We start from the raw sequence: 140,146 nt of genomic DNA, 5'->3' as shown, positions 1-140,146 counted from the left end.
AGAAATAACTTAGGAATGTAGTGGGCAGAGAGGAAAATGGTTGTGGAATTGTACATTGATTATGGATCAGCAAAGATGATCATGGAAATGTGCACTGATTGCTAAGATTTGGTTCAAATGGATGAGAAGAATGCCCATTTTTTAAGAAAAGGCGAGTCCTAACCAGTGAAAGCTATTTTTTATTTCAGTTTCTGTTTGGTTCTTTTCTACCATCTTTAAAGGTGGTCATCTCTACCTATGTGTCTGACACTGGAAGGTTGTGGCTGGTACCATTCTCCATTATTTTTCTTCCTACCAATTTGAAGCTCAATTTTGGTAGGTGGTTGTTTTGTGTTCCTGATCAATCAAGTAACTTTGTCTTCTCGAAAGCCTTTCATTTATGAGGGTACCATGCCACAGTTTTGGGAGCTCTTTTCAAAAGTCTGTGCACTGAAGTGATTTCTTTCATTGGTAGCCATGGCATTTTGGTGGAAAACAACTCTAATGTTGTCTAGTGTTTCAAAGAGGGAAAAAGGCCATTCTTCAACATTTCTCATATTAGCCAAACTGTTTAATTCAAGAGAGTCAACCTTGTAAAAATGTCCAGATGCCTTCCAAAAGGCTTCTATGTAGCTTGTGATGAACTTGTGGCATCTGAATTTCTTCAAATTTTAATTAGCCTGGCAAATAGTGTGGTTTGTAATAAGTGTTTCCCCTTTGGTACTCTGGCAATGTTCTATTTAATCTCTAAGGGAATAAACTACTGCTCGGCACTGAGATTAATCCATTATAGTGGTTTACAAACTTTCACTGGAATAGATGGTACCGCACTGTTTTCCTGCATCTTGTAGCATCTACAGTGCTCAAAGGCCTGTTTGCTGACAGCATGCATTTGCATCTTGAACCAGGTACTGATTTTGGTATTGTTGGATCTTCCTGGACTTCTGTTTTTCTCTACATACACACTTCTTGTGCTATTTTGGGCAGAGATATATCACCAGGCAAGTAGAGTTCTTTTAATTATTTTTCTACTAAGGGTATTGGTATTTAAAATTTGTAAGGCTAATCCCTCACTTTGGTGAGCTACACATGCTTGTGAATGTGCTTTTATCCATACTCAGGCAGAAATCCTGACACTTTCATCCATATTAATGGGCAGGCAAGAAGTTTACCAACAGACAAGCTCCGGATTTTTTATATTTCAATTAATGCGGCAATATACTTTATACAGGCATGCTTCATCTCTCATACTCTACCATACAGCAGGACCTTCATATAAAAAAAATATTAACTGGTCAATTCTAAGGATCTCTGGCATCATCTTTTAAACAGTTCTCTTTTGTTGGTACTCTCTCTCTCTCTCTCTCTCTCTCTCTCTCTATATATATATATATATATATATATATATATATATAACCACAGAGAGGAGACACAACCATTTAGTTTTCTATCCAAATCCATAACTCTTTTCCAATTAAATGGTTCCATAACTTGTTCAGTATAATAGACCAGCAAATCTCATTCGTCAATCTAGACACCAAAGATTCTGCTTGAGCGGTGCACTATTTGGTTCTCCATTCCAGGAGGCATGCTGTGAATTCCTCTCCTGCCTGGTCTAGGCAGGGGGTAATGGAGGTGTGGTCTGGGGTTCCAACCTCCTAGCATATACAGCCTCCACTAATTTTGGACCTCTGGGAAAACAATATTTTATATTTTATGTTTGTGCTGGATTATTTTAAGTGAAACCTTACAAAAAAAGGTGCTGGAATCAGGTTTGTATCTGGATATACCTCTGGATAGATGACAACAGCGTTGTGGAATTCATTGGAAGTATATTTATGGCAGGTTAGGTGTTGTAACTTGCATCTATATATTCTATGCATTCATTTTCATTTCATTTTTGGAAATTGAGGCTGAAGTTGTCATCTCTCTTTGATTTATTATAATACTAACTTTCCTCATCTTTTTCCAGTGATATCTTTTATAGCTGCGCTAGGTTTCTTGCTGTATGGAGGAAGGTGAGTCTTGTGAATCATTTTAATAGACTACTATTACTTAAGTAGTATCTCAAGCAACCTAGATTATCTTAAGCCACTGGTATGTTATGCATGGTTGTAACTCTGTTTTTCTTGGGTATGTCATCTCCAATTCTTCCAGATTATTTTTCATGCTGAGACGCTTCCCAATTGAGTCCAAAGGAAGAAGAAAAAAGCTTCATGAGGTTTGTGCTTGTTTACTATAGTTTATCTGTTATATATTAACATAGTGGCTAGATTTATTGCTCATTGATGGATCTGCGCATTACTTGAATTTTCGTCAATAGCATGAACCTGAATTTTCTACTATAAGTTCATTGAGTTTGGAATATTTTGATTTATCATAGAATAATACAATCCATTTACATAGATATATGTATGTACATGTAGTATCTGCATGCATGTGCTTCTACAATATGTTTTTGTTTATTATAATATAGTGTGATACACCATTATGAAAGTAAGTGGATTTGGGAGCGCATCTTGAATCAGAGTATGTGAGGTCTTCTTTGGCCTTATATGATCAGCATCTGCCTTGGACTAAAAATTGGCATTTTCCTCAATGGATTAATCTCTGATATTCCTTGTTCATTTACAATTTAAATAGGACACCACTTTGCAAGTTTTTCAATCATGCACTGATTGTTTTCTTGATATTCATTGTTGCAGGTTGGATCTGTTACTGCCATATGTTTCACCTGCTTTCTTATAAGATGCTTTGTGGTAAGCTTCAAACTTAATTGTTTACTAGTTTTTTCAAGAAAAACCTTTCTTGTTCTTGCTATTGAGTTTTTCTAGAGTGCTGAAAGAAACTAGTCTTTTGACTCTTTTCTATCAGTCCTATTTGATGGCATGAATCCTGATCGTCCCTAAAAACAAATTAATGATTTATTTTACTAGTATATCTTGAGGAAATACCCCCTCTCCCTACCCAAAATACACATATTGAAAAAGAAAAGAAAAAGAAACCACAGATGAGGAGTGGAGTTGAATCTTGTTTAGTTTTCAAGCAACAGTTTTGATGGGATTGCAAACAAATCCTGAAACTTGAGCTAGTCACTCCTACCTCAAAAATAATTACCAAAATTGAAAATTTCAAAATTGCCAATACCAAAATAGGGATTTTTTAGATTACGTTGGGGAGTGATTTTAGAAAGCGTTTCTAACATTTCTAACACTTGAATAATAAAAATTTTCAAATATTAGAAATATTAAAAGCGCTTCCTAGAATCACTGTCAAACGAGCTCTTAATGTATTTTTGATTAGTAGTTTGAATCACATAGAAATTAGAGTGAATTAGATATAAAGTCAAGACCAGAGGATATGTTGCAAGGTTGAGACAAATGAGGAATTTCTGATTTCACCACATATCAGTTCCAGTAGGAACTTTGATTTAAACAATTATCTACTTTAGACGTTCACATTAATTGGTACTGTGTGAAGAAGGCTTGGGCCTCTTGCGTATAAGAGGATTGTGACATGGCTGAATCTTATTAGGTCTTGCTGCTGTCCTAAACATACGTGGAATTTCTATACACGATTTTAACAAATTTTCAAAACTGCAGGTTGTTTTATCTGCATTTGATTCAGATGCATCACTTGATGTCTTGAGCCATCCGATCTTGAACTTGATCTACTACATGGTATTCTTCTAACCTCGTTGCTTACAAACTTTCCTCTAGTCGGCATCTTGTACCTTTCTTTTAACTTTTGAATTATTATTTACTAAAAAAAACAGCTGGTTGAGATCCTACCATCGGCTCTTGTGCTCTACATCCTGCGGAAGCTGCCTCCCAAGAGAATATCAGCCCAATATCACCCCATCCGTTAGAGCAGTGCATCTTCATCCCAACATTGTTATTCTTTTCGCCCTAGAAGTGTCGGTTTTTCATGGTCCCAGAGTTAGTTGCTACTGGAGTTGAGAGAGAACCAAGAGCCAGAAAAAACAATCCAGATGTATTATTCTGGTACGGCTCACAACGTCGGAAATTCTTTTTGGCATGTACATTATACATTGTTCTTTGCAGTTTGATCTGGGAGATGATTTGAATTGATTCCATCATGGGTGATTAATCCACCATGTAATCCTTGGCATGCGGTTTCATTTGGTCAAGAACACGTTAGAAAGGAAATTTTCCTGTAATTCAATTGTGGTAGGCGTCGGTTGATGTTTGTTTGTAGGGTTCGACATCATGTTGTGTGCTTAAGGTGGTCTCATATATAAATGTATTTATTTATTTTTGCTGGTATCCGTGTTACATATTCAGTATAAATGGCAATCTTGGGATTACCCAGTTTTGTTTTCGGTATTATTTTTCTTCATAGAATTAGTGATTGGTCAGCGGCTACCAACTCAGAAACAAATTAGAAAAGGAACAAAAGAATAGAAGCCATCCTATATACCAAACTAGAAACCTGCCAGTCAAAAGGGAATTGAATTACAAAACTCATCTCCAAACCCACACCTAGAATAGCATCATCACATATAAGTTAACCCGTTATGTAGTCGACCACATAACGACTTCATAATGACCATGATTGCTATGCTGTTGAGAGTATATACTTTCATAAGAAAAAAAAAGGGTAAAGTCACGCAGAGTTTGGCCCTCCAGCTGTTTTCAGAGGTAGAGCAATATAGGGAAAAGCCCAAGCCCATCCCCATGGTCTTAAAGTTTTCTGGAGGTACTGATTAGTCTTGGTGAGCTCCCTCTGCAAGTGGGGGCGCGAATCTCATGTTTGGATTCCGCGGAACGACGATGGCCTCATCTGCAAACATTGCTTTAATGAACTGTGGAGTTCTTAGGGGCCGACGACCTGTCATTCGCGGATACACATCTTCAAGAAAATAGTAGGCATGACCAGCAATCATACCCTGAACCACAAATAGGTCTTCAGTTCAACATGAGAAAACTGGGCTATAAACAACAGCAAAACACAAGTTTCAGACTTAATTGAAATTGTTATGAAAAAAAACATACCAACAAATCAACCCAAGCACTGGCACCAACAAGGACAGAGAACCCCAAAAGAACCTGCAGGACAAACAAGAATGAAGTTAAACATCACATTGGTTGGAAGACCATTTGAGATAAACCCGAAGCCATAATATCAACTATGAAATTACAGTCATGGTTTGTAAGAGTATAAGGCAACCAAATAATACAAATAAAATTACTCCACAATACAATCTAAAAAAATTTCTGCAAATTCAGATCTTTGCTCACAGAGACAGGAGCTGGCACTAATCAAATCCAATATAATCTATTAAGGCACACTCTTGTTCCTATACTCTTTGTTTATTTATTTATGTATCTTTGAGTTAAAAGGCAATATGGTTTGGGTCCCCATGGAGAATCCAAAGGGCTTGGCCATGGAAGGTTCATCAATTATAAAAAAAAAAGGTTTGTGCATCCATGGTTTATTTTTTTGTAAGCATGTCAAGGGAATCACAGAGAAAAGAAGTAAAAACCCCCCACTTGTGGCAGGACCGATGCTTTATGTTATTAAGGACTCTCTTAGTGGAACAGCTAAGGGTTTGTTTGGAAAAGTTTTTTTTTTTTTTCATAAGAGAATGTATGAAAAGTGCAAAAATTCACAAGAGCACACTGGAAGTATACAATGAGCTTGTTTGGAATTTTAGAAACAATTCTCAATTATTTTCAAGAACAAAATTTTGTATGGAAACTCAAATATGCAAAATAGTTTTCTCAATTTATTCTCTATAAAGTTTTGTGCACTTCGATACAATATGAAATTTCCCAAAGCACTCCCTATGACTATGTTTGGTTTCAAAAAAATTTGAGGGTAAATGCAAGGGAAAAAAATTAGAGAGGAAGAGAAGAAGGAAAGAAAAAAATGAAGAAAATAAAAAATGGATTTAAAGTCAATAAATTATTTTATATGTCATTTCAAACTCATTTCACTTATTTTAACTCTTTCATATAAAGATTAAATAATTTAAAAATGCATAAATTTTTAACTAATTTTAATTATATTTGAATTTCTTTGAAATTTTTTATAATACAATCAAACACGAGAAAATCATTTTCTTTAACACTTTTTTCTCTCCGTAGTATCTTCCGAGAACCAAACTTTAACTTATATTTTCAATTGTTTCTCATAACACTCTACAAAAACACTTGAAAACACCTCAAATCTATTTTAAAACACACCCTGTTTCGAGAATGAATTTTCAAATACTATTTCCTTAAAAAAAAATTTCCAAACGTGTGTTTTAGATAATGGTTTTTAAAAACAGTTTCCTAACAGTACTAAGAATGCGTTTGATAGTGATTTTAAGAAGTGTTTCTAGTCTTTCTAACACTTGACAATTTTTATCTTTCAAGTATTAAAGATGCTAGAAACACTTCCTAAAATTATTGTCAAACACACTCTAAAAGTGCGTTTGGTAATAATTTTAGAAAACGTTTCTATCATTTCTAATACTTGAATAATACAAATTTTTAAGAATTAAAAAAGGTTAGAAATACTTTTTAAAATCACTGTCAAATGTGTGTTAAGAGTGCGTTTGGTAGTAATTATAGGAAGTGTTTTTAGGCTTTATAACGCTTGGAAATTTTCATCCTTCAAGTATTATAAAGTTCAAAAACACTTCCTATAATCACTGCCAAATGCATTCTAAGTTTCTAAGCAAGAACTATGCCCAATAAGTTATTACCATGAAGCTCAAAAGAACAACCTACCAGTTGAAAATGGCTGGCAAAACAAATATGTTCTTAAGCTTTTTTGTATTCATTTATTTATTCCAGGGTAGGCAACCTTTCTTTCTTGCCCTTTTTCCAGCTTTTTCCAGATATTGAAGCTGGACAATTTCTTATAAGTAAAGATTCCTAGAATAAATTTATAACGTTACTCACTACACATAAATTCAGGATTTTGACAAAAGAGTGCATATTCAAGTAAATTTCTGAACAGTGAAAGAACACTAAAAATGGCAAGTATACAGCATATAGAAATAGAATTGTTTGAAAAGGTAGAATAATAGAAACTTGAGGCTCACTCACCCATGGAAGGTAGGCCGCTGTGAAGGTAAAGAGGCCCAAGAAACTCATATGGATAAAAGGATTTTGCTTGCTCCACACATAAACCTGTACAACAGGAAAAACAGAGTAACAAGACATCCAAAACAGTTGTTGCACAATGACTGTAACCAATAAAACATCTTCTATGTGTGAGCAAAGAAAAATTAACTAACCATCATGAATGTCAATGAATTGCTCAGGAATATAATTTTTGCAAATGACTCTGATACATATGGTATCATCCCCCCAATGAGAACAATCCCCGTTAAAACAGTGGCACCAAATAAGAGCATGTAAAAGAAATCGGCGGTCCTTCCCCTGAAAGAGTTCTCTTCAAGAAGTTTGCAGTATCGAGCAAGAAAGAACATGTGGAACAGAAAGTCCAAATCTGGCATAATGAAAATGAAACCATATTAGATGTCAAGTGTTGAATGAACAAGAACTAAGTTAAGTCAGAATTCAATGGATCAATATAATTATAAATATGGAAATGGATATCTTGATGAAAAAAAAAAAACGAATGTGCCTCTTTTGAACTGGTATGCCAATACAGTTAAAGAAATCCTATTATCTTGGCATGGAAGATTTGTGGGGAAAAAAGAGAGAAAAAGTTTGGAGAACTGCCCATTATGCCTTTTTTGGACTAATTGGCAGGATAGTAACCACATAACCATTGAAGGGCTGGAGCATCATTTCAATCTCTTAAAGCCTCTCTTGTTTAAACCATGTTCCTTTGGTGCCCTCCATTCATGGATGTCGGTCCCTTATCCTTGTTCAATTCCATAGGTGATGGGAAACTCCTTAGTGTTTGATGCCTTGTGGGTGTATTTTTCTCACTTCTTGGCATCCTTTGTCTATCCCATAGATAAGGGTTGTGCCCTTTTTTTCATAGGCATTTTTCCAATAAATTTCTCATTGCCTATAAAAAATTAAATAAAATTGAATATGTAAATACATTCATGAAGAATAATGAAACCATAGAAGCTTAAGAGATCCATAACTAAGGACGAACATCCCATATCAAGAAAAAGAAAAAGAAAAAGGGACTATAACCACCTAACTTTTGGCGGTGTGGAGCATTAGTTCAATCCCTTAAAGCCTTTCTTGTTTCAATCATGTTCCTGTGGTGTCATCCGTTCATAGACGTCAGCCCCTTATTGTTGTTCAATTTTGTACATTGGTGGGGAACTCTTTAGCGTTTTGGTGCCTTATGGGTGTATTTTTCTTGCCTGTTTATGTCCTTTGTGTACCCCATGGACATGGGCTGTGCCCCTTTTTATCTTAGGCACTTTTCTAATAATTTTTTCTTTGCCTATCAAAAAATAAAATGAAATCGAATATGCAAATAAATTCAAGAGGCATAATGAAACCCTAGAAACTTAAGAGATCCATACCAAAGGATGGACAACCCATTTCAATAAAAATAAAGGCACAAAGGGATTGTTGGTTGCTTATAGCAGTTCTCTGAGAATGACATTACACTTTTTTCAATAAGCAACTGAAGCAAAAATCACTATAAAGAAAGCACCAGAAAAAGGGCTGCAAGGTACAAATGATATATGCAAAGAAGGCCATTGTATTTAACCAATATAGCACAGAAATGGATAAAGATCCAAGGCAAACAAGTTACCCATTTTCCGGAAGTACAGGAAATTGGTGATAAGGCGCCATACTTCATACTGCTTAACCACAAGTTTAGGGTTCAAGTACAAATTATAAGGAGATATAATCTGCAAGAAAAGTATTTTACATCATCATTGATCCAAATAACATAGGGACTCTCTTTCAAAACTTCCAATTCCACAAGTTTAGGGTTCAAATTGAAATTATAAGGAGAAATAACCTACAAAAAAAATAATTTAGAAACAATCATCATTAATCAAAACAACAAAGGAACTGTCTTTCAACATTCTCAAATTCTGCTTAACCCTTCCTGACATTAATATTTGAATATTTTCTGCTTACAAATTTTAATTACAAACAAACACTAATTGCAGTGAAAATTTGAGATTTTCCCAGCGTCAGCTGAAGAAAGACAAAAAATTTCCCCAGGTTTCCCAGTGAAATAGTTAGTGATAAATGGAATCTTGAAGAAAACTTTACTGGATCCTTTTCCAGGAACAATTTTCCATCGAAACAAACAGGGCCGAAAGTAGAAAAACATAGAACGACCCATAATCCGCAGAAAATTAAAACCCCAAAATTTATCAAAATTGAAACAGACCCATTTGAAAATCATTCAAATTTAGCCAAACCCAATTGCCAAAAATCAAAACCACTAAGAATTGAACATCGAAAACAAAAACCCTATCAACCCTCCACACAAGGGAATAAACAAGAATAATGCACACCGATACATCGAAAAAGCCTGAAAGATACAGAGGCATACGTCGAGAGAGCAACCGATGGTGGTGACGATTGCGGCGGTGAGATAAGAGCGGGTGATGATTGGCATCTGCTTGTACCATTCTTCAACGGCTTGAGCCATTGTCCCCTCCTATTATTTCTGATTTACAACAAAACCCTAATCCCAGAGAAGAAATCTAGGGCAAATTTTCGAAAAATTTTCAGCTTCAGCGGATCGATACAAAGGGTTTTACAGTTGCAAAGAAAGATTGTGGAAAATAGGAGCTGGGAATGGTATCGTTCGCGGCTGAACTTTTGTTCCAAATGACAATACCAAATCAATGACAAAGCGCGTGAAAACACACGCACCAATCACCTAGTTTTAAGTTTTTAACTGAGAATTTCTTTAGAAGTAGTTCTCACAATAGTCGTTTTAGTCAAATAGCATATTTCTATGGAAGCCATTTTATAAAGAATTAATTATTAGATATAAATAAAAATTATTTTCATAATATTTTTAATAATAAATTGAATAAAAATGATTGTTCAAAGAAATATTTATTAAATATTTTTTAGGATTTTAAAATTATTTTGTTCATACTAGCTTTAGCCATATTTCAAGAATTTTTTTTTATTTTAAAAAAAGGTAATTTAAACAAAATTTAGAAAAATTAAATATTATGTACCACTCATAGATTATGGAAGAAACTACTAACAATGTATATACAATGAACCCATTTTATTATGGAGTTGTGTAGAAATGTGAGGGTTTATGAATCAAAAATGGATAATATTTTCACAAGAGGAAGTTGATGTTTTTTATTTTATATATAGTTTTTTGTTAAAATTAATTTGTTTTTTGACTTTACATTTTTATTTTTTATTTTTTCATGACTTATTATAAAAACAAACAATCTAATACTTAATACTAAGTGTTATTTAGTTTTAACTTTTATTTAGAATTAAGTAAAATAAAAAACCAATACCATTGAAGCAAATTATTTCAAATAATATTAGAGTCAATCATCGATCTTGATGTTAAAGTCTATTTGTTTGGTCCATTGTGAGGACATAAAAATAAATTATATATTTAAAAAGTAATATATCATCACACTATCAATATTACTTATTTAGCTAATATTTCTTAAATATTTTTTCTTTTTTGTCCCTATCATTTCTAGCATACATGATAATCAATTAAAATTTCAAACTTTCCCAAATTTCCTTCTTGTTTCTTTTCCTTTCTCTCAAACCAAATAGACTATGTAACCAAAGAAAAAAGGAAGAAACATATTTATTAGTAGAGTATTCACACTAAAGTTGATCATTGAATTTTTCAACATCTCCTGTTGATATCATTCCTTATCTTTAGACAAATGGTCCCAAGCTTGGCTAAAGGAGGAAGGCATATGCTTAGCAGGTTGGGACAAACACATTTGCCTTGGTGAATGTGCCCTCTTTGTCTTCACATTTGGTCCCAATTGTGTACTTTCCAACTCTTTGAATGTGAAATTTGTCATCTAATTCCTCTTAAATATTCTTCTTCCATAACCATCTTTTTTTTTACTTGGAAAATGCTAACCAACCTATTCAACAATAAACCGGATTAAATATATATATGATGAAATTTAGGTTATTGAATAAGCATATAAATAAATAAAAGTTAAATATAAAGATAAAAATATATGAGATTAAGATATAAATAATGAAACTTAAAAATATATATGTGATACCACTTGATTAATGGTATCTTTTTCGATAGGTACTGAAAAATTACACTTTTATATTGTAGTTAGACCCTTATGATTTTTCTCATCTTTTACTTGGGCCACTATAAGAATTTAGTAATTATATTGAAGTTAAGTTACCCAATTAAACTAAAAACTTATGTTAATGTTAGACAATCGGTTAAGTATTATATATCGTACCAACTTGTTTAGATTAAAACTCAAAACTTCGTCTTATGGATAACTTTATTTTGAGGTTCGCTTAAACTTTTGATTTATCCATGTTAGATTTTAGTAAAGTCTCAAAGAAAAGAAATCAAATTTGAAGTAAAATGATTTTCTTATATAATGAAAAATAGGAAAGAAATTAAATATAATTAAAAATTAGTTATGAATTTATATATTTTCAAATATTTAATTTTAATATAAAAGAGGAACAGTAGGTGAAATGATTTTTAAAAAGTATGTAAAAATAATTTATTAACTTTAATTTTTTTTTTCTTCATTTTTTTTAAAATTTCTTAATATATTCATCATATTAACTTTAAATTAACATCTCGCTTTAAGAACATCGTTTTTAAACAACTTTTTTAAAGTTACATGTGAGTTCAATTACTTTGATAAAATTATGACCATGACTTTTTAGTTATATAATAAGACTTCAATGTGAGAATAAATTAAAAACTTAATCTTATCAACTTTTTAATATTGTGAAGAAGGCTAAATATTCTCGTAGTTTACAAGTGACAAGTACTAGAACATGGAGGAGACTCCCAAGAAGGTAAATGTTTTCACTTTATAGCTAAAAACAAAATGGTGTGAAGATTACAACATTGCAATGACTAAAAACAATATATATAGATCTTGAAATTACATCTATCTATGGTGCAATCTTTGGCTCAAGAAAGACTAATAGTCCTTGTTGAGGCATTGGCATTGGATCCCTAGTGATAACATCCTCGCCATCGAGTAGTTTCCATCTAAATTGGGTGATTAAATAGTGAATTGAGACTAAGGATTCAATTCTCACAAACTCATTTCCTGGACAAATCCTCATTCCTCCTCCAAATGGAACAAAATTGTAAGGTGGGATTGATGTCTGGTTATCGAATCGAGTTGGGTTGAATTTCCATTGATCTATAAAGATTTGATCATCCATATGGGTTGGACTTGCAGCCCAGAACACCTAATCAATAAACATGAGAAGTAGATGATGAGTCAATATTACTTGTGTTAACACAACCATACATACAAGTGGAATATACCAACACTCAAGAATCTATTAATCAAATGAAGATAGAAGAATTTCACAACTTCTATTCTTTTATGAAACCTTAATCATAAGACAGTTAATTATGACATGGCCGACAAACTTGTTATTCAATAAATAACCAAAAAAAAAAACTTCAAATCTTATGAGTTGATCGACTAGTTCAATTCGTGACATCCTCTATGTAATATAACAAGATCATAATCTAACAATTTGATCACTTGTATGTTTGATGAGCTCATAAAAATAATGGAAACTTTGACTTACTTGCCACCCTTTAGGAATCAAGTAGCCACCATACTCAAAATCTTTGAGGACTTTCCTGAAACCACCAAATACGGGAGGGATGATCCTCATAGTCTCCATTGCTGCTTTCCATGTGTGTTTCATCTTAGCAAGATCATCCCAATTGAGAAGCTCTCCAGAAACTTTGGTCTTTGCTATTTCTTCATGCTCTGCAGATGAGAAACCAATATTTATCACATTACATCAATCCTTAATTAACATATGATCAAACACAATTGCATCTATATATGACTATATATATATATATATATATATATATATATGTATGTATAGACTCGTCTTTATATGATACAGGATATCACAATGGCTTTACCATGGACAATAGCATCATAAGCGACCGGGTCTTTCGCTAGGAACCATAGCAGGAAAGTTAAAAGGCTTGTTGAAGTCTCATGTCCAGCAAACATGACAACAATAGCATTATCCAAAATCTCTTCTTCGGTCATTGTCCTCGTCTGATCTGGACTGCTTTGGTGCTGGATGTTGAGCATGCAAGTGATGAAATCATCCTGTGGGGAAGATTGCCCTAGCTCCATTGCTGATCTCTTCTCGTGTATGAGCTCACTAACCACTCTCCTGATCCTTCTGCTTGCTTTTAGGCCATTACTGAACCGAGTGAATGGCAGATTTATTGGTACAGACCATAGGCCTTGTGTGAGGAGATGAAAATCATGAATAAGCATCTCCCTATCCTTCCCTTGTTCTAGATCAAATAGAAGAGAGCATATGACATCAAACATGAGCTGCTTCATCATCGGATAAACCTGCAGGATCAAGAAAAGTAGCACTACTTCCCTCATTAGCATTAATACAAAATTAGCTAATTAATGGGTCGAATTAAGGCTTACCTTGACTGTTTGGTGGCCCTTCCAATTCATGTCAAGATGTTGCCTAACCACTCTATCAATCTTCCCAACATATTTCTTCAAGGATTCAGGCTTCAAGAACATCCCAATTGCACCCCTTACTCTTCTGTGATCTTCACCTGCCAACTCTGTCAAATTCTTATCCCCCAATATCCTTCTAATAGGCTGAGGTTGCTGGTTCGCCAGAATCACCCCATCATTAGTGAATATGAACTTGTTTGCAGCTGCCCCACTGAGAAGAACAGTAGGAGTCCCAAAGAGGCTGAGCTTGGACACTGCCCCATACTTCTGAATTCTACTTTGAAGCCATTTTTCACCTGTGTTTTTTCTCAGAGCATGTAAGAAGCTGAAGCTTTGGCCTATGAAGGGGATGCCTAGAGAACCAGGAGGAAGCTTTTGAGATACCCCCCTTCTTTCTCTAAGAAAAAGTATGATGAAGATTGGAAGAAGGAAGATCAACAGAAGGTTGAAGATTGACATTGCAGTACTGTTGATGGAGGAAGGACATGAGAGACACAAAAAGTGGTGAAGCTTTTGCAGTCCAAAAATGTTTATTTACTATGATATCCTCTATGCTAATCTGACCTATAATGATTACGTTAGTGTCCTCTTTTTATTTATTTGCTGTCTATCACTTGTCTCTTTTGTTTGTTGCTAGAATATATATATATATATATATATATATATATATATATGTGTGTGTCGGCAGAGGTTGTATTCCATGGAAACCGTATGTATCCAAAAGGATAACATTCATTTTTTTACTTTTGATATGGTTATATCGTTTATTACTGATTTTAGGGAACACTTTTTATTTCAAATATTTTAAAATTTTTACCTTTTAAACACTTTCTAAAATCATTATGAAATACATTCTACTAGTGTGAATAATATTGTTTTAATATAAACTCTATGAAAGTGTCATTGCAAGTAATTTTTTAAAATTTTAAAAATATTTTCTAAATTTTATTAAATTGATTATTTTTTTTAAAAAAAAATACTTTTTAGATTAAAAACGATTCTTAAAATCATTATCTAATAGATTATAAAAGAACTTTTAATAATGTTTCTACTTAAAGTGTTTTACTTGTAAATGTTTTTAAAAATAATTATTCGTCAAGTATTTTTTCAAGAACAACTTTCGATTTTACTGATCCAACCGTTAATGAATTTATTTAGAAGTAGTTCTCACAATAGTGGTTTTAGTCAAATAGAATATTTCTATGGAAGCCATTTTATAAAGAATTAATTATTAGATATAAATAAAAATTATTTTCATAATATTTTTAATGATAAATTGAATATAAATGTTTTTTCAAAGAAATATTTATTAAATATTTTTTAGGATTTTAAAATTATTTTTTTCATACTAGCTTTAGCCATATTTCAAGAATTTTTTTTTTTTTAAAAAAAGGTAATTTAAACAAAATTTAGAAAAATTAAATATTGTGTATTACTCGTAGATTATGGAAGAAGCTACAAACAATATATATGCAATGAACCCATTTTATTATGGAGTGTTTCGAAATGTGAGGGTTTATGAATCAAAAGTGGATAATATTCACACAAGAGGAAGATGATGTTTATTTTTTATTTTTAGTTTTTTACTAAAAGTAATTTACTTTCAAACTTTACATTATTTGTTTTTTTTTATGACTTATTATAAAAACAAAAAATCTAATATTCAATACTATGAAGTACTATTTAGTTTCAACTTTTATTTATAATTAAGTAAAAAAATAAATACCATTAAAATAAATTATTTCAAATAGTATTAGAGTCAATCATCAAACTTGATATTAAAGTCTATTTGTTTGGTCCATCGTGAGGACATAAAAATAAATTATATATTTAAGAAGTAATATATCATCATACTATCAATATTACTTGTTTAGTTACTATTATAGTTTAATTTTCATCTCAATGTCAACAAACAAATATTCACATTTAAATTAGTTATTTCAATGGAAAAATTAGAAATTAATATTTCTCAAATTTTTTTTGGCCCTTTCATTTCTAGTATACGTGATAATCAATTAAAATTTCAAACTTTCCCAAATTTCCTTCTTGTTTCTTTTCCTTTCACACAAACCAAATAGACTATGTAACCAAAGAAAAAAGGAAGAAACATATTCATTAGGAGAGTGTTCACACTAAAGTTGATCATTGATTTTTTCAACATCTCATGTAGATATCATTCCTTATCTTTAGACAAATGGTCCCAAGCTTGGCTAAAGGAGGAGGGCCATATGCTTAGCAGGTTGGGACAAACACATTTGCCTTGGTGAATATGCCCTCTTTGTCTTCGCATTTGGTCCCAATTGTGTACTTTCCAACTCTTTGGATGTGAAATTTGTCATCTAATTCTTCTTACATATTCTTCTTCCATAACCATCTTTTTTTTACTTGGAAAATGCTAAGCAATGTATCCGACAATAAATCGGATTAAATATATATGATGAAATTTAGATTATTGAACAAACATATAAATAAATAAAAGTTAAGTATAAGGGTAAAAATATATGAGATTAAGATATAAATAATGAAACTTAAAAATATATACGTGATACCACTTGATTAGTGATATTTTTTTCGATAGGTATTGAAAAATTACACTTTTATATTGTAGTTAGACCCTTATGATTTTTCTAATCTTTTACTAGGGCCGATTATAATGATCTTATTAGATACAAGAGCCACTATAATAATTTAGTAATTATATTGAAGTTAAGTTACCAATTAATCTAAAAGCTTATGTCAATGTTAGACAACCGGTTAAATATTATATATTGTACCGACTTGTTTAGATTAAAGCTCAAAACTTCGTCTTATGAATAACTTTCTTTTGAGGTTTGCATTAAACTTTTAATTTATCTATGTTAGATTTTAGTAAAGTCTCAAAGAAAAGAAATCAAATGTGAAGTAAAATGATTTTCTTATATAATGAAAAATAGGAAAGAAATTAAATATAATTAAAAATTAGTTATGAATTTATATATTTTCAAGTATTTAATTTTAATAACAGTAGGTGAAATGATTTTTAAAAAGTATGTAAAAATAATTTATTAACTTTAATTTTCTTTTATTTTTCTTCATTTTTTAAAAAATTTCTTATTGTGCACATCATATTAATTTTAAATTTAACATCTCGCTTTAAGAACATCGTTTTTTAACAACTTTTTTAAAGTTACATGTGAGTTCAATTACTTTGATAAAATTATGACCATGACTTCTTAGTTATATAATAAGACTTCAATGTAATAAATTAAATACTTAATCTTATCAACTTTTTAATACTGTGAAGAAGGCTAAATATTCTCTTAGTTTACATGGGACAAGTACTAGAACATGGAGGAGAATCCCAAGAAGGTAAATGTTTTCACTTTATAGCTAAAAACAACATGGTGTGAAGATTACAACATTGCAATGACTAAAAACAATATATATAGATCTTGAAATTACATCTATTTATGGTGCAATCTTTGGCTCAAGATAGACTAATAGTCCTTGTTGAGGTATTGGCATTGGATCCCTAATGATAACATCCTCACCGTCGAGTAGTTTCCATCTAAATTGGGTGATTAAATAGTGAATTGAGACTAAGGATTCAATCCTCACAAATTCATATCCTGGACAAATCCTCATTCCTCCTCCAAATGGAACAAAATTGTAAGGTGGGATTGATGTCTGGTTATCGAATCGAGCCGGGTTGAATTTCCATTGATCTATAAAGATTTGATCATCCATATGAGTTGGACTTGCAGCCCAGAACACCTAATCAACAAACATGAGAAGTAGATGATGAGTCGATATTACTTATGTTAACACAACCACACATATAAATGGAATATACCAACATTCAAGAATCTATTAATCAAATAAAGATAAAAGAATTTCACAATTTTTATTCTTTCGTGAAACCTTAATCATAAGATAGTTAATTATGACATGACCGACAGATTTGTTATTCAATAAATAACAAAAAAAAAAAAACTTCAAATCTTATGAGTTGATCAACTAGTTCAATTCGTGACATGTAATGGAAATAATGGAAACTTGTATGTTTGATGAGCTGATAAAAATAATGGAAACTTTGACTTACTTGCCACCCTTTAGGAATCAAGTAGCCACCATACTCAAAATCTTTGAGGACTTTCCTGAAACCACCAAATATGGGAGGGATGATCCTCATAGTCTCCATTGCTGCTTTCCATGTGTGTTTCATCTTAGCAAGATCATCCCAATTGAGAAGCTCTCCAGAAACTTTGGTCTTTGCTATTTCTTCATGCTCTGCAGATGAGGAAACCAATTATCACAATACATCAATCCTTAATTAACATATGATCAAACACAATTGCATCTATATATGTATGTATGTATGTATAGACTCGTCTTTATATGATACAGGATATCACAATGGCTTTACCATGGACAATAGCATCATAAGCGACCGGGTCTTTTGCTAGGAACCATAGCAGGAACGTTAAAAGGCTTGTTGAAGTGTCATGTCCAGCAAACATGACAAGAATAGCATTATCCAAAATCTCTTCTTCGGTCATTGTCCTCGTCTGATCTGGACTGCTTTGGTGCTGGATGTTGAGCATGCAAGTGATGAAATCATCCTGTGGGGAAGCTTGCCCTAGCTCCATTGCTGATCTCTTCTCGTGTATGAGCTCACTAACCACTCTTCTGATCCTTCTGCTTGCTTTTAGGCCATTACTGAACCGAGTGAATGGCAGATTTATTGGTACAGAACATAGGCCTTGTGAGAAGAGGTGAAAATCATGAATAAGCATCTCCCTATCCTTCCCTTGTTCTAGACCAAATAGAAGAGAGCATATGATATCAAACATGAGCTGCTTCATCATCGGATAAACCTGCAGGATCAAGAAAAGTAGCACTACTTCCCTCATTAGCAATAACACAAAATTTGCTAATTAATGGGTCGAATTAAGGCTTACCTTGACTGTTTGGTGGCCCTTCCAATTCATGTCAAGATGTTGCCTAACCACTCTATCAATCTTCCCAACATACTTCTTCAAGGATTCAGGCTTCAAGAACATCCCGATTGCACCCCTTACTCTTCTGTGATCTTCACCTCTCAACTCTGTCAAATTCTTATCCCCCAATATCCTTCTAATCGGCTGAGGTTGCTGGTTCGCCAGAATCACCCCATCATTAGTGAATACGAACTTGTTTGCAGCTGCCCCACTGAGAAGAACAGTAGGAGTCCCAAAGAGGCTGAGCTTGGACACTGCCCCATACTTCTGAATTCTACTTTGAAGCCATTTTTCACCTGTGTTTTTTCTCAGAGCATGTAAGAAGCTGAAGCTTTGGCCTATGATGGGGATGCCTAGAGAACCAGGAGGAAGCTTTTGAGATACCCCCCTTCTTTCTCTAAGAAAAAGTATGATGAAGATTGGAAGAAGGAAGATCAACAGAAGGTTGAAGATTGACATTGCAGTACTGTTGATGGAGGAAGGACACGAGAGACACAAAAAGTGGTGAAGCTTTTGCAGTCCAAAAATGTTTATTTATTTTGATATCCTCTATGCTTTCGATTTGAATCTGACCATTTTTTAATATGATGTATAATGCTAGTATTGTTTTTGCTGTCTATCACTTATCTCTTTTGTTTGTTGCTATATCCTATATATATGTACCATGTAAACTCGTATGTATCCAAAACGATAACATTCACTTTCTGACTTTTGATTCGATTATATAGTTTGTTATTGATTTTAGAAACATTTTTTTATTTCAAATATTTTAAAATTTTTATCTTCTAAACATTTTCTAAAATCATTATAAAACATATTTTACGAGTGTGAATAACATTGTTTTAATATGAACTCTCTAAAAGTGTCATTGCAAGTAATTTTTTAAAATTTTAAAAATATTTTCTAAATTTTATTAAACAAGTGTTTTATGTGTAAATATTTTTAAAATAATCATTTATCAAGTATTTCTTCAAGAACACCATAAGTAAATTTTCATATTTTAAAAAATATTTCTTAAATTTTATTAAATGCCTATTTTTTTTTTCAAAAATATTTTTTAGTTTAAAAATATTTCTTAAAATTATTATTTAGTATACTGTAATTAAACTTAGGTGACGTGTATTCTTTTTAATCTAATATTAAATATAATTTACTTTTAAATTTCAATGGTTTGTTTTAAAACCATTTTTTTTAACTTTTAAATTTTTAATTTTTAATCAATATTTATAATTGAAAAATAAAACTAAAATACGGGAGTTTTTTCCCATACCTCTTCGGCCTATCCCATTTAATTTTAATTTTATTTTAAATTTTATAATTTATTGTATGAAAGCTAAATTTTCATTTTATATATGTTAAAAAGATAAAATAAAAATTAATTTATTTTTTATTCAATATATGTAATTTATTTTTCACAAGAATCATTTACTAATTAAAAATAAATAAATAAAGAAACCTATGATTCTAATGGTATTCATGGTCCTTTTATGTGTGCCGCCCGATGGGGATCAATCATGCGACGGACCATCAAACGTCGGTGGACCATCCTGCACCCGATTATTGAGGATACTTCTGTAATTTGAGGAAAGGGATCACGTGCCATGCAACGGTCTCATCACTTTAGCGCGCTCCTCGTCCTCCGCATTCAAATTCAAAATCGAAATCCCTCCGCGGACCATTTTTCCTTTTCAGACACCTCCCAGAAATCCCAGGAAACAAACAGAAAATCGAAGTCTGAGAAAGAAAACTCATTGATTCCACAATGGATGAAGAAAGTCGACGGCCATGTCCTTCGCCGTCACCGAATGTTTGTTGTTCTTCTTCTTCCTCCTTTCTCAAAGACATATCAAATTTCAAAACCCCAAAACAGTCCTCCAAGAACCCTAGTTTCCACTCTCCTTTCCCCCAATTTTTCACCGCTTCCAAGCAAACTCCTCGCTCTTCGGCTTCTGCGTTCCGGCACCGCCCGTCACTGGCTCCATCCTCGTCAAAGTCGAAGGCGGCGCGGAGGCTCAAGGCATTCGAGATGGAGCAGTCTCAATCGTCTCGGAAGGCGCAGATTAAGAAAGAAAAGTCGCTGAAGTCTCTGGCGAAATCGCTCACTGTTTGGCTCAATTTTTTGTTTGAGAACCCCGAATCCTGCGGTTGTGATGTTTCGCGATTGGTCGGAGTGGATCAGTCGCGTTCGGTGTTGGCCAACGGGAAGAGGGATAGCTGGCCAGGTGTCGGGGTCGGGATTAATGGGGCGTGGCGGAGCCCGAAGCGCCAGAGGGATTCTATGTGGCAAGGTGATGGTGGTGGTGATTCGGATGCGGGGATGTTTCCGAGTTTGATGTTCTCTTCCTTGCAGCTCTCTTTGAAGGAAGTTTGTAGTTTTGATGATTTGAAGCAGCGAATGAGGGTTTATTTGAGCTTGGGAACTTGCAAGGAGATTTTTAAAGTGATGACTCAAGTGGCGAAGGTAAGTCTCTGGATTTTGTTGTGCTTCCAAAGTGAAGAGAAGAAAGAAGTGAATGTGTGAATTTTTACATTTTTGTTGTTTTAATTTCCCGAAAATGAACAAAAAATCAGCTTATTAAGCTAAAATTTTGCATTAGGCTCTGTGGAGTGGAGGTTCATGTATTTAATTTTCCTTCCGTCTTTGATTGCAAGTAAATGGGGTTTGGCTTCTCTCTTTATTGATGCACAGAACATCTCCCATCATCTTCACTGGCGACATCACATAGTTGACATTCAAATCCACAGCCTTTGCCATGACTTGTGAACGAATTCTTCCACAAGCAAATTGAAATTCAGAAAAAAGGAAAATTTAAAGTATATCTAGTTGAAAGGAGCAATGATAAGAAAGTCACAACTGGATGCAAGGGGCAATGTGATAACAAAAAAGGAGGGGAGTATTTTGTTGAATGAATGGGAGAGACAGTGGGAAGGATAAAATTGAGTTGGATCCGGGTTTGCTGGTAGCACTGGTCACATCCTCTTTCTCCCCATCTTCTTGCTAGCATTGCTTCTCACACCTAATTGTGACATTCCTTTTTACTCTCTTTTGCTTTAGATGTGTTAATGGGAGCATAAAATTTTTATGTGGCTTGCTGAAATCTGTGGAATTGAATGCCAGTGACATGGTGTTTACATGTGAAGGGAGAGAAAGATGTCCGGTACAGCAATGCATAGGAGAGGAGCTTGCCATAGGAAATGGGGTTTATCAGTATTTTAACCAAATATATCATCTAGTGACTCATGAACTAGGTTTTCTCAGATATCTTGAGGAAATTTTTCCTGAAAGACCTGTGTGGCTTAGAAATGTTATCTACTATGCTGGGTTCTGATGTTTGAAGTGCAGAGAAAATCTTGTCCTTGTTAATGTTCTTAAACATGCATTTTCTAGCAAAATTCTGTGCTCTTCATTGGTTTATGATCTGCTAGAAAATGATTTTGGTTACCTTCCGTAATTTGATGAGAAATTTGTGATATCAAAAGTTGGAATCAAGTCAATACCTCTCAATGCAGCACTGTGTCATCAGTTACTAAATTTTTTTTAGTTTATACATGTAAAATGTTTGTTGTAATTGTTGAATCATGCTCTATGTCCTTATTCACAGAATATTGATGAAGGAAGACTAAAAATGAAGGCACATTGCCCCATTGTAACAGATGTTGGAATGAAAGAGAAGGCCATAAAGATTCTCATGTGTTATAACCCAATATGGCTCCGAATTGGCTTATACATTATTTTTGGAGGTGATTCCTTGTTGCCTAATGAAGACGTCAATTCTGATGAAGAAATCACATTATTGAAAATGATTATTGAGAAGCAGTTCTTCTCACATGTCGGTCTAGCAAAAGCTTATGCTTATAACAAATTGGTTGAGGGCCTATATCGACCAGGTTACTTTGAAACTATGGGGAATGTAATATTGAAGAGATTTTTGTTGCTTGTTCTTATTCTTGATAGAGCTAAGTCTCAGAGCTGTCTTCCTATTAAATATGGTATTGATGGGGTGGATGGGGGTTCTCCATTATTGTTTTCTCAACGGTCAAACATTAAATCAAGTCGTCAAATAATCCATGGTAATTATCCAAACCATTATTCTTCATTTCCATTTTTAAGTTCATCAATATGTGATGTTACTTAATCCATTATTATTTGACTTTTGTTTTTGGTTAAAAACTAGATTTCTTATCATCGGATATTATGCATGGAGAGGGTAATCTTCTTGCACATCTAGTGATTGTGGGGTACAAAGTATCCTATGAACAGGTATGCTGCTCAATCTATGTTTTATACTTTTTTTTTTTGTAGATGTGTATATGTGTCATTGTTGATATATTTAGGTGGGGTCATTAGTGTTTGCTTTTGAAGTTGTATCTCAACCTTTAGGTCCTTGTGCATTGATAACAAGGCATGAAATCAACTAACAAATGTTCATATAGTGTTTTAAATGGTTAATTTGCCAATAAAACCTCTGCCATGTATGTTGCAGTGTTGCCTTACCGAGTATGACTTCAGAGTGACAGATTTGTTTGACGATCTTCAAGATGGGGTGCGGCTCTGTAGAACCATTCAACTCTTGCTGCATGATTCCTCTATTCTCGTGGTTAGCCTCTTTTAAGTGAATTTCATGTGACCAACAATTATCTTCTGTTATTGACACATTTATGATTTGGTCCTTTGTTGTATGGCAGAAAATGGTAGTTCCATCTGATACCCATAAGAAGAATTTGGCAAATTGTGGCATTGCACTGCAATATCTTAAGCAGGCTGGTGTGTCATTATATGATGATGATGGAATGGTGATTGTAGGAGAAGATGTTGCTAATGGAGATAAGGAACTTACACTTTCATTGTTATGGAACATTTTTGTTCACTTGCAGGTATGTGATTTTTCTTTCTTCCAAACGTCCAAGATTGCTTAAACTAAGGAATCATTGAGGTTGCACTTGTTAACATCAATCGTTTCACCCTGTCATGTAATCTGCAGTTACCACTTCTAATCAACAAAACGTTGTTATTTGAGGAAATTTCCAAAATCCGTGGTGCTGATGTGGTATGTTTTAATTTGGATCCTTTATTTTAGCATGTCATTTTAAAAAATGTAGACCAGAGAAGTGTTGATGTCAGATGCTTTATGTGTACACATCCTGAAGAACAACTCAGCCTCGAATTTGAAGAATTGATCAAACTACAATCTTTTCTCAATTTTTGTTCTTTTTCAACTCCTTTCCATATTTTCTGATTTCCGTTCCACAAATTATATTTGAGCTCTAATTATTGTTTACCATTTTGCAGGACATTTCTAAAAATGATATTTCCTCTCCTTTGGAAATGCTTTTGAAATGGATCCAGGTATTCCTTCTATGTAAATTGCATTGAGTTATTATTTTCCTATTTCTTCCACCATTGGGGATGATGATGGGGTAGGTTCAGGTGGTGCATCCCTTTCCTGACCTTTGCCATTGGAATGGAACTTGTTCCAACTCTCCTACTTGAGCAGGGTCAAGTGGGGCAGTATAGAAAATAATACTGTGTGGGAAGTCATTAGAAAGCTTAAGTACCAGCAAGGTTCTATATAATGTCAGCATGATGTATCATGTGCATACACTACTATGTTTTCATATTTCTAGGGAGGGATGTTGTTAGAAGTAGAGAAAGGTTCCTTTAGAGGGACACAATCCTTTTCTTTTTTTTCAACTGTTGTACTTGTAGACTTAGTTTATGGTTGAATTAAGCTCAAAATAGTATTATTTTTCTATCAAAATGATTCCATTTTCGTGTCAAATGACTCCATTTTCGTGTCAAATGACTCCATTTGATAAAATACTGCTACATGACAATTCCATACTAACTTTTTGAGTCTCAACTGGAAAGTTTATCAGCAATGGCTTCGCAATGTTTCCTTTCTACTAACAGATTACCAATATGAAGCCAAGCTTGTGTTTGATAACCCATTCAATTCCCCAAGACAATGCTTGTTGTCTATTTCTAAACTCTAGTGAGACACGGTTAACACCTGTTTGCTCTGTGCTATTCTATATACTTATTTCAAAAATCATTTTCTTTTACTACACTTCTCATTTTGTTTGCAGGCGGTTTGTGAAGGTTACGATTTCAAGATTGAAAATTTTGCTTCCTTGGTTGATGGAAAAGCCATGTGGTGTTTGCTTGATTATTACTTCAGGAAGGAACTTCATTGTTCCCGTTCTTACAATGTATTGCCTTAATCATTTTCTTTTGTGTTGATCATGTTTTACAGATTTTCAATCATTTTGAATTATTGTTGTGATCTGTTCACAGGATCCTAATGAAAGAAATGGTAAAAAATCAATTATATCAGCTACTGATTGTACAGATGCAGCACACAACTTTATCTTATCACAGAAGCTGACAACATTATTGGGAAATTTTCCAGAGGTAAATATTCAGCATATGTCTAGTTCAAATTCTCATCCATTATGATCTATAGTTATTTGGCATGTGTTTATGCATTATTGAACTTTAACAGTACTCTGTGAACAATTAAAACATGTTCAAAACACATCAAGACAAATTCTATCAAAGCAAAATCTAAAAGATGATTACCTAAAAATATGACTATTCATACTCTATTGGACATTTAGGGAATTCTGCTGCTAGTTTGGAATGCATTTAAAGGCTATAAAGCAAAATAGGCCAGTGTAAATATGTCCGTACATTTGTGTGTTGACGAATGAATTGGGTTCATTAACAATTGGATGCAGAGAAAGCTATTTGAACAGTGTAATGGAGTACTATCAAATATGAAAGTGCCTTAAAATATAATATACTGGAACTCATGGAAATATCTGGTTGGTTGCATAACTTGCTTAAAACTGATATATTGTATAATTATGCTTCAAGGTTGGTTACAAGTTGAGCCGTGGGTTTATGATGCTTGGTTTTGCCAAACTTGCAAGCTAGATAAATCCAAGTTATACTCCTGTATATTGGGATTAGATTTCTATTCTAGTAATTAAATATCTCAGTTGTTTCAATCTATATGTGCTGACTAATAAGGCAGTTGCATTAACTTGCTTTGCTGCTTCATGTTTATTTATAAAAGTTTAATTTGTCCTGTTGGAAAACTAAAAAATCCAGGTTTGACTCTCAGTAGGGGACAAAAAAAAAGAGTTTTTAATTCTGAAAGAATCATCCACAGATTTGAAGGATCATTCTTAAGCTATTTGCCCATTCAGTATGGCTCCAACTTAAATATTTTTCATTTTGAAATATTTTTTTATCCTTTTATACGTCAGTATTCTTAATTTTATTTATAGAAATCTAACTAGCCCTAGAATCTCTTCATTAACCATAGAGATATTTGTGCAAAATGCCTCACATAGAAAAGGTGTAGCCAAATGAAGGGTTTTAGACCTTTTCCTAAGAAATCAACAGTTTTAATGAAACTTAAAATATCTCACTGATATGACATTTGTGCTAAATTGCCTTATGATACAATCATTTTGAATGACATTGCAATTGAAACATATCTAATATATTTAGAAATTATTAATTCCATACCCTCCTATAGACCCCTGAAGAGACTCTAGAAATTATCACGACCAATTGACGTTCGAACCCATGAAGTGGTGCAGGTCTTACATTGACAAAATAATAGGTAAGATATATATGTTTTTTTCTATTTTTTGTTGATCCCCTCTAGGACTTGAACCTAGGATCTCCCACAATCCCCCCAAACCCTTTCCACTTAAGCCAGGCCTCAAGGACACCAAAAAATATGTAAGATATGCTCCAAAACCTTGTAATTTATATATTATTAAATTGTTTCTGACATGTTAAACATTATATTCTTTTCAAATCTGGTTTAGTTCTGTCACCATTGTGCTGCAATATTCCTTTACAGGTTCTACAAACCAGTGACATCCTTGAACATAATGGAGCCTGCAATGATAGGTCTGTGGTAATTTTGTTGGTGTTCCTCTCATCCCAGCTGGTTGTCAAGAGAAATACAGTAAGCTCTAAGTATACTGTTCAAATATTAACTGGATCCAGTTAGTAGCTAGTACCATGATTGAGAAATTGCAACTATTTTTCTTCTCAACAGGATCAGCTGAATTTTCATAAACTCCTGGGATGTACTTGTCAAATTCCAGAGGGAAAACGCTCTAGTATGGGGCACTTGTTTATGAGTTACAAAGCAGTAGAGAACCAAGAAGAAACAGGTGGGCAAAATGCTGAAGGTTTTCATTGTTTATTTACTGGTAGTTTCCTTATAATAGATTGTGCATGCAGTTTAGGTTTATGTCTTGGCACCTCTTTTAGTTTGATGTGATTCACTGGCCAATACGGCTTAAACTAAAACTATTTGTTGCTGTTTTTCCTCCTTTTCCTCATATTGCTCTCTTCATACAGATACTGTGCAGAAATTTAAGGCCATTCAGGCTTGGTGGCAAAATATGGTTGAACAAAATCACAAATGTTATGTTAAACCAGTTGCTTCTACTTCAGAGTGCTTCTCTGCCGACAAATGCTGCACTGACATTCAAAGAGGTAATGATTCTGGGCTTTCTCTTGTTCTTTGGTGAAAGTTATCATCTTGACAGTGCTGTTTTGGTCCATCAAAATTTTATTTAACCTAGCTTCACCATGGTCTCTATGCTAAAGTTCAGATACTGGTGACTAGCATGAATATTTATTACAGTGGCTTCTTTAAGTTGACTTCACTATAGCATTCCCTACAGCCTTCCATCTCAACCATTGCACCTGAAGTTTTTGTTAGTCATCAGTTAGATCAGTTTTGCTGATGCTCTATCCCTCTCTTTTAAAGATAATTGAGATGGGCATGGTAGCTTCCTGGAAGTCAGAACAAATAAAATTGACATTGCCTTTAGTTTTCTGACTAAATTTCTGCTCTTAGTATAATGAAGGTGTATCTGTATTCCTGGTGTCCCTTTTTTGTTCTTTTGCTTTAAAAATTTTAGTGTCCCATGCAAATTTTTGGCAAATTTCTTCTTATTTCCTTTCTTCACCTGACAATTCAATCTCTATGCAATCTTTCAAGGAAATGCTGCAAAGCTTATACAGTGTTGTTTCAGACGATCAATTGAACATCACAAGTACCTCAAGATAAAACGAGCAGTTTCTTTTCTGCAAACTGTTATTCGAGCTTGGCTAACAGTGAAACAGAAATCAGTCGTATACAAATTCAGTCCCATCATAGTTCAGAAGTATTCATCTGGTATTTGCCAATCTTCAGAATTTTATTTATGCTTTCTCTTTAGATTAACCAAGTTTCTCATTTGAATAGCTTTTCAATTGTCCTACAGGAAGATTGAAACAGTTGGAAACATTTGGGAGATATATCATTTTCATGGTTGACAGGCATGGTTTTGTCAAATTAAGAAGTTCTACATTACTCATTCAGAAGGCAGTTAGGAGATGGATCTCTCGCAAACATCAGGGTAGAAATATGTTGACTCAGGATCCATCGTCTCCAGATCCTGTCAAAGCTGCTAGTTTTGATAGGAGATGTACTTATGAATGGACTTCCAGGCCTAAATACACTTGCACGCTTTCTCAGATGGAGAAAAGTTCATTTATTTTTCAAGAAAAGGAAATGAATGATCTTCGGATAAAAGCAGCTGTTAAAATTCAGCTTGCTTGGAGGAATTTTTCTGTCTGCAACTCTCACCGCAATGAGTACACTGCTGCAACTCAAATTCAGTGTTGTTTCCGAGGTTGGCTGTTGAGAAGGAGTTTTGTACAGAAAAAGCAAGCAGTGATAAACATTCAAAGTCATTTCCGTGGTTGGTTGTTGAGAAAGAGTTTTGTAAAGAAGAAGCAAACAGTAAGAAAAATTCAATGTGCTTTCCGTGGTTGGTTGTTGAGAAATTTGGTAAAGAAGCAGCAAGCAGCAATAAAACTTCAAAGTGCTTTCCGTGGCTGGTCATTGAGAAGGAGTTTTGTGAAGAAGCAACAAGCAGCAATAAAAATTCAAAGTGATTTTCGGGGTTTAAAATGTCAGAGGAATTTTCAGATTTACAAAATTGCCAGCAAGTCAGCCATCGTCATTCAGTCTCATTTACGTGGATGGATAGCTCGCAAAGCAGTTTGCAGACTTAGACATCAAATTGTTGTAATCCAAGTACGTTGTTCTCCACAATTTCTGCTATATATCTGTTGGGGTTTACTCATATTTAAGTGATTCTGAACTATCCCAGCTCATCATGGTGTTTTTCCCACTCTTTCCTCTTTACTATCTGTCTGTTTCTATGTCCCTCCCCCACTTCATGCTCCTGGCTCCTCCCATTTCTTTTTTAGGAAACGTCATCTCAATTAACAAATGGAAGAACAGAAGTTTTCATGTATCCGACCTTCATTTCCTGATTTCTCGAACTTTAATAATCTCCGGTCTCCCACAACCACCAAAACAAACAAAATGTGAATGCCTTAGCATCCATTAATCAAATAAATCCAGTGTTTATCTTATAATGGCTTGTAAGAACAAAAACAAAGAGCAAGACGCTTATTACAGCATCTCAGCAAGGATTATCAGCAATTTCATCTATCTCAAATTGTCAATTTTCAATGGTTGCAAGATCTATCAGATGGGACATGCTTTCTAAGAACTTAATGTCTTAACTTTCTGTTCTATGGTTGACATTAAAGCAACTAACAATGTGACCAATGCCAACATAGAGCTGCACATATTTGGCTTTTCTGGATATACTTTCTACCAATTGTCAATGATTGATGAATTATGAGGTCACAGACTATTTTTTTTTTTGGCTGAATTCCTTTAGGATTATCTTTCTATCATTGGTAGAATCTTTATTTTGCTGTGATTATTACACGTAGCACTTATGGTCCTTGAATTGAATCCAGAGTCATTGCCGTGGTTGGTTGACAAGGAGGGACCTTTTGCTCCAAAGAAAAGCTGTGATAAAGATTCAAAATGCTTTTCAATGTGTAAAATGCTGGAAAGCATTTCAATGCTACAGATATGCTGCTATTGATATTCAACGGTTTGTCAGAGGGCACATTACACGAAATAGACTCCTAGGTAATTGATCTATTCCATGAAAGCTTATTTTGTTTTTCATTTCTGTTCCTTCCCCCCCCCCCCCCCTTTTTTTTTAAGATGTATTGATTAACTCCTTATGAATATTTGACACATTGCTTTTCAAAATATAACTACATCCAGTATTGGGTTAATGCAGGGACTTCTAGCCTTCGTTCAGCCTCACCTAATGGTTGCACTTTACAGGCCTCAAGAGGTTGCTTCCCGAGTTTTCAATTAAAAATGCTACTGACTTCAGTTTTGAAACTGCAAAGATGGTGGAGAGGTGTTTTGTTGCTTAATTCAAGAACAAAATCAGCAATTATTATTCAGTCTCATATTCGTGGGTGGATTGCAAGGCGAGAAGCCACTAGAGAGAGGCATCGGGTTGTTGTGATACAAGTGAGATATCTCTAATTTCTAATATGCTTTCTTATGTTGCACTCCAGTTTTCATAAGTGATACGATCACCTAGATATGCTCCCACATATTTGAGTAGAATAATTTATGGTTCTTGGATTTGTGTGTTCTGTGGAAGCAATGCAAGTTTTACTAAAATGTGATTGGGTCCTTATTGAAGTTGTGAATTTCTCAAACTAAAAAACACTATTGCCTCTCATGTTTTGGTGCCATTGAAACATGGCTAAGGGAAAAAAAAGCCAAAAAAAGAAATACAAGAAAAGGACAGTTTTGTCACAAGTACTTAGGGTTGTAGCTTGGATCCCTCTCAATATTTCCTGTTATCATGGGCCATATCTTCTTTCAGATCATTGGCATCACTTTAATAAATAATTCTTGGTCACGTGTTGTTGAATTTAATAGGTTTTCTTGTTGTCCTCAGTGAACTTAGAGCACGGTCTTATCATTAGAAACAAATAACAAAAATGAGAACCAGCATATGCAGTCACCCACCCCAATTCTTACAAGGGGCAACAGAAGGGAAGAAAGAGAAACCACCTATACCCTGTTGTGGAGAACATTAATTTCTTGCAATATCACAGGACCTACCAAATTTGGCAACCAACTCCCCTTATTGCCTAGTAAACTTACTGCATGGGCATTAGAACCAATGTGTGGAGCATAGTTTCTTCAACATCTACTGTATCAACCTGGATTATAGTGATTGTAAGAATATGTTTATGTTGCTCTTTAGTAGGTCCTCATTTGAGTACACGTTTTGAGTTTGATTATTTTTAAATCTATTAGTTAACAAACATTTACTTTTCTGAATGAACATAAATGTGTTTGTTTTGGGAACTGGATTTACTCCATTCAGTAATATCTATAATTCGTTATGATATTTATTTGAAATTTCTTTTCCCCAACTTCTGTAGTCCTACTGGAAAGGTTATCTTGCACGGAAAGAGTCAAGGGGGCAGCTAGTGGATTTGCGTTTGAGAGTGCAAAAGTCTGCTACAAGTGTAGATGATGGCATGCGTATTATAAATAGACTTCTAGCAGCACTTTCTGACCTCCTGAGCATGAAAAGTGTCAGCGGCATTCTGCATACGTGTGCAACTTTGGGTGAGTGTTCTATACTACTTGTTTAGTAGTTAAAGATAAAGGCAGTCTTTCATACTGTTATCATTTATCTGGAACACAATGCAAGGGACTCACATCATTTAGCTTCAAATTTTACAAACTTTGTCCAATCATTTCTTCTCAGTAGTTGACTGGGTAAACATCCATTAAGAATGCTTGTGCAAGGATGAAAGGACATGTTCCTAGAATGACCTTGTGCAAATGGTGGGAGAAAAGACCACCATTAGTTTTTTAGTTTATTTTGTTTGTATGGTGCCTTGTCCAGTGCAATTTTTTCACATTTGAACTATAGTTAAGTGATTACTGTGTGAATTTGAAAATTTTCAAGCATTATTTATTTAGTTAGAGACATGGGTTAACAATGCATTGTGGCCTCAAAACAGTTATCATGTATATTTATATGTCAAAAAACAACCACCATTATGGATTTTGTACACGGCAAATCGCTCCATTATTTTTGTGGTATTCCCTGTGATCCTAGCTCTGATATATGAATATATATCTCAGTATACTTCACATTATCTATATGGTTCATGGATTTCTTTCAATGGTAGTATTGGTATTGAGTCTGTCTTCATTCCCCCTTGTTAGGACTTCACAGTTTATTCAGTGTTTTGTCTGAGTTTTTTGCAGAAGCAATATCATCAAAATTTTCTAAGGGCAAGTGCCCTGGCTCCCTTGTGTTCTTAGATGCCCTTTTCTTTTGGCTGGGAATTATGAAGATGTTCTGGATCCCACCACCCCATCCTCACCCTCCTCTCTTGGTCACTTGCCTTGCTTCAACTGTTTGTTGTATATTGGATAGATACTGATAACCTGGCTAGAATTGTGGTTCTCTCCCTTTTGTTTCATTTGTACTAACTGGTTCATGGATTTTAATTATTTAATGCTCTTCTATTGTTGTCTTCGGTTTGTTCTCTACACAGGAAATTGATTTGAATGTGTAATTAGTGATTTTTTTGGCAAGAATATCATGACTAGTACTTTGGGCGACCACCTAGTGCCTAGGTTCTTGATGGGGAAACCAAAATGTTGCCAACACTCAAAAAAGTAATTTGACAATTCTAGAACAAAAGCTCTCTTTCTCTTCCTTTCTTTTTTCTTTTTTAAATTATGAAGTTCTGCACAAAGCCACAATTGTGCATTCTTAGTTTTTCCATTGATATTGAAGGTTTAGCTCAGTTTTGTTAGAATTGTAAAAAATAAAAACCTGCTTGCTTTAGCTCAGTTTTGCTGCATCATTTTTTTAATCTGGAGATAGTTCTTCATCATCATGTCAACTTTCTCTTAGATGAAATATAAAACACTTGACCACGGCACATTCATCATCATTAAACCATGGAACAGTGTCAACTATTGCATAACTCATCTGTGTAAGGATTAAAATCATATTTGCTGTTATCACTGGAAGGTGTATCAGATTCAATTACTTGGGATTCTGAGTTAATAATGTCAAACTGATGTTACAGATATGGCCACGGCACATTCACAGATATGTTGCGAGAAACTTGTGGCTGCAGGGGCAATTAACACTCTACTGAAGCTGATCCGCTCAGTTAGCCGTAGCATACCTGATCAGGAGGTTTTAAAACATGCACTCTCTACTCTCAGAAACCTTTCCCACTATCCACATTTGGCTGAAGTGCTGATTGATACTCGTGGATCTGTAGAAACAATTCTCTGGGAGTTCCTAAGGTGTGCTCATCATTTGGATCATGACTCCAAAAATTCTATGTTTTTTATTTCCTTTCTTAACATTTTTATCAATCTTCTCTTTCAGGAACAAGGAAGAGGGATATTTCCTTGCTTCTGAGCTTCTGAAGAAGATATGTTCAAATCAGAAAGGTGTTGAAGCTTTAAGAAACTTGCCTGCTCTTTTGAAGAGGCTACACAACCTCACTGAGGATCTTAGCAGGAAGGCAAACAATGAGAAGAGGTTCGGCTTTGGCCATACCAGAGTTTTCTTCCATTATACTAACTAGGACTAGTAATTAAACTAATGCTCATTTGCTAACTTTATGCAGGAACATCCGGGGTCAAGCTGGAAGAGAAAACACAGAGAGGAGATTGAAAGAGGCCATGGAACTCCTGAAGCTGACCAAAAAGGGCTGAGAAGAGCTCAGCATTGAAGGGTAACCCTCTCTAACCTTCCCTCTTTGAATGAAAATGTTCCACGATTCTAGTTGGAACTGGGTCTTTGTACATTTCAGTTTTACCATTGAAATGAAATCAACCCCTGAACACAATGTGAAAGTTGTGTGGTTTATGGTGTGTAGGCTACAAGTGATCTGTGTGTGCATGAATGTGTACTGGTTGATATGGAGTTGATACAAATTGTTACTCCCATATGTCTACTGGGTAATGAATGTATGCATTTCTGGTAGAAATCATATTCTATTCCCTCATCAATTTTTATTTTTATTTTTTATTTTGTGGATTCTAGCATTTATATCAGGCATTCTGAACATATAAGATTAATAAATTTATATAAATTAAATGTGTTATTAATGGGTTCGGTTATCAATACATCATTTTCATATTAATTAAACGAGTTAAAACAGATGAGACGGATTGAACGTTCAAACCTTAACATTCTAATTTATTAAACGAATTATACAAATAGACATGATTATAATACACACATAATTATTCTCTTTTTTTCTTTCTTGAAACATTTATTCCCACGGTCAAGAGATGAGATAATCTTCATATTTAAAAAAACAATATCTACCTTATTAAAAAAATTACAAATGTAATTTCAGTCTGACATAATTACTTATACACTTTTTTTGGTTCAAGAAGCTCTTGGATGTAAAATTAGGATAAACAATTGATGGAAGATATTTTTTGCCCTAAAAAGATTATATTTCATGTTTATAGGAGATTACTATTATGAATGTGTTCTTTTCTATCATTGTTTTTGTTCTCTCTTTTTTTCCTACTTTGGTACAGCAAATCCCAACTAGAAAATCAAACCAGTACCAAAAGGCCAAAGGGTGATGTTACACCAACTTGCCTCTGAAGTGATAAAACAGAAAATCCTCTGGTATGCAACTCAGAAGGACAAACTCCACCAAGTCGTTGCTCGCCCTTTCTACTTCATCATTAAACCAAGCCTGCAACTGCCTCAAGTTGTTCCATATATTATTCAAGGCCCCACCTATCAAATCTCCTTTTTACACCCACTCCATTTGAACTTTTTAGGACAAAAATGCCCTTGAAGACAACCTCCCATCACTTTCTCTTCCAAAATGTTAGGGTATTTTTGTCATTGCCTTTTAAAACTGGGAAAAAAAAAAAACCTGTTTTGGATAACTGTTCTTAATTACATTTTAATAGAAAAATTTGTTTGAAAACTCAAATGTGAAATTTGAGTTTAACTATGTACAATGTGAAATTTTCATAATATTCTTTTTTTTTTTTAAAAGAAAAAAACAATTTGTATTTTTGGTCAAAAGCTTGTTAAACATGTCTAACAATAGTTACCAAACGTGCCATTATGCATTCTATTCATTTTTAAAGCAATGAAATTTAGGAAAACAAGCATTTTTTTTTCTTTGATAGGTAAGAAAAGAAGCAGATTTTTGGAGGCACCAAAAGGCAAATCATGATTTATAATGATGATGAAGTGAAAAAAAAAAAAAAAGGCATTTCTACTGAATTTTTACAATTTTTTTTGGGATTTGGAAATATCGACCAAAAGTTCATTGAAAGGGGTTGAATGGATCTGATCTACCAAGTTCGAATGCAGGCCATGGTGTTTAGCAGACGAGGTGTCAAGGTGTTCAGACCTGGTTTATGTTGGAATTTAACTATTTATACTTCGAAGAAAAGCCATGAATGAAAATGAAGAATGAAGATCTCTTGGAATCAAAATGGAGGATAAAATATCAATAAAAGAAAAGGGTTTTTAGGTTTAAGTTGAAGGTGATGAAAGTGCAGACTGCAGAAGATATTTTGGTGTACAGACTCAAATGGCTGAGCAAATTGCAATATATTTATTGCCACTGGATTAGATGTTAACACAGCTTAACCCAACTGTCTCCATGAAAAGTTAAAAGAGTCTGAGCCCTGTGGTCCCTGTGGCTGCTGAAAAAGACCAAAGATACTCGGATGAATCAGATCCTTCCTCCCTAAAGAAATATCTACCACCCACATGAAGGGGTTGCTTGGAAAGCCAAGGAAAATCATTCTGTTCATCTGTTCTGCTAAAATTGTAGGAACCCAGATTGTTTTTCCCTAGCCATGGAAGGAAAATTTCACTCATTTCTGGGAGAGACCGATGAAAATCGTCTCCTTGGAGAAGAAAAGACATTGAAATGAAAGGAAACATGGGATATAATCTTCATTCTATCCCACCCATTTGAACTAGCTGTCATATTGAACTTTAATTAGATCAGAAACCAAAGATTAATGGAGCAAAAACCGGTACAATCTGATACTTCATTGCCAGTTTTCATAATTTTTTATACATGAGAATACATAAAGCAATCTCCAAATCTAGCACACCCCCAATGCCTAGTATTTGTAATAACCAAATTTTTAGAAACTAGAGAACTAACTATCCAGGAAGTTATGAATTCAAGCTGCCCTTGCAAGAAGTTCTAGCTGTTCTGGTAAGTCTCCAGGATCAATATAGAATCCCCTCCTCACAAAAGATCTTGGCACTGTAACTGTCAAGACTCCATCCTCATACCCAGCTGAGATGCCATCGATATCTATCATATCTGGAAGCCGGAATTTCCTCATGAAGCTCTTTGCAGGCTTTGTTGATTCATCAATGGCCTCTGTCCGGATTATGAGGTATCTTGAGTCCTCAAGCTCCACTCTTATCTCCTCTTTCCTCACACCTGCCATAACAACCAAACCATATTTCAATACCAACAGAACCTGCCACAGGGAGAATCAATGAAAAGAAGAAGAGAAGGAAATAGGATTCAAAGATGGACAAATTCTTCTATCTTCTATGTTTTAAGGTTAGATCCTGGAAAGAACAAGGAGGCAGGAATCCATTGTTGAATAATTTTCTAAGCAGCTCCTTTCCTTAAGGCTAAAAGATTACCAGGAAGGTTGGCTGAGTAAATGTGAGACTCGGGTGTTTCGGTCCAATGAACATAGTTATCTGGGGTGAATTGGTAGGAAACAAGAAGAGGAGAGGTGAAGAGGAAATGCCAGGAAGAAGGCTGAAATGGTGAGAAGTCCATTGCTTTTCCGGGAGAGTTTTGGTGGCTACAAGAGCTGGGGATGGCCTATCAAATGGTGAAGAGAAGGTAGTTGTTTGACCTTGTTATAGATCAATCTGGGGTGTTGGGGGGCTTAGAATTGGAGGGTAATTGACTATTTTCCTCATCCTTTATAGCATAATGCCATCTATCCTGGGGAAATGGTGAATGTGAGGTCCTAATTGAAAGAACTGAAAAATGACAAAAATGCCCATAAATGGTTCTCTTTTAAGAGATGGCAAAAGTATAGCCATAAGCACTATACTGATTGTTGCCCTATATCCTAACAGTCTAAGCTTCTAAATAAAATCGATAGCTTAACATATTATCAGAGTTATGTTTCTTGAGTTTAAAGCTCTCCTACTAATTCCTCCATTTGTCCACCTCTCCATGTGTGAACATGGAGTTGGTTCAATTGGTGGATTATAACATGGATGCTCCTCAAACATTGTGGGATAACTTGCTTCATAATCTAATATGGGGTTGTGGAGGACATACTGTTCTAAAAACATACCAGATCCCTTGTTAGGGAGGAAATTATGGATGTTTTGAAGGACTTGACATTGATTTTAACTGGCGAATAATGATATTTGGTAGATTGATCTAACTGGGATCTTTGAGGGTCTGTCGTAATGAAAGAAAAGATTGCAGGAACTGACTACATCCACTTGCCACAGCCTTCTTTTGAGCATACAAGCAAAGGTGTCACAATCATCTACACTGATAGGAAGTTTTGAGACTTTCTGAAAGCTCAACAAAATGAGTTTCCACCAATCATGTCAACTGAAATGGCAATAGTCCCGGGTTGCCTTGCTTCAGCAGTCAATCCCAAAAATAAGTCCACTAGAAACTAGAAAGCAGCAGCATCCGGATGCCAAAAGTTATTTAGATTTCAGACTGGTATCTGTGTAAATAATACAAACAGATGCACCAATTTGCACCACTTGTATCAGGGCCTACGGAAGAAATCTGCTTAGAGTTCTCTGCTTCAACTGCTTAGATCAAAATCTACTCCACACATTACAGCTGTAGGACCAATAAATATGAAGTTTATGATAAACAAAACCCATGTTCAGATATTGAAAAAAAATAGCATAACAAGCTTCAACAATGACAATAATCATCTTGCTTCAATTACTGAAACATCCTCTACCATCTCTCAGGAGCAAACCAATAGTTATCTTCATACAACCAGAATTTAATAGGTGAGTAAACTCAACTAGTAGTTCAGTTTTTATGGTTCCCAACTCATGTATTCACTCCGAGCACAAAACCATTGCTATATGAAGGAAGATTGTTAGCCGGGCCATGATATCTCACTGGAGAGCGAAAAGGATTTGGTGTCACAGGATGAGTGATGTGCAGTCCAGCATTACGAAGAACCTGTTTAGCATTTGCACATGAAATTTCACACTGGTCTGTAAAGAAGGCTGGAATTCCCATGGATTTGATTAAATCAAGAGTTCCCATCCAACTGGCATAACACTCCAATCCACAGTTAAGTGCAACAACAACATGAGGAGGCGGCAGATAGGTCGCTTCCTCCTGGTAAAAACCCCTCACAAGATTCACCCTCACTCTGCTACTTATTCCCGAAGTTGTGCCCGACAAATTGGTTGGAACTTCAGGTCCCACCATCACTATCTGTATGTTGCCCAACCCATTGAGTAGATGACCAACCTCTGCAAAAGCTGGCATCCAATCCAACTCCCCTTCAGGTCCAAGGTAGTGAAGAATCACCTCTTTCCCTTTGAGTAAAAGGTTCTTTGAACTGGTACTGAGAGTGGTTAATATGTAATAAACTGTCAATGCATGTGAGAGAATGTCTGCAACAGGGCTTGACAATGACAGTGACCGGAGATTGTAGTACTCAGACCAACTGGAGAGAAGGATTGGACTTGACATCCCTTCTCTTAAAAAATGATTGTGAAAAGGTGAATCGCGAGGATATTCTTCATCATCCAGTCCACCCCATGAATCCCACAGCCCACCTTTAACAGGAAGGAGACCGAAAGGGCAGTGAGAATAGCAACTACACTTTCTCCTCCACATACCCTTTTGATGGATACCTAAGGATTCAAGCCATTTACATGGTAGATCTACAGCACATGGGAACATGAAGATTTTCATTGCCAACTCTTCTTCTCTTTCCATCATAGCTTTGTAGAGACCACACAAGCTTTTATGTGTCTCCTTCCAGTGTTGCTTCTGGCAGACAGGACTGCAGTAAATAACTGCTCGACATCGCCCACAACATAGGGATTGTTCTCCATGAACTTCTTTATCACACATTGCACACTGCCTCAAACCCACGGTTGAGGCCACTTTTGTATCAACAAAAACATCCTCCTTAGGCGGTTCTGCATATTTGGTAGGTGTTGAGCTAGCCGTTGAGCTGGTCTTTTCCTCATATGCCTGACCGGGTGGATGTGAGACTGTCACTGCAACAAGATCATAACCCTTGGCCATTTCAGGAGGCCACTGCACATCAACTGTTTCAATGAATGGCTCAAAACACATCAGCCTTGACCACTTTGGACCAGCTTCTTTATCTTGCTGAAGCAAGGGGTGTAACAAAGAAATGGCTTTCATGAAGGCATACACAAACCTAAGCTCTTCAAGAGTCGGATTCCTAAACTGAAGCCCACCTGATGACATGCACCGGGCAACATCAATAGCAGGAAACCGATCAGTCCCTGACGCTTCCAATGACAAAGACCTAATCATTCTCTGGTTTGATGGAAAAATTATAGACTCCAATTCATATGTGACCCTTAAAACCTCAACATTTGGAACCCGAATTGTCTCTCTAGAGCTGGTCATCCTCCGAGCATTATTTTCTGATCTGAACATAATAAATCCAAGATCCCCACCATCCCCTCCAATGAATTGGACACAAGGGAACGGCTGTTTCTTGCTGGACCAATCTGAATCTTTCCCAACTCGGATTCCAAACAAATGCCCAGGCCGCAACCTCTTCCATGGATCAGTTCTATAAAGAGCCGCTGCAGCTCTAAATATCGACTTAATGAAAGCAGGAGCAATGCCTTCTACTTTCATAAGACATGTTCCAGATCCAGGACCCAGTCCAGGACCAGAACCAAACTGCTCTTGGAATCTCCCAAACAAATTCTTCAAATGCAAATCCATTTTGAACCCAGTGACAGATCTAACTAACTTCTTTGAAACCCTTAAACCCTAAACGCCAATCACCCAACACAAAGCAATACTTTTTCAATCAAGCATAAAATTCACAATTCACAGTGGGCGTGATCTCAAATGATGAAAAGCACCCTAAAGCTCTACTGGGTAGTGAAATTATCCAACTATAACAAATGGGTTTTCTTCTATCATCAATCACAACCCCAAAATTCTTGAAATTGCAATTACATGAATCAAAAGTTTAGCCTATGAGTACAATGAGAAAAGCCTGTAGAACATATGAAAATTTCAAACCTTCGAGGAAAATATCAAAACTTTGTACCAGTAAGGAAAGTGGGGGATGAAGGAGACCTTGGAATTGATCGGATCTGGAGAATGTGTAGCATGAGAATTAGTATGTAAATGGGACGAATAGGGAAGTAAAAGCCCAGAGGCAGACTGGGAATGACTGAAAGTAGTTTAAATATCTGACCCCAAAAATATATATATATTACTAAATAAAATAAAATAATTGTTAAAAAAACCGAAAAACAAAAAACAAAAACAAAATTATGGAGAAATAAGTTATTAAGAATCTTAAAAATATTTTTTGTAATTAGCGAGATTAATGAAATTGATAAATAAAATGGATAAAAAAAAAAATTTCACTATTTCATAAACACTTCTCCATTTTCTTCTTTATTTTTTCTATGACTCAATTCATTTTTACAATTTTTTTAATTACTATTATCATCTAAAAATCAATTGATGTTCGTGACATTCGACATCACACTCGATAGGCTTATTTTAAGAGTTATTATTTGGGTGATTCATCCTCAAACTTATCAATTCTTGGATCTGGCTTTGATCATCTCATCTGAAAATCAATTGACATCCAACGATGGTAGGTTAAACTTTTTATAACATTTAAAATCACAACCTGTTATTATAAGAACCATCATTTAGGTGACCCATCCCCGAGCTTAACAGTAGTGACATTATTGCATCATAACAAAATCCTCCATCAATTTCTTTTTAAATTACGTATTTCAATTTTAGTTATTGTATGTTAATATTTTATAACCCTTTTTGGTTATGTACCATTTCCTTAACTAGATAAATTAAAAGTTTTCAAAATACCAAACTCGCATTAAAATAAAAGAAAATATATTAGGAAGCATATTACAAATCTAACTAAATATTATCTATCAATTTCATGAGTCTCTTTTAGTGACCAAAATGTTTAATAAGATCGTTTGTAAAAGCATAGTCTAGGATTAATGATTGAATTTTATGACGTTGAGCAATAAACTCATGTAATAGTGTTGGCTCTAGTCTAACTATGTCGTAAGTTCACCATACTTACTTTGAATGGTCACTGTGTGCCATATGCATACCAGAAAAGACACGTCATATCTATATGATGCATCTAATGAATTGGACTTTGACCATCTCATACAAACACCAATTGGTGTTTGATGATGGTAGACTGAGAGGGTGTTTGTTTTTTTTACTTTTTGTTGAAAGCAATTTATTTTCAGAATTTGGATTGTTTGTTTTTCTACTTTTTCATGACTTATTATAAATTTTTATTGAATAAAAAAAACAAATATATTTAACTTTTTCTAAATAGAAAAAATAACATATTGATTTTTTTTTACTTTTTAATACTTAATAAAAATAAAATACTATAAAAACAAACAACCTAATATTTAATACTATTAATCATTAAGATTATATTTAGAATTAAGTAAAAAAATAAACACCACCTAAGCCTTTTATGACATTAAATTGTGGCTTTAACTTATGAGCTTAGCTTTTATATTAATTCTTGAACTGAATTTTGATTATCTCATTTGAAAATTAATTGATGTTCAATGAAGGTAGGCAAAACCTTTTATAATATTCAAGTAACATTATTTGGGTGACTCATTATCCGGTTTAAATGACATTATTAAACATCAATACAAAGTATTTAATGAAATTTCAAATTAATTGAATTAGGTGTATTTCAGCTAAAATTTCAAAAAGGTAAATGAAATTAATTCTATTAATCTTCAAGTCTTCTTACCAAGATTCGTCTCAATTTTTAATTACATTTTGTCTTACTTTTTGGAGATAGGTGAAATATTTAAGTTTTGTTGCATGTACGTTAAGGGATCATTTTGAGCTTATGCACTTGACAATAAAATCATTAGCATTTCTCAACTTCTATTTTGTTATCATCAAAATCGGAATTACCTATTCATTATATGAACAAAATCTCATAATGTTAAATATTTTTATTTTAATTTTTTAATAAAAGATGATAGTTTATTTTAAATTTTAAAATTTTAACCAAAAAAAAAAAAGGGAAAGTTGTGTTTTCATGGACCAATTTGTTAAATATATGGTTTTTGGAACCCAGATTTATGGAATATGAAAAATATCTTTCAATGTGGAAACTTATATCAGATTCATGCACTCTGAGCCTGCTGTTTTTTTTCTACCGAAATTGCCCCTCCAGGTATCCACATCAGCAACCCATCTCAGCACGGGTTGAAACTGAACCGATTGAAAACTCCAAAATCAAATGTTGAGCTTCCCACAAAAACACCCTAGCCGATAGTTCTTTCTTCCCTCTTTCTCATTTGATACCCATTCCTCTCAGTTGTCTTCACTCCGTCACCAAGGCGATTTGAGATTCCCAGAAAAACGGTGTAGCCGACGCTTCAAGACCCTTGCCGACGGTTTTTTCTTCCTTCTCTCTCATTCCATACCTATTCCTCTCATCTGTCTTCACTTCATCACCGAGGCGATTTGAGCTTCCCAGAAAAACGGTTAGTTCTTTTTTCCCTCTCTCTCATTCCTTACCTGTTCCTCTCATCTGTTTTCACTTTGTCACGGAGGCGAAGCAGAGAACCGTGTAGAGTGTTAAAAAAGTTCTGTCATTTTAGTTGAGAAGGGCTTAATCCCATTTGTTTCATCTCAGATTTTCTGTCTCGAGGTAACGCATTCCTTCCTTCTGTCATTTCAGTTGAGAAGGGCTTAATCCCATTTGTTTCATCTCAGATTTTCTGTCTCGAGGTAACCCATTCCTTCATTGTTTTGCATTTGCATTTACATTCACGTAAATATGTTGTTAGTGTGGGTTTTTTATGAACTAGGTGTGGCTTAAATGTTGGCATTTAGGAGTTGGTACTAAATTTTTAAATCTATTCGTAATAAATCATCATCATTTTTTTTCAATTCCATGCGTTTTCTGAGTTTTTACTGTTTTATTTGGATTGGCAAATTCTCGAAAATCTGTTGTTTTGATATAAAATGAAGGCAAGAATATGGGTTGGGAATTGTTTTTGTTGTGGTTTAGAATTGGGAAAAACATATTTTGAATTGGTTTGCCAAAAAAGGAATTTTTTTTTCCCCAAACTGTTTTTGGGTATTGGGAAACAATGCATTTTTAGTGAAACCCATTTATTGGATTGGGTTATGCAATGGATTACCAAAATGGAACACTTTTTGGGGATGATGTATTTCTTCTGAGAGCGAAATAAGTGCTTCTGAAATGGTGATTTATAGATTCAAAATTACTCATGTTTTTGGGTTTTTGTGATATTCATGGTTGGTGGGTGCTAACGTTTTCGTTGTTGTTTTTTTTATTTTTTTTTGTATTTGTTTTATATGTATAGTTTAAATTCACGACCCATTTCTTCAAATATTTTTGGTTAGTATATGTTACTCTTCTTGTTGATTAGTAATTGATATTGATTTAGAGATCTCTTTTAGAACATGGAAATAGGAAATGCTATATAGGAACTATTGGTATTATCTATTGCTCTCGTTGAGTCCTAATTTCAAGATAAACGCACTATCTATTGCTCTCGTTGTCATATGTTTAGCCACAACATAAAAACCTGCAGGAAACCTTTGCCCTAAATGCATATTTGTCACCTTATTGCATTATGTAGATCTTGTCTTACTCTATTTCAAGTATCTTTAGTGAATTGGTTGTCACCAAATTAGCGTTACTATTTCAATATTTTGTACCTTTGCCTTCACTTGCTATGTTCATTGAGTTAAGTTATATTGCTTTGATTATTAATTTCTTTCACAATGTCCGAACTATGGTTGCACCACATCTTGTTTTATTGGTATTTACTCCAACCGCATGTATTGCCTCCCATTACATTGCTTAAACCAATTTAACCAAACTACAGTATATGTTTCCATGTATAAAGACTACTGCTTTGTTGTACTATATAGTACGCCTACGCAATAACATGAATTGTATACCATTGAATCAATGTATTTTGTTATTCTTAGTTTTTCCCTCATTTCCCCTTTCTCTGCCACAGCTTATCTTCACTTGCTTGTTAGTCTTCTCATAGTTTTGACAATTCTGATTTGTTCATTAGTGCATACTGACTTTAAACTAATTGTACAGGAGCGTGTTGAAAATTTGGGAAACATTTTTTTCCATCACTGTTCATAGTTTTCTTCTTCATGTTTCAGAGCTGTTGATCTTGTGCTAAACCAATGACATTAATATATATCACAATAATCTATTTGAAGTCATACGTGTCTCATTTTTACTCCTTTGTACAACTTTTATATCCATAGGCTTCAATGTTCATAAGGCCATTGATTACTTTGTAGGTTTCGAAACTCGCCGATTCAGTATCGCCATCCAAACATACTGATTATACACATGGCAACAGAAAAGAGAAAAAGGAAGGAGCATGTTCCACCAACATGCACACAGGTGGGTAAAACAGATTTCATTGAACAATGGCTCCAATCTTCAAATTCAGCTTAATTGGAAATTTGCATATATTGGATTTTTTTTGTCACTGACCCATATTTCATTTTAACTGTAGGTTAAGCTTCCTAAGTCCCGATGTTCTGGGAAAAAATTCATAACTGCCATTGCACGCCTAGCCCCTGAAAAACAGCAAGCCATTAGAGAGATGGGCTTTGGGGGCCTACTGACTTTTGCTTGCTCGAACTAAGATATGAGCTATGCGGGTGGCTCATATCTCAATATGACTTTACCTACCATAGACTTAATATGGAAACCGGCAATGCTATCACTGTCAATGAAGAACATGTCAACAAAGTGATGGGCATCCCTAACTCCGGGGTAGACGTGGTTATCCTTAAGAGAACAACCCCGTCCAATCGCACATACACTCTCAGGGTACTGGAGCAAAACCTTGAGAACTTGCCCGTGTGTGATGAATTTTTAAAATCATTTTTAATTTTTTCATGTGCCACTCTACTGGCACCTAACTCGAAGCTTGAAGGAAGCCATGACCTTTGGGACACCATATGGGATGGTGATGTTGGTGTCCAAAGGAATTGGGCAAAGTTTCTGCTGAAACACTTAGAAGATGGAATCAAGGAATATCGACAAAAGCAGCCTACTTACATCCGAGGCTGCCTCATGTTCCTCCAGGTACAATTTAGGCTCCAACCCCTTTTGTAATTAGTATGAACTTAGTTTACATTTTAATTTGAATGTCATGCTTACTGCAATTTGCTCTTTTAATGCTCCTTGTTTCATATACTACCCTTGGACAGCTGTTCTACATGGCATACTTCTACATGCCATCAGTCAATGTTGAAGTGACCAGCCCGCTAGCTGCTGCATGGACTGACGATGTAATGAAACGCCGATTAGCAGCTGAAATATCAACATTCGGTGGTTATGGATATGTGCATGTATGCTCTAACTCAACAAAGCTTTCCCTACTAGTTAAATTACCATATTAGCCTCGCACCAGTAATAACCAATTTGTTGATTCCCTCATTGAAATAATGATGCAAGACACAGGCACAGGAGCGAGCACAAAACACAGCCAATATGAATGTACCATCAATAGCCTCAACCTCTACAGCTGATGACGATCCTACAGAGGTAGTTATTCTTCACTAACCACTCATACAAGTTCTTCTATACAATGCATACAATACTATTCTAAAACTATTCTGTTTTCCACTATGTAATAAGTTATTAAAGCCCGTGTCATTGACACATCGGAGAGTATGCTATGATTAGCTTCCTCTCTGGCGCAGGATGTTGCTGCACTATGTTCCCGTCGAAGTGGACTAGAGGGGATATCTTCAATCCCTTGCCCAAAAGCACAGCACCACGCTGAATATCAACCAATGCGCGAAACACCGGGCAAGCAGACATCAGCTGACGAAATGGAACCACAAGATAACCTCGCACCAACCCCCCATTCTCCAATTGGAATGGAACCGTCACTAGAAGCCACTCATTCCGAGCCAATGGCCCCACAGTCTCATGCAGAGGCATCGCTTCCACCACAAGTGACAATAGAAGAAGCGCGAGAATGTGATATGGTAGGTGGGAGTGGTGATCAAGCCATTAAACCTTCATCTATCAAGAGATTTAAGCGGACTTGTAAGAGGATAGTGAAGCGTCCTCCCACTTGCAAAAGTCCATTTGTCACCCAATGTGTTAAACAATTCCCTAAAATCCCCCATGCTCATCGGGTAGTAGCAGATTACGCTTTGGCAGAAATTGGTGATCCTAGGTACATTTCATTTTTCTAAAAATAATTTTTGCAATCATTTAATATGTGAATAACTTTACATCATTATGACATAATTCATTTTCAATCATTCTAGCGAGATTTTATGCGAGATGTATGGGATGTACATTACCCGAGAAGAAATTTCTTGTCTAAATGCAGGGCGGTGGGTTAATTCAGTAGTAAGTTACTTATCTTTATGTTGAATTAAATTCAAAAGTAATTGGTCATATAATGTATAAAGTGTTGATGGGGTTGTAAAATTTGTTCATTTCTACAACTTTGCCAGATTGTGGCGATTGTCTCTCGCATGATGAATGGACAGCAAGCACCACCAGCGCGCACACACTATTTTGATCCTTCGTTCTCGGTGAACCCTCTAATATCCTAAATTGACATAGTCTCAAAATAGAATAGCATTTGTTGATGTTTGTATTGATAACCCCACCCGTGAACAGGTGATTCTGACCAACTTGAAAACAAATGCAACCAGCCAGGTGATCATGGATAGATGTCGCATGTATCTGGATGCTGGTATATTGGGCCATGATTTGGGGACATGTAACATGGTAAATAACGGTTGTTAAATTTCATTTCCATAGTAATATATGCAATGGCATTGGACATGACTATTATCTTATAACATAAAAGGTAATAACTCTTTTATGATAATGCAGATGTTCATTCCAGTTTGTGAGAACAATCACTGGCACATGCATGTAGTTAATTTTGCAGCTGCACGAGTTGAAATTCTTTCATCTTTGCCCTTGAGGCGAGGAAACAGTATTAGTGCTGCAACAAGGCGATTATCTATGGCAATCAATAAAGCACTGCATGCATATGCAATTCATATGGACGTGGATGTCTCGACTTTTGAGCATGTCCAACCACACCTTGTGCAACAACTGAATGGGTAAAATATTCATATATTCTAACCAAAACGGACATTTGAGGTGATTTTTTTTTCTTAGATTTCTATGATATACATGACAAGCCTAAATGTGATGTGTTATAGGTTTGACTGTGGTATCCTTGCACTAAAATTCATGGAATTTTGGAATGGGGCCACCTTAACTACTTCAGTGGCAGAGGTTAGAGCTAGTTTACATCCTAATTGGTTTTGTTTTTTTTTTAAAAAAAAAAACAGTATGAAATAAGTTTTTCCCATTTCTGTAGGACAAGCTCAACATGTACAGACTCCAGCTAGTTGTGGAACTAGTGCTCAATGAACACAACACTGTTAGAGATAAAATTATGGCCTCCTGTCATTTGTGACTTCATGGTTGATGATAAGTTTTTTCCTATCTGAAGCTACTTACCATATAAAGCAATACTTGATTGTAGTTTGTCCACAAATGACTGAATTCATATCCTGTTATGTGATGATGTGATTTTGTTCCCATTCTAAAACCATTATTTATGTTCTATATTTATTGTAACAGTGACAGTATGGTGATGCTGAATGTCAGAACTTTATGTACAACAATGGGCAACGCGTAAGGGAAAGAAAGACTGCATGGTGATGCTGTTGCTATAGCTTACAAGAGGGAGTAATATCAGAATGAGTCATATGTTATCCTCTTTCTTCGGATTGTATGAAGCAAACTTGGTTTACCATATGATCAAAATTAGGTTTCTTTGGTTTGTTGACTACATTAGAAACATTTTGCTGATGTACACATTCAAAGGACTATGTTTGTGTTTTGTTTTATACAGGAAATCCTAATAGAGATAAGGCATTTGTTACATATCCTTTCAATTTTTTCCCTGTTCCATCCCAATGTCCTCTCCAAATATAGTTCAAAAATAATGATCCTTTGTTGAAGTAGAATGTTACAAACCATGGTGACAAATTCAGGTGTCATGGGTGATGGTGAAGACATTGGATGGTATTCGTAATGAATCATTGAAGACTATTGGCACTGGTGATTTTTTTAGATTGTCATGTGCTGAGATAATTCTTTGTTACCTATCACGAGTTTTTTTTCTTTTAGTTAATAATATTAAGTGATGATCTGGCATTTCATCATGTTCTTAATATTTGGCTTAGCTCTTACTCATGAAGAATATTTGCAAAAAGTTATACAGGGTTCCAAAATGGTTTTGCATGTAGCATGTTTTGCTTCCAACAATCTATAGGTTGTGATAGGCAAATAAATATATGTTACAAAACCAAAAAATAAATGGTTCACATGATCACATTCCATATCCAACCACAACCCGTCAAAATCTAGATGAATACCAAAATGGGAAAACAACTGTTTACTTAAATAAATAGTCACAACAAAATATTTGTAAAAAGAACAACATTTCTCGAATGTCCATTTAGGTAGTACATGAGGTACATTAAGGTAGTACCTCAGGGTCTTAAGGTCGTACCTCATGTGCATTAAGGTAGTACCTTAAATTTCTGATGATTACATAAGCTATCGAATGAGTCAGCAAGAGGAACATAACAATGGCATGCTGTAATATGTAATGCAATGAACTAATTGTAGCTTAAGTTATAGAAGAGCAACATTTCTCCAAGGTGCCTTAAGGTAGTACTTGAGGTACATTAAGGTAGTACCTCATGTCATTAAGGTAGTACCTCATGTGCATTAAGGTAGTACCTCAACTTTTTTATGATTACATAACCTACCGAATGAGTGAGCAATAAGAATATAATAATGGCATGCTGTAATATGTAATGCAATGAACTAATTTTGACTTAAATCATAGAAGAGCATCATTTCTCTAAGGTGCCTTAAGGTAGTACCTTAGGTACATTAAGGTAGTACCTCATGTCATTAAGGTAGTACCTCATGTGCATTAAGGTAGTACCTAAAATTTTTTATGATTACATAACCTACCGAATGAGTAAGTTATAAAAACATAACACATGGCATGTTGTTATATGTAATGCAGCATGACATTGTTATGTTCTCATAGGTTACCTTATGTAATCATAAGAAATTTCAGGTACTACCTTAATGCACATAAGGTACTACCTTAATGGTCTTCAGGTACTATCTTAATGGTCTTCAGGTACTACCTTAACGCACCTGCGAGAAATGTAGCCATTTTGTGGCTTCAGATTTTTATTAGTTAATTTCATGACCTATTGCAGCATGACATTGTTATGTTCTCATAGGTTACTCTAACGGTACCTTATGTAATCATAAGAAATTTCAGGTACTACCTTAATGCACATAAGGTACTACCCTAATGGTCTTCAGGTACTACCTTAATGGCCTTCAGGTACTACCTTAACGCACCCGCGAGAAATGTAGCCATTCTGTGGCTTCAGATTTTTATTAGTTAATTTCATGACCTATTGCAGCATGACATTGTTATGTTCTCATAGGTTACTCCAACGGTACCTTATGTAATCATAAGAAATTTCAGGTACTACCTTAATGCACATAAGGTACTACCTTAATGGTCTTCAGGTACTACCTTAATGTACATAAGGTACTACCTTAACGCACCCGCGAGAAATGTAGCCATTCGGTGGCTTCAGACTTTTATTAGTTAATTTCATTACCTATTGCAGCATGACACTACCTTAAACCATATTCAATAAATTTTACTCTCCCGACAATTTTTCACTCTCAATATTTATTTATTTAATCATACTGTTGTTTTCTCATTTTTCTGGTTATGTCAAGTTACGATGGTTGTGGTTGGATACGGAAGGTGATCATGTGAAGCAAATATTTATTGGTTTTCTACCACATTTATTTTTTCTATAACAACCTGTACATGGTTTGAAGCACAAAATTAGCAAACTGCATAATCATTTAGGAACCCTGAGTAGCCCGTGCCAATGAGAATGTGCAATAGTCCTGAACCCTGGTAGATCAGGATTTGAAGGGCGCCATTGCAAACTATTGGTATACCAGCAAACTGTTTCTAATGTAGTAAATCAAACCAAACAAACCTCCCAACTTACCAATAACATTAACAGAAGATGATATGTAAAAGCTTACACAATAACTAAATATGAAAGGAAAGTCGTCAAACAATTTACTAATGTGAGTATGGAAGGATAAACTGAAACTGCATCAGTGTACAAACAAATAGGTTCCAGTCTATGTTTGTTGTTCTCTTATGAAATTAGTACCATACCCCATAATAAACCTGTCACTGTGGATCACATCTTACAATCACAGTTGTTGTCCAATCAGTCGCCAATACAACACTGACTAGCACTCTTAACTATAATAAAAGAACAAATACTGAGTGTTGTCCATGTTCCTACTCCCTTACTTTACAATATTGAAGGAAAAATGAACAGCCCTATTACATTGTTGTGACTGCATCCCATATGCTCCAGCAGCAGCATTACCAGGTACTCTTCCTTTCCCTTACACGTTGGCCATTCTTGTACATAAAGTCCTCATATTCAGCATAACCTAACTGTCACTGTTACAATGGGATGTGGAATACTTCATCAGATACATCACATATAGAACATAAATAATGGTTTTACAATTGGAACAAATCACATCAGCACACAACATGATATGAATTAATAAATTTTGGACAAACTAAAATCAACCCTTGGTCATTTTGGTACGTAGCAGCAGATAGGAAGAAACTTATCATGAACTATGAAGTCACATATGACATGCGGCCATGATTGTATCTCTGACACTGTTGCGTTCATTGAGGACTATTTGCAGCACTAGCTGGAGTCTGTACATATTCGTCTTGTCCTACGGAAATGGGAAAAAATTATTCCATGCGGTTGGGAAAATAACACTCAAATCAAAGGACAAATATGCAGATAATTAAATGAAACAGGCCAGCTGACACTGATATTAGCAACCAGCCTCTGAAAAATGCCACCAAATGATTCCACTCATGCAAAGTATTTATTTTCGGATAATTAAATGATGCCACCAAATGATACATGGGAACACAAATTGCAGTATGGTTGAAATGGCTTAAGCAATGTAATCTTACCAAATACATGGGATTTGAGTAAATACCATTAAAACAAGATGTGGTGCAAACATAGATCGGACTTTGTGAAAGAACTGAATCAGCAGAGAAATATAATGTAACTCAATGAACATTGCAGGTGAATGGAAAGGCACAAAACATTCAAATAGTAACGATGATTGGGTGACAACCAGTTAGTTGAAATAGAGTAATACAAGATCAGCATAATGCAATAAGTAGACAGATATGCATTTAGGGCAAAGGATTTTTGCAGGTTTTTCTATTGTGGTCGGACATATGACAACGAGAGCAATAAACAGGCCGTTTATCTTGAAATTGAGACTCAATGCGCTTCTTCCTTGGCCTTCCGGGAGGGCGCTTTGTATGTGGAGGCTTTAGAGAGAAGAACACCTCCCCGGTGATAGATCGAACCAAACCATCATCGTCCACAGTAGGCATGTCATGGGTCTCTATGCCGGAGAAAGAGCCCTCATATATCAACTCTTGCATTGGGTATTTGTAGCAATCATCGACGAAATCAGTAACATTTTGACCAATGGAAATAATGACGGTTGTGGCATGCTCACAAGGGATTCCCAACATCTGCCAACCCCTACAAGTGCATGTATGGTTCAGAATGTCTACATTCAACAAGGCTCTCCCGATACATACCCCAAATACTCCATTCTTGAACGGTGTGACTGGATACACCGCACCTTTTGCAATATTTTCCTGCACCTTAGCTTCAATTTTTGGCCCTATACACCCTTTCCAATTCTTAGACTCTTCTTGATGCTTCACAAGCATAGAAGCTAACTTGGACATGTGCTCTAATAAAAAATTACAAATAGAGTGATGTCTTTCAATCCGTAACCAAGCATTAAATGACTCGGCAAGGTTCGTAGTCATTTTATCCCATCTTTGTTTTGGGAATTTTGACATGGCCCAATGGTGCGGCGCATTTTCTTCAACCCATGTGGCTAAAGCCTCGTTGTATTTTTTTAGTTCAACCATGGAAACGTTATAATCATGTTCTAGCCTTCCATACGCAATGCTATCTAGGAATTGCAATGCATTTTCTTTACCCTTGTTCCCTCGTGTGTTATGCTTGGACAAGAAACTACTAAAATTCTCCTTTAGGTGACGGTAGCAATAAGCATGGTTTTCAATGCCAAACACCTCAGGGACACTACGAAGCAAAGCATGATGTCTATCTGAGATAATAATAACTTCCTTGTTTCCCACAACTATCTTCAGTTTTTCCAAGAACCATAACCAATCTTCATAATTTTCCGACCTCATCACTCCAAAGGCTAAGGGGAACATGGAGTCATTAGCATCGTAAGAGGTGGCTGAAAATAGAGCACCGCCATAAGGCCCACTCATATGGGCCGAATCAATTGCAATGATTGGTCGACACCCCCTTACAAACCCTTCGATAGATATTGAATGAGCAACAAAAAGCTTCTCAAAATGGTCATCATTGGAATAACTCAGCTCAACACTCGATCCCGGATTTGTTGCAAGCATTCTTTCACACATCCATGGCAACAATTTGTAATAATTCTTGGGTTGTCCATAAATGCGCTCCTTAGCCTTCTCCTTCATTTTCCATGCTTGTAGGTAAGTTAACTGGATGCCATGTTGCCTTACAAAGTCCTTACAAATTTGGCGTGGTTGGTATTCAGGAGTAGATCGAATGACATCATCAATGACCAACGATGCACGAGTGGATCTCACTAAAGGCTAAGACAAGACAACATCTTCCAAGCAATGGTTATGCACATTTCGGAATGTGTGTACTTGAACAATGTTTGAATCCCCTATTGCACGCGCAGTGATTTTCCAAGGACAATCTTCAATTGTGCATACTACGGTCATGTGTTTTGGACTATTCCTTTTGTAAGAATATCGAAATTTTCCAGCCAAAGGCATCAAATAGATTGCATCTCGAAACTCCGACGCATTTGGGAAGGTATGTCCACTACCTACAATTGAATGTTCGAACCGGCTTGGTTGAAGTTGAACGGTATTTGTCATATCACATCTTTGGGAAAACCCAACTGACTGAATTGTGGGCGACTCATTAGAGATGTGTAATGGGGGCTCGCCAATAGAGGAAACATGAGCTGAGTTTGAAGCAACAATGGGGGTTGGGCCACTACAAAAAACATAAGGAAAGAATTTGATCATCCATCAATCTAAGTGTGAAAAACGATTATACAAAAGGGAACATTATTGTGGAAGGACATTAGGTACCTAGTAGGGCAAATGAGGTCATCACCACATTCGGAACACTGGGAGATGTAGACATGACAAAACATGTCGTTGAATTTGAACATATTGACTATGTCGCCATCATTATGCAATGGCAATAGACATGATGGGTCAAACTTGACTGTGAATTCCAATTTAATGGAATTGGAATCCAAGTTCAGTACACCACATACTTTTGAAACGAATTCAGATTGTGAGATATTCTTGCTAACAACACTGCAATTGGTCCGACCTCCCTTATATTCGACGGACCCAACAGCAGTCTTAACAAGCTCACCACCTTCATGAATGTAACAAAACATCTCCTCTTCCATTTCCTTATTGACATAAAGATTTGTTAAAAACAATACAACAACGAAAGATTGAGGAATTATGCATGTTGATTCCATAGACTTTAAGGTTCAAACATGCTAATTGGCTAATGCACACAATTAAGGTCCAAACATGCTAATTGGTCGATGCACACAAGTAGTGTACAAGTCCAACTACGGTAGTACCTAAGGATATCTAACCTAGTACTTAAAGATTACTAAGGTTAGACCTAAGGTTAATTAAGATAGTACCTATGGTACAGTCTCAAGTAAAGGTACGGGGAACCAAATGAGCAGAGTAGTCAAACACATAATGTCATGATAGCTTATATGTGGAAGTGAATACAATTTAATTTATGCATGACTTGAAAACAGCCTGTAGGTCCTATGTTTGACAAACTGAACCCCAGTGGGTTAACAATAAAGACAACTTTTATTCACATATGAATTATTTGAATATTAAAAAATGAAGTTTCCAATCGTCACACAACTTGTACCCAATGTTGGCTCAGGTAGTACCTGATGTTGACTAATGCAGTACATACAGTCGATTAAGGTCGTACATTCAGGAATAATGAGGTAGTACATAAGCTTAACTTACCAGTACAATAAGGTTAACCAACTGATCACCAAAACAAACAATAGATAGATAAAAATGCATTTCATCCATTCTGACCAACATTCCCTATTTTCTATTTATGTTATGAAGGGAATTAAACCAATGCATGGATACCAATAGTTCCTATATAGCCTTTCCTATTACCATCTTCTAAAACGGATCTCTGAATCAATATCAATTACTAATCAACAAGAACATTAACATATAGTAACCATACATATGTTACTATATGTTTGAAGAAATGGGACGTGATTTGAAACTATACATATAAAACAAAAACAAAAAAACACAACAAAAACTTTAGCACCCATCAACTATCAATATCACAAAAACCCAAAAAACTGAGTAATTTGGAACAACTTTCCCATCTAAAAATCACCATTTATTAAGAACTTTTTTCGCTCTCAAAATGAAAACTTCATCTCGAAAAAATGTTCCCTTTTGGTCATCCACTGCATAGCTCAATCTAAAAACACAATCCAATAAATGGGTTTCACTAAAAATGCATTGTTTCCCAATACCCAAAAACACCACTGGCAAAAAAAATACCTTTTTCGCTAATCAATTCAAAATATGTTTTTCTCAATTCTAAACCAAAACAAAAACAAATGTCTTTTTCAACGAAACAATTCCTAACCCATATTCTTGCCTTTACTTTATATCAAAACAACAGAGTTGGGATAATTTGTCAATCCAAATAAAACAGTACAAAATCAGAACAAAATCAGATTTGCAAAAAGATGATGATGATTCATTACCAACAGATTTAAAATTTCAGTACCAACTCCTAAATGCCAACATTTCAGCCACGCCTGGTTCAGAAAAAACCCACACAAACAGCAGATTTTCATGAATGAGAATGCGAATGCAAAACACGGAACGAATGGCTTACCTCGACAGAGAAAATCTAAGATGTGACAAATCGGATTAAGGCCTTCTCAACTGAAATCTGCTTCGCCTCGGTGACGGAGTGAAGAAATATGAGAGGAATGGGTATCAAATTAGAGAGAGGGAAGAAAGAACCCTCGGCTACACTATTTTTATGGGATTTTCTGCTTCGCCTTGGTGATCGAGTGAAGACAGATGAGAGGAATGGGTGCCAAAATGAGAGAGAGGGAAGAAAGAACGGTCAATCGGCTAGGGTTTTCTTGTGGGAACCTCTGCTTCGCCTTGGTGACGGAGTGAAGACAACTGAGAGGAATGGGTATCAAATGAGAAAGAGGGAAGAAAGAACCGTCGGCTAGGGTGTTTTTGTGGGAAGCTCAACATTTGATTTTGGAGTTTTCAACAAGTTCAGTTTCAACCCGTGCTGAGATGGGTTGCTGATGTGGATACCTGGAGGGGTAATTTCGGTAGAAAAAAAACAGCAGGCTCAGAGTGCATGAATCTGATATAAGTTTCCATATTGAAAGATATTTTTTATATTCCATAAATCTGGGTTCCAAAAACCATATATTTAACAAATTGGTCCATGAAAACACAACTTTTCCAAAAAAAAATGTCCCATTTACAATTCAGTCTCATGTCATTGTCAGCTATTTATTGAGGCGGTAAAAGTGGTGATATAATTATTATTTTTTTTAATAAATTTATTTTAGAATTTTAATTTTTTTTATATGTAGCACGTGGAACCAACCTAATTTTGTCTTGTTTTGAAAAAACAATTAAGGCTTTGGAGAAAAATTTAAAATTTTTACAAAAATTGATGAAATTCAAAAGAAAATAAATAAATAAAAACTTTATATATTTGTTGATCTAATTTTAATTAGGCAAAATGGATTATAAATTTAAATCCTACCGTCTGATCAAAATCCATTCTCAAGTGCTGGGTCAACAATCTGATGGCTTCATTGTGGCGTTCATGATAGTAATATAATCAAGCGTCACAGACAATCTCCCAGATAAGCCCATTTTCCTGCGGCCACGTGTACAATTTTTTTTGGGTATAACTCATCGGATCAGAATCCATTCATCTACTGTTACCCATTCTAGGGTTAGGGTTAGGGTCTCCGTTCACTGGACTTCTTTCGACGCTTGTAAACATGATGCAACCATCCAACGGCGTCGTTCCACCTCAGATGCCACCTCCGACAATGGACCAACAGCAGCAGCCGTGGATGATGATGCAGCAGCCACCACCCCAGATGTGGGCCCAACAGCCGCCGCCCCCGCATCAGGTGGCGCCACCGCCGCAGCACCCACCCCAGCAGCCTCAGCCCCATCCCCATCCCCAACAGCAGATGCCGCAGTACCAGCCTGCGCAGCCCGCAAGCGCCGACGAGGTTCGTACGCTTTGGATCGGAGATTTGCAGTACTGGATGGATGAGAACTACATCAATGGGTGCTTCGCGCATACTGGGGAGGTAATCGCTTTCGTTTCGTTGCGGGTTATATATATATAATGATTTGTGCTTGTGTGTTTTTTTGTTTGTTATGACGATGCTGCTTTGAAAAGTCTGCTTTCTTTTAGGATCTTTTATTTTGATTTCTGTTTTTTTCTTTCAATATATTTTTTTTGATTTTGTGTTGGTTATGGAAGGTTGTGGTTTCGATACCTGTTTCTTTGCTTTGTATGTGATGGGAGAAACTGCAAGTGATTAATGAAAATGGTTTTCTCAGAGTCAATTGCATATCTAAAAATGAAAACAAAAAACATATTTACCTTGGATTATTTTCAATTGTTAAATTACTTGAATTTTTTAGAATGCCAAGAACACCTAAATATTTTCTAAAATGACCCCCTTGCAGGAAATGCCTTGGAAAGCAGATTTTGAATATGTATTATCAAGTTCTTGGTGTCTTATTTGTAAACCGAAAATATTACTTATTTATACTACCAGTCTACCGTGTAGGCGTTTGCTTTTAAAATTAAAATATAACACTGGTATATTCTGGAGCATTATTTGAGTAGTGTGTTTTATTTCTGCTATATCTTCCTTTTGTTATAATAATCGTGATGATTTCTATTCTTAGATGTAGAAGTTGCTTGAAGAATTTAATTTATAGCTTGGGTGGGGAATACCCATGTTGTATTTTTCAGAATTTTCATTAAGGGTAGAATGAATAGTACATACTGCACAAACACAATTTAGCAGTGTATATAAAATCTTTATGAATTCAATGTTTGTTGGGTTACCTTTGTTTAAAATGGGCTCTTTTTTTCTTCCTTCCTTTTGGCATTAAAAGCGGATAGCTATTAGTGTGATTTCTTGCATATGTATAGTTTGAACTTAGAGTAGGCTATGTGGGTGTGTCCCTAGTTATAATATGAACTAGTGATTTTGAGTGGAAATGGGGCTCTTACTATTACTGTTAGTAAATGTTGACTGATGTGGTGTTACTAATGTTTGTGTGTGAAAATATATTTAGTTCTTTACCTTTTTTATGGGTCGGATTTGTGTTGTGGTTTCTTCTAATGAAGGTGTCTGCTCTTGCAGGTTACTTCTGTGAAACTTATTCGTAACAAGCAAACTAATCAATTAGAGGGTTATGGTTTTATTGAATTTATTTCTCGTGCTGCTGCTGAAAGAATTTTGCAGACATATAATGGTAGCCTCATGCCAAATGTTGAGCAGAATTTTAGACTAAACTGGGCTTCTTTTGGAGTGGGTGAAAAACGTCCAGATAATACTCCTGATTTCACAATTTTTGTTGGAGACCTGGCTTCAGATGTTACAGATTACATGTTACAAGAGACATTCAGGGTTCACTATCCCTCAGTTAAGGGTGCTAAGGTTGTGACTGACAGGCTTACTAGCCGCACGAAGGGCTATGGGTTTGTTAGGTTTGGAGATGAAAGTGAACAATTGCGAGCCATGACCGAGATGAATGGAATGTTCTGTTCCACTAGACCCATGCGTATTGGACCAGCTACTACCAAGAAAACTGTTGGCAGTGAGCAATACCCAAAAGGTATGTTTCTCTTTTATGTGTTTTGCTAGCCTGCATTGGGTAGATTATACTATGTTGCATTTATAGGAATCTATTATTATTTGAATTGGATATTGATGGTCTAAGGTTTTGCTTTATGATCATGCACCTTGATATTTTAATTTGTCTTTTAGAAATGGTAAGGTGGATTATTTAATTTTCTAAAATATTGTTTCATGTGCAGCCTGCTAAATATTATGGTTAAGTGTGATTTCTTTCAGTTATGTGCTTGAAGATAAGCAGCAGTTTAAAAAGTCATTTCCTTCCAGTACTTACCTTTAAAAAATTTGGGTATGAGCAATGCTGTTTAAATATTCAAACATGCAAAAACTCATAGAACTCCTGTTCTCTCAAAGCAGGGTGTCAAGAGGCTCTATCGTTTAGGGGTCTGGAACTGATTTCAGCTGAAATGGTTACCCCTTTAGTTCGTGGCCTTGCTTAGGTCAGTTTTCCTGTTAATGTCATAATTTGTCCTTTATTTTAGTTTTCCTGTGGCATTTGTTATGCTACATTTCCGAATTGTTTTTCCAGTTCCTTTTATTGATTGAGCTGTCAGTCAAGTTACATTTGGTTATTTTTCCAGAATTTGTTGATAGAGCTGTCAGTCAAGTTATTTTCTTTACTGTTTCAGATGCTCTTTTTCTTTTTCTTTTTCTTTTTGTCCGTTAATCAGGCGGACAATCCACTGCTTTAGTTTCCTGTATACCAGTTCCTCATGCCATTTGCATTCTTGGTATATTTGATTTTTCCCTCTGTTGATCCCCCATGCTTAATGCTGATTTATTTTGCCAAATTTTATTTCCTGAAAGGGGCTCTCTCTGGAGTGCAGATGGCAATTTTTATGCAGTCACTTGAAACTGCATGTAGCAGGCATGGTGACTGGCAAATGTAGCCACGTGGTTCATTTATAGCATTCACCAGATTAGGATGTTTCTGCCTTCCTTTGCCTGTTCAGACGTTTTTCCTTAATTTTTTTTTCTTCTTTTCCAGTTACTGATAAATCCAGATTAACTTCTAGTATAGCTTGTCAACTTCTTTTATTCACAGAGGGATATGATAGGTTTTCTTAATTTTCATGGATTCCTGAAAGTATTAATATGGGTCAAAAATTTCCGCCCAAGAGGTCTTTTTCTAGCATTTCCAGTTTATCTCAACTTTGCTCTCCAGAATGCTGAACTTCAACTTCCTGTCTGGAGAAATGTTTGTCTGCTTTTCAGTTTAATGTTAGTTGTTTTTAATTAAATTTTTTCCATTGTTGAAGTAATGAAATCATTTAAATTGTTTAAGTGGTAAGGGGATTGGGGTGAATGTTTGGAAGATTCCAGATTCAATTCCTAACAAGGAAAAGAGATGTTTGTTACCTATCAAAAACTATAAATGAATAAGTTTTATTATGTTGCCAATCATATCATCAGTTATCACTCCTGGGATATCAAAGATCAGGCACATGATGTACATGTCGTAGCATTTTTCTTCAACCATGGTATGGCTTAGTACATGGATTGTCCCCTGTTCTGAAAGACGAGTCATCTAGGAATATTGGCTTGTTAGACTGGCCATGCCCTGATTCTTGGTGTTGTTTTAAGTGATTCCTTGCTTCATAAGAGGCCTGGCCTAGTGTGCCCATTTCTATTAATAATATATTTGAAAGATCTAAGTTTGTCAAATTTATTGCAGACATATGATCAGTGCATTTGATATTCTTTACTTAAGGCTGAGAATTCAAACTTAGCAGTCTTGAATGTTTTGTGTAATTTAGCTAGGTGGTTTTGCATTCATTCTATTAATAATATATTTGAAAGATCTAAGTTTGTCAAATTTATTGCAGACATATGATCAGTGCATTTGATATTCTTTACTTAAGGCTGAGAATTCAAACTTAGCAGTCTTGAATGTTTTGTGTAATTTAGCTAGGTGGTTTTGCATTCATTCTATTAATAATATATTTGAAAGATCTAAGTTTGTCAAATTTATTGCAGACATATGATCAGTGCATTTGATATTCTTTACTTAAGGCTGAGAATTCAAACTTAGCAGTCTTGAATGTTTTGTGTAATTTAGCTAGGTGGTTTTGCATTCATTCTTTTTTTACTAAATTATTTTTACTGCTAGCTAGGATCTAGGATTTTATGGCAGAAAATAGTTGAGCATCTAAGACTATTATGAGTTTGTTTTTTTACTAGGGAAGTAGTAGTGGGTCGGTGGCACATGCAATTCATTTGCCTGTATAACACAATATAACCTCCAAAAATTAGTAGAAAAGATATAGAAAGTAGATTGATTGAGAAGTTATAGTTGAAGAGATTCAGAGATTGTGGATTGATTGTGGATGTAGAACTTGAAAAGATTGAATTTGGATTGGGTGAGAAGTTAGAGACCAGGAAAAGGAGAGTTTTTGAAAGAGATTTCGGATAGTGATTTTTTTTACTGATTTAAACTTCTAAAATATCAAATTATAGTTAACCAAGTTTTAAATTCATGAGAAATGTGCGGGAGGAATAAAGATGTCTGCTTTCTATGTAACATGGATATTGATGCAGTTCTGTTATTTAATTTTGGTTGACTAGGTTGTTATGGTTAACAAATAGAATATGCTTGCTCAACCGACTCAACTAATAGTCATTGACTCATTCTAAGGATATGTAATATAATGTTTTTACTATTATATTATGTTGTGTGGAAATCAACCTAAGCCTTTTTTTTCCTTGATAAATTAGAAAAATGAATTTATTAATAGCGCCAAAGAAACTGTATACCAAAGTACACAGGACAAACTAAACTTATTTCCTTTGTGGAAACCAAGCTTATGAATAATTAGGAGGTTCTCGAGTTGAAAGTTTTCTGAAGTTATACCGCTAGAACATATATGGAGGAGAAACACTCAAATCTGTCTTGCTTGCTATTCAATGTATGAAGTGAAGAAGGTTGATATATGTTGTCATTTTTTCATCTCTTAAACAGTTTCAGCTTCCATCCTTACAAACTTTATGTTAATGATTTTCTCATCTTGTTCCTTCTTATGCATTAATTATAATTCAAGAGCTAACATTGGAGTAGATGAGGGAATGGTCTTTAGATGCTGACTCAATAAGTCAAAGTAGCTGTAGTGTGGTGGAAATTTCTTGGAGTGTAGGTGTTGGTTGAAGAATTTGCTAAGTGGTATAATTTCAACATTGGTTCACTGTGTTGAGAAAGAAAGGTGTGGTTAAACATGGTTTCAAGGTGGTAGGCATTCTTATCTAGTAACGTTTTGATAGACCAGGACCAGGTGCTCTGTAGTTAGCTCCTGATGCATAGCTTTAAGCAAGAAATGTATTGTTGCTATACATGCAATGATTTGACTACAAGATCATCAATGTCCTATTTCTGCCAGAATTTGTTTGTTTGTATATATTTATTTCTTATTTTTTAGTGAATTTGTGGATGTGAAGATATTTTGTTTTACAATATTTGAGGGAGAACAATTGTCTCAGCTGGAATAAGCTGAAAATAGCGCACGCGCATATGTGAAATTTTGGATGAGCAAGCATTCTGGTATTCTTCTTCGGGGTTTTTAATGATTTAGTAGTACTCTGATGTCTTAGTAGTTCTAGCAGCAATCCTGACTGTGTATTCATTTTGTTCACTTTAACTCTGCATAGGAAGCATCATATCTTCAACATTCATTTCCTTTTTGTCTTCACCCTTCTTGTTCATTTGCAGCTTCATATCAGAATTCTCAAGGAACTGAGAACGAGAGTGACCCAAATAATACAACTGTGGGTATCCTTTTGTTTTAAATCTGGAAGTTACATTTTACTTTTCAATTTTTTTGTGACTCGACATTTTGCATTTCAGATATTTGTTGGTGGTTTAGATTCCAGCGTCTCAGATGACCACTTGAGACAAGTTTTTAGCCAATATGGCGAGTTAGTTCATGTTAAAATACCAGTTGGCAAGCGATGTGGATTTGTCCAATTTGCTGACAGGTAAGCCATCCTGCCTTGAGGCATCTATTTAGTTGACATCATGATACATCTAACCTGTGCTCCTTTGTTCTGTTCCACACACACATGATGGACCAGAGCTTGTGCAGAGGAGGCACTGCGGATGTTAAATGGAACTCCGTTGGGTGGTCAAAATATTCGACTCTCATGGGGTCGGAGTCCTTCAAACAGACAGGTTATTTTTCTATACTTGAGTTCCTTGCCTTCAGAATTTTAAGTGTGGAATTTGACATGAATGTGACAATTCTACAGGATCCATCTGTTGGAGCTGTTCAGCCTCAGCCAGATCCAAACCAATATGGTGGATATTATGGATATACACATGGATATGAAACATATGGATATGCCCCGCCTGCGCAAGATCCTAACATGTACTATGGCTACTCTGGATATGGAAATTACCAACAGCCACAGCAGCAGCAGCCGCAGCAGGTGCAATATAGCTAAAAGCTTTTGGTTTATTTTATGCGTTGTTATATTTTGTCGGTAAAGATATGAAGTAATATAAAGGTATTCTATATGGTTTTTTGGTTTTGTCATATATAAGCCTATGGAAAGGGGAAAAGATCAGGGAATTGAATTTTCTGTTCCATATGGTTGATGCGCTTACTTTCAAATCGGATATCTGCTGCATGATCCTTTAATCCTTCATCGTAAGGCCAATTAGTTCCTTGGTTATTGTCAACAACAAAAAGGCTTTTTGGTTTATTATTAAGGGTGGATGTAGTATTTACTTGGTGAATAATTTTATGGTATGAATTTATATTTTTACTGGATACAAGGCTTGGTAATAATATTATGTTGCTGCATTGCAGTGATTTTGATCATAAGCCGGGCAGTGGAGTTAAGAGGTCACTTGAAGATGGAGGCAAATATCTTATTCATATCGGAGTATGCAGAGTTTAGTTTGTTCCAGATTGACACTGGTAGTAGGGATATTGGCTGCTGCATCCAATTCTGTGTGTTAGTGTTGATAGGTCTTTCTTTAATGCTGTTCAATGGAGAGCGGGGCCTGCCTTTCCAGGCGCTTGCATGGTGTTTACTTTTTCCTTTCTTCCCCCTCTTCTACTCTCAAGTTGTTTGTTAGGCTCTGGGTTTAATTCACCTATCCTATACGTAGACCTAAGTATTGGCGTTTGATTGATATTGTTATTCTAATGACTTTCTCTGGAATTGGTCCTATGTAATTTGGCGTTGGATGGCTTTGGTAAAGTAGGAACTTTCTACAATGTGGAACTCTTATTACTCAACTAGTCGACCAAGTCATTTTGGGATTGTGTCCGTTTGACAATGTTTTTAGGAAATATTTCTAACTTACAAAAAAAAAAAAAAAACCATCGAGCATTACTAATCACCTGTCAAGTAATTCTTCAAACAACATTTGTGATTTTGATAGTGTTTTTTAAGTTTTATCATCAGACTTAATTTTTCTTTAAAAACATTGTCAAACATGCTTTTTTTAAAAAAAAGTGTGATTGGGGAATAAGGGGAAAACGTCAATGGACCACCAGAAGCATGTTTAGGAAGTCTTTGCTGTGAATCCACTACAAAATGATGGACCATCATGAAGATGATCCTCCATATGTTTTACAAGAAAAGGGATTTAAGACCAACAAAAAATATACATATGAAGCACATCCCGTGCAGCCAATGAATGTTACTAATAAGAAAAAGACAGAAAAGGAATTGCCACCAATGGGTGCCGCTGCCCGTTCTTCAATCTGGCTTCTTCAAGTTCAGGCAATTATCCGCAGCTTGGCTGAACAACTCCTGGACTTGCTTCAACTCCTTCTCTGGCACCACCAATTATCACAGGCACAGTTAATTCAAGAGATATAACTTGAAAAAGATAAAAAGAAGTCGTTATTGGCAACAGGGTTATTTTTAAGGTCCCCTTGTATATCAGAGTGTTCACCTGCAGCTTCTAGTTGCTTCTGTAGTTCTTGGCCCACAGTATCATTTTCAGCCTGGACAAAATGCATATGAACCGAAGAATTAGGAGAAAATACAACCACACTAGAGTGTGGCATTGTTGTATGGAGAAGGGAGAAACAGTCAAACCATATACCTGGAGTTCTGCAATCCTTTTCAGTTGAGCTTCTTCACCTCCCTCGGATAATGGAAGTGCTGCAACCAACACATCAAACTGAATACAAATGTGCTAATTAGATTTCCCAAGTGGGATAAATTAAAAATAAAGTTTAAACTGGCCCATTATGTTTTGAACTAATATGCATAGATTTTACCATTTAATGGGGTCATTAAATCCTACTTATTCACTAAAAGGTGCCAAGGGGCTACAAACTATGTACAAGTAGCATTAGGATCATTAAAAACAGAAATCATGAGAAAATTTGAAATTGTGGAATTGCATGAAAACCTATAACTCATCCTATTCATTAGTTATGTTTATGGATCTCATTTTCTTTGATAACTTAATCAAGGATGATTCATAATTACTACCTTCAAATGTCATATAAGAAATTATTCCATTACTGGGGTCCAGGGAAAGTCCGAGCATGCCCTTAAAATGGCTCTAAATATTGATTAGAAAAGGACTGACAAACAGCAGCAAATTTGCTAACCTGCTTGGCAGCCTTAACGAGAGCAGCAGACATGAGCTTGGGTTGGTCAGAAATGTTAGGGGTATCCTCTGTAAGTGTAGGGATTGGAGGAGGTTCCGGGTAATTAGGGGAGAGTCGAACTGGAGGAGCATCCCTCTGTAGCGTCCCAAAGGTATTGAAAGCAAGAGCAGCAATTGTATTCACTTGTTCTTGTAGTTGAGATATTATGTCCATCCTGTTTTCAAACTTGCCCCCTGAAATTCAAAGTCTGATTAAATACATGTATTAAGAACCTCAGTCAAAAGATCATGTAAAAAGAACCACAATTCTCAAGCTGAGATTCTAGAGTATGTGAATGCATTGCCGATTTTTGGATTTGGATTTGTCTTCTCCTGCAGCCTCACATTAATGTACGTTTGCCTACAGTTCTGCTGTTCCATCCAGCAATCCCAGCATCTATTCAAGCTCTGTTTGATACTTTTTCCTTTTCCATTTATAGGATCAGTATGTAAAAGAGAATAAGATATCAGTGTTTTCACCATCTATGGATGGGAATGCTAGGATTTAGGGTTGCAGTTGGTTTCTTTGTATTAAAGTGGCTTGTTTGCAAAATCCATACAGTTACCCCTCTAAAAATTAATATTTGATAAAATCCATAATTTCTTTTCCATGAACTAGCATAGTTCCACGTAGTCCATATGTGTTCCCTAGGTACTTGGGTTGCACCCACGTCGGTGTTTTCCCCATAATTTTTTTTTTCAATAAGAAAAGGTTTTGCAATGGATAGATAGTAATTCTATTACCAAAAAACTAATGATATTAATAAGAAAATCTTGTTATAATATTAATTATTAGAATATAAGTACCCAAAGACACTCTGCATAAATATAAAAGAAATATTACTAGCCCAAGGAAACAATAGTCTCATATATGAAATACTGTTCAGTGAAGAACACCAACTTTAGTTCATGAAAAGTAGCCATAACCAGAAGCCTGGAGTCTTATAAAGTATAAGAATGACCCTTGAACTAATGTAATTAACTATTGTACAACGCCACATTTTATCAACCACCGCAATTCATGAGATTCAAGGGCTTTCCTTCCCTCCCTTCTTATCTCTTTCATCTTCTCCTTTTCCTTTTTGTATGTTCTCTTTCTCTCTCCATTCGCCATTACAAGTCCATGCTATTGTGCAGAACCCGTAGTCTCCTTTTTTCTTTTTTTCTTTTTTGTTTGATAGGCAGGTAATAAAAAATCCCAAATATGCTTAAAAATATGTGCACAAGCCCTTCTGTTTATGTATGAATCTCCACACTGCAAATTTTTTTTCTTCTTTCACTTCCCCTGGTTATTAATTATGGACAATTATGTAATGAGTCATCACAGCCAGAAAATTTATTTATTTTTTGATAGACAAAAAAAATTCATATTAAAGGCGCCTGACAAAAGGTGGTGCACTCCATGTACACTGGGGTATACAAGAAGCACCAAAAAAGAAGCCACTCCAAATCCACAATGGAGACATAGTTGACAAAGGCATGCTAAAAGCAGGTCTAGGCTCAAGGCACAACCACTCCATAGTTATAGCACCTCACCTACCAAAGTATGCCTTATCTATTTTCTTTTTTTAAAAAAAAAAATTAAATTAAATTAAATATATATATTATTCTTGAAATTTCTGATAGTAAATTGGAATTTTATATAATTTCATTAGTTTTTTGTTAGATGATTCTTTCAAACGTTTGGAATTTTGGATTTAATTGAATCTAAGTCATATTGTATAAAATTAACATGCATCCTAGGTTGTGCTTCACTTTGTTCAGGTGTGCGCTTGGGTGCTGCACTTTGTGCCTGAGCCTTGGACGACTTTTGCGTCTTAAGTGCACCTTGTGCCTTTGGCAGCATCTCTCCTTTAGCTCTCACGCCCATATGTTCACCTTCTTGCTTTCCTGCCCCCATTATTATGTTAAAGGGGAAAGGGCTCTTCTCAATTCTCAGTTCTCAGTCTCCTTGTTTTACGAATGAGGAACTGGAAGGTGGCAGGCATTTTTCCCAGGGTCAGTCATCCACTATGAATGAGCAGGCATTTTTACTAGGTCATAATGAATGGTATACTATTAGGCACTATGACTGAAAATTATCTACAGAGCCCAATGGTGTACAATTAGGCAACCCTGTAGGGACCCTAATGGCCATACCACTACAAAAGGGTCATAACGAAGTCTTTGATCTGATGTCTCTTCCTCATAAGAGGTTAGGTTGTTACATCCCTCCTAATGCACCAAAATAAACAAATCAGGGATCTGATGTCTCTTCCTCGATAAAGATTGGGTTGTTACATCCCTCCTAATGCACCAAAAAATAAGCAAAGTGGGGCTATTCCTCCAACCTCTATAAACAGAGAGCTATCACCATTTATAAACATAACACCAAGGACCTTTATTGATTTACAAAGGACTCCATCACATAAACAAATAACAGCAATTCACAATGCATTCCAATGCACCCCTAAAATCAAGTCAACAAAGACACAGCCCCAGCCCTAGCCCTAACCCTAACCCTAACCCTAACCCTTGATTTTGGTTCTAGAGAAGAATTGAGAGGACCAAAACGTAAAACAACCACCTCTTACAGTACTTGGAAGAAAGGAACTGAATCAATTGTGAAAAGGCACAACATACATATAATATGCAGTTAAGATATGGCAAGAGGGATTTCCAGCAACAGATCCAATAATTAAATACGATAACTGAAACAAAATTTATATAACAAAAGATTCAAAGAAATCGAATTCGAACAAAACCAAAAATAAATAAACAAAAATGTAAATTGTAAGACATACCTTTGAATTTAGAAGTGAGGAAGTTATAGCCAGTAGAGTAGAGAGAGAAAGGAGCGGGAAGAAAGAGAAAGGAGTGAGATTCGTAAACGGAGAGCTTCTCCAGACACTCTTGAGAGTCGCTCTGAGATGTAGCAAATCAAATGACTTTATAGAGATATTAAAAAAAAAAAAAAAATTCTCTTTAAAAATAATAAAAGTCAAAGAGGTGTAAAATTAGAGGCTTGATTTTGAAAAACCCTTTTCCGTTGATAATGTTTTTAAAATAATTTATATTATAAAAAAACATTTTTAAAAAATAGGTATTTGATAAAACTTAAAAAATATTTTTAAAAATTAAAAATCACTTATAGTATTTATTGAAGAAATATTTGATTCCAAAATATTTTTAATAATAATTAAAAATATTTAATATTAAAGTTCTTTAAATAAAGCCTATGTTATTTTTATAAAATATATTATCTAAATATTAGACTTTTTTTATAATATATATATATATATATATATATATATATATATATATATATATATATATATATATATTTTAAAATATAATTTTCAAACATAAAATAAACAATCATCAAAAGTGATTATAAGTAAACAAGATCGTTGGACCAAAGTAAGAAATATAAATATTTCCTATTTGTTTGTCTTAACCCTAAATAAACTTCAATTTTTTAATATCATATTCATATTAAGAAACAATTCTCAAAAATGATTTTCAGCAACAAAATTAAGTTTGAAAAACAATGTTATTCTCCTTATTCTAAGCAAGACAATGTGAAAAAGAAGTGATGAGCATGTTACATTGATTCTTAGAAAAAACAAGTAAAAATACTAGAAATTATTCTCAAAAATAATATATTAAAAAACAATTAAAATGATTAAAAATTGTTCTAAATAATTATCCTTTTTTGAAACAATTTTTCAAACAACCCCTTTCTCTAAAAAGTTTGTCAAACTTGTTTTATAAGACAAAAAAGATACAAATTTATACAAATTTTAGTAAAGGACAATAATTACCGAACAAACTCTAAGAGTGTGGATAAAAAACCATTGCTTGATATTTGAAAACAATTTTAGTAAAAACAAAAAAACATTTAGCAAATGCTAAAAATCATTTTTAAAAATATAAAAAATAACTAAAATTAAAAATAATGTTTGGAATAATGCTTTGATAATTGACGCTAATAAAAATCAAACATACACGTATATACATGTATTATAAAGCTTGTTAGATAGATCGAAGGTTAATTACGTCTATCAACTCCCCTTGTGTTCGAATGTCGTGAGCGTTTGAATGAACACATTATAAGATTATGGTTATATGTTTTTCCTGATAACAATTGCTTTTAGAAAGGTTGATAGCGTATGAGGTCCTACAAGTGATATTAGAGTTAAGGTCACAAGTTAGAACCCTAGGGGTGTTACAAATCGAAGGTTGACTACATCCATCAACTCCCTTTATGTTTGAACCTCAAGGGATTGAACTAAAACCCTTTATGTTTGAACCTCAAGGGATCGAACTAAAATTAATCCTATATCTACAATCTGATTTTCACAAAAGTTTAGTACCGTAAAAATACTACAAACAAAAGCTATAAAAACATTTTACAAGCTTAAAAGCACTTTTACAAAAATCTCACAGAAATGGGAACCAAGTTCCATTGGCGATGTAATATAGAGATAGCGACTATATCACCAAAGTAACATGAAATAAGGCTTCTCAAGTGCTTTTATACGTATAAGTAGAATCATAATTCAACTCAACCCCATGAGACGTTGAAAGCTACCGTGTGGTTCAGCTCTGTCAATAGTTATATCCTTCCATAACTAGCCCTGCCATTGTTTAAAGCATTCTGTGAGCTGACTCAAAGGTGGTCTTGGGCAGTAGAAGCATACTAGAAAACATGGAAAATGCTTTTGAAAAACAGAGTGCAAGGTCCATATTACAAAACAATTCTAAGCTGTCAACAGAAATAAACACTAAATTTATATATATGTAGTCTTAGACTCTTACCCAGTACTCATCAACCTTCCTCCCCCTTCTTTTGTATGCCAGTACTCAGTTTAACTATGTAGGCAGTGATAGATACATATCAATACCTGTTTACCCCTCAAGCCTCAGCTCTATGTGCATCATCTTCCGTTTGAGAAACATCCTCGGAGGCAATGGTATTGCTTGTTGCCGCTACTGGATTGATCTCAAATTTTGAGGGTATAGAGGCATCCTTGAAACCAGAATCCAGATCTTTGGCAGGATCAACAGGATGAGATATATGGGATTCAAACATGCTTGGGGGTTCAGACCCTTCAGCTGCAAGCTTCAGCTTAACTTGATCTGCATCTCCCAGAAAGTTCATCATAGGTTGTTGACTGGTTTTTGGAGAAGATAGTGAGCCTTCACCTGTAACGTTCACGACATCACTGAAGGGACTTCTGTTTGACTGGAAAGCCGCATTGCCGCTCAAAAGATCCTTGACGGTGAACTCTGACTGCACATATTGGGGAAAATAGTTCTTTGGTGAAGCCTGCTTTTCCATCAGAACATCAACAGGTTTACCGATCAGTTGGAAAGGCATATATTCAGGTTCAGCAACAACAGGAGCTGGGTGGGGTTCAAGATTTTGACTCTTCAGTGCATCAGCAGGATTCACAGCTTGTTGAACTTGTGTCACCTGGATGACAGTTTCATTGCCTGGAAAAACATCAACATATGGTGTGGATTCTGCATCTAATTTCAATTCTTTAGTTGCCTCTACATCAGCCTCAGGTCCTTTGGCCAGAGTTGAAGCTTCCATTTCTTGAAACATTTCATCTTGTTTGATAATTTTATGAAAATTTTTCAGCTCTGTTAGGGAGACAGGCCGATCCCCAATTCCAAGCTCTAAAGTTTCCCGGGGCATGTCTTTTCCTTCCAAGGTAAAACCATCATCTTTCCTTGGCAATTTATCAGCTGAAAGAATTACAGGAGAGGTAGATTGGTTCTCAACTGCAAATGCAGCACCATGCTGAAGATCAGAGAGAAAAACTTGGCCTTCAGCTGTAGGCAGCTCTTTTTCAAGCTGGACTTTTTCTCCCTGGGGAAGAACTCTGACATCTTTTAGCAAGTCATGAGTTGGATGCACTGTAACAGAGGAAAGTTGATCCTTGAGTGTCAATGGAGCACCAAACTGAAGAATGGGTAAAACTTGGTCTGCAGATATCGGCACTCGGTTTTCTATTGGAACTTCTCCTTCCAATGGAAGATTTGTATCATTCTTCGGCAAGTAATCAGTCAGAGGTGCTGTAATAGAGGAATTTTCAAGTGCATACAAGGCACCGATATGATGCTGGGAGGTTAAAACTTGGTCTGGAACTACAGGCATCTGGTTTTCAAGCTGGACTTTTTCTCCCAAGGAAATAACTGAATCATTCTTTGGCTCGATAACAGATGGGCATTGGTCCTTGAGTGCAAATAAGGTGCCAGTCTCTTGCTGATTGGTCAACACTTTCTGTGGAACAACAGGTGTGGAGATTTGGCCCTGGACTCTTCCTCCAGAGGAAAGAACTGTTTCAATTTTTGGCAAGTTATCAGTCAGAGGCACCTTATCAGAAGCAGGTTGGTCCTGAGGCGCAAACAGGTTGCATGACTTAAGCTCATGGGAAATTTTTTCTGGAGCCATAGGTTTCTGTTTTACAAGCTGGACTTCTACTGAGGAAATGACTTTGTCATTCTTTGGCACATTGTAAGTCAGAGGTACTTTGGTGGAAGCAGAATTTGTCTTTATTGAAGATGGGGTGCCACACTGAACATCAGAGGGTGGAGCTTGGTCCACAGCCATTGGTGCCGTGTTTTCAGGATGGACAGGTTGCTTATTTTTCCTTCTCAATCGTGGAGCAGAACTGGAGCCCTGAGATTGAGGGTTGAGAACTGGGATAGGAATTTCTTTCCTCTTGTACATTTTGGCATATGGAGCAACATCATTTGCTGCAGAGATAGGAGTAAAAAGACCTGGTACAAAAACAGCACCCCTCAAAAGAGTGTCAGTGTTGCCAACCTTTACAGTGACAAAATATCCAGCATCAAATGAACCCTCGCAAACACCAGAAACGACTTGGCCCACCATTTCATCATGATCATCATCTTCATTACTTGGATTTGCTCCATGGCGATGGGTTTTACTCACACTGTTAGATTTAGGCGTCCTCTCCCGTTTAACCTGGCTTTCATCCTTGCGTGGACGACCCCGTTTGCGCTTCATGGGGAGGTCTACTGGAGAAGAAAAATTTGTCCCTTGATTTTGTTGGTCCATCCTGAACAACTCGATGCAAATAGCTATTTTTCTTATTGGTCTTCTAGAAATTTTCCCTGCAAACAATAAAATAATAGATTTTTCATTTTGATCAAAATCAAGAAACTATTAGTATAGGAGAAACAACAAAAGATTAACTAATGTCAATAGAGTTGGTAAATTATAAGCTAGATGGTAGATGGTAAACACTCTTGCAAGTACAATGATAGATGGTAAACACTCTTACTCTAATGATCAATGCTTACAAACTAAACAAGTATTTTGACAAAATCAATTTCTCAACAAGAGCCAACTAATTGCATTGCTAATATGCAGTATATACAACATCGAATTCTTTCTTTTCCTAGAGTAGGCTTCAGTTCATAGGCCCAAACCTCAGTTTCTCTACATGCTTAATATGATGAATTAACATAACAATCTGTAAACCATAAACAACCACAACTATTCTGAAGTTATGGTACTTAGCATTACTTTGAGTTCTGTAATTGGCTTATGTTTCATGGCTTTGGCGTGCACTTCTAGTATGATTGGTGACAGTTTCATAGATCCTAGAATCTTTTATTCAGGGAGACACAAATCAACAACTGAATTGTTAAATTTTCAAAATTTTCCCCATGAATCTCCAGAGAGTGGATTTCCCAAATAGATAGTGCATCCAACATGTCATATAGAACTTACGAACCCACTGTCACACTATGATAATTCCTGCAGTGGATAACAGGTCATTGCATGCATTCCATCATCAATTATAGACAAAAAGGATATGCTTTGAATTAATAAGATAAGCAAGATTAGTTGCATCAAAGCTCAGGGTTTGAAAAAAGATGTTACAAGATTGATGGCCAAAAGGCACAGGGCCGAAAATTTTTGGTATCTCAATATTATAATTGACAAACAAGGAAATGATGACAATGTGGCCAATGAAATTGTAGAAAGCTCAGACCAGCCATGATTGATGGCTCCAGGGTTAGTCAGCCAAGACAACATGGTTATGAGATAAATATGGCTGAAATAAGGATGTCCAGATGATGCCTGAGAATAGATGAAATAATTAGAAATGAATGAATCTATGCAATATATGAGGTGGAACATTAGGCGAAAAGATGAAAGAACATGGGGAAAAATAGGTTGGTATATCATACATGCAATGAACATGGGGATAAATGACTACACTGAGTATTGATGTAGTTTAGGTTTTGACATGGTAGTGATAATGAGATTAAGAATACAAACTAAGGTTGAAGTACTGAATAAGACTATGAAACCAGTGATTTAAAGAAATCTGGCACTGGGGTAATCACATTAAATCCATGACAGCTGTTATACCTGTAGCCAACCCAAGTATTCCACAATCATATCAAATCATACTAAATCCATGAGTTGAATTCACTAGCTAGAACAGTCTGCAAATGAGAATTATTTTTTGTTGCAAGTGTACCACTAGCATTGCAGAGATTGCAACAAAAGAAGAAATAAGGAAAACATGAGGGCGAAGTCCTCATTCTAGTTACCAAAATTCAGGTTTTCAACTTGTCCTATGGTTATAGTGGTAAATTGATCAATACAGTCCTGACTCCTAAGCCATGATTACTTGCCCAAACTGCATCTTGAATTACGGGGAAAAATCCTTGCTTCTCTTTACAAGAAAATACAACAGCCTTCATACAACCTTCCCAACATGACTCATATTTTACAAGATGCAGATCAAACTACGCAAATGATTCAAGATTTGAAAGCCTCTCATCAAACCAATATGATTTCTTCTCTCCAATTCACCATATCAAGTACCTATTTGCCATTTCTTTGTTGTGCTCAGCAACAAAACAAACATGTAGTGGATGAGTTTTGAGTGTAACACCATACTCTTCTCTATATCGAGGCCACAATCACATTGTCCACAACTTAAATTAATCTATAAAAATGAAAACAACTCCGATGGAAAACACTGGGCATAAATGGGGAAACTTTTATACCAACATCTTATTAACTGAAGAAAATGTAGACTGACAAATTTTTGCCCCATAAAATCTGCAAAAGAAATCATAAATTACAACAATGAGGGATAAAAATGTCACGATGAATAAAAAAACAAGAAGGAGGAAGGACCAAAATGGTAGCAAATAGAGAATGGGAACAGACAAAAAGCAATCTAGAATACAAGTGGGAACAATCTACAGAAAATAAAAAGGCAGCATCTTGGCTCTACTAAAAGTTGAAGGAATTGTTGGGTTTAACCAAATCCCTGGAAAACCCAACACAGCTCTGATGATTTCAGTCTGAAGACTACACAAGGAGGCCAAACAAGAAAATTCAACAGAGGGAGGGTGCCAACAATAGAGGTAAAAATGGTAATAGGGATTCTCTGATGCTGGAACCCAACTCTACTGCCTGTTTGTACAAGTGAAGCAGCTAACGTTGCAGCCACGATGGGATCGAAAAGGACAATTAGAATCAAGAGGAATCAAGTTGTGCATGCAAAAGGAAATAAGATATGATAAATATGATCCAAAACAGTGAAAGCAAATGCTAGTGACATCTTACATATCTAAGGCTCTACCAACCAGCAACGTCCTTCAACAGAATAAAACAGACAATTTCAATTTATTTTGTTATCGTCTATATTTTTTCCTTGAAATTCCATTCAAATATGACATAAAAAAACATGGGAATTGTGACAAAATTGGGAAAAACACCCATAAACCTATACACGGGCCATCTAGATGACACCTTAGACAATTGACCCTCCCTAGGTGAGGCATGTCCAGAGCATGCCTGGACAACAAGAAGTAACCTCAGTATTCATTCCTATGGAACTTCACCCAGTCAGAGAAACTATTAGTACACTAGAATGTGGCAAACAAATAAAAATACACACATACACAGAATCTGGAAAGCCAACTTTCCATTAATCGTAATGTACTAGAATACGACCTGGAAAAATCTGCATATAGATAGACTACATCCCATTATATTCATTCATTGGAGGCAAATTTCAATAGCAAGGACAATGCATCAAATAGGTCACATGGCCCACGAAAGCGTTAAGGACCCCATCAAATAGGTCAAATAGGCTAGGTGCCAATAATTCTGTTGTGAGTTCCAGAGCATCCCCTAGCCAAACCACCTACCTGGGGCCTGTTGCATGCGCTGGGTGCCAAGGTGGTCTCCCTAAGTGGTGCAAAAAACCACTTTCTCAAATCTCTCTCTCACCAAAACCCTAAAACAAACCAATCATGAAACTTTTCCATATTACCCTGTTTTCCTCAGCATGAACCATCCCACATACCCTCCACTTGGTCTCCAAGAAAACAGAAGAAAACTAACAATAACAATACTTCAGATCTTACACTTTGTCGATTCGGCTTCCCACAATGAGAAACCCACCTCAGCTACGCCAAAACCTATATTACACTACCATGCTTAGTTGACCATGCGGTTTCCCGTTTTATCGGGTCCCAATAACGAAAAATCAATATCTCAATACCCGCAAGTTCCTTTCTTTTCCCTTTTCCCGCATTTTCCCGGCAACCAAACAGAGCATTAAACAAACACAACCAAAACGGAGTCATTGGAGGAGCTCTTTGCAATGCAAAAACCACTGCTTTTCATGCAATAGTGAAAAAGATTAAACAGAAAAACATAACCACAATTTGGAATAGCTCAACTACGTACGCTTTCCAAACAGTAAAGGAACAAAAATGGAAGGGTGCAAGAAATATAAATCAAAGAATCTGGAACCTGTTTCACTTTTTTCTGAGAAAAGCAACGAGAAAATGCCGGAAAAATCGAATCTTTCTCTTTCCTTCTTTTTCTTCCGTTTTCTCTCACAATTGTTTGTTTGCAAGGAAAATAACCGTAACGCAAGGAAAATAAATTAATATTGGCTCTGTTTGTTTTACGGTGTTGCATTATCCGCATCGCGGTTAACGATGCCCCTATAATATTTGTTGGGCAAAGGAAACGTATCCTTGATGAATTAAACTACTCAAGTTTGAGAATTTCTCATAACGTTTCACTATTTTCTTTTCTTTTCTTTTTTTCAATTGTAAGTAACATGTATTGTTTCATTAAATTTGCAAGATTGAATCCAACTCACCATAGAAAATAGGCTAAGATGATACACATTTTACATTATGTTTTTCAAAATAATAACCAACAAATATAAACTCAATGCTCTAAACGGAGATTAAATATTTAATTAATCAATTTATACCTTTTGATAATTGAGATTGAGGTTCGGCTTGTTAGATGGAAGAATCGAATCCAGTTGTCCTAAGTCACCATGAGAATTGTAGTATCCAAGTACTCTGCAAAAAAAAAAAAACACTTGTGATGAGCATCAGAAAACATTAATATAAGCTTTCGATAATCAAAATTTTGATTGGATTTGGTCAATCAAATAAATTAAATACCTTATTGTAGGGCATTCAAGTATTTTTGAAAGTTTTGCGAAATAAATTTCTATGGAATCAATGAAATCTTAAACGGGTAAGGTATAAGAAAGAAGACGGATAAAACGAAGAAGAAGAAGAAGACTGCTATATTAATTAGCAAGTAGGGTTTTTGGATCTATTCATTTAGGTGATTACATGCTCTTTTGTACCATTCTTTAACCATAGGCTTTAGTTAATTTAACCAAAATAGGTTAATGAAAACATCAACAAAGACATTGAATTGAAATTTAGGGTTTTTTTTCGATAACAATACTAAATAACTTACTTTGAATTATCATTATATGAAAATATAAAACATACTTCAAATCATCATATAAAAATTTAAATGTAGGTCATTAGAAGCATCGTAATTGATTCCTAGTAAATAAAATAGATAAGGAAAGTAGACTGAAATACAAATTAAATATCACCCTCCACTGAAATGGATTAATTCTTCGAGTTAGAAGAAAAAAAAAAAGAAGAGAAAATTAGAAAGAAAAGTACCAATTAGGTAATTGTTCATGAATTTATAATTTTCTTGTATGATTCTTTAACCTAGGTTAAGGTACACATAAAATCACTATTGAAGGCATTAACATGGGTTTTTTGGTAATATATTTTTACGAATCACTTGTTTCCCATCCACACGAGGAGTATTATGAACAAAGCAACTCAAGTTTTTCATACAATTCTTTGATTAGAGGTCTTATTTAATTTATTCATAAGTTAGTTGATGATAGGACACTTGCAAAATAATGATTGATTTAAAAAGTATTGACACCATAACTTCATATTTTTAATGTGTCACTTCTATTTACGTCAAATAGTCACAACTTACTTTAGCTTATATAAGGAAGAAGAAAACTTTTAAAACTATATGGACCTTCTACAAACTTCTACTTATCCAAGATGGTAAAAGATTTTAGAGAAACTTAAAAGAAATAATATTATAATACATGAAATTGTAAATATTTTTTAAATTTATGAAAAAAAATTTAATTTTAAAAAGGTAAAGTTCTAATTTTAATAATTAAATCAATTCCCACATAATATTTGTGGAGATAAATGAGTCAAGAAAAGTTAATATATTTTAGATGAAACTATACAAAACAAGCATATTAGAATAAAAAATTTCATTTTTTATAAATGAGCCTTTTTTTCATTTTTCATTTTTTTTGAGGAGGGCACGTGTTAAACACACGACAAACAATAAATCTATGGTTAGGAAAAATAGATACAAATTTGTTTTTCTTATTTTAGAAACACAGAAAAAAGGGTGTTGGAGATTCAGAAAGTCTCCTTGAACCTCATCCATGGCTTCTCTACTGGCCAACGGCCTTCCACGCTTCTCTCCTTCCGAAACCCCGAAATTCCCAAAAGGGTTTTGCCCTAAGCTCGAATCCCTTAAACCCCTTAACCCCAAAACCCCCAAAAATCCTACCTCCAGTGTCTTCAAGGTTCGGGCTGATGTCGGGTTCGAATCCAAAACCATCGATTCCGATTCTCCAACTGCTTCCCCAGGTAAGCCCGCCACTTCTAGCACCGATGATAAGCTTCAGAAAATCCTTAACCGCGATTACAAGTGGGGTTGGTTTGAAAACATCGACTCGGATGCGATTCCGAAAGGGCTTTCCGAGAAAACGATTCGGATGATTTCCGAGAGGAAAAATGAGCCCGACTGGATGCTTGAATTCAGATTGAAGTCTTATGAAAAATTCCTGAAAATGAAAGAGCCCAAGTGGTCGGACAATAGGTACCCTCCAATTGATTTTCAGGATATGTGCTATTACTCGGAACCCAAGAAGAAGCCGAGTCTGAATAGTCTCGATGAGGCTGATCCAGAGCTTCTTAGGTACTTTGATAAATTGGGGGTTCCTTTGAATGAGCAGAATCGATTGGCTAATGTTGCCGTTGATGCGGTTCTTGATAGTGTATCGATAGCCACCACGCATAGAAAGACCTTAGAGAAGGCTGGGGTGATCTTCTGTTCAATATCTGAGGCAATTCGGGAGTACCCGGATTTGGTTAGGAAGTATTTAGGAAGAGTTGTGCCCTCTGACGATAACTACTATGCAGCTCTGAACTCTGCGGTGTTCAGTGATGGGTCATTTTGTTATGTACCAAAGGATACAAAGTGTCCTATGCAGATCTCTACATATTTTCGGATAAATGCATTGGAGACAGGCCAATTCGAGAGGACTTTGATAGTTGCAGATGACAGGAGTTTTGTGGAGTATTTGGAAGGGTGTACAGCCCCTTCTTATGACAGGAACCAACTTCATGCAGCAGTGGTTGAGCTGTATTGTGCAGAGGGTGCGGAGATTAAGTACTCCACAGTGCAGAATTGGTATGCTGGAGATGAGGAAGGGAGGGGAGGGATCTATAATTTTGTAACGAAACGGGGTCTATGCAGTGGGGCTAGATCAAAGATATCATGGACCCAGGTGGAAACAGGGTCTGCCATAACTTGGAAGTACCCAAGTGTTGTGTTGGAGGGTGATGATACGGTTGGTGAGTTTTATTCTGTTGCTTTGACTAATAATTATCAGCAGGCGGATACTGGGACAAAGATGATACACAAGGGAAAGAACACAAGAAGTAGGATTATCTCAAAGGGTATTTCGGCAGGGAATTCAAGGAACTGTTATAGGGGACTTGTTCAGGTTCAGTCGAAGGCCAAGAATGCTCGAAACTCCTCACAATGTGATTCGATGCTTATTGGTGATAATGCGGCTGCCAACACCTATCCATACATTCAGGTAAGTCCCTTGAACTTGGTGGCATGTTTCACTGTTGTTACTTATTTCTTTGAAGTTAATGTTTTCTTTGACTGGTGTTGCTTGTGCTAATTTTTGGGAACTATTATCATTTTTTATTAAGGATGTACCCGGGGGTTGTCTGATTATGTCCACAGGATAACTATTGCTTTAATTTTGTTGAATATTGCGACTTTCAACAAGTCTGGATTGATGTCTGTTGTAGCATATCACTTGTTTCGACCTATACATTGAAAATCACCGTTGACCTGCAAGGTGCAAATTGAAAATGTTGCTGTGTGAGTGAAAACCTAGCTAAGAAGGTTCTAAATTGTGTGAAAACTGCAGTTAGCAACTGTTAGAGATGGGTTTTTATAAAAAAATGGAAATTTTAATGTCCAAGTGAAAACTGAGCTAAGAAGATCCTAATCACATGAAAGTTGCAGTTAACAACTGCAAGACACAGGGTTTGATTGGCAAGTTCTCTTTCATGCTTTTAGCAATATGTCTGTAGTTTCCTTATGGAACAAAAAACCACTTATTTAATCTGATTTAACCTTGAAAAAGTACTCTTTAAACCAAAAAAATGAACTCATTAAGGGGAGAAAAGAGCTGTGTTTTCCGTTATGAAATTTGAATATACAGAAAGGGATGGTTATTTTGGCATCAATAAAAAATTTCTAAAAATAATAGCAAAATATTATGTCAATTTCCCCCCTTTTCTTCAGTCTCCGGAGATGTTAAACACTAGGTTGACTATCTCCAAGCTTGCCTTGTTAGCCCAAGGGTTGGGTAATCCTGATTTTGATGATAATGACTTAAGTCCACTTCCTCTAGCCTCTTCCCAAGCTTGGAATTATTTCCACTATCTCAAGAGCTTTCTCAACCAAAGTTCTTAAATCTCTTGTACCCTTAGATTCCTAGGTTCCAATGGACCTTTATATTTTTTTTTGATAGGTGCAATGGACCTTTACATCAACCAAGGAGTATCTTTCAACTACTTACACACTGGTCCTCTCTAGTACAATAGGGAATAAATGAAGAGAACTCTTTCACAGAGTAGATATGCAAAGATGAAGAAACTCAAGTGTAAGTGCTCTTTAATGAGGATGGGTAAGTTCGGATATAAAGCACTTGTTTGGATTTAAGAAGGTTGAATGAGCAATAAATATAACTTTCAGGTTCTTGTTACCCTTTAAATGCACTAAAGGTCGGGTTTAAATAGGTTTTGGAGTCAAGCTAGCCATTAGAAATAAAACTTCCAGAACCGGACATCCACATGGCCATATACATACTAATCATTGGATCATTTAATGAGATACAGAGAGCCATTGGAGGCCAAAAGGCAAACGGGGATGTTTAGGTGGTTGTCCACATTGCTAGGTGGTTGTCTGCATTGCCAAGTGGTCATCCAGGTGGACGCCCACATCACTTTTAGTAGCCATTTTGTCCCAAAACAGAGCAAGTAGATGTCCACATGTGCTCTTGCTTGAAGTAAGTGCTAGTTTGAGTGAGATTTGGGCTATAACCAATTTCCAACAAATTTATTTAAAGCTTAACCAATATTTTGAAAATATTTTCAAAGTTGAGAGCACCTTGGTTACGTCGAGAATTGTTTTTAAAGAGACTTAAGGATTTTCATTAAGAACTTGAGGTTCAATGGAGTGCCCTATGCTAGGTAGCTTAAATCATCCTCACATAGAGCACAAATACTTGAAATACAAGCAAGGGAAATCAAATAAGTAGCTTTACTAAGATCTTTGTGAAAAGTCATGAAATCTTCTTGTGCCTTCCTCTTGAATCTTGCATTTTGCTTCTTAAATGAGACTTTTTTTTGATAAGTAAATAAGATTTCATATATAAAAGAGACGCTAAAAAAACGACTCAAGGTATACAATACCTATACACCTGCCTTCAACAAGGCCAAAAAACAAAGATAGCCCAACAACCCAATCCTACTTAGAGCCCAACCAATCAATAAAATTAACTATAGTTAGAGGGCAATCATCCTTGAATGCCAATGTATTCCTCGCCTTCCAAACCGTCCAGAAAATGTGAAGAGGAGCAGCTCTCCATGCCTTCTTGCGTTTTTTGCCCACGAAAAAATCATTCCAGCTTAGAAGGGTCTCTCTAACTGAAGAAGGCAATACCGAAGACACCCCAAATAAAGTAAAAAGTAGATCCCATAACTCCTTTGTTCTTGAACAATAAAGGAGAAGATGATTTATGGTCTCCTCTTTCTCAAGACACATAAAACATCTATTTGCCAATGCCCGTCCTCTTTTTTGGACCATATCCAAGGTTAAGGCTTTGCCCCACGTAGCCTCCCATGCAAAGAAACTAATCTTGGGCTGCATATTCACATTCCAAATATAGCTTGAAGGAAACATAGATGAACAACCCGCTTCAAGGGCAACATAGAGAGACTTGATCGAAAATTTACCACTCTTAGTTTCAGTCCAGGACACCATATCCTTCACATCCTCAATAACTCTCTTACCATGTAGCCTCTCCAAAAATCTTTCCGCCTCTTCTACCTCCCAATCATTGAAAGCTCTTAAAAAAATAGGGGTTCCAATCCCCCCAACCCTCTTCAGCTAAAGGGTCCCAAAAATCTGCCACCCACGCTTCTTTCTCAACAGCCAAAGCAAAAAGAGAAGGAAAAGACATACACAAAGGAGAATCCCCGCACCATCTATCCCTCCAAAATCTCACCCTCCTCCTGTTACCAACAATGAAAACCATCCTATCGCTCACCAACTCCCAATCCATCCTTATTCCTTTCCACAACCCCAAACCATGAGCCTCTCTCACTTCCTGAGAGCACCGACCCCCTCTATCTTCTCCATACTTCTCTCTAATCACTTGATTCCATAAAGCCTCTCTCTCATTTGCGAAACGCCAATTCCATTTAGCAAGAAGAGCCTTGTTGAGAATGGAAAGACATTTGACCCCCAAACCTCCATTCTTCTTACTTAAACACACCAACTCCCATCTTACTAAATGAGGCTTTCGCTCCAAATTGCCCCCACCCCAAAGGAAGTCCCTTTGGATTTTCTCTAATCTCCGTCTGACTGAGTTTGGTAAGTACAACAATGACATGAGATAGATGGGTAAATTTGATAACGTGCTTCGAATAAGAGTCGCCCTCTCTCCCTTGGATAAATATGGTCTCTTCCACATGGCTAACCTTCTTCGGAAACGCTCTTCCACACCATCCCAAACTGTAACTGACTTAAAAGGAACACTCAAGGGCATCCCCAAATAGGTGGTTGGAAGGCTACCCATTCTACAACCAAATTCCCAAGCAAGATCATCCATATTCTCTACCCTCCCTATTGGAATGAGTTCATTTTTTTCCAAATTTATTCTCAATCCCGAAATGGCCTTAAACCACATAAATAACCAACTGAGATAAGTCAATTGATCTTGTGAAGGTTTACAGAACACCGGTGTATCATCAGCAAACAACAAGTGGGAAATTAGGGCCCTTTCTTCACTCCAACCCTTCACCCTACAACCCGATAAGAAACCTCCCTCTACAACCCTTTTGAGAAAAGCACTAAAGACCTCCATATCTATCACAAAGAGATAAGGGGAAAGGGGATCGCCCTGTCTCAAACCCCTGGAGCTTTGGAAGAAGCCTGTAGGGGTTCCATTGACCAACACGGAGAAACTTGCAGTGGATATGCACCATTTAATCCACCTGATCCATTTTTCCCTAAAACCCATTTTCTGCATAACTGTGAGAATAAAAGTCCAGTCCACGTTATCATACGCCTTCTCTATATCCACTTTGCACAAAATGCCACTCTCATTATTCTTGAAGATCGAATCAATGACTTCATTAGCTATCAACACTACATCTAGGATTTGTCTACCTTCCACAAACGCCCCTTGAGCCTTGGAGACCACCTTTCCAACCACCTTTTTTAGCCTATTGGCTAAGACCTTGGCTAGCCACTTGTACAAGCTTCCTACCAAGCTTATAGGCCTAAAATCCCCTAAGGCTTTAGCCCCTGCTTTTTTTGGAATTAGGACCATAAAAGTTGCATTTAGGCTTTTGACAAATTTGCCATTTTCATAGAATTCCTTGAAGAAACACATCACATCAGCCTTCATGAAATCCTAAGCAAATTGCCAAAATGCCATAGAGAATCCATCTGGCCCCAGGGTTTTATCCCCATTACAGCCCAATAGTGCCTCAAAGACCTCCTCTTTCGTAAAAGGAATCTCCAGGGCACTAGCGTCCAAAGGCTCCAAAGTCTTAAACTGCAGCCCGGAAACAGAAGGGCGCCATTCCCCCGGATTGGATGGCAACAACCTAAAAGTATTGGCAATCCCTTCCCTAATTCCATTCTCCTCTGTAAGCCAGGCTCTATTAATCTTAATTCTTTCCACATTATTCCTCCTCCTGTGAGCATTGGCCATCTTGTGGAAAAAACCGGTATTTCTATCTCCCTCTTTCAGCCACACTTCCCTGGATTTTTGCCTCCACGTGATTTCTTCAAGTAAGACCCATTTTTTATAATCTTCCCTTGCTTCTTTTCTACCTTCCAGCTCTTCCAACGACAGTCTGCTAATTTTCTCCTTGGCATCCCAATACTCCACTTGCTCCAAAGCCAAATTCTTTCTATATCCAACCCTACCAAAGGTGTTTCTGTTCCACTCCTTCAGCTTAGCCTTCATAAATTTTAGTTTTTCGACCAAGATAAAACTTGGGGATCCACTGAAGCTACCTCCCTCCCACGAATGCTTCAAAAGGTCCTTAACACCTTCTACTTTTAGCCACATATTCTCAAATCTAAATGGGGAAGGGCCTCTTCTCAGGCTCCCTCCGTCCAGAAGAAGCGGAAAGTGATCGGACACAGGTCTTGGAAGAACAAACTGCCTTGCATCACCAAAATGACTGTCCCACCCCTCATTAGCCAAAAAACGATCTAGCCTTGAAAAAGACTGGTTATTCACCCCTCCAATCCAAGTAAAAGGACCCCCAACCATAGGTAGATCCTTTAACTCTAGATCTTCTATAACTTTTGAGAACCTTCTCATGTTTGAATTCAAGCTCCCTCCTCTACTGCGCTCTTCCGAACTTAGAATGACATTAAAATCCCCTGTAACACACCGCGACCCATTCCTAAGCCCCTTAATGGCCCCCAACTCCTCCCAAAAACTCTCCCTGTTCCTCCTCAATGTTGGGCCATAAACCCTTGTAAACGTCCATCTGAAACCGTCCTCGCAACTCTTAAAAATGCAAGAAATAGAGAACAATCCTTTTTGAAGGTCAACCAAATCCAACACCCTATTATCCCAAAACACGACTATACCTCCAGTTGCGCCCCTTGAATCTACAACTCTCTATTCAAGGAATCTTCCCACTCCTAAACTACGAATAATGCCCATTGACATTTCTTGAATCTTGGTTTCCTGTAGGCAAACCAGATCCACCATATTCTTCTTTATCAAAGCTTTGATCACCTTCCTCTTATCGCAATTATTGGCCCTTCTTACATTCCAAGTAAGCAGTCGAAGCTTCATTTAAACCTGCTCGTACTTCCCCCCCCTTCTCCTCCTCTTCCAAGATAGTTCACTGTTCATTCTAACTTTCTCAATTCTCTTTTGAATTTTGACGATTCCAATTTTTTCCTTTTTTTGCCAATCAACTTTCCTTTTTGAAGTTTCCTCTCTTTCATTCTTTTAAGCAAAAACAAAATTTCCTCTTCGAAGCCCTCTGTTGGCATTCCAAGATAGCGGCTAAACTTAGCCAAGCTACTAGAATGCCAACAAAGTTCCCCCTCTTCGTCCCTCTCCTCCTCATCCTCTTGGGAGACCCTTTCCAAAACCCCCTCTGACACCTCCTCGAAAGTCCTAGACTCCCTACCCGCCAAATCCAAGACCTCAACCTCCCTCCCATCCGCCAATATCATCCTTAACGGGCCCATAACAGCTCCCTCTACGGCTTCTGAACCACTGCCCCGATCGAAAACCCTGGCAATGGCAACACCTTCCCCATCCCGCCCAGAAGGAGTAGAAGAAAGAGACATTTCCCGCTTCCCCAAAGAAAACAAAGAATAAGAGAATTGATCAGAGTACTTGGAAGCCTCCTCCATCAACGCTTTGTCGGTGTTCACTGTGAGATTAAATGCCGGATGAAGCGACCCCAACTGGGAACCAAACATTTCCCCCTCTTGCTTTCCACAAACGCACTGACTCCCATCGCAAGCCCTAACCCCTTTTAATTTCTCCAAGTTGGGTCGTCCCACCACCACAAGGCCTTTAGAAGGCTCCGTCATGGGCCGACCCATCTCCACTAAGTCTTTAAAGACTTCAAACACTTGGCCCTCCTCAACGGGCCCTCTCCCCAACCTCGACTCCCTTTGCCGGCCCAACGGAAGTTTTTTTCTAGGCCCGAAACAAGAGGATAAAGTTCGTCTTGCTTCTTAAATGAGACTTGTGACATATAAAATGATAAAGTTCTTTCCAACCCATGCACTTGAACAATAAACACATTAGTGTCCTGTAACCTTTGCTTTGATATCATCAAAATCTGAATTACTCAACCCTTGGGCTAACAATCTCCCCTTTTTGATGATGACAAAACTAAGGTTGCCAATAAACTCTCCCTCAATATATGCTCCTAGATAAAATTAAATAGAATGCATTTTAAGCAAGAGGAGAATATTGAGAATGACTCATATGATATGGGATAAATTTGAAGTACTGAGCAAGATGATAAAGTTACATCTATGCATAGAAATACATATATGACCAAAGTAGCATGGTTTGCATGGAAACATTTATCATAGCATCCAAGGAGATACATAGATAAAATTAAATAGAATGCATTTTAAGCAATAGGAGAATATTGAGAATGACTCATATGATATGGGATAAATTTGAAGTATTGAGCAAGATGATAAAGTTACATCTATGCATAGAACTACATATATGACCAAAGTAGCTTGGTTTGCATGGAAACATTTATTATAGCATCCAAGGAGATACATAGCAAGGAGATGCTATGTGTAAGGAGTTGAGGGATACTCCTTGGTTGATGTAAAGGTCCATTGGAACCTAGAAATTCAAGTGCACAAGACATTTAAGAGCTTTAGTTGAGAAAGCTCTTAAGATAGTGGAAGTACCTCCAAGTTTGAAAAAGGCTAGAGGAAGTGGATGTAGGCCGTTGTCAAAACACAATAAATCATTGTTTGCAATCTCCCTTGATTTCTATCTCCTCTTTATTTTGTTTCATTTTGCAAACATTCATTGATATTCTATTTATTGCTAGTATAAGTGTCAAAAGGGTGTTATTTTATCATCACCCAATTCACCCCCCCATATTGGGTGTCCTTTTAGGTTGGATTAGTAAGACTTTTCATGCCTCACTACTGACGTGTGGAAATATTTGCTTATCTTGGTGTTGGTCTGCTGTTTAGTTAAAATCTACGTACCTTCTATAAAGGGTTGTTTGGTTAGCCATTATAATTTATTAGCAAGGTGGTTATGTAAATCTTGGTTATTATCCAATGCATAGAAGTGAGATTTGAATGGAAAAACCAAGGAGAGCTGGAGAGGATAGTTTGATTTAGCATGGGTCAGAAAGTGCAATTGCTTCTTGGTTGTATCATTTTGTTTACTGATGCTCATAGTTGTGATACACAATGCATACATGGGGAAGAACCCAACTAAGTTCACAAGAACCCATTTAAATCTTCCATGTTCTCACTAGATCAGAGCAGGTATGGTTCTATGTTTAGGATCAAATAAAGATGCATGACTAGGTGTTTTTGAACATTGGTTGTTGATGCTTAAGTACAAATTCTGAGCTGTTTGCCTTTAAAGAGGCTCCTAGAGTGTTCATTTCCCACTTTCTCTGATTTCTTTAGTCTGTATTAATTTTTGCTGCTTTTGCGAAGAGGAATTTCCTTCAGCCTCCTATTGCCTCCCCCCTAGGTGAAGGACCCTATTCTCGGTTTCTGGAATGAAAGTTATTATATCATCTATACATCTTCAGCAATGTGGTTAGTCCCTTTGAATTTCTCTGGAACATTTGAAGACAGGGGTGAGGTTGCACACATCCTATAAGAAAATGGGTGAACATGGCTATCTCACTACCTGCAAAATGGTGCTCCTTTGACTTGATCCAAATCCTGCCAGAAACTTAGATTAGAAGAAACCTTCAAAGTTGACTGGTTTTGCCTGATTAGATCCTTTTGTTTCAGAGAGTGTACATGCCCCTAATTTCTTGAGACGGGTCTTGGTTGCCAGGAGGGGTTGTTCTGTTTGATTTCCTTATCATTTGAGGGACAGGTCCATTCTTGAGAAAGCAACAGAGAGCAGAAACAGTCATTTGAAAAAAAAATGAAGCCACCATAGAAAAGGAAATGGATTTTGTATGGAAAGCAACACAGTCCATTCTGTTTGATTTCCTGCCCATGTGTGGTGATGATCTATAGCGATCTTTGGAAAATTATTGTATTGGTGCATTTATCATAGATCCTCTGGTTACCTTGCTCTGCTTTGCTATGCTTCGGAATGTCTATGAGAATATGTTCATGGGGAAATGTTCCCTCACTTTGTTGATTAAATCTCATTTTCTGAACAGGTGAAGAACCCTACGGCCCGCATTGAGCATGAAGCCAGCACCTCTAAAATTGGTGAAGACCAGCTCTTCTACTTTCAGCAGAGGGGAATCGACTACGAGAAAGCAATGGCAGCGATGATTTCTGGGTTTTGCAAGGATGTCTTCAATGAACTTCCTGATGAATTTGGCGCAGAGGTAAACCAGCTAATGAGCTTGAAGCTTGAAGGATCAGTCGGTTAGGCAACAACAATGTTTTGATGTATAAAAAGCTCATGCTTGGGTTAGGAAATTCATATAACAGTGTCTAATATATTTCCAAACATTGAAAATGAATGTCATAAACTGGCATGAGAAGGTCTAATGTTTGTATATGCACCACACTAATAATGCTCATCTACTTTTGAATGGAATTTTTAGTTGCTTCAACTTCAACCTTGCTTTTTTACTTCATTGTTTGATTTTATTTTTATTTTTATAACATTGATATCGATATATGATGTGTATATAAATTAAAAACTTGGACCATAACCACCCACCAGGAGGCAGAGGGCACCATGAACTGTTGGAAAAAGGAGTGGTGGCCTTTGTGTTTCCCTTCACCCAAGTCTGTAGGAGAAAGTCTGAACTTTAGGTGGGCTGATTCACATGTATTAAATATTAGGATGGTACCTTCAATTTGGTCATGCCAACCTCAAACTTGGGGTCATCTAAAGACCACCAAAAAAAAAAAAAGGGAGAAGGGGAAAAAAAAAGAGGCCAAAAGGGCAGTAGGTGTTTTTTTTTTCTCCTAAATTTAAGACAGAATTTCACATCCTTTAGTTCTAATTGAAAAAAAAAAATTCAAGATAAGGGAATGGAAGGATAATGAGGATTAATTAGAATTAAAAATTCCATTTAAGTGTTTACAAGAATATTAAAAAGTGAAAAAATTGGATTACCATAATACCCTTGCACAAAGAGATAAGAAATATTAATATCATTATTATTTTTTAAAATTGTACTCATTTCAATGATATATTTTAGGATGATAAATTCTTTGTCTTACAAAAATTAAGTGAGATTTAGAATAAGCCATAAAAATGTTAGATATAAAAAATTAAAATAAATTTGAATAAAAAATATTTATATTTTATTAATTAAGAATAATTATGAAGAAGATATTCATAAATGATTATTAATATTTATATAAATAAAATCAAATAAATATTAAAATACTGTTTTTTAATTTATTTTAATTTGCTAGAGCCTCACACATTTGATATTATTTAATATATAAATATCCATAATTTATTAACAAAATTTAATATTGAACCAAATAAATTAAAACTCATGCAAGATGCATTAACCTACAAAATAATATCTTTTTTATTTAAAATTTTGATGGTTTAATAGGGTATTACTTCAATTAATAATAATTAAAGTAATTCATTATATTTAATAATCATCCCATTATTTTAATTTTTTTAGAAAATATGTTAGTGTTTTTAATATAATATGTATAAGTTTATCAAAATTAAATGTCATTATGATCTTAATTTCTTCATGACATTTTTTGTATAATGTGATAAAAAAATTCAAATGATAATCACATTTGTATTTACTTGAGTTTCTATACTATATGTTTGAGTCTATCAATTTATCTCCATCCTTATCATATTAGTTTTTCCTTCTACTTATAGAAAATCTTAACAAAATGACCTTTTATATGTGTGCATGTTATAGGGTTAATATTGCTTAAAAAAAGTTTAGGGCACAAAAGAAAATATAAGGATGGTTTTTATAATTTATCCACATATTTATAAATTTAATACAATACCCAATTTATTTATTATTTTAATTATATTATTCATAATAAGTTTATTATTTTTATTTACTTATTAAATTATTTTTAAATGTTAGAAACTTGAATTTAAAGTTGTTTTCCATGTTAAATTTGTAACCTTTTTATTCTATAACATGATTTATCTTTTATAACTTTAAAATAATTATTTTATTTTAAATTTGTTATTTGATAACCCGTGATAATTCATCAAAACTAGTAAAATTTTCGCGTTGTTCATATGTTTGGTGCAAATTAAGAATCCTTAATATTTTTATTTTAAATTGAATTTTAAAGCAAATTATATTTAGTTCTAAAATCAGCACCAAACATCCTTAGATTGACACGATATTAACTTATCCAACTTATGTAATAATTTAAACTTTTAGTTCAAATTAATAAATTGAGACAATATCAACACATAAAAAGGCCAACCTTTGTTATCTAAATTAAAGTCTTTTGCCTAAGCCAAAGAGAAAGCCCCCTTCTTAAGAATCAATGGTTGAGAACTTGAGATTATTCAATCCTTTGTTGACTTTTTGGATGAGTCCCATGTATAAAATATTAGGATGATACCTTCAATTTGGTCATGCCAACCTCAAACTTGGATCACTGAAAAAACCCAAGAATCTAATTGCATCTTCCCTAAAAAGATACTTGTTTTTATTGTTTTCTATCTCCAAATTAGGCCAGCTTGGGGAGTTCAAAAGAACCTCCCCTTCCCAAACCTTATCAAAGGAAACTTTAGGACAGTGATATAAGGTAGTTGGGCTTCATTTATTTTTTTGTTCAATTTTTTTATTTTTTATTTTTGCTTTGTATTGAGTTTAGAGTTACTATTATTGGCTAACCCTAATTTTAAAATGAGAAGATGTTCTATACAATATAGATAAAGTTGTGAAAGGCCTAAACAAACTACTCAATCAAGTCAACCCCATTAACTATATTTCTCATGTACTATGAGGTCATTTTCTCATTTTTATTTTTTTTAATTTTTAATTTTTTATGTTTAAGATAAATACATAGATAACATTGTATAATTTTTTTTAAGCAACATTTTTTTTTATATAAAAATTATTTCTTATAGACCTAAGGTTTGAATAGTTACATGGCAATCCAGAGGAATTTATCATATATATAAAGTGTGAGAAACTTATCTTTCTAGTCAATTTGAACGATCACTCTTGTTGAAAATAAAATATTATTGTTATGTCGCATGATAGGCAAAATACTCTTATATCTTACAAGATATTGGTGTTTTAATATCTCATGTAAGGACTCCCTTTTTGATAGGTAACTAATTTTTTTGTTTTAGACATTTTTTTTTCATCATTAGAAAATAAAATTTGATCCTTAGATCTCTATTTTCATTTGATTCCCACTTGAAAAGAGTCAAAAGAAAGATCGGAACTACCTTACAAAAGACAAATTATACAGTACTATACTTAAAGTTTATAGGTTAAAAACATAATTACTAAATACCAAAAACTTCTTTTTCTCGTAATTTTAAACTTTTTAATCACTCTTATACAAATACGACATCTTCGTTATCTTTTATGATAATTTCTTAAATCCGAATATGGATTGGTGTTCGCTTCCTTATACCGACTATTTTATGCTTTAGACACTTGTTTTTTCCACTTTTTTGAGAGAAGATCTGAACCCACTTCTCCATTTTCATTCAATTCCCACTTGAGAGAAGTCAAAGAGATACCACAACCACCTCACAAGAGACAGAGAGGCCACTGTACATTGTTAGAAAGTGGACACTTCTCAAAGCCATTGTGTGGGCATGCCTGCCTTTGTCTCCTCTTCTAAAATTTCTGCCAGTCTTGGCTTTATTAATATTTTTTCAAACATGGCCCTTCTCAGCCTGGAAACTTTGATTTATTTTATACACATTGGCAAGCTCCATGTTTCCTCTTTTGACTTTGGAGCTCAAATAGGCCAGCCCCAAACATTAAACAAGTGGGCACATTGCCTTCTAACGTATGTTACTTCACCATCGCCGGTGTGTTTATGACCGAACATTATATTATACCTCAATAATGTTCATTGTCCCTCAATCTAGGTCTATATTTTAATCATGGTCCCACCCTCTTTCTTAACCCTAGATTGGAAAATGGATCCGGCTTAGAGTGTCATCTCAGGAGTGTTAGACCCTAGTTTAATGATTCGATAATTAAATAACGATTTTATTTACAAGGGTTCAATGAATGTCATGCTCTATGGGATGTTGAGGTAGCGTCCCATCTCGTTACTCAATCGGTTATAGAGTAATCGTTTGATATCCAGTGAAGTATTGAGGACAAGTAAATCAAACTTTTCATGACATTCAAGATTATATAAGAGATTTTCGTATTTAACATGTATTATATCTTATATTGAGGTTTCGTGAATCAAGTTGATAACTCTCAACTCTAATAAAAATTCTTAAATTGGACTTTAATCATGACATTCAATATCATACTTTTGAATATTTAAAAGACAAAGTATTGCACTCCAACGGTAATCATGCACCTCAACTTCAATGCCCAACATGAAAGTAACCCATTAATCTTATCTTAATTTAAGGTGAAATTAATCTCATACATTTATGATTCATACATGTTCTTGATCTTTCTCCAGACTTTTTGGTTGATTCACATATAGTATTGGAATATTCCATCAAGATGGGTTCATGCAAACCTTCCACTTAGGTGATCTTTAGAAAACCCTAATCATTACTTAATCTAAATGCATAAAATATACTCCCCCAAAGGGAAGGTAGCTTTTAATGATTTCAATATTTTAATGAATTAATTAAATTAGGGTCATCCTCCTTCTCACCTCATGATGTTAGGCCAGCTCAGAGTCTGTTTCTTCCACATTATTTTTCTACCAAACATTAGTGCACATGCACTGCTTCATCACCCATATGACCTCTCCCCTGTACCCCACACTTACAGCCATATCACCTGCTCTCCAAAGCTCTATAAATTCACTTCCATTTCCATAGTCATTTCAGATTTCATTGACTACCCAATTCTTCCATACCTGTCTCCTCCATTTTCTTCAGCTCATTCTCACAGTTGGGTTAGCCAGCTGTCTCTGATCAAGAAAATGACTCTTGTGAGGAGACCCTATGGCTACTCAAAGATGGAGAAGGAGGACCCAGAAGAGGTAATCCACCGGAGAGCTCAGTTCTTGATCTACAAAGTGATGGAGAAGGCGGATTCTAGGAGAAAAGCATCCTTTCTGAGACTGAGAATATGCAGGTTGAGAGTGAAGATAGGGAGGAGATTGAAGAGGTTCAGGAAGAGCATGATGTTGAGCGTAACTGCAGCAAAGGTTGGTGTTTACAGACAGGTTTTGAGCCAGCTGAAGGCCTGGAAAAGATTGCTTGGGGGTGGAGAGACTGTGGTCAGTCTTCCACATTTGTTCACTTAATGTTAATGCTTTTTCCTTTTTCTGTTTGGTTGCCAAGAAAACTGGGATATATGTTGTTCCCACTTCTGCTCCTATGATCAGGGTCTGCTTCCCAATGAATCTCTGGATTCTTGACCCTTTTTGTTCAATCAGATTTTGATGCAATGATATCAATATGGGTTGTTTTGCTTTGTTTTCTTTCTCTGTAATATTTTCTCAACAAGAATTGAGAAATTTAAGGCTACTCAATGGATGAGAGAATTAAAGAGAGTGATTTGCATGTTTTATTTATTTATTATTTATTTTGTTATTTTAATTAATAATTTATTCATTTTTTGCATTGCCAGCTTTGGATGCTTCAAGGCAAAACAAAGTGGCAGCCCATATTTTTGACCAAACAGTAGTCGATTTAATCAATTCAAATCTTGAATATAAACTTTGTGTTTTAATTTTTTATTTTTTTTATTTAAGATATTTTTATTGATTTAAATAGATTGAATATGTAAGTACTTTTGGACGATGTTTACTTCTCAAAAAATTCACAGAAAATAAGAAAGAAATAAAAAACATAAAAAATAGATTTAAAATTAATAAATCATTTTTATATATTACTTCAAATTTATTTCATTTATTTAAAATTTTTAATATAAAAATAAAATAATTTAAAATTTTATAAGTTTATTAGTAATTTTAATTATATTTAATTTTTTTTGTTATTTTTTATAGTATAATTAAACTTGAAAAAAATTATTTTTTTTATATTTATTTATTTCTTTAATATTTTATGAGAATCGAACATAACCTTAAGCTTATAATATATATTTTAATAATACAAAAACAACCTTATTATGAATTATTATGATGATTGTTTCTTTAAAAAAAAATTATTATTATTATTTTGAAGTATTTCTTTTTAAAAAATTATTTGATACATTAAAATATAAAAACTTATGGAGAATGATTATTATTTAAAAAAATAAAATAAAATTCTTTGGTCATATCATTGCAAAAAGTTGCTGAAAATGCAAGCTTAGCATAGGGGGAATGACCTATACCTAATTCAAAACTTGAAAGAATGAAGAAGAACCCCACATGAGAATAAATACAACCCAAAAGAAGGAAGGTAATGGTACCCACTCTCACAATCTCCAAGCTTTGTCTCTCCCTCCCATGGCCATCAACTCTCCCTTGTGAGGACATATATTCTCACTCAAAAGCAAAAAAACTTAAGGGTTTGGTCAATAGAAAAACAGTTTTCAAAAAATAATTTTTGGAAGTAGTGAGGAGATTTTCAGTTTATAAATTTAAATATGAAAGTATATATATATTTATTCTCTAGAGAGTCGGTAAGCACTTATATATAATATAAAAATTTTCAAAATATTTTTTCGAGAGCACCTCAAATTCATTTTAAAAAATAAATAATTTACCCAACTTATTTTTTAAGTTAGAATTTTTTTTTTTCTAATTGACTTTATATTAGAGGTTGTATTATTTTAAATAAAAAAATTTCTTCTTCCTATCATGCGTAAAACTTATAATGTTTTATATACACATCAAATCAATTATCTTATACTCTTTTTTCTAGTTCGGTTGCTATAAAACCTTCCCTTTTTTAAACATTCAAAATTATTCAAAAATTGAAGAATTTAGAAGTAAATTAATAATATATCGATTTATCTCAGACTCGTAATCAAATCTGATATCATGTTTTATTTGGATGAACATGTTATAATTTATTCATTTATGAACTGAATTTTTCTCTAATGAAATATTTTTAGTTTTTTATTTTTTATATATAATTTTAATGCCACGTAACGAAATATTTTTATAAAATAAGAGATATTTACATGGGGTGTTAATAATTATTTAGGCTGAGCCTGGGGTGTTCAAGGGTCAAGGATAGGCCCTAATAGTGGAGCCCATGAAGCCCACCTTACATGTTCCCACGTCATCTGGTCTCTGCCACATAGACAATGACGTGGAAAGCCCGAAAAGCAAAGAGTTACATGTAAGGTTCTGATTGTCATGACCTTACAATGGGATATAGAAAAAGGAAAAGAAAACGTTTTTGTCATCTTCCCGGCAAACAGGGTACGCAGTCGAAATACTCTGCAATTCCTAGTGTCTATCTTCCAATCCTTCTTTCCATGGCGGGTCAGGAACCTTTTCGCTCCGTTTGGTTGCTGAGAAGATAAAGGAAATGGAAAAAGAAAATGTAAAAAATTAGTAGTTAATCCGATTATTTTCATTTATTTGGACTTGAGAAAAAGCATAAAAACCTCAATTTGATTGATCTTGAATGCTTAAACCCAATTTAATGAAACACAGGTTTATACCCTAAACCCTAAATCCTATCTCTTTAGTGTTTGTTTTGTGTCAAATTTCTAATAATTAAGAGTTTTTTTTAATGCTTTGATATTGTATGTCGATGCTGATAATTTAAACTTTGACTGATCTTGAGTTTCAAAAATTTGCAACCAACTGTTTTAAGGGTAGTTTGTGTGGAATTTGATTGAGATTACTACCGAGAACAGGATCAACTCTAGGGTTTTTTTTGTAGCCAATCAGCATTGAAATTTTTTGTTAAATGCATGGGATTTTGTCTCTGATTTAATTGAAATGAGTGTGGTGGGATTGGATAACAGTTGTGAAGCAATGTGTGATTGATGTTTTGTTAAATGATGAATGAAATCATGAAATCCCGAATTGGTTTATCCGGTGCTGTTGTATGCTTTGTTACAGGCTCTGCTATTTCTTTTCTTCAAATTAGGGTTATAATTTTTGAATCTATACTGTGCCATTGTTGTTTTGTCTACATCCTCTGCAACTTTCTCAATCGTTATGCTGTGTTTATTGTGTGCTGTTCTTATTTTCCCGGAAGAACATGATGGGATTTTTTATAAGCTGTATTTCAGGATGTGTAAGCACTAAGCATATACTGGGATCCACTGCATCCCTGTTCAGACCAGATGACATGTAATTGGGTTGATATGGATTTACACAGATTTGTCATGCAAAGCACTGATACTAGAGAATGAACTGGATAACTTGCAATTACTTTAATGTGGGTTCAGCTTTAGGGTTACCAACATTTGTAAATCTTGGCTGCCTTGGGGAAAATTGGAAGCACAGGACATCTCACTCAGAGTAAGCACCAACTCTGCTTGTTTCTTTACCAAGTTCTTTGCAATCATGCATTGTGTTTCTTATCTATGATGCTTGTGTTCTTAGTATGTCCATAGCAGTGTAATTCCTGTATGATGCTCTTGCTCAGAACTTGGTTTTCCTTGATTTATAATTTTGGTTTTAATTTTTTTTTCGATAAACTTGTTCCAGATAGGGAATAAAGAAGAAATATACCTTATTTTGATGTATTCTGACTGTCTACAGAAAATTACATGATTTTTTCTTTAGTTATATTAGAATTCCAATTGTCTCATGCATTGTTATGAGTAGATAAACAACAGGCTCATTGTTTTAGTCTATGAACTTTCTAATTGCTGTATACTAATCAAGCACACGACATGAATATGTAGTTTTAGAAAAAGTGGGGCACAATGAGAAAAATAGTAGGCTCACACCATCAAACACCCTTAATTCCCAAACTCTTTTTGGAGGGAGTGGGGATATTGGTGAAACTCATGGGATGGTTTTGATTTGGGCCTACAGGTCCTACTCTTAGCAAGTAGTCCCTAAGAAGTGGCTCTTTCTTGTCTTCCCATTTGTCCAAATGCTTTCTGGCTTTCTCCTTTTGAAATCTAATCCTTGAAAACACTTCTTTATCATCCATGAGAGCACAGAAGATTCAAATTATTAGTAAAACTTACCTCTTTATTCCAGTCAGTTCAACATGTTACCCACATCAAAGTGATGGTCTGCATCACCGTTCCTCCTATTGTTCCATATCATATTCCCTACACAAACTAGTGTCACCACCAAAGGTAACTTTAGTCTTATACATAATATATGTAAATCCTGAATACCATTGCCCATGGAATTTAACAGTAGAATGACTAATGGGTTTATACTTAACACCCAGTTGGAACTTGAAGCCAAGAAGACACCCAATGGAATTTGAACTATGCAATAACTAATAACATCCAACATCGACATATGTAACAAGATTGCCAAGGTAGCCAGCCATGATTCGATTTGAGAACCACATAGAACAGACCATGTAAATTATAACAGCAGGCCTAGCAATGTGGTAGAGGAACTTCAATTCAATCAACACAACTGGCTGAAGACACTGGAAGTATGGCAGCTGTGAATCTGATAGTACCTTTTCAAGTTGAGAGCTTGATGAAGGAGGTTACATGGATTCTAAAATGGCCTGATGGAGTTCATCGCTAGACTTCATGATTCACTCGTGATAATGCTCTATTTACTGTGAGTGGTGCTGGTGGTGTTGCCCTAATGTTGCTGAGGAGGTTCCAAAGTCTTGGAGGAATGGGGAAATATGATCTCATTCCTTTGTAACCACCCATTTTCCAATAACTGTTGTATGTAAAGTTTGCTAGGTAACTACTACATTCTAATTGATATAATGTGTATATGACATTCAATGAGAAATGCTTTAATGATGTCATTGAACTTTTTAGAAGTACTTTAATTTAGAAAATGAATTAAACATGATAATTCTTTTTAAAATGGATGAAATAGATGAGACCTTTACATTATGAATCTCATGTGTGATCACCAACACCAATTATATTGTCAAATTTTGTATTTTGACAACTGTAGAATCTCAATCTAAAATGTTCATTTGTAATGGGCCTTCTCTATGATGCCTGTGTAGTGACAATACCCATGCCATCTTGATCCTCATCTGGTTCTTGCTTTTGCTCAGCTTAATTTGTTGCTTTGTTCTGTATTCTAGGTTTACATGTCATATAGTGGCTTACCGTTCCATATAGAGGATATGAAAGAGAATTCTATGATTTTGTCAGCATGCTGTTCAAGTACCTTGCTTTTGCTCAGCTTAATCACAATCAAGTGCATATGTATACTGAGGAGGCAAAACAGGCCACACTGTAAAGATCGGTCCCTTCAGTGCTAACTCCATAGATGGTGGCCATTGTCGAATTTTCTTGAGCAATCATTCCTTCAAAAGGTGCTCCTTCTTGTTTTCCTATTTGTCCAAATGCTTCTGGGCTTTCTAGACCTGAAAATACTATGTTTCAAAATGCTTCTCTTACTGTGTGCTGTGGAGCTGTTCCGAGGTAATCTTTTCCTGCATTGTTTTCCCTTACAAGGAGAAAAGATGCTTGGGTAGCTGGTGTTTGCTTGTTTTGGACCATTTACCATTTAGAAAGAGCAGAAACATACAACCTTTCGAGGGGATGTAGCCTTTGGTGCAAGCTTTGAAAGATGGTTTTATCTGTCCCTGCTTATGTGGTGTAGGGATTGATTAGAAGCCGATTGTTCTCCTTTCTCTGACTTCATTGATTGTATAAGCTCCTGCTAACTTTCTGTTTCCTTTCTAGCCTTTTGGCACACTTTGTATACTTCCACCAACATATTAGGGTGTGTCCCCTCTTTTTTGATTGGCACTGGTCCACATATGCTCATTGTTTGCCTATATATATGACCTGTAGAGTTATATGCTGGTACATAAGTCACAGAGTGAAAATAAATCTATTTACTTAATTTGCAGCTTTCCTCTTGAACTGTCTCGAATAGAAGTTGCCTAATCTGATATTTATAAGAAGTTGAGACTAGCCATCTAATGTAGTTTTAGCCAAATTTGAACTCAAATTTGGAAAAAGAGCACTGTCCTTCAGCTCTGGTGCTGCACAAAATGAGATTAGGCTGGATCACAATTAAACACAACTCCAGCCTTTTGTGGTATAAGAAAGATGGGTCAAATCATTAATGGTCACCGCGGAGCAGAGTTAGGTTAGGTTAGATTCATGGGGTTATTTAAAGCTAGGCCTGAAAGGTGGGTGGTTGGAGGAGATACGCATCCACAAAAACCTGTGCACCTACTACCATTATTGCAGAAGTTCCTTCAGAAATGAGTCCTCTTGAAAAGGCCTGTTCGTCTTGGCATTTGTCCAAGGTATTGAATTTTGAATTTTGTCTTAGTATCTGCTGGTATTTGAATTTTGAAGTTAAATATTGCAACTGGAGTCTTGCACAAAATCTGCAACATCCAAATATTTTCTTGTTTTTATTTGGTCAAGATATGGTTTCTATTTTATAGGAAGTAGTTGTTCATCATTTAGTAACTTGATTTTTTGCTATTCTAATGTCATTTCAGTTACGAGCTCATGTATAAATTCAACACTCTTCATCAATAAAATGTGTGTTCCAACAACTCAAAAATATACATTATGCATAAGTGTTTAATCTCAGATCAACATTGTGGTATCAGAGTAGAAGTTATCTTGAGGGGCCAGTGAGTTGAGTGAGCCTGAATACCTTGAAAGTGCCTAAACACCTTAAGATCCGTGAGGTGAGTGAACCCAAAACACCATGAGTGAACCCAAACACCTTTTAAAATCATCTAGCAATGGAGGAGTCAAGTCTCACAGCTGCACCATCAATTCTTGATGGAGACAATTATGAAACTTGGGCTGTTAGAATGACAGTTTATCTACAAGCACTTGATGTTTGGGAAGCAGTGGAAGAAAATTATGAAGTTCCTCCCTGGGAGCTAATCCAACTGTGGCTCAAATAAAGTTGCATAAAGAAAGAAAGACAAGAAAGGCTAAAACGAAGGCTTGCTTGTTTGCTATAGTTTCACCATCAATTCTCATCAAAATCATGAAAATTGGTTTAGTTACAGAAATTTGGGAGTATCTCAAGGAAGAATACAAAGGAGATGAAAGAATCAAGAACATGCAGGTGATGAACTTGATTCGAGAATTTGAAATGAAGAAAATGAAGGAGTCTAATGCTGTTAAAGACTATGCTGCACAACTTCTTTCAATAGCAGACAAAGTTAGGCTGCTTGGAAAAGAATTTTCCAATGAGAAGATTGTTCAAAAGATATTGGTTACACTTCCTAAGAAATATGAAGCTACAATTTCCTCTTTGGAGAATTCAAAGGATCTGTCAACTATTAGCTTGACAGAATTATTACATTCCTTGGAGGTTGTGGAACAAAGAAGACTTATGAGACAAGGAGATACTGTAGAAGGAGCATTTCAAGCAAGAATGCATAAAAATGCAGGCCATAAAAATGGAAAGAAGAAGAACAACAAGCCAAGCAGCAACAACAAAAAAAATGGAGTTTTTCCACCTTGTCTTCATTGCAAGAAGACAAATCATTCTCCACAAAAATGTTGGTGGAGGCCAGATGTGAAATGCAACCAGTGTGGTAAACAAGGACATGTGGTAAAATTTAATGTTGATTTAAATTGAATGTCTCTACTGAGGATCAGTTGAAGCTTATTATGTCATTCATGGAAGAAACAAAACTGAATCAGACCTCCATGAACTGTCATATATATAGTTCTAGAAAACGATGGTGCATAGTAAGGTTGAAATACTAGGATGAATCACATTCAAGCACACCATGGTTCTCAGTCTTTTGTTGTCCGAGAAAGACGGGTGAGATCGATCAATGCCGATTGGTCAGGACTCAGGAGAGCTGAACTTGGTGGAATTAAAGGGTCTAAAGTTGGGTGAGCAGAGTTTTCAATTTTACCAAATTTGATATCCCCACCAACCCATCTACTTAATCACAGCTGCATTCAATGCTAGCCATTCTAAAAATTCTTTGGGTGTTAGTCCTTTAAAAGGGGCTGATCCTCCTTGTCTTCCCATTTGTCCAAACGCTGCTTGGCTTTCTCCACCTGAAAATCCCAATGGTGCAAATTAAAGGCTTCTTTATCATATCTGAATACTTCTCTTCTCACCCAAGATATATAATTCGGAAGTGATAAACATTTGGGAAAAAATAAAAAACGATTCGAATAATCGGAGAAATTCACCTCTTTACTCCAGTCTGTTCTATATGTTACCCACACTAAAATGAGGGTCTGCATCACTGTTCCTCCTATCATCCCAGACCATATTCCCTACAAAAATAGAGAAAAACACCCCAATTCATCTCCTTCAAATTTTATTTTTTCCTGTGTGTCATCTTATTTATGAGTAACGTGAACAAACGAATGATTAGTATAGAGGTGGATATATACCTTAGCACCCAAGTCGAACTTAAAGCCAAGAACACAACCCAGAGGAATTCCAACCACGTAATAACATCCAACATTGACGTATGCGACAAACGCTTGCCATCCACACCCAACAGCCACCCCTTCAAATAAAAAATTAAGCACAATTTTATAGAATGATAAGACAAAGATATGTGAGTTTAAGGGAAAAGATGCCTTAAACAATATGCAGTATGTAGTACTGTTAGTTGAGGATTGAATGGTAGTAGAAATATTTTTTCCTCAACTACCATAATAGGAGTGTTTTCTCAACTACCACAAGAAAAAAAAAAAAACCCTGGAAGATTAAATGTAGTCCATCCAACTTTTGGCACTTCCTACCTGTGCGGCCAAGAAATCTGTCAGTTGATGAAAGGATGAGATTAACTAGGAAGATGGTTTTGGCCCTAGGATACATTTTTATCGTAACATTCATCTGTCAAAATATTAAAAAGGAAGTGTTCTACAAATAGGACTCTTACAGTACTGAAGATCTGTACAGAATCACATGGCTGTCTGTTGCTTTGAACATTTACATTTATTTTCGAAATGATCAATATTGCTATGACCATGACTTCATCTTAAGTTTAGGAATCTAAGGACAGCATTGGCCTGTGTGAGATGTGAAACTTCTGCAACTATGTATGTTATCAAGTATCATAAATTCCGGAGCATTCAACCGGTGAATCATATATTTTAGCTAGTGATGGACCATTAATTTTCACAAGGTTAGAAGAGAGACAATTAAAGTTTGAGGACTAGGAACAAAATCCTTCCATTTTCCTCCTTTCCAAACAAGTTGTGTGGTTGTTGTTACAAAATCTTTTCGTGTATAGATAGTAACTTATTTCATGACTTTTCAGTAAGGTAGCTGGCTATGTAGTAAGCAAGTGGCATTGGATTGACTCTCTTTTGTCTAGTGATACAGGACAAGGTTGTGGGCAGTAAACAAAAATGGCTTTCTTTTTTCATGATCAGAGAAGCCAAGAGGAGGTCCACTGAAGATGCATATGTAAGAAAATTTTATGTGGGAATTGGAGACTGAACAGCATGTGATGAGAAAAAGCTTGCTCGGGCTGAGTACCTAACCATGTAAAGACAAATTATCCAAGACAGCCCGAACATAAAGTGAAGGAGAGGCAAAGATAATGTCTTCCACCTGCTCTACGATAAAAAAATTCCAAAAGGGCTGCCAAGGACCAAGGTTGTTTTACATGGTTGTATGTGATAAGATTAGATCGTTATGCATGTCTGCTTCGTTTCTTAGTCCCTACTGTTAATTTTTTTCTAACATTGCTGATGCACTCATGTGCTTTTTCTATGACTGTAGAATAAGAACAATCAAATATTTGTTGCTATTTGTGATGCGATTTAGTTGAAAGAGCTCTTACCAGACAATACTGGTTGGACCCCATTGAGGATAAGAGTGACGGCCAAGAATGGACAGAGGTCTGAGACCTCTTTGGCCACGGTTGCACCACCAGTGAAGGCATAGCTGATGACATGGCGCAGTGATAGCACAACAATAGCTTCTATCACAGCAATTATAAAAGAAACCAAATTCACCAGAACAACAGAAAATGCTGCTGATTTGGGATTCCCTGCACCTAGCTCATTGCTGACCCTCACACTGGTTCAGAAGAAAATTGTAAGTACATCCAAAGATATTAATTAGTGTAGTACTACTATACATTAATTTTTTAGCACTACAAAAAGAACTTTTTGTAACATTTTCTCTGTGATACAATCCAACAATAACAATGATAACCACGACAGATCAAGGGAAAGAACTGGTTGGAAAATGACTGACCTTGCAGCTGCATTGAACCCAACTGATACCATGAACAACAATCCACTTATTGCCATGCTGAATTCAATTTGAAAAGGGAATGAAGTTACCATGTAGGTTCATTGGAGATTAGTGGTTTTTTTAATTTGAAGTAATTAATTCCAAGTATATAATATATGCAGTGACTTCAATATGCTTTCCTATTGAAAAGAAGGAAAAAAGGAAACTAAATGACAAACGTACTTAATATCTAATTGACTTATTTCAGAGTCATAGCTAGCTACAAGAGAACTCTCCCAATTTACATCTGATCAGTGTAAATTACTAAATTCTAAGATCTACCTAACTTGTCTGCCATGCCCACTTGGGTAATGGTTTTGTGACTTTGACGGGAAAGGCATCTACCAAATCTTGGTCTGGCATCAGGTATGGAATAATTCCCCATACCCTTGGAGGAAATTAAGTACTCGAGTTTGATTCTTATTGTGACTCATGTAAGCGTTTTGCTTGAAAATTTGTGGCTAGTTCTTAACGAAGATCAGAGGGGAATATGATCAGAAAATGGTCACAAAAAGGGGTTATTCTTATTCTTGATTAGCTTTGTATGAAAATGAATTGGAGAGAGTGAACAGTCTTTATAAGATATGCATGAAAGTTGTTCTAAGAAATTGAAACTATGGTGATCAGCAGCTACTTTTCAAGTGTTACTATGCTGCATAGACTAAATAAGATGCCCTCCTTTGGAAAAAGCAATTAAAATCATAGACAAAAGAAATTACTCGTATCTAGGTTAATGTCATTTACCTCTTTTGAGTTTTTAGTTAAATATACCTAATTTCTATTAGTTTGAAATTTGATCAAAAGCCTCCTTTATTTTGAAAAAGAAGGAAGATGAGTATAAATAACGAATGAAAATAATAAAAGAGGTGTAGGGGTTAGATGTATTAAATCAGAATCCCAGGAGAAGAGAATGAAACGAATCTCGGGATCGGATTCAGAGGTCTTCTTCTGGAAGTGCCCCACCTTGGAAGAGATTGAATGCTATGGCATTTATGACGTGGTCCTCCTATGGCTTTTATGGTGTGTATATATATACAAAAGTTGGTTGAGAATGGTTCAGAAGGCTGAGACGGGACAAATCCAGAAGCCATATACAAAAGTTGGTTAATGTAGCTATGTCCAAATCATAGGCCCCGTATACAATAATGGTAAAATGCTATAGCCAAGACTCCCAATAATCCCATCTAGTAACTCAAATCTCTATCAAACAACCCTATCTTTTAATTTTCAGTCTCTGCAAAAAGGAATTATATATGTTTAAGCAGGAAACAGATTCTTACCAGATGGAGAGAGAATCCAAGGCGAGTTCAGGGTTCTTGAGCAGCCCAGCAATCAAAACCAGCATCTGAAAGTACCAAGTCTCCAGGCAGAGCATCACGGCGGAGGCTGCCGACAGTTTCAAGAACTCCCACAGCCCCGAAAATGCCTGAAGGCTGAACCCGGTCCAAGTATATTTGCACCGGTCGCTTATTAAAATGTACACAAACTGGGCCCCTACTATGATCCACCATGACACACTCAACACCAGTGAAGCACCTATCAACCCCATTCCCAATTTATACACAGCCACCCAACTCAACAGAAGGTGAACAGCAAGTGTGGCTGCTGATATGATGGCACTTGGGGCCACGATGCTTTGTGCTTGAAGGAATTTTTGGATTGGGAAGTTCACTGCGTATGCGAAGATTTGTGGGATGAGACCGTAGACGAAGACTGCCGCCGCCGATGCCACCGCGGATGATTCCCCCAGTAAGAGCAAGATGGGCTTTGCAAAGACGTAGATCACTGTGAGAGGGAACCCAGTTGCTGTGAGCACCACCGTTGCTCTTTGGAGGTATATTCCCAACATCTCAGACCTGTTAGCTCCATATGCTTGCCCACATAGCGTCTCCACTGCGCTTCCCATGCCAAGCTACAAACACCGAGGAAGAAAATCATTAAACACCCATTATTTCAAATTCAACAACTCCCCAAAATCAATGCCCTGCTGGAGAATAAGATTCGGTTAGGTATGGGGAACTTTCTGATAAGGAGTGGGTTACCATGAGGCCATATGCGAAGAGTTGGATGCCGCTGTTGCCAAGGGAGGCGGCGGCGAGCTCAAGGTTGCCGAGGTGGCCGGCGAAGACTCGGGTGGAGAGCGACATGGCGTTGTTGATCAAGTACACAAGGACCGCCGGCGCGGCGAGGCGGAAGAGGAGCTTCAGTTCAATCCAGGTAGCCGTGCGGAGCCGCCGGAGCCAGGGCAACTGCAAGTCTGACAGCACCTTCTCAAGCTCGGAGCTCGACTCAAAAGTACTTCCTGTAGATGAACTCCGTTGCATGGACTCCAGAATTGGCGTGTGCAGTTGATCATCTTGTGAACCCATTACTCGCTTCTTCCGCCAACGCCGCCGTCTGGGATGGTGGTGGACAAGTGTTTCAGAGGTGGTGAGTGGTGGCGATCACAGAAATATAATGAACTCAATTGGTGAGGTTCATCTGCAAGTCTTATTCAGCTTATTACCATTTTCCAACTCCTTGTTTGTAAGTTTTCCTCTGTGCGTTAAATCCCTGTATCTAAAAATTTTTTTTTCCCACCCAACGGATTGTACTGTGGTAAGTTTCATGCTGACGGGGCAATGAATACAAAACCCTAAATTTAAGCCAGCGTGGATGATAGAACCCACGGTTTTGTGCTGGCAACCAATTTTAGACTATTGTGACAAGAAGTTTGGAAAAAAATATTTTTATAATAGAAAATATATTTACTAAAATCTTGACAAAAATTAGTTTTTGATAATTCATTTTGGTAACACGCAATTTCTAGAATAAATTTGAGGTGTTTATATAGGGTGGTTTGAATCGTAATTGAATAAATGAAGAATACTTTGCGAATTTTTGTATAGTACATGACTATACAATACCTTTGTGAACAAAAAGTCCAAAAATATTTAGGAATGTTTTTGGAAATAAAGTTATTAAAAAAAATAGTTTTTAATTAAGAATAATTCTTAAAAATAGTTTTTAATTGTAAGTACTATATATTTATATATAATGCAAAAGTTTTTAAAATATCATTCATATTTTTAATTTTTATTTATAAAAAAAATGTGAAAACACTTAAAATTTTGTTTTCAAAGATAATCGATTTCATAATATATCACTAATAAACTATTTTATCAAATTTTATGCTATTTAAACAAACCTTTGTACATCCCTTACGACTTTTTTGTTTATAAGGTGAGGACATGAACACGATGATCATAAAATTCATATCAGTGTAATTTAAATTTATTCTCTCTCAAATATGATGTATGACTTTTTTGTTTATAAGGTGAGGACATGAACACGATGATCATAACATTCATATCAGTGTCATTTAAATTTATTCTCTCTCAAATATGATGGTAATTTAGAAAATGTGTATCATAGTAGCATCTTTTAAATAAAGTATTTATAGTGTCGAATATATATAAGAAGACTTAATTTGATGAATGATGGTATAAATAAATGAGATCAAAATAAAAAAATATAAATAAGATTAAGGTGTAAATTTTAAGATGTATACATATAACATTTTCGATTTTGATAGTAATTATATGATTCCTATATTGACTAGGGATAACAATGAGGTGGGTCTTTTCGGGTACCTGCCCCGCCTTGTCAGATTTAATTTTAATAAACGGGTTTTGGAATATTTTTTAAAATCCGGGATGAGTTCAAGTATTGCCCCACCCCGCCCCGTCCCGTCTCGATTATATATAAATTTAAATTTAAAATTTAATTTAATTTAAAATTTAAAATTAATTTAATTTTTATTTTATTATTTTTAATATATAGATAATAAAAAATATTTTTAATGAAATAATTTATAAAAATATAATAATTTATTTATTTATAAAATATATTTATTTTAATATAATTAAAAATTTTAAAAGTAATTTTTTTAAAAAAAAAAAAAAAAAAGTTAAACGGGCGGGTATGAGAATTTATTATACTCACTTGCCCCATCCCGTCCTGTCCCATTTAATTTTTTAAATAGAATGAAAATGAAAATTGTTTCAAATAAACGAGGTGAGATTAGAATGGAGACGACCCATCCCGAACTCACTCCATTGCCGTCCCTAATATTGATTTTGAAAAAATATGTAACTTTAAATATCAAGACGATGGATCATTCTTATGTTTACTTTGAAAAAGATGGAACTTTCGGTACACGATAGAGGAGAGAAGTTAGAGGACAAAAACTTAATTTTTTGTGATCTAATATTTTTATATAATAATTCATTTCGAAATAGTTGATGTGATACCTATAGTCAGGACCAAAATACACATGCAGTTCATCATCTTGTGAACCCATCATTTCCTCCTTCCGCTGGCGGCGCCGTCTGGGGTGGTGGTGGACAGGTGTTTCAGGGGTGGTGAGTGGTGACAATCTTAATTTGGAATACAACGAATTCATTTGGTGAGGTTCCTGCTAGTCCTCTTCATCTTATTCCCAACTCGCTCTTGTATGTAAGTTTCCAACTGTGAATGAATTCCTATATCAATTTTTTTTTTTTGCTAGGTGGCAAAAAAGTTTTTCCCTCCAAATAGACTGTTTTGGCAACTTTCATGTTGACGTGGTAATTGAATGTTAATATAAAATCTCATTAGTATTAGATGGATTTTATACTTTTAATATAATATCCTATATTAGATAATTAAGAAAGTTAACGTTATATAAATATAAATTCTTTTTAATCCTAAAGACATATTTTAAATTTGTGAGAAATCCTTTTGGATTTAGAACGGACAATATCTACACGATTGAGTGCAAGTTATTACAAATGATATTAAAATCAATTTTCAATTCCTTTATGGGAATTTATTTGGCTCCTTATGAGATATTTGTCTATTTAGTCCCGTGTGAGACTAAATGAAGATGTAGTATTTGTATAAAAAGGTGTTTGTGATATCTCACATTAGATAATAGAGAAAGTTTATGATATTATATTAAACTTCTCTTAATTATGTAAACACGTTTTAAAGTCGTAAAAGCCGTTTGGATCAGAGTAAACAATATCTATATGATTGTGTCCGAATTGTTATATTTAGAGCTTGTTGAAATGATATTAATTAATTTTTTTTTAAATCTAGCATTAAGAATGATTTCATTAAAAATGTTTCATCAAAATAAGATTAATATCTTATTACTTTATATTGAATTTGATGCAATTCTTTTCTTTTATATCTCGGCCTAATTATTTATATCATCATTCAACAATCTAAATTTTATTATAGGATGAAAATTGGAAAAATATATCGCACTATCTTCAATTTTTCAATACCTTTCATATGTTGAGACAAAGAGACCAAATCATTCAACTTGATTATATGATGGGAAATAAAGAGACCAAATCATTCAACAATCAAATTAATTGATTCAATCTTAATTTGATGGGAAATGAAAAGACCAAATCATCTATTAGACTTATAAGACAAAGAAAATAAATGATATTTTTCTCCATTAATTATTTGTCTTCTCTCACCTCATCTCTTCTTTGTATGCTTTCATGTCAAATCTATTGTCATTTATAATATTGTAATTAAAGTCATAATTTTGACCGTCTTTTTGTATATTATTTCATGTGAAATAGTATATTATATGTTTATAAGATTAGATCTTTATAGGCTTTTATCCCTTTGAATTGTCCTTATTGATTTTGAAGTTTTTTTGGGTCAAAAGTTAGGTCATGGTTTTGTTAAAGTATTATTCAAAGTAATTAATCCTTTTTTTTTTCTAAATTAGTTTCAAACTATATTATGAAAATGTTGCTTTTTCAGAAATTAAAAATCATAGTTTCAAAAAAATTAAAATTATTAATTTTTGTAATTTACTAAAGGTTCGTTTAAAAGTAATTTTATAAAGTACTTTTAATTTTAAATATGTTTTCGAAAAAAAAAATATTTAGCAAAATTTAAGAAATACTTTAAAGTTTTCGAAAAATTACTTGTAGTATTGAGAAATCCCTTATAATGTTATTCCAAGAAATAATAAATTTTAAAATAAATATCAACAAAGATATATTTAGTGTCATGTATGCACCCACTGGGGAGAGTGAAACAAGAAAAATAAACTTGCCCTATTAATTTTTGTCATCCATTTAAAGTTTTTTATACATTTAAACCCAAAAAAAAATCATCATAAATATATATAACATAGTAGTCGTAGTCAACATGAACTTAAAACTCTATTTGATTTTCTATATGACTTAATAGATTTTTTATGTTCTAAATCTATTTGGTTTTTTTTGGTTTTTTTAAAGTTTTATTAATTTTTAAGTGGTATTTGTTCTTTTTTTCTTTTTTTTTTTCTTTTTTTTTAAAAAAACTTAATGTTAAAGGCAATTTGCTAGACTTTAAGGTGGTGTAGACCCCCTTTGAAGAGCCGGGGGACTTTTAGTTTTTTTAAAGGTTTTTATAACATTGGAAGGGTGCCTTCTCATCACTAGCAGCTGGCAGCACCCTAGGCAAGTGGGGGGACCCCTTCCCGACACATGAGGCGAGCTGCATGGACTGGCATGAAGATGGCAGGGGCCATGCTAGTGATTGGAGGGCCATGCTGCTGATGTGAGGAACAGTAGGGCAAGTAGTGGCTTGCCAAAGAAGATAGGAACAGGGTAAGGAGGAAGGGGATAGAGACCAGTTGGAAGAGGAAGCTTGGGAGAAAAAAACAGGGTAGCAGACGGATTTTCTGGAGAAAAGCTTGGAGTCCTGCTGGTCTTACTGGAAAAGACTTCCTCAGGTATGAATGCAACAGGCTATGGTTTGATTCAGATTCTTGCTATCCCATGAATGCAACAGGCTATGGTTTGTTTCGGATTCTTGCTATCCCTCTGCATTTTCTTATTGATATTTTGGATATTTGTTGTTTTGTTTGGAGTGGATAATGAAGGCCACTTGTTGCTTATTGAGATATAACCGTGCATTCATGTTTGGCATTGTTAATTTGAGCATGTCTTATCTCTGTTGCGAAATGCCCCAAAAATCATGCCAATATTTGCATTTGATATTGTTCTTCTCACCTAGTCAGAGGGCTCACGGATGACCCACGAATGAAGTCTCATTTGAGGATATTTTCATCTCTTATTTTTCATGCTCTGTTTCCATGATTTCTTCTTTGTTGTGGCTATTCCTTGTTCTTGGACCATGTTTAGTGCATGAACTGTGAGAGAGGAAATCTGGGTTTGACTGCGAATTTTTGCAAGGGTATATGTTCACAAGGTTTAGATGACATGGAAGAACAGAACTGAAAAGAAAAGACTTCAGATGATTCAACACTCCGGCTTCGTCAGCATTATTCTTTTTTTAGCAGCCAATATTATTGATGGCAAAATTCTCCTGGCGCAGTAGTCATCACCAGCCACGGAATCTTGATCAACGCATTGTAGTAATTCCTCCTTCCTCCTGCAAAAAAGATGTCCGGATGAGTTGTCCGGACACACTCTCCGATGACTAAGTTAGTCTTTTGGAAGTTGAAGGAAAATAGAGATTTCCTTTGGGAGTGTTGCTCCGTGATTTTTGTCAAGGATGTTTATCCCTTTGCCCATAGCAGGATGTTTATCCCTTGTTGCTTATCTCTCTATTGCTTATGGCTTATTGCCTCAATAATGCTTTTTGGAATGCTTACCTCCCTAAGAGCCTCCTTAGAGTTTACATATGAGTCAGAAAGTATGGCACCGCTGTGCTAGCGGGTCCCATCGTCATGATTACGGCTCATAGGTGGCGAAGCAATCATGACGTTTCTAGTCCAAGATGGCGGCTGTCAGGAGGATATTTAGGCGGTTCCACCATCTCAATTTATGACTTTAAATATCGGGGATGTGTCAGGAGACCTGAGAAGACTTGGAATGTCTTGTCGAATGTATCTTGCATTAAAGATGAGTGACAGTTCAGGAGACTTGATCGTTAGTATTGTCAGAATTATCTCTTTGATTGTGGGCGGAAATGGATCCGGCGAATTGCGAGTATCTGACGAGCCAAGCTATCCGGGGAATCTGAATCGTTGGCCACGGATGTTATCGATCCGGATAAGCGTTGCCGAAGGATCCGGACATGTCTGCCTAGGGAAGTCGAATCGCCCATCTCTCCCATCCGGCGGCAGGCGCCGGATGTGAAATATCCGGAGAAAGTGGGATGTCGACCGGACAGAATGGCGGCTGTGAGACATCCAGATAAGGTAGAACGTTGGCCGGACATATTTCCGAATGTGAGACATCCCGGTGGAATGAGTGGTGATTTCCGTCCGGGTGGAATGAGCTATGCCACGCGTCACAAGGGGGGCCGTCTGCGTGGCCAAGGGAGAGGGAGCCATGTGGCAATTTTTAAGGAGGATACCACAAATATGATGAGAATAGATCATGGTTTGAAGAAACGTTCAATGGGTTTCCTCACTAAACGGCATCATTACAGAGCACAGATTTTCCCATTGGCATGAATAGCAGCACCTAGACACCGACTGAACATCTTGTATTTTCATCCCTCTTAGTCGCCCTGAATCCTACCGACCCATTATAACCTCTTCATGAACCCGAGGCAATAACAGTGAAAATACATTGAGGTGTCATGAAATATCTAGAGAGCTATTATGGAGAATAAGGACCTTTGTGGCAGACATTTGTATCATGTTTAAGAGTGTATGAACCGCTATCAGTTGGAGGCGCAGATGATCCTCATGAGGGAAGATATGACTTTGATGGTGCAGAAGAAAAAAAAAAAGCCTTGAATCCTTTATAATCCAATTATTTGCGTTGCTGTTGACCATTGTGGGTGGCAGAGGATTGGCAAAGGCTGTTGCAAATAGATTTAGTGAGTCATACGAGTTCATTCACTTGCATTTAAGGCCCCACGTGGATTGGGTTGATGGGAAAATGGGTTTCTATTATTATTATTTGTTTGCTTGCTTTTCTTAAGTGCACGCCTGTTTGCCATGCTAAGGCCATTCCTATTTTTATCATTTTCTCTGTTTTTCCAACTTTTGATGCCAAAGATTTATTTTCAAAATTTTATTTTTAATTTAATTATTAAAAAAAAACTCCTATTAATATATATATATATATATATATATATATATATATATATATATATATATATATATAGTTTTCACAACTTTAACCTCCCAAACTTAAATTATTTTATTTATTTATTTTTAAAATTCCATCCTTAATAATTTTTCGGGTTTCCACTTTTCGAAATTTAATTTTCTGACATTCCATCCTTAATAATTTTTCGGATTTCTAATTTTTGAAATTTAATTTTTCGACGTTTCGTCCTTAAAATAATTTTTTCAAGCACCCCAAGTGTTTTTCAACAAGTATCATAAGTAACATTTTAATTTTTTAAAATATTTTCTGAATTTTATAAAATGTCTGATTTTTTTTATTTTTTTTGTTGTCTGATTTTCCCCCCCATTAATTGTCATCACATTCCTCGCTTGGCTTTCGTTCTCTAAGCATTGAATCCCCACCACGTTTGGAAGTTGTTGACGTGTAGAAATGTGAACCATGGAGGGAATTTTGCATGAAGTCAAAGGAATAGTAGATTGTTTTCTCTGTCCTGTTGATTTTTTCAATCGGATCTGTGAATTCAATGATAGAGCTCATTCCTTTGTAACCACCCATTTTCCAATATCTGTTGTCTGTAAAGTTTGCTAGCAAGCTAACATTCTGATTTATATTCATGATGTGTATATGATAGCAGTTCCTGCACAAAACTACAATCTATATAAATTTTGTATTTTGACAACTGTAGAATCCCAATCTTCGGGGCAAGATAGAGAGCCCATGGCATCTTACGCAGAGCTAGCAAGCACCAATGTTTCTTGTTCTCTTGCCAAGCTCTGTGTTCATATGCAATGGGCCTCCTCTATGATGCCTTTGTAGTGACAATGCCCATGCCATCTTGATCCTCATCTGGTTCTTGCTTTTGCTCACGTTTGCTTGTTTTGGACCATTTAGAAAGAGCAGAAACAAACGACCTTTCGAGGGGATGCCGCCTATGGTGCTAGCTTTGAAAGATGGTTTTATCTGCCCCTGCTTATGTGGTGTGGGGGTTGATTAGAAGTCGATTGGTCCTCTTTCTCTGACTTCATTGATTCTATAAGCTCCCGCTAACTTTCTGTTTTCTTTCTATTCTTATGGCACCCTTTGTATACTTCCAACATATTAATACGTGCCCCCTCTTTTTTGATTGGCACTGGTCAATATATGCTTATTGTTTACCTATATATATATATATGGCTTGTAGAGTTATATGCAGTTATACAAGTCACAGAGTGAAAATCAGTCTATTTACTTAATTCGCAGCTCTCCTCTTGAACCGACTTGAATCAAAGTTGCCTAATCTGATATTTATAAGAAGTTGAAATTCACCATCTAATGTTGTTTTAGCCAAATTTGAACTCAAATTAGGAAAAAGAGCGTTGTCCTTCAGCTCTGGTGCACCCAATGAGATTAGGCTGGATCACAATCAAACACGACTCCAGTCTGTTGTGGTATAAGAAAGATGGGTCAGATCAATGGTCACTGGCCCAGCAGAGTCGGGTTGGGTTAGATTCATGGGTTATTTAAAGCTAGGCCTGCAAGGTGGGTGGTTGGAGGAGCTATGTATTCACAAGGACCACAACCTCTGCACCTACTGCCATTATTGTAGAAGTTTCTTCAGAAATGAATCCTCTGAAAGGGCCTGTTTGTCTTCGCATCTGTCCAAGGGCTTTTGGGCCTGACCATTCGTTGCTTCAATGCATTTGTAAGAGAGTGAATTCTTGGATGTGTGGGTGACTTGAGCCTTAAATGCTTTAATGTGACTTGACATGGGCATAGAGAGGATGTCTAGAACACATCTTCTTAGATGGGAAACTTCGGTTTCAGGTTGTCAATATCAAAATAATAGGATATTAACGACCGAAGTGTGCTAATTTCAATTCTACAATGCTACAAAAATATTATGTGTTTCATGTACTTTGGGTCGAGCTGTTTTTAATGCCCAACATGCCCTCCTCATTCTGTAAGGTCAGCCTTCACAGATTTAAAAAAGAAAAGTCTCCCCTTTAAAATCACATTAAAGCATTAAAAAAAGTGAGTTAATATATATGCTCATTTCAAGGTGGTTCTCATTGACAAGCTCAAACACTTCAAAAGCACTCCCCCTCGATACACTCTCTTCCAACATTAAAGGGTCTAAAGTTGGGTGAACAGAATTCAATTTCACCAATTTTGGAGATCCCCACCAACCCATTTACTTAATCAGTGCTCCATTCAATGCTAGCCAAAAATTCTTAGGGTGCTAGTCCTTCAAAAGCGGCTCATCCTCCTTGTCTTCCCATTTGTCCAAACGCTGCTTGGCTTTCCCCACCTGAAAATTCCAATGGTGCAAAGCCTTCTTTATCGTATTTGAATACTTCTCTTCTCATCCAAGACGTATAGAATGCATTTGATAATGATTTTAAAAATATTTTTCTTTCTGTAATGATGGTCAAACACACTCCTAATTTTAAAGCGATAAACATTTGACAAAAAAATTGGCGAAACTCACCTCTTTGCTCCAGTCTGTTCTATATGTTACCCACACTAATACGAGGGTCTGCATCACTGTTCCTCCTATCATTCCAGACCATATTCCCTACAAAAATAGAGAAAAACGCCCCAATTCATCTCCTTCAAATTTCATTTTTTCCTATGTGCGTCATCCTATTTATGAGTTACGGTGAACAAACGAATGATTAGTATAAAGGTGGACATATACCTTAGCACCCAAATCAAACTTAAAGCCAAGAACACAACCCAGAGGAATTCCAACCACGTAATAACATCCAACATTGATGTATGCGACAAACGCTTGCCATCCACACCCAACAGCCACCCCTTCAAATAAAAAATTAGGCAGAACTTTATAGAATGATAAGACAAAGATATGTGAGTTTAAGGGAAAAGATGCCTTAAACAATATGCAGTATGTAGTACTGTTAGTTGAGGATTGAATGGTAGTAGAAATGTTTTTCCTCAACTACCACAAGAAAAAGAAAACCCTGGAAGATTAAATGTAGTCCATCCAACTTTTGGCACTTACTGCCAGTGCAGCCAAGAAATCTATCAGTTGAGGCAAGGATGAGATTGACTAGGAAGATGGTTTTGGCTCTAGGATATATTTTTATCATAACCTTTATCTGTCAAAATATTAAAAAGGAAGTGTTATACATATAGGACTCTTGCAGTACTGAAGATCTGTACAGAATCACATGGCTGTCTGTTGCTTTGAACATTTACATTGATTTCGAAATGATCAATATTGCTATGACCATGACTTCATCTTAAGTTTAGGAATCTAAGGACAGCATTGGCCTGTGTGAGATGTGAAACTTCTGCAACTATGTATGTTATCTCATCAGCTGTTGTGGACTGATAATGCTGATTCATGAATCATATATTTTAGCTAGTGATGGACCATTAATTTTCACAAGGTTAGAAGAGAGACAATTAAAGTTTGAGGACCAAGAACAAAATCCTTCCATTTTCCTCCTTTCCAAACAAGTTGTGTGGTTGTTGTTACAAAATCTTTTCGTGTATAGATAGTAACTTATTTCATTACTTTTCAGTAAGGTAACTGGCTATGTAGTAAGCAAGTTGCAATATTGGATTGATTTGATCTCTTTTATTTCTAGTGCTACAGAACAAGGTTGAGGGCAGTAAGCAAGACTGCCTTTCTTTTATGTGGGCATTGGAGACTGAACAGCATGTGATGAGAAAAAGCATGCTTGAGTCAGTACTGTATCGCTTCGGTCGTTATGTAAAGACAAATTATCCAAGCCATCCCAAACATAAAGTGAAAGAGAGGCAAAGACAAAGTCTTGCACCTGCTCTACCATAAAAAAATTTCAAAAAGGCTGCCAAGGCTCAAGGTTGTTTCACTTGGTTGTATGTGATAAAGATTAGATCATTATGACGTCTGCTTCGTTTCTTAGTCCCTACTGTTTATGTTTTTCTAACATTGCGGATGCCCACATTTGTTTTTTCTTTGACCATACAGAATAAGAACAATCAAATATTTGTTGCTATTTGTGATGCGATTTAGTTGATAGAGCTCTTACCAGACAATACTGGTTGGACCCCATTGAGGATAAGAGTGATGGTCAAGAATGGACAGATCAAGGTCTGAGACCTCTTTGGCTACGGTTGCACCACCAGTGAAGGCATAGCTGATGACATGGCGCAGTGATAGCACAACAATAGCTTCTATCACAGCAATTATAAACGAAACCAAATTCACCAGAACAACGGAAAACGCTGCTGATTTGGGATTCCCTGCACCGAGCTCATTGCTGACCCTCACACTGGTTCAGAAGAAAATTGTAAGTAAGTACATCCAAAAATATTAACTAGTGCACTAACTATATATTCGAGCACTACAAAAATGACTTTTTGTAACATTTTCTCCCCGATACAATCCAACAATAACAATGATAACGACAACAGATCAAGGGAAAGAACTGGTTGGGAAATGACTGACCTTGCAGCTGCATTGAACCCAACTGATACCATGAACAACAATCCAGCTATTGCCATGCTGCATTCAATTTGAAAATAGGGAATGAAGTTACTATGCAGGTTCATTGGAGATTATTGTTAATTTTTTAATGTGAAGTAATTCTAAGGATATAATATATGCAGTGACTTCAGTATGCTTTCCTACTGAAAAGAAGGAAAGGAAATGACAAAAGTGCTTAAAATCTAATTGACTTATTTCAGGGTCATAGCTAGCTACTAGAGAACTCTCCCAATTTACATCTGATCAATATAAATTACTAAATTCTAAGATCTACCTAACTTGTCTGCCATGCACGCTTGGGTAATAGTTTTGTGACATTGATGAGAAAGGCATCTACCAAACCTTGGTCTGGCATCAGCTATGGAATAATTCCCCATACCGTTGGAGGAAGGTACATGAGGTCGATTCTTACTGTGACTCATGTGAGCCACCTGCTTGAAAATTTGTGGCTAGTTCTTAAGGAAGAAGGGGGGAATATGATCAGAAAATGGTCACAAAAGGGGTTATTCTAGTTCTAGACTAGCTTGTGTAAAAATGAATTAGAGAGAGTGAACAGTCTTTGTAAGATATACATGAAAGTTGTTCTAAGAAACTATGGTCAGCAGCTACTTTTCAAGTGCGACTCTTCTCCATAGACTAAATGAGATACCCTCCTTGGAAAAATCAATTAAAATCATAAACAAAAGATATTAATGGGTATCTAAGTTAATTTCACTTCCCTCTTTTGAGTTTTACGTGGTTTGAAATTTCACCTAAAACCTCCTTTATTTTAAAAAAGAAAAGAGATAACTAAAAGTAACAAATAAAAATAATAAGAAAAAAAATTTTAAAAGAAAAAAGATAAGTAAAAGGAATAAATAAAATTAATTAGGGATAAATTTGATAAAATTTCAAATCAATAGCAATTAGGTACAAAAGGGATGAAATTAGTCTTGGATCATATTCAAATGTCTTACCCTAGAAGTGCCCCAGAGATTGAATGCTATATATACTCCCATTTTTTATGTTGTCCTGACTTTTATGCTTAGTGTTCAACTGTTGTCCAGTCCAAATCATAGGCCTCATGTACAATATGTTGGGATTGAGTCTTATGGGCCCACCATGGCTAAGGCTTTTTATTTTTTATTTTGTTGAGATTGAGCCTTATGAGCCAACCATGACTAAGGCTTAGCACATCCAAAGGGAAGGCCAGAGGCCTAAATCCTTAACCCCTCGATCTACCAATTGTTTATTTATCCCTTTTTAAAGGAGGTGTTCCTAGAAATTGAACTCAGGACCAAACCTCAGATGATATCAGGATTGAATGTAAAGGGACCTTTGAGGTTTGGTCTTGAGTTCAATTTCTGGGGACACCCCCTTTAAAAAATGACAAATAAACAATTGGTGAATTGATGGGCCAAGGATTTGGGCCTTTGGCCTTCCCTTCGAATGTGCTAAGCCTTAGGTATGGTGGGCCCATAAGGTTCAATCCCAACACAATAATGGTAGAATGCTATAGCCAAGACTCCCAATAATCCCATCTAGTAACTCAATCTCTATCACCTACTTTTTAATTTTCAGTCTCTGGAAAAAGCAATTACATATGTTGAAGTGGGAAACAGCTCTTACCAGATGGAGAGAGAATCCAAGGCGAGTTCAGGGTTTTTGAGCAGTCCGGCAATCAAAACCAGTATCTGAAAGTACCAAGTCTCCAAGCAGAGCATCACGGCAGAGGCTGCCGACAGTTTCAAGAACTCCCACAGCCCCGAAAATGCCTGAAGGCTGAACCCAGTCCAGGTATATTTGCACCGGTCGCTCATCAAAATGTACACAAACTGGGCCCCTACCATGATCCACCATGACAAACTCAACACCAGTGAAGCACCTATCAACCCCATTCCCAGTTTATACACAGCCACCCAACTCAACAGAAGGTGAACAGCGAGTGTGGCTGCTGATATGATGGCACTTGGGGCCACAATCCTTTGTGCTTGTAGAAATTTTTGGATTGGGAAGTTCACTGCTAATGCGAAGATTTGTGGGATGAGGCCATAGACGAAGACTGCCGCCGCCGATGCTACCGCGGATGATTCCCCCAGTAAGAGCAAGATGGGCTTTGCAAAGACGTAGATCACTGTGAGAGGGAACCCAGTTGCTGTGAGCACCACCGTTGCTCTTTGGAGATATACTCCCAACATCTCATACCTGTCAGCCCCATATGCTTGCCCACATAGCGTCTCCACTGCGCTTCCCATGCCAAGCTACAAACACCGAGGGAGAAAATCATGAAAAACCTATTATTTCAAATTCAACAACTCCCGAAAATCAAGGCCCTGCTAGAGAATGAGATTCAGTTAGATGTGGAGAATTTGCTGATGAGGAGTGGGTTACCATGAGGCCATAGGCCAATTGGATGCTGCTTTTGCCAAGGGTGGCGGCGGCGAGCTCAAGGTTGCCGAGGTGGCCGGCGAAGACTCGGGTGGAGAGCGACATGGCGTTGTTGATCAAGTACACAAGGATCGCCGGTGCCGCGAGGCGGAAGAGGAGCTTCAGTTCAATCCAGGTAGCCTTGAGGAGCCGCCGGAGCCAGGGCAACTGCAGGTCTGACATCACCTTCTCAAGCTCGGAGCTCGACTCAAAAGTATTTCCTGTAGATGAACTACATTGCATGGACTCCAGAATTGGCGTATGCAGTTGATCATCTTGTGAATCCATTATTCACTTCTTCCGCCAACGCCGCAGTCTGGGATGGTGGGGGTGGTGGTGGTGGAGGACAATTGTTTAGGAAGTGGTGAGTGGTGGCGATCCCAGAAGTATAAAGAACTGATCACATGGTGAGGTTCATCTGCAAGTCTTATCCAGCTTACTACCATATTCCCCCAGTCACTTGTTTTTAAGTTTCCCTATGGGCATTAAACCCCTATATCTAAAAAAATTTGCCAGGTGGCAAAAATGTTTTTCCCTCCCAAGGGTTTTGTGGTAACTTTCATGCTGACATGGCACTGAATATAAACCCCAAATTTTAAGCCAGTATGGATGATAGAACCCACGGTTTTATTCCAGCAATATTTGTTAGCTCGATTTTCTATGAACTTCAAACTTTTGAGTTACCTATGATATCATTGTTTAGGAAAAAGTTTTTTTTAAAAACTTCTATTGAATTAGAGTGCTTATAGTAATTTTGAAAAGTGTTTTTAATTTTAAAGTGTTTTTAATTTTTTTAACAGTTGAAAATTCTTATTTTTAAAGTATTAGAAATACTTATCAGAATCGCTGTCAAATACATTCTTAATATCTTATTGAATATCTGTTTTTTAGAATATTTTAAAAATAAAAAATAAAAAAATATATTTAACAATTAAAAAATAAAATATTTTCACAAAACATCTTTTAATTTTTTTTGTTATTTTTACTTATTTTAAAAAAACACTTTAAAAAATAACTATATAAATATAAAAATAGATTAAAAATATCTCATATTTATAAACAATTTTTTTCTACAAAACCTTAAAAATTGTTTTCAAAAATTATTTTTTGAAAATATATTAAAAACTAATTACAAAACAAACCCTAATTATTTTCCATTGTTTTCACTTTGTTTTCTAACAATTATTTAAAAATAAATATAAAAATAAAGAGAATTATCAAAAATAAAATATTACGAATAAAAATTATTTTTGATAAATATTTGAAAATATAGAAAGGACTTGACGTTTCAAATTTGTTAAATGACTCCTATTGTCAAAAAAAAAAAAACGATTCTCCCTCAAAAACTGCAGGTTGAGGAAGGAGGGAACAATTCCAGCTGAATCAAGTCCTAGAGAAGGTTAAGAATTGACTGTTAGTTGGGTTGACTTGAGTTAAGCTGCTTGACAGTTGGTTGGGACCGTTGGGTTGACTTTCACTTAAGGTACGTAGATTGCCCCTCCACTTTTGGAAAAAAATAAAATGAACGCTTTAGAGTGTGGGGTTGGCTTTTAGTGTCCTAATGGCATGTTTGGGGAATTGAAATAGAGAATGGGATTTTGAGTTTATTCCATTTACTATTCATTGACTAATGTTTAAATTCTTTTCTAAAGTGGGAATAGGAATTAAGAATTTCGAATGTCATTTTGCCGGTGTACCAAACAAAACACCAACTAAAAAGTGAGTGAACCACATGTCAAACAGACCCTAAAGTGGAGGCCAACTAAAAAGTGACTGAATGGATAACACGCACTGAAAAAAGAGACATTGATCCGTAAAAATGAACAACAAGAAGTATCAAAATTATTTTAAAAAACATAAAGATATTAAATAAATAAATAAATAACTTGACAACATTTAAAACTTTTGGATTTTTTTTATTTTTTATTTTTACAAAATTCATAAAATAATTTTAAAAAACTATTTTTGAAGAGTTACATTTTATTTGAGAAGTGTTTTTTAAAATAATTATAAAAAAAGGTATTTTTTGGAGCATTTAAAAAAAACTATAAGTACAGTCAGTTGGTGGTATGATTTAAAAATAGTATTTGGTATTTAAAAATAGAAAACTATTTTTAAAATTTTCTAACATTATTAGGTGGTTATTTTTTTAAAATAGTTTTTAAAAATAAAAAGAAATACAAAAAAATTTTATAAAACAAGTAAAAGTTATTTTCACTAATTTTTAAAAATAAAAAAAATTAAAAATTAAAAAAAAAACAAATAAATTTGAACATGATATCATTTTCTTTCTCTTTTCATCATCTAATACCAATATAAAAAATATTAAAATATGATATGACTTTAAATTACATGTACTTTTTTAATTTCTTTTAACTTCTCTATAATTTTTTATTAAAAAATAAATTTTAAATCAAATTATACTTGATAGATAAAATTTATTACTTTTTAAAAATAATTTGAGTTTAAAACCCAATTTAATTAATACTAAAAAAAAGTCATAAAACTCAATAAGATTGGTAAGTTATAGGCCAACATTTATTTTAAATATTGTAGTTTGCTTCTTCCATATATATATATATTTATTGATTTATTTATAACTTTTTTTATTAGGTAAATAAATTTCAAATTAAGGAAGGTTTAAAGCCTTAAATTCCAAGTATAATAATTTTTAAAAATAATTTAAAACTCAAATAGTGAATTAATCAATACAATAGATTTATGGAAGAAAATTGGTCTAAAACAACTTTATTGTTTATCTTTTACATAGTATCATTATTTTATGATTTTTTTTACTAAGCAAATGAACTGCAAATTAAACAAAACTTAATATATTGGATTCATTAATGAGTCTAATAAAATTTTTTTTAGAAATTAAAACTGAAATAACGAACCAATTAATATCATAAATTTATGAACAAAAATTGATTTATAATATTAACTTTATTATTTCTCTTTTACATGGAGTACTTATTTTCTGATTTTTTTTTTCATTAGGCAAATATATTTCAAATTAAACAAAACTTAATGTGTTAGATTCATTAAAAAGTTGAGTAATTTTTAAAAATAATTTAAATCTTAAATAATGATCCAATCAATACTAGAAATTTATGAACAAAAATTGGTTTAAAATAACTCTATTGTTTCTCTTTTACATAGAATCACCGTTTTTTATATTTTTTTTAACCAAGCAAATAAACTTCAAATTAAACAAGACATTAGTATTGAGTTTAGTAATTTTGAAAAATAATTTGAAATTCAAATACTAAACTTATTAATACCGAAATTTATGGATAAAAATTGATTCATAATGTCTCTATTATTTTTTTCTGCACATAATTATATTTTTATAAATTTTCTAACTATAAAAATAAACTTTAAATCAAGTAACACTTTGTATTGAATTTATTAATGAGTTTAATCATTTGTAAAAATAATTTGGAACTCAAAAATAAATTTAATTATTAACAAAATAGTACATCAAAATTAATATATTATGAGTCATAACTTCTCTTATACATACAAATATATTTTTTAGATTTAAGTAAACAAATTATAAATTAAGTAAAGCGTAATTAATAATTTAAAATTTTTAATGAATCATTTAATATTTCAGAATGATTTGGAATTAAACAAATTAATCCAATTAATCATAGATTAAATCAAAACATTTTAAAATAGTATATTTGTAATTAAATACTAAATGCATGCATATAATGAAAAATTTGATTCATTTACACATTAAAAATTAGATTTTATTCATTATGTATTTTAAATAAATTATTATTATTAATTTTTAACCAAAAAAAATTATAAAGATGTTAATATCTTATATTTTTAACATATACTAAAGTAGTATAATTTTTTATTAAAAAATATAATTTATGATTTTATTATAATATTATTATTCATGTTTTAATAAAAACTATTTAATTTTTAATTTATTTATAATTACAAAACTATTTTCATTTTTAATAAGACTTGAATTAAATTTAATTTATATTATATAAATTGAATTTACAATATTTTTTACAAAACCAAAACAATGTATATATATATTAAAAATAACTTATTCAAATAAGTTTTATATTTTTTTATTTTTAAAAACTTGTCAAATACCCTTATTTTTATAAAATACTATAAAACTGTTTTTTTGTTTTTTAACTTAAAAAATAATTTTTGAAAACAAGTCTAAGAAAACATGGTGAAATATGTCCTATTCTATTACTAATTATCATTTTTAAAAATAATTAAATGATGTTTTAAAACACCTTGTCTTAGCATTCTTGAGCAACCCAGCAATGAGCACCAGTATCTGATAGTACCAAGTCTCAAGGCAGAGCATCACTGCAGAATGCAGATGCAGTGGACGATTTCAAAAACTCCCAAAGTCCAGAGAAGGCTTGGAGACTGAACCCAGTTCAAGTATACTTGCACCTATCACTCACCATTAATTATGTATGCAAACTGAGCAACCACTATGATCCACCAAGATAAACTCAATATCAGTAGCCACCACAGTAGGAGGTGGACACAGAGGGTGGCTGCTGGAATGTAGGCACTTGGTAACACAATGCTCTGGGCTTGGAGGAACTTTTGTATTGGGAATTAATTGACAACATAAGCGAATAGTTGGGATATTAGACCATACACAAACACTGCAGCTGCTGAGGCAATGGCGGACGATTCACCCAGTAAGAGAAGGATGTCCTTCGAGAAAATGTAGATTAACATCAGTGGGATACCAGTTGCAGTGAGGAGGATTGTTGATCTTTGGATCGAGATATACACTTGTGGGCACCATAGGCTTGTCCACACAGTATCTCCACTGCATTTCCCATCCCAAGATGCACACACGAACATAGAATTCATCATACAAACCTGTTAAACTGAATAGATATTGCCCACTCCATCATCATATATACAAATTGTTTAAACCGTACCAATCTTGTCTATTCTAAGCCCAAACCGCCCTGGGCGGAGGCGGCCAGCTCAAGGTTGCCAAGATGGCCACAGAAGATCTGAGTAGAGAGGGATGTTGAAAGGAAAGGAAGTTGACTCAACACTTCCCATCATTAACTACTAATTAATCTCCTATTTTATTATCATCAAACATTGATTGATTTGGGAGTAATTTACATATCCCAAAGTCCACTTCCCCACTTGATAGGAATTTAAATTTGGCTTGTTGGCCCAAAGCATGGCTCGAGCATGTCCAAAACCTTCAAGCCAAAGCCCAACCTAACCGGCCTGCATCTATCGACCTAATTAGCTCCACATGATTCCAACCTAATGCCTCCAGGGCTATGCTTTGACTAATTAATTTTAAGAATCTGAACCCAACCCATGGGTTAGCCAAGCATTTAAAAAAAAAAAATTATAAATATTATACAAGTTTACACTGGACGGTAATTCCAAAAAACATTTTCAGTCTAATAAATGTTTTTGAAAAAATATCATATGTTTAACAAATTTACAAAAACTCTTTTAAAAATTTTAAAAAGCATTTATAGTATTTTATAAAAAAAAAACATTTAAAGCACGTTTAGTAATTTTTTTAGAAAGTATTTTTAATATTTATAATATTTGAAATTTAAAAATTTTTACGTATTCAAAAAGTTAGAAACACTTCGTAAAATTACTGTTAAACGTACATTTAGAGTGTATTTTGGAGTGATTTTAAAAAGTGTTTTTCGCGTTTTTTAACACTTGAATCATAAATATTTTCAAGTATTAAAAATATTAAAAACGTTTTTTAAAATTACTATCAAATGGACTCTTATAGTGTGTTTGACAATGATTCTTAAAAGCGTTTTTAAAATTTTTATTACTTGAAATTTTTTTATTATTTAAATATTAAAAATACTAGAAATATTTTCTAAAATTACTGTTAAACACATTTTTAAACTCATTTGATAATGGTTTTAGAAAACAATTTTAATATTTTTAATATTTAAAATTTTTAATTATTCAAATGTTTAAAAAACTCAAAACGTTATAATCACTATTAAAATCACTTTTAATATACGATTCTTTTAAAAGTATTTCTTGATAGCACAGTTGGACTAAAACCATTTCAAACGGGAACACTCCCAGAGACACTCTAACAAACAATTGAAAGTGAGCCCCACCGAGATAAATAGCTAATAAGCCTCACCCAAGATATAATTCCCGCAATAAATGAAGTGGGGCACCATGACGAGGGTTACTCACACACCAACAAAAGATGTGGAGGCCACCTATCCTTGGAAAACAACCTCTCCAATTGAGATGTTTGGATTCCACTTAATTAGTTTTAATTCTCATACTTATTTAATCCAAATTCTGTTCAAGCTTACCATCTAGGATCGACGCATGCATGGATTAAACAAAATTCTGAATGGATTTATTAATAAAAAATCTGATGGGAGAAATCATGGGGATGTGGAGGAGGACTAGACATGGTTCTTGATGGGGCTGGACCATAGCATATATTTTGCTAAAGCGTGGCACTCTTTGAAATGGTCATCCAAAGGAGAAGACGTCAGGGTTGGCATCAGCAAACTTTGTGGTATATGGCTTAGGATTTTGCGCCGAAGACCAAATCCCATGCATATTTGGCAGCTAGTAACGAAGAGCTAGTCTGCAACCCATGTGAAAACAACTGCTTCAGTCCAAGGATGCCGAGTTGTTGGTGTCCCACGTCTCCAAACGGCTCTTGGCTTTCTCCACCTGAAAAATTATTCAAAATGTTGCTCAGAATCCAGTGTATGCTTCCTTGGTCTGCATGCACTTTGTTAATTAAGAATTTCTCAGTCTTGATTGATATAACAACCAAGTTGATCCCAAGAGGTTAAACTTTTCAAGTAAGAGATTCATGATGTATGCCAAACTAGCTAACATTCGTCACGAGTGATCTCATACCGATACTTCGAGGGATAAGTTATAAGTCATAATCTTAATTAACTAGAATTCAAATGCTACATTAAGTTATTAAATTAATCAAAAACTTAATACATGTTTGGATATATTTCATATTTTTTATTTTTAAGGAAATGAAAATTTTAAAATTTTGAAATGAGTTTTCAAGAAAATAAGGTAAATTGTTGTTTTTAATATTAGAGTTCTTATATTTTTCTTAATAAAAATTTTTGTTTTTTATGTTAGCCCTTAGTTTTGGCACCACATGAGAAATATAAAAATATATAAACTCAAATATGAAAAATAATTTTTTTGATCTATTCCCAACAGAGATTTTATACACTTAAGTGGAATGGAAAAGTTCTTAAAACGTTCTTTATATTTTTAATTATTTATTTTAATAATTTATAAAAAAAAATTAAAATACTTAAAAGTATCTCAAATTTACTCTTAAAAATAATATATTAATTTCAAAACAAATTCTAAAAAATATCAAACATGTTTTTTAAGTTATAAATATGTTTTTTATTCCAAAAATAGACCTTCATTAGATTTCATCCTTGAAGATCTTATTAGTTAGAAAGGAAAATTTTAAACAGTGCTTTGATAATAAAAAATGTAAAATTAAAATTAAAAAAAAATACTAATATAGAAGTGTACTCTCCAACAAAAAGAGATACGAAAGAGGTATGTCATGAAATGATACTCTACTCTAACCTATTGTATAAATTTATTTTCATTTATTAACTAAAACGGTAAAACCATCTTAAAGTGAGAGAGAGAGAGAGAGAGAGAGAGAGAGAGACAAAGAGAGATAGAGATAGAGAGAGAGACTAAGAGAGATAGAGATAGAGAGAGAGACTAAGAGAGATAGAGAGAGAGAGACAAAGAGAGATAAAGAGAGAGAGACAAAGAGAGATAGAGAGAGAGAGAGACAAAGAGAGATAGAGATAGAGAGAGAGACTAAGAGAGATAGAGATAAAGAGAGAGAGAGAGAGCCACTGTGTAATGCTTCCCTCTTGTTTGTGTGTGATAGGTGATGGTATGCGGTGCACTCAGCTCTAACTACCATTACTCGATTCTTTTAACTACCTCTTGAGAACTGCCCTTCTCCTCTGGTGCCAAGATCAAGTCAGAGCCCGCATATCCATGTTCCCATTTTATTAAATTCACCACACTATATATGTTTTCCCACAGGCCTCACTTCTTGTCACAGTAGCATTAATGCCTGGAAACTGTTCAAATCCCATGCATTAATGCTTACCTCTCTATTTTCCTTTCTTTTTAGTTTTCCTCTTTGTTTAATGTTTGCCCTAATCCTACTCACCCATTTTACCATAAATCAACTTCTTGTTACAGTACTGGTTTTAAGGTCTAGAATGGTTGAAATTTACCTCTTTGTTCCAGTCTGTTCTATAAGTCACCCACAAAAGGATTAGGGTCTGCATGACTGTGCCCCCTATCATTCCACTCCATATTCCCTGCACAAAACCATGTACATATAACCCATTTTATTATATGATTAATCTTCCCAATTATTCAATTAATCTTGTCAAGATTGAATTGGAAAGAGACAAACATCAATCTTTTTTCTATGCATGAAATGAGTATGCCCACCAACTAAGATCATGCCGGCTGATAATTATAATTAATATAGTCTAAGTACAGAAAGAAACGACAATGAAGAGAATAATTAATTAATTACCTTTACGCCGAGATCAAACTTAAACCCTAGAAGTGCACCCAATGGGATACCAACCACGTAGTAGCAGCCCACGTTTACATACGCGACAAATGCTTGCCACCCGCACCCCACAGCAACTCCTTCATTTGCAATTTATGGGTAAATATAATTACATGTTGGACTGGAGAACATAATCATTCCATAGTTTACAATGATTTATGGTACATGTGTTCAATCAGAGAGAGATGTTTAACAACTAATTTTCTTGGCTGCAGTTGTCTGAACTGGTAGGTTTTTTGTTGGTATGATTTGTTTTATTATGATGGCCTTTTCCCTTGAAAGAACAGAAAGAAATGACTATCGTGACTTAGGCAGCTAGTGGACTGTTAGTTCTTATAGTTGATTTGTTCTATGATAGAATTGAACCTGGACTACTTTTTGAAGGGTAGGTCGTTTTCTGAAAAATTACACAACGTGTCATTATTGGAGCTGGAATGTATAACTGAGCATGTCGGGGAATTAGAACTTGGATCAAGGATAAGCTCCATTTCACCTTTTCAACCTACCATTGATTAATAGCATCCATTGAATCATGGAAGTTAGTTGCACCATCTATTCAAATTTCACTTCTAGTTTGCATACCCACCAGTGAAATTTGATGAGCAATATTAACATTTAGAACTGGGTGTTAAACATATTCATGGATTTTCTTTTACCAAAGTAGAAGAAACCCTTACCAGATAAGACGGGCTGAATGCCATTGAGAACGATGGAGACGGCGAGGAAGGGAGCGAGGTCTGAAACTGCATCCGCAACGGTTGTGCCACTAGTGAACACATAGCTCACAACATGCCGCAGCAGCATCACAAGGATGGCCAAAAACACGGCTATGATAAAGGAGGTTGAAGTCACTACGAAAACAGCAAATGAAGCCGATTTGGGATGTCCAGCCCCAATCTCATTGCTGACCCTTACACTATCATCAAATGAACAATAAACCCTAGCTTAACTAAAAGGTATAGAAATTAATCAAATCCACACATTGTACCAAAAACCCGAATTACTAATAGTATTGAATATCTCATTTACTATTTGAGTCTGACTCCAATCTTAAGTTTTTAACATATAAACCAACCTTGCTGCTGCATTGAAACCCACTGCAATCATGAACACCCATCCAGAGATCGTCATACTGCACATGGAAACCGATATATAGCTTAATTAATAAACCATAAAGATACATGTATTGCTCTCTATATATGCCTGGATTTTGCCCACCATCTATAATAATTATCACATCAACTGTGGTCAGGATCTTAGGAAATGCTTCTATGTTAAATTCTAGCAAGTCCCATGTCTATAAATTTAAGCTTTTGATATCTATCATTGTTTAGTCTCATCAGCGTGATAGTTTCTGAATTTTGTGTACAAAAATGTGGACATGATTCATGACAGTTTGGGACCCTTTCTCGGAGTTCCTGAGCTAGGGTGGTCCAAGAAACTACGTACAGCAGTCTTTTGATGTGATCTTATTGCTGCGGTACAGTGGGTCAACCCCGGAAGCTGGTACTAGTCTATTTTCTGAGATAGATCTAGCCAGTATTCGACACACTTACGTAAATGCCAGTATTTCACTCACTTAAGTAAATATTGAGAAATGTTGGTTTTTTTTAGAAATGGAAATCATTTTCGCTTTGTCTTTCTCTGAGCAAATGAGAAGGCAAGTCTACATGGACCAAAGAGGCCAAGCCAAAGGGAAATTGACTAGAAAATTGCTAGCAGAATCAAGTTCACATATTTTGGAGAAGATTAAAACTTGACTGGCAGTTGGAGCTAGGGGTGCTTGTAAGCCCATCTCACCAAGTTATTGGGTCTCTCTACTTTCGATAAATCTAAAGATTTCATGTGGGTCTAATGTGATGTTTTGGTTTCTGATCAACTAACCTACAAGAGAATGAATGGAAATAGGGCTTGCCAGCAGTCATTATGCCTAGCTCTTTTTGGTTTCTTCATATTCTTCTTACAAGTAGAACTAATACAAATGAACAATAAACAAACAGATAACTTTTGTCATCTTACCAGATGGAAAGAGAATCCAGAGCAATCTCAGCATTCTCCAGCAACCCAGCAATCAGGACCAGTATCTGATAGTACCAAGTCTCAAGGCAGAGCATCACTGCAGATGCAGTGGATAATTTCAAAAACTCCCATAGCCCTGAGAAGGCTTGGAGACTAAACCCAGTCCAAGTATACTTACACCTATCACTCACCAATATGTATACAAACTGAGCCACCACTATGATCCACCAAGACAAACTCAATACCAGTGATGCCCCTAACAGCCCCAGACCCAACTTGTATATGGCCAGCCAGCTCAGTAAGAGGTGGACACAGAGGGTAGCTGCTGAGATGTAGGCACTTGGGAACACAATGCTTTGTGCTTGCAAGAACTTTTGTATTGGAAAATTGGTAGCATACGCGAATATTTGTGGGATTAGACCATACACGAAAATTGCAGCTGCTGAGGCTATCTCTGTTGATTCACCCAGTAAGAGGAGTAGATCCTTAGAGAATATGTAGATTATTGTAAGTGGGATACCGGTTGCGGTGAGGAGGATGGTCGATCTTTGTAGATATACTCCTAGCATGTCAAACTTGTGGGCACCATAGGCTTGTCCACACAGTGTCTCCACTGCACTTCCCATCCCAAGCTGCACAAACACAAACATAGAAACATATGTAGTATAAAAAACTGTTTCATATTTGTAAAAGAGACAGAGAAGAAGATGATGGTTACCACTTACCATTAGTCCATAGGAAAAAATTTGGATTCCATTGTTGCCAAGGGCAGAGGCTGCAAGCTCAAGATTGCCCAGATGGCCACAGAAGATTTGGGTGGACATGGATGTAACGTTGTTGAGCAAGTAGACAACAACTGCCGGGCCTGCAAGCCTGAAGAGGATGTTTAGTTCAATCAAAGTAGCTGATCCAATACGCCGGGAATACGACAAGTCGGTGTTGGATAGTACTTCTTCAAGCTCTGAACTCACCGGCTCCGGCGAGGATGAGTATTGTTTGGGGAGTAGGATTGGCTGAGCGAGCTCCTCTTGTGTTGACTCCATGCTTTTTCTCTTGGAGAGACAATGACTCTTGCCGGTATGCTATCTTCAAATGGTCCTTCCCTGTGTGTACAGGATTCACAGAAGGCAGCAAGTGGCCATTAGTGGTATGTGCCGTCGCTATATATATCCTCATCTCTCCTTTTCTTATTTACTTGGTTAATTATACAGTCAACAAGTGTTCAATAGGGTATTAAAACTAATGGATCAATTTTAGTATAATGTACTCGAACAATGAATGAGCCCAACCCTGTCCAGCATAAGCCACTGAAATCACAGGACTGGCTTTTCTTTTTGTTTATCATGTGGGCCATACAAACAGCCGCCGCTAGCGCTGCAACTTTACAGGATGGATTAGGTGGGTGATTAAGCAAAAGTTAAATTCAATTCGGCTTCTAATTATAAGTTTGGATTAAGTACTATTAATTAGATTAGACTTGGATGAATCGGACCATATGACTCAAAATTCACTTTTTAAAAAGCTCTTGTTGATAAATTTTAAAACTTTAAAAATCTAAGAAAAAAAAACCTAAATCAATATTACTTATTATATAAGATAATATAAATTATAAATATTATAAAAATATTAAATCGGGTTCAATTAAACTCGGATAGTCCAAACTTTGAAGCAAGTCAAACCCAAATTGAATTCCAAAAAAGCTTATAACCCAAACACAATCCCAATACTGAAAATAATTATCTACCCCTATCAAACATCGGGTTGGGCATGGACTACAGTTGCACCCCAACATAGGGTGCGGGCTTGATTTGGGTCTTGGGTGGTGTAATGTCCAAAAACTAACCCCTTTGCTTGGAGACTGGTTTAACAGAAAAATTCCCAAAAGATAACACGGATTCTCGTTCTCGAGTGATGAATTTTGTCCACTTCACTTGATACCAAATTTCATATTCTCATCGACATGAATGGTTCGTGTTGCCTCAAATTCAATTCTTGTCTAATAGTGAAGTTCGTCCAGGTGAGGTTCAAGCACAGGTTTTGGCAATGAAGAGTGAAGATCAGAACAGGGTTAATGATAAACTAGAGACCAAAAGGATATTTAAGAGATATGGAGACATTGCTGAGAAGACCACACGAGAATAACATCACTGAAGGTCACTTGCATGAATGTTTCCACACAAAGGCCTAGACAGTGGTCACTATCTGCTGCTTGAAATGATAATAGAAGAGAGAATGAGAGAGTCTTAAACCACTGGATTTTCAGAAATTTAGCCATAATGCAGGCACCAGTTCATACCAGAAGACGAAAAACCAAAATACTTACAACCCGGCTGCTTTCTTTAGCACTCCAAATTTACAATTTGATTATAAAGTAGTGATAGTTACAATATTGAACCTCCTTCCTCACTTTTCTGATATTACTTACAAAATTTTTTATTACAACAGCATGCAAGAATCATGAATTGATATTTGATCCGAAACACAGACTTGGATTCACCTCATGTTGAGATAGATAGACTTGAACAGATATGGGGGAGACCTGGTTGAAGATATAAGCTTCTTTGACATAGTCTTCATCCAATTTTCCTAGTTCTAAAAGAAGTGGTAGGTTTTGTATGAGAGGAAAAGCTTCTTCTGCTTTCTGCTCAATGTGAAGAAAACAAAATTACAGGAGCATCATGAGAACCATAGAGGAGGTAAAGAGCAGCCGTGGCATTATATCTTCACTGTAAAGACCTGCAAATCAAGAGATTGTAAAGTTATGGGGAGGGCATGATTCACTAAAATTTATAATTAATCGTTGCTAGGTTTCTTGGTACGAAGTAAAGAAATTAGAGAGATGTAATGACACCCAATATAGCCTGCAACAGTATCTTAGAAAGACTCAGAACTGTTGACTCGATTATAAGATAATTCACTGTCTATTAAACTCAAGATAAACCTAAATCTGAGTGGCATGGATGTTCGTGTCAAAAGTTAGTTAGAATAAGTAAGAATGTCCACCTCAAGCTTGTTGAGACTATGGTAGAGAAGGCAACCCTCACTCAGTGACAACCTCCCCAGCACAGCAAAAAATCCTAAAGTGGGCATCTAGACAGCTCAAATTTCAGCCTCTTCACTTTTATCGGTTGGGAAGAATGAATCATTCCCTATGCCCCCCCCGCCCCCCCCCCCCCCCCCCCTCTTTCCATTCTTTCCATCTTTTCAAGAAACCATGGCAAGGATCAACCTCTGTAATCAAGTTAAATGCAGTGACAAACTCAAATTATATGCACAGAAGGTAACAATAACTTCAAATGAACCTGGTACAAAGAAAAAATGGTTACCAGACTCTGTACTTTGTAGAAGTGCACATACAGCAAGCTGATACTGTCCACATTCCTTTAAATGTGTGGAAGCTTATCCTATTTCAACTTGCATATGGTTAAGATAAGTTATCTGCCTATGAATAGGACATTACAAACTGCACCAGTTAGCTAGTTTAGTTCATCACCAATCAAGGGTTCCACTGATTGCATTTTTTTGCTATCATTCATATTATGTGTCAGTTAAGAACTCTTCCACTGCCAACACAGGTGCACAAGGCACTGCTTATGATGTATCCCTTAATACCATCCTTTAGCCCCTCCTGGATAACTGATTCAGGAGTATCTGATAAAAGGACCAGTACACTTTCATTCCCACCTCATGGCCTTCCTATTTTTATCTCATATGTTCTCAAGACAAAATTAAACACACACATAGCTCTGGGCTCTACTTTGAGGCTCAAAGTCTTATGATTGAGTAAAACATATAAAGGTTTATATCATGTCTAGATAATGTCCATTCAGTCAAATCCCTCAGCCATTTCTTAGTGGCTGCCTGCATGTTGGTTTTTCTATAGGGGATCATTTGGAACGTTATAATGTGATAAGAATTATTTATCCTTGGCAAGCCACTTTGGACAATCATAAATCAATACATCCTATGCCAAGCAAGTTCCCTGAACCACCTTTACATTCACTTCTCACCTTCCTGCAATTGAGCTCTTTACATAGAGATATTAAACATTGCTTCGGTCTCCTCCTCCCACAGCAACGAGGTTTCCCTTTCTCCTCATTTCAAGCAAAATCCAGAATAGGAGACCAGTTATGGATTTCAAACATGCTCTTTTACTGTTTCAAAGAAAAGGAATCTCCATATATATGAGAAGTTGCAAATTTTCATGAAGACAGTACCTAGAAGGGTTTAACTCACGTATTACATTCAAGTTTACCATGACTAAAGAGTTTGAGGGGGTTCCCTGTGATATTTTATTGTCAAAAAAGACTCTTAACCTCATTTGTAGCTCTTTTTTTCTTGCTTCTGATTGACGTACATCTTGTACATTTTTCATTCTCAATACAAATGTTTGTACTTTATTTAACAAAAAAATGAAAATCATAAGTCTATGTCTTATCCATAAACTTGGAATCTATAGATTACTGTATTATATATGCCGCTTGGCCACAATTGATATAAATGTCATAATCATTCCACTGAAACCAATGCCCTGAGCCTAATTTTCCTTAGCATCAAGGCAAGATAGAACACACGAAAAAGCGAATGATAATACATGCAAGAAATAGCCTTGCTTACCACTTTGAGCAGATGCGACTGCAGGAAGTGCAGGAATTTTGACAGCTGCAATTCAACAAGTTCAGACATAAATCAAGAAGAAATGTGACAGGAAAGAAGGAAATAATCACTTTCTTTAGCAAAGAGTAGTTTTGCTCATAGAAGAAAAGGTAACAACAGGAACCTCATCTAAACGAACAAAAGTTACAGATAAGCCATACTTTTATTGCATGATGAAGCTGGTAATTGAGATGAAGAAGGCCAAGGAGCTGGAATGTTGTCATTCAGATCACAAATGAAACTTATCCCTGAAGACTTGTCCAATGTTGCATCTGAAGGCAAGCTTGGCAAAAGGCATCCAGACTCTATTTCAAAAACAAATGGAGTAGAGCAGGTTAAATGCAATCCAATCAAAGAGGCAAGAGAGCATTACAAGAGGAAAGTTTTTTTTTTTTTTTTTATCAGAAACAACACTGTAATATTATAAATAAAGATTTAAAAGGTACAAAGGAAGGATAAGAAATCCTCCCAAAACAAAGAACTATACAATTGGAACCTCCAAAATACTAAGTAAACCTATACATCATATGGAAAGTACACAAAACTACGTCTCCCTGCTAGCCCACACCATTACAAGAGGAAAGTTTCACAAACTGCTAACACTAGTTTTTTTTTTAAAAAGAAAAAAATAGGCAAAGATCAAACATATTAATGGTGTCTGACAAAAGTATACACAGTATATATAAAAGCGCCAAAAGGTCAACCAAAGCTAAGGGATAAACAAAAAACAAACCTTACTTAGAGCCCAACCAATCAATAAAGTCCAACATGGACAAAGAGCTAACTCCTATATACACCCTAAACTGCCATTTTTTTCTTGAATTATTATCTTTTGTTTATGATCTAGACCAGTGTTAACAAACTGCTAACACTGGTCTAGATTATTTAAAATATATATATACCAATTCAAACTTTTAAAATAAATTTAAAATATACATACACATACACACCCACAACAACACTAATGGTTTATTTAGCATGCCAAATATGGAGGTTCTCAATAATGTATATACTCAAAGTTGAAAAGTTGGTTCAATGTGGCTAAAAGGGTCTCTCAATTTCTCTTTTTTTTTAAAAAATACAAAGAAAATTCTCATCTAGAATCCAACTAAATGGACAAAAAAACAAAAAATATTTGAGCATGCAATTCAATGAAATCCAACCCAACAAGGTTTACTAATGCCTGGTTCGGGAGCATGGGAATCCCTGGCATTGGCATTAAAAATAGAGAATAGCACTGTGTTCACATAAATTTTCCAGTCAAAAATAGCAACAATGCTCAGAATAAAATGGTCTAGCAGGTACACAAACTCTTTTTTTTTTATAGACAAAAGCTTGTATTAAGAAGCGCCAAAAAAAAAAGGGGGCGCACCCAACGTACACAGGCAGTATACACAAAAAAAAAACAACCCAAGCAGGTACACAAACTCTTAGAAGGAAATATTAGGCAGACACCCATTTGTAAATTGAAGAGTTATTTAATGAAAGTTTGAGAATAAAAATGAATTACAGTGTTACCTTGTCCAACGGCTGCTTTCAAATCGTTGACCCCAAAAATCAACCAAAATTGCAAGACAACCAAAAAAATTCATGCATTAGTATTGAAATTAATTTTTGTGATGGAAAGGAACTTTCTAATTTACACATCAAAGGGCCATTTAGAAACAAACTAACCTTGGAGAGAGAAATCCTTGAGGGTAATTCGACAGAGGTTATAAATATTTCTCGTAATATTTGCCTTCTGTAACTTCATTCCAAGTGATGCAGCACAGTCCAAAGCTTGCAAGTTGGTTATCAAACTCTGCTTTTGCAAATGAGACACATACCTATCCATAGAACTACAGCATGCCGTCTGGTTGCTTGTCCCATTTCCACAGCCCTTTGCAACATGTCTTGTGTCAGGAAAAACCAGAGGACAAACTGTAACAGATTACAGAGAAAACAAATTAAAAAAGATAGGATCAATGAGGTCACATGAAGGGCTCGGCATCACTAATTAAGATAGAAAAAGTGCTAAATAGTGGGTACACATAAACTAGCACACAAAAGCATTTTCTCAAAGAAGCTAGGAAATATAACTCCCAATAGATAAAGCAGGTAGGATCTACCAATGCCACCCTACGCATCCATTGCCCACCGATAGGGCTATTGAGTTACAGGCAACAGGTCCACATAGAGGATATCGTCATTATAGAACAGGCACAATTAGAGCACAAAAGAGAAAAAACTATGCAATGCTCAGCATCCTTACACATTCACATTATTCTAAACCATCCACATAGATACTTAGACCCTTTTTGTTGCCCCTTTTATTCCAGGTTTAGGATATTCATCTGATAGAACCCTACAAAAATATTCCAGAATCCCCTCCTACACAGTAGGTCTTATCCCTTATGGCTCTTCAAAAAGCCCCAACCATTAATTTATGAACTCTTAGTCAGACCGTTTTTCTCTTATTTGCTCCAAGCTCACCTTTATTAACATTACAATTAGATAGTCCTCTAAGAACACCCTTGGCTCGGCCAGGACTGAGTTTACTTGCCAACCATCGCAGTACAATATTTTTACAGTCATCAACTCTAGTTGAGTGTTCAGGCAGCGCATGGGGTGGATCCACACTCAAAAGCTCATAAGCTTTCAGTGCAATTTTTCTAGCTGCTTCTAATATGGCATTCTGACATATTTGATTACAGCATTCTTTCACAAGATCAATTTGTTCACATGCAGAAAGCAGCTTAGTAGAATCCACAATGCTCTCGAACTCATTAACATCTTTGACTGGGCAAGAGCCTTCAGTGAGGCTTGATGGATGAATTGAGCATATCTGATGAAGTTTATCACTGGCACCCTGACTCACTAAAATTTGCTCAACATCCGAGAGGCAGTGCTTTGCCAGCGTCCCATTCAAAGCGAGAAGATTGGTGTCTTTGCTGGATTGGCCAATGAGAATGTGTAGTGTAGCTTTCAACTGCGGACAGCATATTACATTAGCCAGAACTGAAGCAAATACAGCCCAGCAATCAATTGATGTCATGCTGATCATACTTTCACCAGCAGAGAAGTTTAAACTACAAAGTCCTGCAAGAAAGAAGCAGCAAGAATTGCAAAATGTGATGGCACTTGTCAACTCAACTGTCTCTGAGAATCCCAATTCCACAATAATGTGTAAACCAAACCTGATAATTTTGGGATAGTGCTATTTGTTGTGAATGGTGTCAGCGGTGAAGGAGCAAGAAGAGGAAGAAATGGCTGTGGAGCACCACTTGGGGAGATCTCAGGTAAAAAGGCATCTGAGCTTTTTTCCATTAATACAGAACCTTTCATATAACTTGGCAGGCTGCAATGGGATTCATGAAGACCTGTACCAGAGGCATGAATTGTGACAAAATGATCCAATAGATTACAAATTTATAACATATATCTTTCCAAAACCTGTCATTCAAGGTTTCCACTACATCATCACATAAACAATCCAAAGCTTCTGTTTTAAGCTCACTTCAAGTAATGCACACAAAAAATTATTACAGGCATGTGAATAAAAAAAGGAAGCAAATATAATCTACACACACAAGAGCATCAACTACAACTATATAAGCATGGGTACAATATTTTCAACTCAATATTCACCAGTTCAATAGTTTTTTTTTTTTCCATATCATCAGATATCAACAAAAAAATAAAAGGGAGGATAATTGACTCAGCATGTCTGAAACAGAAGAAATCAGTCCACAAAATTCTAAGCCTTTGAGCAATGACCAAGCGAAAGAAACAACAATCAAACACACATAGTTTATGTTAAACAGATCCATTTGGATGGAAGGAAAACAGGGGGGGGGGGGGGGGGGGGGGGGGGGGGGGGGGGGGGCGGGGCGCCCGGGGGGGGGGGGAGATGGGGGAGGAATGCATTTGTTGTATGGTACTAGGAAGCAACAAATTGAGTTATTAAGTGGTAGCCTTGCATTACAACAATAGAAACCATACTGTTAAAAGTATCCCTTTCTACAAGAGGGGGAAAAGGCATAAACAGAGCATGTACTGACACAAAAGAAGAAAAATACAAGATAGATGTTCTCATCCCATGAAACTGCTAGCTAATTGTGGTTCGGTTGAGGCAAATGCACGCAGTGGAAGACAAGTCTGCATACAATGTTTAGTCTAGAACATTCCATCAAATCCAGAACTACTTAAAAGAGGAATTTTGAACTCAAAACCCTAAAACAAGCCTAGCATAGAAGAATGCCACATTATGCTGAACATGAAATGCAAAACTAAAGAAACATTAAACAAATGGGTGAAAGAAGCACTGTACAGTACACACCGAAAGTGAAAGTAATAAAAAGGTATCAACAATGGAGGAGAAGGAGATGCAAAATAAATTACACATTCAACAAGCCAAATCCAACGAAATATAAACTAAAACCAAATCCCACCATGAAAAATCAACCACAAACTCCACACAAGTGATTAAAATCCCAACAAACCCACAATACAACACAAAAGTGATCAAAACCCCAGTTAATTTCATCCAAAAACAAAGCAATTTCTCAACAGCCCAACAGGCAGAACTTCCAGATCATGCAAAAGTAAACCAAACCCAGCAAGAAACAACCATGTAAGAGATGAATACTCACAGAGAAACAGAACCAACAGAAACACACTGAGCACACTGAAATTGCTACACACCCCGTCTCTCATGCCTGCACTTCTATCACTCCGCCAATGCACACCCAAATACACCCAAAGTTCCCACAAAAAATGTACCCAAAAAAAACCCAGAAAAATTAACAAGTATTAGGCTTTGAAATTGAGGAAATGGTGGGTGTCTGAGAGGAAAGAAGCGTGGTGCAGAGAGAGATAGAGAGTTCATACGCCATGAATGAGGGTTCTAAGAGTGTGGGGTCAAAGCGGTATCAGTAACAGCTGTCCATATGTGAGGAGTGAGGACCCCACCAACAAAGCTAGGAGAGAGAACAAGGATTATAACTCCACTCCAGCATTTACACCCATCAATCCTCTGCACCAGAGTGGTTGTGATCTGTACTCCAGAACTTTTTCTGTGATCGAGACTTTTTTAGCGGTCTGATTAAGATCCTCCGACTGAAACTTGAGTCACGTGCGAGTGCCAGGCGTGTGAGTGGGCACGTGGCCGACATTTGTGCTGATTGTATGAATGGTTGGTGCCTTGTGCGGTGGGATTTACTTTTCTGGTTCTGGTTTGGGCATTTAAGATAGGCAGTGATGACCCACTTATGTCGACTACCTCCTCTTTGCATGCAAATTGGGCTGGGCCCAAATAAGAAAAGCCCAACCCATTTCAATTTTCGCCTAGTTTAACTTATTTCACCTATACATAAATAATTTTAATTTTATAAAAATTATAAATTAGTATTCTTTTTTCCTATAATATATTTTAAAATAAACTTTCCTTATCTTTTTAATATTAAAATACATAAAATAAAATAAAAATAAAAATAAACAATTTTTCTTTTTCTTTTCAAATGCCATATTTTGAAAAAAAAAAAAAAACTACTTTGAAAAATAAGTTGAAAAGAGCCCTATAATTTACACGTGGTTTATGATATGAGTCAAATTGGCCCCAAATTCCAATGAAAGACCCACATTGATATGATATGAAGTGACATTAATACAATAAAGATATGTTGGTAGCTTAGATTAAATTCTTTATTGAAGAACAATGATTAGTGTGAGCATTATTATATGAAGGCTAAAAAAGAAAGAATCTTAAGACATGTTTATGGGTATCAAGTGGCCAACCCCACATCTTACCTTCGACAATAAGCATTGGAAACAAAGAGGATTGTGAATTCAAAATCAAAGTAGGAAAAGCTTGAGTGGTAGGAGCATCACCTTTCACTCACAAAGGGGAGAAGGATGTAACATACTATGATGATATAATGCCAAAAGAAGCACAAACTCACTAAAGCCTCTTGTTTGAATCAAAAAGAAAGAAAGTTGAGAAAGGGGTTTTCTCATTCAACAACTTAATTTTGACTCAAATAGTTAAAGAGGGTTGTGAATTA

At 35.5% G+C, this 140,146-nt stretch overlaps 17 protein-coding genes across 20 annotated transcripts in view; 6 read left to right on the top strand and 11 right to left on the bottom strand.

The window, feature by feature from the left end:
* LOC109121382 (tobamovirus multiplication protein 1) overlaps window positions 1–4,889 on the top strand; it is a 7,160-nt gene extending 2,271 nt beyond the window's left edge. The window contains exons 4-11 of the mRNA XM_002271451.5: window positions 888–980; window positions 1,139–1,210; window positions 1,752–1,824; window positions 1,952–1,997; window positions 2,137–2,200; window positions 2,685–2,738; window positions 3,582–3,659; window positions 3,755–4,889. Coding sequence (XP_002271487.1) covers window positions 888–980; window positions 1,139–1,210; window positions 1,752–1,824; window positions 1,952–1,997; window positions 2,137–2,200; window positions 2,685–2,738; window positions 3,582–3,659; window positions 3,755–3,847 — 573 coding nt within the window. The 3' untranslated portion in view covers window positions 3,848–4,889. The remainder of the gene's footprint in view (window positions 1–887; window positions 981–1,138; window positions 1,211–1,751; window positions 1,825–1,951; window positions 1,998–2,136; window positions 2,201–2,684; window positions 2,739–3,581; window positions 3,660–3,754) is intronic.
* Window positions 4,391–9,843, bottom strand: LOC100255474 (derlin-2.2). The gene is made up of 6 exons (XM_059739955.1): window positions 9,448–9,843; window positions 8,689–8,788; window positions 7,232–7,446; window positions 7,041–7,124; window positions 4,995–5,048; window positions 4,391–4,888 (listed from the first exon to the last, which is right to left on the bottom strand). Exons 1-6 carry the CDS (start codon window positions 9,544–9,546, stop codon window positions 4,706–4,708), a joined length of 735 nt encoding a protein of 244 aa, XP_059595938.1. The 5' UTR covers window positions 9,547–9,843; the 3' UTR covers window positions 4,391–4,705.
* A 2,059-nt stretch (window positions 9,844–11,902) lies between these two features.
* LOC100264098 (cytochrome P450 716B1) lies at window positions 11,903–14,142 on the bottom strand. Its single transcript, XM_002266992.4, has 4 exons — window positions 13,556–14,142; window positions 13,021–13,471; window positions 12,669–12,856; window positions 11,903–12,317 (listed from the first exon to the last, which is right to left on the bottom strand). Exons 1-4 carry the CDS (start codon window positions 14,051–14,053, stop codon window positions 12,012–12,014), a joined length of 1,443 nt encoding a protein of 480 aa, XP_002267028.2. The 5' UTR covers window positions 14,054–14,142; the 3' UTR covers window positions 11,903–12,011.
* Window positions 14,143–16,985: 2,843 nt separating this feature from the next.
* LOC100241818 (cytochrome P450 716B1) lies at window positions 16,986–19,117 on the bottom strand. Its single transcript, XM_002266945.5, has 4 exons — window positions 18,535–19,117; window positions 18,000–18,450; window positions 17,676–17,863; window positions 16,986–17,347 (listed from the first exon to the last, which is right to left on the bottom strand). The coding sequence occupies exons 1-4, from the start codon at window positions 19,030–19,032 to the stop codon at window positions 17,042–17,044; spliced, it is 1,443 nt and encodes a 480-aa protein (XP_002266981.3). The 5' UTR covers window positions 19,033–19,117; the 3' UTR covers window positions 16,986–17,041.
* A 1,108-nt stretch (window positions 19,118–20,225) lies between these two features.
* On the top strand, window positions 20,226–33,560 carry LOC100246947 (uncharacterized). Its single transcript, XM_059740257.1, has 20 exons — window positions 20,226–21,034; window positions 22,176–22,644; window positions 22,749–22,834; window positions 23,058–23,171; window positions 23,260–23,448; window positions 23,556–23,621; window positions 23,864–23,920; window positions 24,661–24,783; window positions 24,869–24,985; window positions 26,454–26,561; window positions 26,655–26,772; window positions 26,963–27,100; window positions 27,612–27,788; window positions 27,877–28,694; window positions 29,435–29,612; window positions 29,770–30,011; window positions 30,944–31,133; window positions 32,621–32,846; window positions 32,932–33,087; window positions 33,176–33,560. Exons 1-20 carry the CDS (start codon window positions 20,336–20,338, stop codon window positions 33,261–33,263), a joined length of 4,359 nt encoding a protein of 1,452 aa, XP_059596240.1. The 5' UTR covers window positions 20,226–20,335; the 3' UTR covers window positions 33,264–33,560.
* Window positions 33,561–35,561: 2,001 nt separating this feature from the next.
* LOC100260546 (15.4 kDa class V heat shock protein) lies at window positions 35,562–36,523 on the bottom strand. Its single transcript, XM_002271159.5, has 2 exons — window positions 36,214–36,523; window positions 35,562–36,001 (listed from the first exon to the last, which is right to left on the bottom strand). Exons 1-2 carry the CDS (start codon window positions 36,353–36,355, stop codon window positions 35,733–35,735), a joined length of 411 nt encoding a protein of 136 aa, XP_002271195.2. The 5' UTR covers window positions 36,356–36,523; the 3' UTR covers window positions 35,562–35,732.
* Window positions 36,524–37,245: 722 nt separating this feature from the next.
* LOC100252085 (uncharacterized) lies at window positions 37,246–39,994 on the bottom strand. The gene has a single exon (XM_002266855.5). The coding sequence runs from the start codon at window positions 39,521–39,523 to the stop codon at window positions 37,622–37,624; it is 1,902 nt and encodes a 633-aa protein (XP_002266891.1). The 5' UTR covers window positions 39,524–39,994; the 3' UTR covers window positions 37,246–37,621.
* Window positions 39,995–46,721: 6,727 nt separating this feature from the next.
* LOC109122196 (uncharacterized) lies at window positions 46,722–47,325 on the top strand. The gene is made up of 3 exons (XM_019218625.2): window positions 46,722–46,963; window positions 47,066–47,141; window positions 47,227–47,325. The coding sequence occupies exons 1-3, from the start codon at window positions 46,722–46,724 to the stop codon at window positions 47,323–47,325; spliced, it is 417 nt and encodes a 138-aa protein (XP_019074170.2).
* Window positions 47,326–56,000: 8,675 nt separating this feature from the next.
* LOC132254534 (polyadenylate-binding protein RBP45-like) lies at window positions 56,001–63,352 on the top strand. 2 transcript variants are annotated; one of them, XM_059740389.1, is made up of 7 exons: window positions 56,001–56,549; window positions 57,624–58,098; window positions 61,819–61,874; window positions 61,954–62,084; window positions 62,181–62,277; window positions 62,355–62,534; window positions 62,918–63,352. In XM_059740389.1, the coding sequence occupies exons 1-7, from the start codon at window positions 56,229–56,231 to the stop codon at window positions 62,918–62,920; spliced, it is 1,263 nt and encodes a 420-aa protein (XP_059596372.1). In that variant the 5' UTR covers window positions 56,001–56,228; the 3' UTR covers window positions 62,921–63,352. The 2 variants fall into 2 exon arrangements, with proteins under 2 accessions (XP_059596372.1, XP_059596371.1); XM_059740388.1 differs by having other exon boundaries at window positions 56,125–56,549; window positions 62,355–63,352.
* A 268-nt stretch (window positions 63,353–63,620) lies between these two features.
* LOC132254535 (uncharacterized LOC116803646) lies at window positions 63,621–67,659 on the bottom strand. Of its 2 annotated transcripts, XM_059740391.1 has the most exons (5): window positions 67,509–67,659; window positions 64,688–64,920; window positions 64,171–64,248; window positions 64,018–64,069; window positions 63,621–63,895 (listed from the first exon to the last, which is right to left on the bottom strand). In XM_059740391.1, exons 2-5 carry the CDS (start codon window positions 64,898–64,900, stop codon window positions 63,819–63,821), a joined length of 420 nt encoding a protein of 139 aa, XP_059596374.1. In that variant the 5' UTR covers window positions 64,901–64,920; window positions 67,509–67,659; the 3' UTR covers window positions 63,621–63,818. The 2 variants fall into 2 exon arrangements, with proteins under 2 accessions (XP_059596374.1, XP_059596373.1); XM_059740390.1 differs by having other exon boundaries at window positions 63,621–64,248; window positions 67,509–67,645.
* Window positions 67,660–69,404: 1,745 nt separating this feature from the next.
* LOC132254499 (uncharacterized LOC116803646) lies at window positions 69,405–75,664 on the bottom strand. The gene is made up of 2 exons (XM_059740291.1): window positions 75,539–75,664; window positions 69,405–71,856 (listed from the first exon to the last, which is right to left on the bottom strand). The coding sequence occupies exon 2, from the start codon at window positions 71,798–71,800 to the stop codon at window positions 69,623–69,625; it is 2,178 nt and encodes a 725-aa protein (XP_059596274.1). The 5' UTR covers window positions 71,801–71,856; window positions 75,539–75,664; the 3' UTR covers window positions 69,405–69,622.
* Window positions 75,665–77,418: 1,754 nt separating this feature from the next.
* LOC100266599 (UPF0051 protein ABCI8, chloroplastic) lies at window positions 77,419–88,005 on the top strand. Its single transcript, XM_002272881.5, has 2 exons — window positions 77,419–78,992; window positions 87,595–88,005. Exons 1-2 carry the CDS (start codon window positions 77,547–77,549, stop codon window positions 87,811–87,813), a joined length of 1,665 nt encoding a protein of 554 aa, XP_002272917.2. The 5' UTR covers window positions 77,419–77,546; the 3' UTR covers window positions 87,814–88,005.
* A 4,221-nt stretch (window positions 88,006–92,226) lies between these two features.
* On the top strand, window positions 92,227–92,987 carry LOC100248681 (uncharacterized). Its single transcript, XM_010657105.3, has one exon. It carries the CDS (start codon window positions 92,228–92,230, stop codon window positions 92,819–92,821), a length of 594 nt encoding a protein of 197 aa, XP_010655407.2. The 5' UTR covers window position 92,227; the 3' UTR covers window positions 92,822–92,987.
* Window positions 92,988–100,142: 7,155 nt separating this feature from the next.
* Window positions 100,143–105,371, bottom strand: LOC100262309 (protein DETOXIFICATION 40). The gene is made up of 7 exons (XM_002273703.5): window positions 104,857–105,371; window positions 104,095–104,726; window positions 102,776–102,832; window positions 102,357–102,595; window positions 100,951–101,069; window positions 100,744–100,830; window positions 100,143–100,605 (listed from the first exon to the last, which is right to left on the bottom strand). Exons 1-7 carry the CDS (start codon window positions 105,181–105,183, stop codon window positions 100,537–100,539), a joined length of 1,530 nt encoding a protein of 509 aa, XP_002273739.3. The 5' UTR covers window positions 105,184–105,371; the 3' UTR covers window positions 100,143–100,536.
* An 8,557-nt stretch (window positions 105,372–113,928) lies between these two features.
* LOC100257202 (protein DETOXIFICATION 40) lies at window positions 113,929–119,215 on the bottom strand. The gene is given in 8 exon segments (XM_002273865.5): window positions 113,929–114,190; window positions 114,371–114,457; window positions 114,581–114,699; window positions 115,923–115,980; window positions 115,982–116,165; window positions 116,342–116,398; window positions 117,989–118,620; window positions 118,751–119,215. Coding segments are annotated over 8 exon segments (1,530 nt in total). The 5' UTR covers window positions 119,075–119,215; the 3' UTR covers window positions 113,929–114,121.
* Window positions 119,216–125,149: 5,934 nt separating this feature from the next.
* On the bottom strand, window positions 125,150–130,595 carry LOC100252079 (protein DETOXIFICATION 40). Its single transcript, XM_002273991.5, has 7 exons — window positions 130,175–130,595; window positions 129,450–130,081; window positions 128,506–128,562; window positions 128,108–128,346; window positions 127,392–127,510; window positions 127,081–127,167; window positions 125,150–125,497 (listed from the first exon to the last, which is right to left on the bottom strand). Exons 1-7 carry the CDS (start codon window positions 130,490–130,492, stop codon window positions 125,435–125,437), a joined length of 1,515 nt encoding a protein of 504 aa, XP_002274027.3. The 5' UTR covers window positions 130,493–130,595; the 3' UTR covers window positions 125,150–125,434.
* A 1,087-nt stretch (window positions 130,596–131,682) lies between these two features.
* Window positions 131,683–139,158, bottom strand: LOC100255582 (uncharacterized GPI-anchored protein At1g61900). Of its 2 annotated transcripts, XM_010657104.3 has the most exons (8): window positions 138,737–139,158; window positions 137,282–137,464; window positions 136,578–137,183; window positions 135,780–136,025; window positions 135,624–135,635; window positions 134,267–134,410; window positions 134,067–134,111; window positions 131,683–132,185 (listed from the first exon to the last, which is right to left on the bottom strand). In XM_010657104.3, the coding sequence occupies exons 1-8, from the start codon at window positions 138,798–138,800 to the stop codon at window positions 132,115–132,117; spliced, it is 1,371 nt and encodes a 456-aa protein (XP_010655406.2). In that variant the 5' UTR covers window positions 138,801–139,158; the 3' UTR covers window positions 131,683–132,114. The 2 variants fall into 2 exon arrangements, with proteins under 2 accessions (XP_010655406.2, XP_059596115.1); XM_059740132.1 differs by lacking the exon at window positions 131,683–132,185 and having other exon boundaries at window positions 133,799–134,111.
* Window positions 139,159–140,146: the final 988 nt, after the last annotated feature.

Source organism: Vitis vinifera, chromosome 10, assembly GCF_030704535.1.
Source record: "Vitis vinifera cultivar Pinot Noir 40024 chromosome 10, ASM3070453v1".
NCBI lineage: Eukaryota > Viridiplantae > Streptophyta > Magnoliopsida > Vitales > Vitaceae > Vitis > Vitis vinifera.
The sequence above is the reverse complement of the archived record's forward strand: the minus strand, read 5'-3'. Positions and strand labels throughout refer to the sequence as shown.

What these genes read in the sequence shown, in the direction of transcription:
- LOC100252079 (XM_002273991.5), bottom strand. Translation starts at nt 130,492, where the DNA reads ATGGAGTCAACACAAGAGGAGCTCGCTCAGCCAATCCTACTCCCCAAA. An exon ending in TTTTTTCCTATGGACTAATG is followed by an intron (nt 130,082 to 130,174) that starts GTAAGTGGTAAC and finishes GTGTTTGTGCAG; the next exon opens with CTTGGGATGGGAAGTGCAGT. An exon ending in AGTTTGATCTCGGCGTAAAG is followed by an intron (nt 127,168 to 127,391) that starts GTAATTAATTAA and finishes GGTTTTGTGCAG; the next exon opens with GGAATATGGAGTGGAATGAT.
- LOC100262309 (XM_002273703.5), bottom strand. Translation starts at nt 105,183, where the DNA reads ATGGGTTCACAAGATGATCAACTGCACACGCCAATTCTGGAGTCCATG. An exon ending in GGGTTCAATGCAGCTGCAAG is followed by an intron (nt 102,596 to 102,775) that starts GTCAGTCATTTT and finishes CTTCTGAACCAG; the next exon opens with TGTGAGGGTCAGCAATGAGC. An exon ending in AGTTCGACTTGGGTGCTAAG is followed by an intron (nt 100,831 to 100,950) that starts GTATATATCCAC and finishes CTATTTTTGTAG; the next exon opens with GGAATATGGTCTGGGATGAT.
- LOC100264098 (XM_002266992.4), bottom strand. Translation starts at nt 14,053, where the DNA reads ATGTCAATCTTCAACCTTCTGTTGATCTTCCTTCTTCCAATCTTCATC. An exon ending in AGGGCCACCAAACAGTCAAG is followed by an intron (nt 13,472 to 13,555) that starts GTAAGCCTTAAT and finishes TTGATCCTGCAG; the next exon opens with GTTTATCCGATGATGAAGCA. An exon ending in TTATGATGCTATTGTCCATG is followed by an intron (nt 12,857 to 13,020) that starts GTAAAGCCATTG and finishes TCTCATCTGCAG; the next exon opens with AGCATGAAGAAATAGCAAAG.
- LOC132254499 (XM_059740291.1), bottom strand. Translation starts at nt 71,800, where the DNA reads ATGGACCAACAAAATCAAGGGACAAATTTTTCTTCTCCAGTAGACCTC.
- LOC100266599 (XM_002272881.5), top strand. Translation starts at nt 77,547, where the DNA reads ATGGCTTCTCTACTGGCCAACGGCCTTCCACGCTTCTCTCCTTCCGAA. An exon ending in ACACCTATCCATACATTCAG is followed by an intron (nt 78,993 to 87,594) that starts GTAAGTCCCTTG and finishes TTTTCTGAACAG; the next exon opens with GTGAAGAACCCTACGGCCCG.
- LOC132254535 (XM_059740390.1), bottom strand. Translation starts at nt 64,900, where the DNA reads ATGGACATAATATCTCAACTACAAGAACAAGTGAATACAATTGCTGCT. An exon ending in TCGTTAAGGCTGCCAAGCAG is followed by an intron (nt 64,249 to 64,687) that starts GTTAGCAAATTT and finishes ATTTGTATTCAG; the next exon opens with TTTGATGTGTTGGTTGCAGC.
- LOC100252085 (XM_002266855.5), bottom strand. Translation starts at nt 39,523, where the DNA reads ATGGATTTGCATTTGAAGAATTTGTTTGGGAGATTCCAAGAGCAGTTT.
- LOC100246947 (XM_059740257.1), top strand. Translation starts at nt 20,336, where the DNA reads ATGGATGAAGAAAGTCGACGGCCATGTCCTTCGCCGTCACCGAATGTT. An exon ending in TGATGACTCAAGTGGCGAAG is followed by an intron (nt 21,035 to 22,175) that starts GTAAGTCTCTGG and finishes CCTTATTCACAG; the next exon opens with AATATTGATGAAGGAAGACT. An exon ending in TACACGAAATAGACTCCTAG is followed by an intron (nt 29,613 to 29,769) that starts GTAATTGATCTA and finishes GGGTTAATGCAG; the next exon opens with GGACTTCTAGCCTTCGTTCA.
- LOC100255582 (XM_059740132.1), bottom strand. Translation starts at nt 138,800, where the DNA reads ATGAGAGACGGGGTGTGTAGCAATTTCAGTGTGCTCAGTGTGTTTCTG. An exon ending in TAATTGTAATGTTAATAAAG is followed by an intron (nt 136,026 to 136,577) that starts GTGAGCTTGGAG and finishes AATCTGTTACAG; the next exon opens with TTTGTCCTCTGGTTTTTCCT. An exon ending in AGCTTCATCATGCAATAAAA is followed by an intron (nt 134,112 to 134,266) that starts GTATGGCTTATC and finishes GTTGAATTGCAG; the next exon opens with CTGTCAAAATTCCTGCACTT.
- LOC100260546 (XM_002271159.5), bottom strand. Translation starts at nt 36,355, where the DNA reads ATGGACTTCTCACCATTTCAGCCTTCTTCCTGGCATTTCCTCTTCACC. An exon ending in TTACTCAGCCAACCTTCCTG is followed by an intron (nt 36,002 to 36,213) that starts GTAATCTTTTAG and finishes TTGTTATGGCAG; the next exon opens with GTGTGAGGAAAGAGGAGATA.
- LOC100255474 (XM_059739955.1), bottom strand. Translation starts at nt 9,546, where the DNA reads ATGGCTCAAGCCGTTGAAGAATGGTACAAGCAGATGCCAATCATCACC. An exon ending in CCATCGGTTGCTCTCTCGAC is followed by an intron (nt 8,789 to 9,447) that starts GTATGCCTCTGT and finishes CTTTTCTTGCAG; the next exon opens with ATTATATCTCCTTATAATTT. An exon ending in CAGCGGCCTACCTTCCATGG is followed by an intron (nt 5,049 to 7,040) that starts GTGAGTGAGCCT and finishes TTTGTCCTGCAG; the next exon opens with GTTCTTTTGGGGTTCTCTGT.
- LOC132254534 (XM_059740388.1), top strand. Translation starts at nt 56,229, where the DNA reads ATGATGCAACCATCCAACGGCGTCGTTCCACCTCAGATGCCACCTCCG. An exon ending in TTTGTCCAATTTGCTGACAG is followed by an intron (nt 62,085 to 62,180) that starts GTAAGCCATCCT and finishes ATGATGGACCAG; the next exon opens with AGCTTGTGCAGAGGAGGCAC. An exon ending in GGAGTCCTTCAAACAGACAG is followed by an intron (nt 62,278 to 62,354) that starts GTTATTTTTCTA and finishes ACAATTCTACAG; the next exon opens with GATCCATCTGTTGGAGCTGT.
- LOC100248681 (XM_010657105.3), top strand. Translation starts at nt 92,228, where the DNA reads ATGTTAGGCCAGCTCAGAGTCTGTTTCTTCCACATTATTTTTCTACCA.
- LOC109122196 (XM_019218625.2), top strand. Translation starts at nt 46,722, where the DNA reads ATGCAGATGTTCATTCCAGTTTGTGAGAACAATCACTGGCACATGCAT. An exon ending in CTTGTGCAACAACTGAATGG is followed by an intron (nt 46,964 to 47,065) that starts GTAAAATATTCA and finishes GATGTGTTATAG; the next exon opens with GTTTGACTGTGGTATCCTTG. An exon ending in TAACTACTTCAGTGGCAGAG is followed by an intron (nt 47,142 to 47,226) that starts GTTAGAGCTAGT and finishes CCATTTCTGTAG; the next exon opens with GACAAGCTCAACATGTACAG.
- LOC100241818 (XM_002266945.5), bottom strand. Translation starts at nt 19,032, where the DNA reads ATGTCAATCTTCAACCTTCTGTTGATCTTCCTTCTTCCAATCTTCATC. An exon ending in TTATGATGCTATTGTCCATG is followed by an intron (nt 17,864 to 17,999) that starts GTAAAGCCATTG and finishes CCTCATCTGCAG; the next exon opens with AGCATGAAGAAATAGCAAAG. An exon ending in TGATTCCTAAAGGGTGGCAA is followed by an intron (nt 17,348 to 17,675) that starts GTAAGTCAAAGT and finishes TTTGTTGATTAG; the next exon opens with GTGTTCTGGGCTGCAAGTCC.